This window comes from Gossypium hirsutum, chromosome A01 (genome assembly GCF_007990345.1).
Source record: "Gossypium hirsutum isolate 1008001.06 chromosome A01, Gossypium_hirsutum_v2.1, whole genome shotgun sequence".
Classification (NCBI taxonomy): domain Eukaryota; kingdom Viridiplantae; phylum Streptophyta; class Magnoliopsida; order Malvales; family Malvaceae; genus Gossypium; species Gossypium hirsutum.
Window position 1 is genome coordinate 4,356,150 of NC_053424.1, and position 105,681 is coordinate 4,461,830.

At 30.8% G+C, this 105,681-nt stretch overlaps 8 protein-coding genes across 30 annotated transcripts in view; all 8 read left to right on the forward strand.

Moving 5' to 3' along the window:
- Nucleotides 1–5,808, forward strand: part of LOC107933933 (disease resistance protein RPS5) — a 6,903-nt gene extending 1,095 nt beyond the window's left edge. For 2 of the 12 annotated variants that reach the window (XM_041074378.1, XM_041074383.1), the window contains exon 2: nt 1–5,373. This exon is cut by the window's left edge. In XM_041074378.1, the coding sequence (XP_040930312.1) occupies nt 3,555–5,282 (1,728 nt within the window). In that variant the 5' untranslated portion in view covers nt 1–3,554 and the 3' untranslated portion in view covers nt 5,283–5,373. The other 10 variants (XM_016866254.2, XM_016866255.2, XM_041074391.1 and 7 more) reach the window with 9 other exon arrangements.
- Nucleotides 5,809–11,320: 5,512 nt separating this feature from the next.
- On the forward strand, nt 11,321–12,876 carry LOC107933893 (uncharacterized). The gene is made up of 3 exons (XM_041116535.1): nt 11,321–11,756; nt 11,843–12,594; nt 12,649–12,876. The coding sequence occupies exons 1-3, from the start codon at nt 11,321–11,323 to the stop codon at nt 12,874–12,876; spliced, it is 1,416 nt and encodes a 471-aa protein (XP_040972469.1).
- A 5,360-nt stretch (nt 12,877–18,236) lies between these two features.
- On the forward strand, nt 18,237–65,533 carry LOC107933905 (uncharacterized). 3 transcript variants are annotated; one of them, XR_005899472.1, is made up of 3 exons: nt 18,340–19,095; nt 65,031–65,152; nt 65,376–65,533. XR_005899472.1 is itself a non-coding variant. In XM_041074445.1 (2 exons), exons 1-2 carry the CDS (start codon nt 18,361–18,363, stop codon nt 65,070–65,072), a joined length of 777 nt encoding a protein of 258 aa, XP_040930379.1. In that variant the 5' UTR covers nt 18,340–18,360; the 3' UTR covers nt 65,073–65,367. The 3 variants fall into 3 exon arrangements, 1 of the variants encoding a protein (XP_040930379.1); XR_005899467.1 differs by lacking the exons at nt 65,031–65,152; nt 65,376–65,533 and adding an exon at nt 19,831–20,094 and having other exon boundaries at nt 18,237–19,362; XM_041074445.1 differs by lacking the exon at nt 65,376–65,533 and having other exon boundaries at nt 65,031–65,367.
- Nucleotides 28,080–97,503, forward strand: LOC107933914 (E3 ubiquitin-protein ligase RZF1). Of its 8 annotated transcripts, none has more exons than XM_016866215.2 (7): nt 28,088–28,103; nt 55,513–55,574; nt 88,059–88,120; nt 88,209–88,275; nt 91,799–94,003; nt 94,732–97,188; nt 97,401–97,503. In XM_016866215.2, the coding sequence occupies exons 6-7, from the start codon at nt 96,099–96,101 to the stop codon at nt 97,436–97,438; spliced, it is 1,128 nt and encodes a 375-aa protein (XP_016721704.2). In that variant the 5' UTR covers nt 28,088–28,103; nt 55,513–55,574; nt 88,059–88,120; nt 88,209–88,275; nt 91,799–94,003; nt 94,732–96,098; the 3' UTR covers nt 97,439–97,503. The 8 variants fall into 8 exon arrangements, 7 of the variants coding, with proteins under 7 accessions (XP_016721704.2, XP_040930355.1, XP_040930367.1 ...); XM_041074421.1 differs by lacking the exon at nt 28,088–28,103 and adding an exon at nt 55,663–55,729 and having other exon boundaries at nt 55,366–55,574; XM_041074433.1 differs by lacking the exon at nt 28,088–28,103 and adding an exon at nt 55,663–55,729 and having other exon boundaries at nt 55,366–55,574; nt 97,404–97,503.
- LOC107933912 (putative disease resistance protein At4g10780) lies at nt 71,684–78,476 on the forward strand. 3 transcript variants are annotated; one of them, XR_001693740.2, is made up of 4 exons: nt 71,685–71,911; nt 71,995–72,074; nt 74,274–76,471; nt 77,186–78,476. XR_001693740.2 is itself a non-coding variant. In XM_016866212.2 (3 exons), the coding sequence occupies exon 3, from the start codon at nt 74,289–74,291 to the stop codon at nt 76,038–76,040; it is 1,752 nt and encodes a 583-aa protein (XP_016721701.1). In that variant the 5' UTR covers nt 71,685–71,911; nt 71,992–72,074; nt 74,274–74,288; the 3' UTR covers nt 76,041–78,476. The 3 variants fall into 3 exon arrangements, 2 of the variants coding, with proteins under 2 accessions (XP_016721702.1, XP_016721701.1); XM_016866212.2 differs by having other exon boundaries at nt 71,992–72,074; nt 74,274–78,476; XM_016866213.2 differs by lacking the exon at nt 71,995–72,074 and having other exon boundaries at nt 71,684–71,911; nt 74,274–78,476.
- On the forward strand, nt 83,149–85,927 carry LOC107933895 (disease resistance protein At4g27190). The gene is made up of 4 exons (XM_016866200.1): nt 83,149–83,205; nt 83,320–84,771; nt 84,858–84,956; nt 85,769–85,927. Exons 1-4 carry the CDS (start codon nt 83,149–83,151, stop codon nt 85,925–85,927), a joined length of 1,767 nt encoding a protein of 588 aa, XP_016721689.1.
- On the forward strand, nt 93,303–95,474 carry LOC107933896 (probable disease resistance protein At4g27220). The gene is made up of 2 exons (XM_016866201.2): nt 93,303–94,003; nt 94,988–95,474. Exons 1-2 carry the CDS (start codon nt 93,303–93,305, stop codon nt 95,472–95,474), a joined length of 1,188 nt encoding a protein of 395 aa, XP_016721690.2.
- Nucleotides 97,504–99,178: 1,675 nt separating the features above from the next.
- LOC107933906 (dirigent protein 4) lies at nt 99,179–99,848 on the forward strand. The gene has a single exon (XM_016866209.2). The coding sequence runs from the start codon at nt 99,261–99,263 to the stop codon at nt 99,807–99,809; it is 549 nt and encodes a 182-aa protein (XP_016721698.1). The 5' UTR covers nt 99,179–99,260; the 3' UTR covers nt 99,810–99,848.
- The last annotated feature ends 5,833 nt before the right edge of the window (nt 99,849–105,681 follow it).

Sequence of the window (105,681 nt, forward strand, 5' to 3'; positions counted from 1 at the left end):
GACATAATATTGGAGTGCCATGTTATCACATAAATCAAAGTTGAAAAAATTGTCAAGTTTCAAGACTAACGTGAAGAAAAGTATAAAGACTAAATTAAGAATTAACAAATTCATAGATTAAATGTTGCTTTATCCTATATAAAAAGAATCTCAATTCAAGGCTACAATCATTTATAACTCTTTTTTTTTAAAATTATTTGATATAACTCAATTTAGGGTGTGTTTGATAATAGAGGTGATCATGAGTCGTGACCATGTAAAAATTTAGGTCTATTTGCTAGGTCCAGGCTCGACCTTAAAATATGGGCTTAAAAATTTGTCCAAGCTCAACTGAGATAAAATTGCTAAAACTCGGGCCCGACTCTGCCCGCCCATATTAAATTTTTTATTTATATTATTTTTACATAATTTTTAAATATATATAATACATCAAAAATACTAAAAACATTAAAATAAATATTTCGAAACAAATTAAAAATAATTTTTAAAAAATATGTATACTTAAATAATACTAAAATAGATGCAACTTAACAAGAAAATGTCTCTAAAATAATAACAAAATTAACAATAAAACAAGTGTTATACAATATCCAAACAATAACAATAAAATAATAACAATATAATAGTGAAATGATAGCAAAATAGGGATAAAACAACAAGAAAATATCATTAAAATAAAAAAAATAGCAATTTTTTTTGGCATTTAGTGAATTCAAACTAGGCCGGCTGGGCTCGGGCAAAAAATGTCTTACCCAAGGCCCGACCCATTTTTAAAACGGACTTTTTTTTGCCTAAGTCCTCCCACTTTTCGAGTGGGCCTTTAGGGCGAGTCGGGTGGCCTAGCCCATAAGCAGGTCTATTTGATAAACCATTAAGTTTTTATTTCATTAAAAATGAATATTCTCAACATTAAGTTCTATTTGGACAACATAAAGTAATTGGATGAAAATGTAATTACACTCTCTTATAATTATAAAGAATTGTAATTCTCTAGACATGTTTGACTAATAGAGCACAATTACATCACAATTTATAAGTCATGTTTCATGATACAAGTTGTAATTAAAAAATATTAATTGCTATAAAAAATTGTCAGCACTATAAAAGAAATTTTAAATGAGTAAGAGAAATTGAAATCAATCATCATATGTAATATGTTAATCTAATAAAGTATTCGATAATACAACTACTAATAAAAATAACAAGAAAATAAACATCATATGCATTTTTATCTAGTTATCTAATTGTCCTAGCATTCCATATTTTACATAATTTTACCTAAATACTAATATAAATTAAAGTTATTTTTTATACAATCTCTTTTGATTTAGTCTCATTTTTCTTTTGCTCCATTGTTGCTCCTAAATACCTAATTAAAACCTAAAAAAAAAACCCTTAAAATTAACAAATTTATAAATCTGGAAAAATTATTGGGTTGATGACATCAACTCCAATGATCTTACTCTTTGCAATAGTGATAATACCAATTTCAAGCTCTAGTGTTCTTGTGCCTTAATTTGTATGGAGCAATAGTTAAAGTTCTTATTAGACACCTATTTTGGCATGGGTTCAAACTATGTTACCCCATCCTATACCTCTAATATTATATAAAAAATCATTTTTGGTGCAAAAATCTAGAGTATTTTTATAATTACTTTTTTAAAATTTTTATTTTTTATAACTTATATTTACTTTTTTTTTTAGAATTTTTATAGTTAGGATTAAGTGACAATTGTTGTAAACATATGGCTGTTGAAAATTTTAAATTTAGGATCAAATTGATAAAATATGTAAGTATTGGATGGCTAAATTTATTATTAGATTAATAAAACAAAGCCACATTAGACATATGTAACTAACAGAAGAGTAGCAAAAATATTTAATTTCGAAAAGTTGCATGGTTAAAATGAAAAAATTAATAGTTGAGTGACCAAAATATAATACACTAAATAATTATGTGAATATTCTTAAAATGTTTATTAATTTAGGTTTAATATATTTTTGATAACCAAATTGTAAAAATATTCAGTAATTATTGGTCTAACCTAGAGGTGTGCATGGGCCGGGCGGCCCGGCCGAAGGCCCGCCCGAAAAATGGGAGGGTCTGGGTAAAAATATAGGCTCAAAAAATGGGCTTGGACAAAAAACGAGGCCCGTTTAGAAAACGGGCTGGGCCTCGAGTAAGATTTTTTGGGCCCGGCCCGGCCCGATTTTAATATTAAATTATTTTTAAAATTTTTTTATTTTTAATTTTAAGTAACTTTAGTACTTTTACTTTACTTTTTTTGTTGTTTTTAATATTATTTTGATATTGTAAAACTTTTGTTATTAATATAATTTAGTTCTAATTTGTTTCAATTTTTCAATTTTAATATAATTACTTTTTATTATATTTTTAATTTATGTATTATTTTAAGAGTTATTTTAGTCCCATTTTTTATTTGTTTTTTGTTTTAATATTTGTTTTTATGTTTTAAATGTATTTGATTTGTTATATTTTAAAGTTTTTTATCTAATAAAAAAACAATTTTTTTAATATGGCCGGGCCGGGCCGGGCTCGGGCCTACTATTTTTTCCTCGGGCCGGGCTTGGACAAATTTCTAAGCCCATATTTCAGGCCAGGCCAGGACCAGGCCTTAAAAATGGGCCAAAAATTTTTTATGGGCCCGGCCCATGCACACCTCTAGTCTAACCAAAATAATTTAAGTGTTTCACAAAAAGGTATATTTTAATTTAAAATTTTAATAAGAAAAAAGCTAGTTGATAATGAAAAAGGAAAGGACAAAAACGTTAAGTTATAATAATAAGAAAATCATTTTTTAATAATAAAACACCAAAAAAATTCACAAAAGATAATAAAAAAGGGAAAAACTATAGTTAAATATTTTTTAATATTATTTTAAAACAATTTATAAAAATAATTAAACATTTTAGAAAGTTAAAATGTTTTTAGTTCAATCATAGTACTTTGCACGTTGTATCGAAACTATGTTATTAAAATTTTATAAGAAGAACATTTTTTAAATAAATAAAAAGAACAAAAGAAAAAATTAAATATAATTAGAAAAATATTTTTCTAGTAAAAAAGGAAAAAAATAAATAGAATTCATAAAAATGATACGAAAAGGGATAATCAATTAAACACTTTATAATATTAATTTAAAAGAACTCATAAAAATAATTAAATATTTTAAAAGAGTTCCTACCAAAAAAAATATATTTTAGAGGGGTAAAAACATTTTATTTAAATATTTTATATGGGTATTTTAGAAGATTTTATATATTGATATGAATATTAAATATTTTAGAAGAATCTTTTTTATTTTGATATGAATATTAAATATTTTAGAAGAATCTTTTTTATTTTTTAATATTTTTTGGAGTTGACAATTTATATATTGATAGATATATAATCATACACTAAAAATCTATCCTTGATAAAGAAATAAGTGACTAATGGACGTAGTTATTATTACTACATTGGAAAGTATTTGGTGAATTATGGAACTTGTAAGACCAATTTGTGATGTGCTAAAGTGCTTAGGAGATCCAACATGTACATACATACAGCATCACAAAAAATTGAAGAAAGGAAGAATGAGCTTCTTGCAAAACAACGCGAACTAAATGCTATCAAGAGAGATGTGGAGCTGGGGATAAAAGTAAAGCTTCGATGGGGAAAACGTGTAAGGCAAGAAGTAGAGAACTGGCTTCCAGATGTGCAAGCCATCAATGACAAAATACAGAACATTGATGAAAGAATGCAAAATGTATCTTGTTTTTCTCGTGGACGCCTTGGGAAACAAGTTTCGCAAACAATTGAAGAAGTGAAGGAAATTATTGGACGAGGCAGATTCGGTGAAGCTCTAGTAATTGATGATCCATCTACTGCTGAAGTGCCTTTGCAATTGGAACATTTGGAAGGTCAAACCCTGGTGAAAGCAGACATTTGGAAGCATTTGATGAGTAATGAAATTGGAATGATTGGAGTATGTGGGAGGGGCGGGATCGGGAAAACCACAATCATGAAGCACATCCACACTCAACTATTGGAGGAGATTAAATCTGAACCCTTGTTTGAGAAAATCATTTGGGTCACTGTTTCGAAGGATTTTAGCATCACCAAAATACAGCAACAAATTGCAGATCGTATGTATATATCTCTTCCAGATCCTGAAGTAGAGCGTGCAACTGTTTTAGCGAATGAATTGGGACGAAACAGGCATGTGTTGATCTTAGATGATGTTTGGGAAGGGTTCGCTCTCAAGAAGGTAGGGATCCCTAAACCAACATCCAGCAATGGGAGTAAGTTGGTATTAACTAGTAGATCGAAAGTGGTTTGTAGATCTATAGGCTGTGAGATAGTCGAAGTGCCTCTTCTTCCCTACAAGGAGTCCATGAATTTATTCTTGGCGCTTACCGAACGTAGGATTCTAAAGGTTCCATCTTTGGAAGAAATTTTGGGCAATATTGTTGAAGAGTGCGATGGGTTACCCCTTGCCATACAAGTAATAGCAGGGAGCATGAAGGGAATATCTGATATTGTTGAATGGAGGAACGCATTAAGAGAGTTACGTGAACATGTAATAAGTGTGAAGGGTACAGATGTTGAAATATATGAGCTATTAAAGTTTAGTTTCGATCGTTTGGTAGACTTGAAAATCCAAAATTGTTTCCTTTATTGCTCACTATATCCAGAAGACTATATAATTCCAAAGAAGGAATTAATAGAATACTGGATAGATGAAGAATTTCTTGGAACTGGGAGTCGACAAGAGTTATATTATAGGGGTCATACTATATTAAATAGGCTGGAAAATAAATGTTTGTTGGAAAAGCATGATAGAGATACTGTGAAGATGCATGATGTAATGAGAGATACAGCATTATATATCAAAAGTTCTGGCCCCCGTTTTATGGTAAAATCTGGCATCGGACTAAAAGAACTACCAAGCAAGCAAGAATGGGAAGAAGATCTTGAAAAAGTTTCCTTCATGATGAATAACGTATCTGAGATTCCTCTGCACTTATCACCCAATTGTGAGGTTCTTTCTACCTTATTATTGCAAAAGAATGAATACTTAGAAAGAATTTCAGAATCATCCTTTCAGCATATGCATAGACTCAGCATGCTTGATCTTTCTTATACCAATGTTGAGCAACTACCAAATTCTGTGTCAAACTTGGAAAAGCTCAAAGCATTGGTGCTTCGTGGATGCTACAACTTGAGATATGTGCCTTCACTAGAAAAGCTTGAGGCTCTAAGAAAGTTGGACCTTTGATAATACTCTAAAATGACGTGTTTTTATATATTAATCATGTGTTTATTTTGAGCTTGAGCCTACTAATTTGAGCTATTTATGTCTTTTTATCTTTTAGGGACTAAATTGGAGGCGAAAAGTAAATTCAAGGGAAAAAGCGTCAATTTGGAGATTAAATGGGCCAATATGCAACGTGGGACAAATATGGTGCCAAAAGTGCGAACATGGAAGGCACAAGGACTTAAAAGCAAATAGAAGAGATTTTATTTTGGAAGACTCTATTTTATTTTATTCTATTAGGATAATTAATATTAAGATAATTATTAGGATTATTCAAATTTAGGATTTTATTTTAATTATCTTTGTTTATCTTTAATTAAATGTATTTATCTTTTTAGAATTTAAGTTCAATTAGACTATCTCCCTAGCACTATAAATAGGGGGTGAAGTGACTTTATTTAGGAGCATCTTTTCTGTAAACACTCTTCCCCTAAAAGTCTTTTGTTCTTTCCATATTTTTTTCTTTTAATAAAATTTCTTTTTCCATAATTTTATTTTCTTTTCCACCATTATCATGAGCCACTAAAACCCTTCTAGCCAAAAGTTGTCAATATTTCCCCAAAAAGGGTTCTTGGGGCCTAGAATCCGTACTTAGCCTTCTCGCCAAGTATTCATTGTTTCTCCGCACTACGGGCTGACGCTTTCGTCCATGGCCCTTAAGAAGTAAGCTTTTTAGCATATGCAAAGGCGGCTGCTTTGTATGTTTTGGAAGGATTGCATAGTCGGTTCGTTAACTTACTGCGTCAAAGGTTGGCGAGCCTGTAATACCCTGAAAATTTTTACAGTAAGATATTATCCTTAATATAGTAAAATAAGAAAATAAAGTGACAAAAAGGGAAATTTTCAGTTATGTCAATATTGAGAAGTATATTATGATATATTAATTCAAGAAAGGACTAAATTGTAAAAGTGAGAAAAGTTTTGTTGCACAAGAGTAAATATTCATAATTTGAGGGGTTAAAGTGTAAATATGAAAAAGTTGAAGGACCAATAGTGTAAATAATTTAAGAGTGGAATGATATAGAAACTAAGGAAAATGGATGAATTAGGACCAAATTGAATAGATGAAGAACTATGAGGGACTAAATTACAATTTTACCAAATTAAATGATGACTCAAGGATGGAATTTTAAAAGATAATGAAGGGCAAAATGGTCAATTGGAAGAGAGAGAAATCTAGAAAGTAATAATGATGCTAGAGATGTTTTGATATTTTATAATTATTTAATTAGATAAATATTATTTTGTTAATACTTTAATAAGATATTTTATTATTATTTTATTAGTATATAAAGAAAGAAAGATGAGAAATTCTCATCCATATTTTCCCATGCACTAACGTGAGAGAAAGAGAGGAAGAAAGAAAGTTTTGCTTTCTTTATAATTTGGTCCTTTTACAAAAAATTCACCATTTTCACCCAAAAATCAAATGAATTTCCATAGCTACCAAGAGACAAAAATGTTAAGAAGAGCATGGAAAGTTAGAATATCAAGTTGGATTCAAGAAATAGAAGCTGGAGGAGAGAGAAAATCAAGTTAAAGATTAGTATCAATAGAACAAGGTAAGTATATCAAGATTTCAATATGTTTTTAAGTTTGTTATTATTGACAAAGCATGGAAATAATGTTATAGTAGAGTTTTCTTACATAAGGTCCTATGTTTTTGATATGTTAGTGAAGAGAAAATAAGAGAAAGTGATGAGAAATGGTGTAGAAAAAGAAAATAAGGGTGTTATAACATGGTAATTAATAGCTTGCACAAAAACAGTTTGGACAGCAGCAGTAGACTAACTTTGAAAAATCACCATAAATTGTAGAAATCGAATTAGAAGATGAAAAAAATATATAATTAAATATTATTGAGTATAGTTTCTCATAGAATAAATAGTGTAAGCAATGGATTTGTAAATTTTGAGATATAATGAATTTTGTGAGACAAGGTCAGAATGAATTCGGGTTCCCCTGTTCTAACTTTGAAAAATCATAAAAAATTGAATAAAAATAATTATGGGCTTAAATTAATATTTATAAAATCCTGAATGAGTCTATTTTTAATAGAAACAAACAAGAACATCATTTGAATCCTGTATGAGGAGATAATTAATTTTTGGTGAAGAGGGGTCAGAACAATTAGACAGCAGAACAGGGGTAACTTTAAAGAATAAACTGTACTTATTGGCTAAACCAAAAATTCTGAAATTTTTATGGTAATAATATATATGAGTCTAGATTCAGGGAAAATTATTAGATATTAATTTTTAATTCTATAGATCTAGATATAAATAATTTAGTGACTATGATGCAGATAGATAGCTTGAATATTCATAAAAGTAAATAATAAAAATTATGGATAATGTTACTTACAAGTGTGTTATCTACATTAAGGATGTGGAATGGAGAGGAGGAGGAGGAAAAATATGTATGAATATTCATCTAGCATGAAAAATTTGCATATTTTAGGCTCAGGGACTAAATTGAATAAAAGTAAAACTTTATGGGCAATTTTGTAAACATGTCAGAAATGACCAAATTGCATGAAATGGATTATTTTATTATTTAAATTACAAAATTGAATGAAATTATTAATTTAGTTCAAGATCGGGGGAAAACATGTTTTAGGGATTAAATTGAAAAGTGTTGAAATTATGAAAAATTCTGATATTTTATAGAATTCATGGATTGTTATCAATATATATGAGAATAATAGCTGGAAATAAGGATTAAATTGCAAGAATTTTATTTTCCTGACCCTAAGGATGAAATCGTCATTAATTAAAAGTTTTGGGGCAAAATGGTAATTTTGTCTAGAGCATTAATTAAATGCATTAGAATATGAAATGAATGAAAATGATGATCAAAATTATTTATAAAGATCTGGACGACTTAAATATGAGACTTGATCGTGGAAAAGAAAAGATATCAGATTAATGAAATTATAAACACAAACAAGCAATGAGGTAAGTTCGTGTAACTTGAATTATATTCTTAAATGCTTGAGATTGTATGTTATTTATGTGAATATGATTTGAATGTTCATTGTATGAAAATTTATGAAACATTGATAAATTTGATAAAAGGAGAAGAAATCCCGGTTGAATGAAAAGAAAATTCGATGGATCTCTGAAAAGGAATTGACGGTAAAAAGGATCTAGCCCGGACGGGTGATCCTATCCTGATATAGCCCTCCCGAAGAATATGTGTAAAATGGATTTAGCCCAGACGGGTAATCCAAATTAGGGTCTAAATTTAGCCTGGACTGGTAATTCAGATCCAAGCTCATTAGAGTAATTGTCGTTGCAGGGGATTTAGCCTGGACTGGTAATCCCGACAATACTCTATGAGTTTATATTACAGGGGATTTAGCCTGGACTGGTAATCCCACTGTAAGGATGAGGTTCGCGGGAGTGTGCTCTCTGATATGAAATGTGTAAGACCATGGTTGAAAGATACTATGGCAACCTGATATGAAATGTGTAAGACCATGGTTGAAAGATACCATGGCAACCTGATATGAAATGTGTAAGACCATGGTTGAAAGATACCATGGCAACGTGACATGAAAAGAATAAGACCATGGTTGAAAGATACCATGGCAACATGACAGAAAATGAGTAAGACCATAGTTGAAAGACACTATGGCATCACGTCAAAGATAAATAAGACCGTGGATGGGAGACGCTATAACATCTGTTGAACAATTGATATTCAGGTAAAATGTATCAGATGACGAATGGTTATATGAAATGGTTGTGTGAAATGTTTACAAGAACTGGTCATATGGAAATATATGTACAAAAGCGTTGTATGAAATAATTATGAAAATGGATAAACGAAATAAGTATAAGTACATGGAATATAATTTATGTTAAATTTGATATAAGCTATTACCAGAATAAATATACATAAAATATATGGAAATGATGAAGCATAAAATATTGATATAATGAAATGAATGATATATGCTTGTGAAGAAACGGTAAGAGCATGATATGTTTCATGACATGTACATATATGGTTATCTTTGATTTGTTGATACAAGGAAATTATGTAATTGAGACTATTATTAAACTCAAGTGCGACATGTCGAGAAAATAGATATATCAATGTTGAATTTATATGAGATATGTGCAAGTATACTAACAATGTTGTTGTTTGATGCTTATACAAGTGCCAAACTGTTGATTGAATGGTAATATATTTATTTTATATGATGCATTGAATCGGTAAGTATTTTAATTTTTTTAAGTGATCTGCAAATGGTAGTAATGCTCTAAAACCCTGTTCTGGCAGCGGATACGGGTTAGGGGTGTTACAGAGCCAAAGAGACAAAATGGCGTGGGATTCACCATTGAAAAACGTTGATTTAGCATAGATTACTGGCTAGAGTCAGGTTCCCTAAAAATCGTAAGTCTAATCTTTGGAGCTGGTGGTCGTAGGTGTCCTCTTCCACTATAACTATCTTACTTGAGTCGAGAAGGATCATCCAAAAGCCAAGGATTGAGCCCAAGGCGGAATGAGACAACCGGAGGCTGGAACTTTCCCATAAGAATTTCTTTTCACTTAAAACTCTCTTTATTATTTTTATTATTTTCGTAATCGTAATTTCAGTAAACTTTAAATTCTGTTTTTATTTTATTTCCGCTTCCAAAATCAATTCTTAAATTCTGTTTTTTTATTTTTTCCAGGAACGCAGGTTTTTTTGGGCACGATTCTGCCGAGGATTTCGAGAAACAAGTATTCGTATAATTCGGTCCCTGAGGATTCGACCCTACTTTCCCTTTACTGTTCTTTTTCTATTATTTTTATTATTTTACAGGGAATAGGTTATTTTTGGTGCTCTCAACGACTGCATCAAATTTTGGCGCCGTTGCCGAGGATCGGCAACATACTAATCTTGTTTTTCTTTATTTTTTATGACCAGATCTGCTCCAGGTACTCTTGCGTTCGACTCAGAAATTGAAAAAACTGCGAAAGCTAATCGAAAAGAAACAAAACTAAAGAAAAAGTAGTCAGCAGTGGTTGGAACTCAAAGCAATCCACTGCCAGAAATTAGAATCGACAACGAAGTAGAGTCTAGGGTTAACGAAAACCCTACTCGAACGTTAGAAAGTAAAGAAGAAGAAGTCGATTCACCTGAAGAGGTCCTTGACGCTAGGGTAGACGAAAACCCTAATTTAGCACCTCAACCTATGGCTCAGACAATTCGGCAACTGGCCGAAGCGCCGATAGAACAATCGCCACTATGCATCGCGTATCCTACTATGGATACTGATTTTGAATTAAAGTTAGGCTTGATTTAGCTACTGCCAACTTTCCGTGGGTTACAAAATGAAAACCCCCACAAGCATTTAAAAGAATTCCATATGGTTTGTTTGAGTATGAAACCTCAGGGGGTAACTGAGGATCAAATTAAATTACGCGCTTTCCCTTTTTCCCTAGCAGATTCAGCTAGGGAATGGTTATTTTATTTACCTCCTGGATCCATTACAACTTGGGCTGATCTATCTCGTTTATTTCTTAACAGGTTTTTCCCTGCATCATGAGCGGCTGAGTTAAGAAGAGAAATCGTGGGCATAAGGCAAAAAGACGCAGAGACTCTATACGACTATTGGGAGCGATTTAAGAAGTTGTGTGCAAGTTGCCCACAACATGGTATAACAGAACAGTCTTTGCTCTAGTACTTTTATGAAGGCTTGAAACCCATGGAGATGAATATGGTAGATGCCGCAAGTGGAGGAGCGTTAGTCAACATGACTCCACAACAAGCAAAAGACTTAATCTCCACAATGGCTGCGAATTCCCAGCAATTTCGAGCCAATCCTGAACCCCTTAGAAGGGTTCACCAGCTAAGTAATTCTACCATTGAAGATAGACTTGATAGACTTACTAATATTGTGAATTCCCTTGTTACAGAAAAATAGAAACCACCCCGAGTATATGGAATATGTGCTACACCTGAACATACGACTAATGCGTGCCCTAGTCTGTGTGACGATTCTATGGCCCATTTAGATGCTGTGGGAAATTTTCCTGGGCCACCACAAAGACGATACGACCCTTACGCCAATACCTACAACCTAGGATGGAGGGACCACCCTAATTTTACTTATGGGGCTAATCCACGATATAACCAGCCATACCAAAATTGGGCCCCACAACAGTCGCAAGATTCAGGTAATTCTCTAGAAACTTTGGTCAATAAATTAACAACTAATCTCCTTGATTTTCAACAGCAAACTCTCAATTTCCGAATAGAAATGAAAGGTTTTCAGCAGAAAATCGAAGCATCCATAAGGGAGTTGACCACATCAATTGAGAAATTAAACTCTCAAGGGAAACTCCCATCACAAACAGAACCAAACCCGAGGCAGAATGCGAATGCAGTAACGTTACGAAGCGGAAAGATCCTGGAACCAGTTCCTGGCAAGAATCTTGGTCAAGAAATCGCCCAGGAAATCTAAAAAATGACGAACAGATCCAAGCGAAATCCCCACTGCCGAAAATCCAACCTCCATTCCCAGGACGATTAAATCAGTGTCGAAAAAGTAATGAAGATAAGGAGATCCTCGAAACATTCAGGAATGTTGAGATCAACTTACCATTGTTAGATGCCATTAGACAGATTCCGCGGTATGCCAAGTTCCTCAAAGAACTTTGCACCAACAAACAAAAATTAACAGGTAATGAAAAGGTAAGTGTTAGTGAGAATGTTTCCGCAGTTCTACAGCGAAAAATGCCGGTTAAATGCAAAGATAGGGGTTTGTTCGCTATTCCATGCAAAATTGGCCATTTGGGAATTAAGAAGGCTATGTGTGATCTGGGGACGTCCATAAATGTAATGCCTTATTCTATTTATGAATCACTTAACGCGGGTTTTTTGACAAAGACAGGTGTTACCATTCAGTTGGCAGACAGGTCCATTGTGCATCCCGAAGGGGTCCTCGAGGACGTATTAGTCAAAGTCAATGGGCTTATCTTCCCTGCAGATTTTTATGTGATACAAATGGAGGAGGATAACACTCTTGGGTCTTCAGACATCTTTTTGGGGCGACCTTTCCTTAGTACTACGAATACTAAGATTGATGTACGAAGCGGAACCCTCATGATGGAGTTTGACGGGAAGATCGTGAATTTTAACGTTTATGGCACTATTAGTCATCCAGGCGAAATCTTGAGCGTAAACCGCATCGACCTGATTGACTCATTAGTGGACGAGACTTTTGAGTCAACTTATGAAGACGAATCTGAATATAGATATGATGATTTTGAATCTGTTAATAAATTATTGGCTCCTATGGATACTAAACTTCTACCTTCTGTTGTGCAGGCACCAGATCCGAAATTAAAACCACTTCTCGAGCGTTTCAAATTCACATTTTTGGAGAATGATGAGACCATTGCTTACTTAAAAGGGATCAACCCCTTAGAGGAAAGTATGAAACTAAGGAAAGAGGCGCAAGAACGATTAAACCCAAATGTGGTGGATGTGATAAAAACGGAGAATTTCCAAACCCATAAAAATGAAAGAATTTATTTGGAACAATTCCAATTCTAGTTGAAGCGTCAAGCTAGCGACGTTAAACAAGCGCTTGTTAGGAGGCAACCCAATCTTTCTTTTTATTTTTATTTATTATTTTCCTTTCTTTTCTTTTATTATTTATTATTTTATTTTATTTTAGTTAAATATTAATAAATTTCTCTTCTTCCATCTAGGTGAAATGGAGTGAAAATACGAAGAAAAAAAAAAGACAGAAAGTGTGCACCAAAACAGCCCTATCCATGGTACCAAACAGTTCTATTCCAGCCCAAAATGCCTATCCCTGCTGCCAAACAGTTCTATTCCAGCCCAGAATGCCATATCTCTGCAGCCAAACAGTCTATTCCAGCCCTAGAATCCCCAAAACCTGCAGCCAAACACCCCTTTTCAGCAAATAAAACCCCCAAACCTTTCATTTTTTCCCCCCAAATTTCTCCATAACCGCCGACTCCTCTCTCCTCCACCACCCACCGCTGATTTCTCAGCCACCATGGTGAGAACCCGAAGCTGAACCGCCGTTGTACACGTCACCCACCCCGTCTCCACCTCTTGCCGCTTCGCCATCTTCTTCTCCACCGTGTGCGCCAACCGACGGTAACTACATGGGGAGTTTTTCTAAACTTTTTTTTTCTCCACCTATTTGTTTTCCTTTTACTTTCACATCGAGGACTATGTGTTTTAAGTGGGGGGGGAAGCATTCTTCGTTGTTATTATCTGCTATTTTTGCTGTCATATTTTTGTTGCTGCTGTTTTGTGCTCGTTTCTGCCCATTTATTTTAAGAATATCCTGCCGCTTTTCATGCTCAAGATTTTACCAGGAATTGCCTACTGTTTGACCTACAAGCATGATTCTTACCTTCTAAGGAAGTTATGATTTTTCCCATAATTGATGCCATCTCCACTGTTTTATTTTTATTAGGCTAAAAATAATTGTGATTAATAAGGTTAATTCTATCTTGCTTTTCGTAAAATTGATCAAGTTTAATATAAAGTGAACACTTAAAATGATTGCATGCTTAATTAATGTTCATGGCTATTAGGTGATTATTGAAACTTATTTTTGACACTTAAATTTTTTCTTTCCTGAGTTCTCAAGAATTTTAAATATCATTTAATTTTTAATAAATGTTTTCCATGGTTATGAGTACAGCTTAGATCGTGACTGACTGAGTAACCGGGGTAGGGTGCTTGGGTTGTCATTCTACTTCGCGTCAAAAGGTTGTGTGACGTGACAAGTAAAACTCTGCTAGCCGAGGTTATGAGTATGGCTCAAATCGTGACTGACTGAGTAACCGGGGTAGGGTGCTTGGGTTGTCATTCTACTTCGCGTCAAAAGGTTGTGTGACGTGTTGGGTAATACTCCGCTAACCGGAAATAAATAATTTTAGGAGTATATTGGGCTGAGTAACCGGGGTGGGGTGCTTGGGTTGTCATCTCTCTTCGCGTCAAAAGGTTTAATATATTCCTAAGTAAATAAATAATAATAAAATTTTAAAAAAAAAGAAAAGAAAAAGAAAAGAAAAAGAAAAAGAAAAAAAAGTACTAATAAAGTTGGACTTCAGGGACTAAAGGAGGAAATAATTAAGGTGTCTTAGTAGGTTTGGTAATTTACCTAAATAGCATAACTCAAGTCGATCTTAATTTTTGTGTGAATTAATTGGAATACTTTTTCTGTTTTACTTAAAGCAAGCTTAGAGGTCTCTTTATTTTTCATATGCATTTTTAACTAATTTTTATGAAACTTTAGAGTGGTATTTCTTTTATGGCAGAATCTAGCTTTCACAGTTGATAGGAACCATACTTGAGGGCAAGCATGGACTAAGTAGGGGGAATTTGATAATACTCTAAAATGACGTGTTTTTATATATTAATCATGTGTTTATTTTGAGCTTGAGCCTACTAATTTGAGCTATTTATGTCTTTTTATCTTTTAGGGACTAAATTGGAGGCGAAAAGTAAATTCAAGGGAAAAAGCGTCAATTTGGAGATTAAATGGGCCAATATGCAAGTGGGACAAATATGGTGCCAAAAGTGCGAACATGGAAGGCACAAGGACTTAAAAGCAAATAGAAGAGATTTTATTTTGGAAGACTCTATTTTATTTTATTCTATTAGAATAATTAATATTAAGATAATTATTAGGATTATTCAAATTTAGGATTTTATTTTAATTATCTTTGTTTATCTTTAATTAAATGTATTTATTTTTTTAGAATTTAAGTTCAATTAGACTATCTCCCTAGCACCATAAATAGGGGGTGAAGTGACTTTATTTGGAAGCATCTTTTCTGTAAACACTCTCCCCCTAAAAGTCTTTTGTTCTTTCCATATTTTTTTCTTTTAATAAAATTTCTTTTTCCATAATTTTATTTTCTTTTCCACCATTATCATGAACCACTAAAACCCTTCTAGCCAAAAGTGGACAATATTTCTCCAAAAAGGGTTCTTGAGGCGCCTAGAATCCGTACTTAGCCTTCTCACTGAGTATTCATCGTTTCTCCGCATTACGGGCTGACGCTTCTGTCCATGGCCCTTAAGAAGTAAGCTTTTCAGCATATGCAAAGGCGGCCCCGCTTTGTATGTTTTGGAAGGATTGCATAGTCGGTTCGTTAACTTACTGCGTCAGAGGTTGGCGAGCCAAAGAGACAAAATGGCGTGGGATTCGCCATTGAGAAGCGTTGATCTAGCATAGATTACTGGCTAGAGTCAGGTTCCCTAAAAATCGTAAGTCTAATCTTTGGAGCTGGTCGTCGTAGGCGTCCTCTTCCACTATAACTAGCTTACTTAAGTCGAGAAGGATCATCCAAAGCCAAGGATTGAGCCCAAGGCGGAATGAGACAATCGGAGGCTGGAACTTTCCCATAAGAATTTCTTTTCACTTAAAACTCTCTTTATTATTTTTATTATTTTCGTAATCATAATTTCAGTAAACTTTAAATTCTGTTTTTATTTTATTTTCGCTTCCAAAATCAATTCTTAAATTCTGTTTTTTTTATTTTTTCCAGGAACGCAGGTTTTCTTGGACACGATTCTGCCCAGGATTTCGAGAAACAAGCATTCGTATAATCTGGTCCCTGAGGATTCGACCCTACTTCCCCTTTACTGTTCTTTTTCTATTATTTTTATTATTTTACAGGGAATAGGTTATTTTTGGTGCTCTCAACGACCGCATCAACCTTGGTCGTACAGCTATTGAAAAGGTACCTAAAGGTTTGGAAATGTTATCAAATCTGACATATCTTAATTTATGTACTCAAAGCTTAAAGGAGCTGCCAGTTGCAATTCTACCTAGGCTTTCTTGTTTGCAATGTTTGGTATTATACATTGAATCAAGTAGTGTAGAAATGAATGGATTCGATGCTGCCAGATTAACGAAGCTGGAGATATTTGAAGGGAGATTTACTGAGTTGATACCCAGTCTATACAAGGTCAAAAGCTCACTTCTTACTTGCTTGTCATGGCACCACTTGAAGCCAAGTTTAACCTCAAACCACTTGTAAAAGGCATAGAATATGTTTACCGTTTCAAGTTCAACTTTCATGGGGACCGCATAAGCAGCACGTCGGAGGCTTTTGAGCTCATGGCAATGATCAAAGGTACGGACCCAATCAAATCCATAAAAATTCAGTAGAGTAGGGACCATTTAGAAGGCCGATTAAGGTTAGTGCGGGTAAGTTGGTAATCCGAATTGTGTTGAATGTCATCGTGTGGCGCTGTGGAGACTGTATCTCCACCCTGCTACATACCCATATTTTCTGACTGGACCCTTAAAGGTCCAGTGCCACTCACCGCACTCCCCTTCCCATTATATCTCCTAATGCTTTATTATTATTGGACAAGCCTTTATTTCTCCCCCTTTCATTTTGTTGTTTGTTGGGTTTTTTTTTTCCCAATTTTTCTATTCAAGGCTTTTAGTTATTTAAAATAATATATGAATTTATAAACTTAACAAACTAAAGGTTTTGAGTAAATACTTCACACATAAAATTAATTACATATAATAACTTTTTATGTAATTAATTACAAATAAGAGTAAAGAGCCAGAACATTACAAATTCATAAATATAAGCATAAGAATAAAATACATAATTATATAAATAAATCAAGAAATAATCGAATAAATTGCCATTAATATATGATCATTTTTTAATCTAAAATAATGTGTCAATATAATGAAATTTTTAAGATTTTAAATGTCAAACAATGTTATTTGGCGAAAAGAAAGTTAAATAATATTAAAATACATATAAAAACACACAAAAAATTATTTTTTTAAGTTTAATTTATGTGAATATGTTATTATCAATTCTTTTTTTAATTAATTACCCATTGCTTATAATAAAACTACTATTTGGCATTAAAATATTTTAATAAAATTTAATTACTTATGACATAAGTGTCATATTATTTAAAAATTAGATTACACTCAAACTTTAGTTTGGCATTTGTAATTGTTTTAATATAATTTACTCACTACCACTTTTTTTCATTATCTAATTACTTATCCCATTATTGATTTTGGTTTTACTGTGTAGTTACCTTTATGTAGAGTAATTAAACTCTCTTTTACAAACCTTTTTAATATCACTTAAACTAATTATTTAAATCCTAAAAAATTCATATAAGAATCCACAAAGAAACGATATGCACAATAAAATCGAATCCATACGATTTTGTTTATATATATTATAGAGTTATATTAAAAAATTTGTATTACTTAAATATTAATTTTTTTCTAAAATTACATCTAAAAGTATATTATAAAAATAATTTAATTGTTATAAAAATATTATAAAAAAATCTTAACAGTATTCTATTTAAAAAAATCTTGACAAAAAAATAAACATAACTTTGTATATTTATCTATACTATATGTTATAAAAAATATACTTATTTTTAAAAAAAATATTATAATTTTTGTCATATTGTGAGAAAAAATTACATTATTAACGAGAGAGATTTTAAAAGTTTTTAGTCACTTTATAAAACTTTTTTTTATAAAGATTATATCTTATAAAATATATATTATTTTTTATCTAATTTACTTATTATACAAATTATTATAGCATAACTCTTTATGCAAATTAAATTTATTTAAATATTTATAATATGTAGAAATTATAATAATAATGATTTACTTATTTATTTCAACATTATATATTTATTTAATTTTAGATTATATCAACCAAACACTTAAATTTAGATTTCAGTCAAACAAAATAAACTGTTCATAATCTTACATTCCTATAAATCTATTATTAAAGGTAATATAATATTCGACCAACTAAACACATATTTAAAGTTTTTTATAATTATTTATGTTTTTGTGCTTTAATACGTGGCTTTACATAGGAAAGCGGTATGGTGGCAGCTGTAGTACGCAAAAAAAAGAATGGTACAATTGGCAATAGTAACACTAATTATTAATTATATCAGAAATTGAGTTTGATAAGTAATCACTGTTGATAGATGGAGCTGTGCGTCAGGCGGCCTTCATTGGGGATGACGATTATGGAAGTGACTGGTGTGTTAGAAATGGGACCCGATGACGTTCTGAAGGTGTTTAAGAACCAGGGTTTTGAAGTGCAGCTCGTGGATGAGATGCGGGAGCCTCCACTTCTACCTCTGAAAGATGTGATATTAAGCGGGTGTCCAATAGGAAGAGAAGATCCAGCAGAGCTCCCAAGTGATGTTTTGAGTCTCAGAATTTTTGAGTGCCACAATATCAGAAGCTTAAGTGATATGCCCTTCTTCCAACAAACCAATGAGTTGAGGTTCTGTTCGATTAACGATTGCAGAGGGATAGAATCTGTGCTTGATCTGTCGTCACAATCCCAATCATGCACCCCATTTGTGAACCTTGAGCTCTTGAGGCTTGAAAATTTGGATAAGCTTCATGTGCTTGTTAAAGTAGCAGAAGCATCTATTGTTTCTACATTGAGTTCACAGTCTATTCCAGCCATTTTTTCCAATCTTAAATCATTTCATATTGAAGGATGCTCAAACATGAAGCAACTCTTTCCCTTTCACTTAGTACATGACCTCCAAAACCTGGAGGACCTCATAATTCGTGGTTGTGGACAAATAGAGGAAATAATAGGATCAGAAGAAGAGGAAGAGAATCACAAGGGAAATGGAACGCAAGCTCCAACAAGTTTCAGCCTTCCCAAATTAAAGGAGTTAGAATTGTGGTACTTACCAGAGCTCAAGCGCATATGCAGTTCAAATAGGGAAATGGTATGCAACTCTCTTAGGGAAATCACAGTAGTGGAATGTACCAATCTAAAAAGGATGCCTATGTATCTTCCTCTTTTTCAAGATACACACCAATCAGCTCCTTCTGCTCATCCTTTCGAAAAAATCCGCATATATCCAAAGGAGTGGTGGGAATCAGTAAAGTGGGACTATCCGAATGCTAAGGAGGTTCTGCGACCTTGGTTGAAGTGGTTTTAGAGCTGCTGGAAGCCTTTGCTATTCAAATCAAATTCCGGATCAAGCTAGACAGTGAGTCTTCATTTGTTGCTTTTATTTGTAGAAAAAAATTGAAGATTTTTTATTCTACCAAAAATAAAGGGGGAAAACCTGCAAGAAGAGGATTATGATTGGCAAAATAGAAATCAAAGAGAACAAAATATTACTAATGTTTAAAACAAATTTAGATCAATTAGCATCATGCTTTGTTACCAGCTGTAGGCTAATTTGGTCGAAAATGGTTTCAGTCAAGCACGGTCTCATTTGCTTCTATGTTTAACCCCAATGATTAGACTTGCTCTAGAACCCTTGAGATTCTCATTATGACATCAATGATTTGACTGAATGAGCAGCCCTTTTTTCTTCTTTATTTTGTAAATATGTTTTCCAATGTGGTATTCTTGTTTGCTGACATCAATGTCAAAAAGCTTGCCTCTAATGCTTCCTTTTCTTCCCTACTCTTTTTTTTTTTAATTCTTTGTGGGGTCTTATTATATACAGGTTGTTTATGCCATTCTAAAGCTAGCGAAGCAGTTGGCTTGACAATCAAATCTTGGAGAAACAAATCAACCCAACTCATCACTGTACCTTCATTCTTCTGTGGTGGTTCTTTCTTTGATGTGGTACTATTTCGGATGCATCCTTCTCTTGTGGTTTTATCTGTAATAAATGAACTTCAATTTGGTTTCAATGTGATTGGATTGTTGATGTTGTAATTCAACTTTGTACTTGATAATCCTGCTTCTAGTTTGCATCAATTTTTACTATGTTGTTGTGTTTCTTGTGGCTTAATTGTCTCATTTGATCTTGAACTTGCACATTTATATATATATTGAACCATCCCACAGGTATATACCACTTCTTGAAATGGTGTTTTATTTAAGCAGGATCTGCTACCTTACTTGGTAATGCTATAGCGCGACTGGAAGCCTTTGTACTTTGATCATATTGATTTTAATTAATTTGCATCATTTCATTATTTGATTGTAAGTGTATTTTTCTCATCTTGCCAATTGGAGTTAATAATGTAAGTTGTTTGCTTATCTCTTCTTTTATGATTTTGCCCATTTTGTGAGTCTCATATCAATTATATTTTTTACAAAACAAGTCCCTGAAAGGTTGAAAATAGGGTAAAAGGATTGCTGGGGTTTCTACTTTGTGTGTCAGAAACTTTTTTTTTTTTTGAGATTGACTTTATTTTGAAAACGAAAATAGGAGTCGCTACCAATTCTTTTTATGATGTGTGATCGGATCACCTCATAATTTGATTGTTTTAATAAAATACTTGATTTATCAAACAACGATTTTTAGCCTACGAAATTCAAAAAATGGGTTCGAGAGTCGGTTACGCACGAAAAAGATTAGCACCCTCGTAACGTTCAAAATTAGTACCTAGTTAATTAATTAATGTCTTAGTGTCGTAAGTTAAAAAACTCGAAAAGAATTTAAAATACGAACTCTATTTATATTATGGCATTAATTTTCGTGAAAAGGGTTTACTTCAAGTCAATCGAGAAGGAAGGATCATATCCCGTAAGTTAGGACACAATGCCTTAAATCCTCGAAATCAAGAATAAACGCCATTTGATCGTTATTTGAATCTTGTTTTTTCTTATATTTTTGAAATAGATATTCGATTATTTTGGTTTTAAAAAGAAGCCATATCCCGTAATTTAGGGACATTCTCTCTTAATTCCAAAAATAATGAACATTGCCTCGGTTTTAAAAAATTTCCTTTTATGCATTGTGCGAAAAAACGAATGCAATATTTAAAGTAATGTGTATTTAACTTACTCGGGCATAATATACAGATGGATAAATGTTTAAAGAATAATGAAACCATTTAAAATGGATATGTGGGTAAAACAATAAATAACAAGTAAATAAGGAATACTATAATAATAATAATATGATTATAATTAATATTAATAATCGCATCATATTGTACCAGCCCACTTTTGCCCGGCCCACCGAATTAAAATACCCAAACCCCAACTAAAATTACATAAGCCCAAATTTAAACCTAAAATAAAAAAAACCCCAAAACCCAAATTCTATGGCCCACTACCTAAACAGATTTTGGCAGAGATCAGAAACCCTATGCCCCTAGCCGCCGCTTCTGTCCCATCGCCCATGCCAGTCGGCCACCTGCTCCACCGCCTTGTGTCCCACTTGCACTTGCATCATCAAATGGAGAAGAGACATAAAGTGGTAAAAAATGCATGTAAAATGGCTATAAAAGCCGAACCAAAAATCCATTGTAAACGTCGGATTTTTTGAAATACAAAAAAAATTTACAGGGAATATTAAACACAAAAAATCAGGCATCCTAATACAAAAACAAAATCCCAAAAACAGATCCAGAGAAATAGCAAGGTATACAAGGGCAAGGGTTACTTCATCTTTTGTTTTCTTTTTTCGAATCTATTTATAGGCATATATCAATATTTTCCCCATCTTTTTTTATCAAAAATATCAAAGAAAATAAAAAAAAAAGAAAAAAAAAGCACCTTTTTCGAAATTCCGCAGTGGCCGGCGACGACAGCCCTCCTGGCCGGAGCTGGACCTGGTCCAGAGAGAAACTCTCTCTCCCTCTCTCTTTTTTTTCCTTCTCCTATTGCAAAGTGATTTTTTTTTGAAAAAATTAGGCCTTTTATAGCCTCCCAAAATGACATCGTTTTGGGGGCTGCCTTTTAACCCCAAAACGACGTCGTTTTGAGGGGACCCGACCCGATCAGACCCGCTCCACTCAGGATCCGCATGTTTTCGTTTGAAAGGGCTAATTGCGCTTTTAGCCCTTCCACTTTTTTTATTACCTTGCAATCAAGTATTTTTCCTTTTCAATTTTGCCCCGAACTTGTGCTTGGACTTCAATTAAGTCCTACCCGATGCTGTGCGTTTTAGAGGGAGGGTTTATTTCCGGGTTTGGTCCCTCTTTATTGTTCGCGTGTTCGATTTGGCCTTTTCCTTCTTCATTAATTTTCGAATTCGCCCTGAACTTCTATTTGAAGTTCAATTTAGTCAATTTTTTTTGTTATTTTCACTATTCTATATTAAATTAACTAACTTAATATAATTATTACTACTATTATTTTACTATTATTATCTAATATATTTTTATTATCACGATTTTTATTATTTCACTATTATAACTTAACGTGTCATTATTACTATTATTTTTATTTTTATTACCATTATTATTATTATACTTGTATTTATATTTATTTTATTTTAATACCATTATTATTACTACTTCCATTATTTTTTATTTCTAACTATTATTATTTTTATGTATATATTATTATTTATATTATTGTTATTATTACTATTATTAAATATTCTTATTATTACTATTATTTTTATTCCTTTTATTATTGTTTATTATCATTATATTATTATTACTTCTATTATTATTATTATTATTACTTTTTTTGTACTACCATTATTGTTCACACATATTCGTTATTGTTTATATTATTATTATTATTATTACTATATTTTTGTATTCTTTCTATTACGTATCACCCATATATTATTACTATTATTGTCATTATTTTACTATTGTATTTTAAGGTATTATTAATATTACTCTTATTTTCATTATTATTTTTATTACTATGATTCTTTATTGTTATGGTTAATATTTTTATTTTTTATAGCTATTATTTTTTATTACTAATATCACTATTGTTATATCTAGTATTATTTTTACTTTCATTATAACTACTACTATTATTATTATGATTTCTCTTTTATACATTTACGTTTTTTTATATAATACATTGATTTTGTTATTTATTCATTTATACTTTTATGTAATTTCAAACTTTGAATTTTTTTTATTTTGTATCATTATTTTGTTTCATATAATACTTATTTATATTTATACCATTATTATTATTTTATCATTTTTTTATTATAAGTTTGTTTACTTACTCATATGTTTATTTGCTTATCCCCGATTTAAAATCAAATTTACACTACAATTTGCTTTGTTATTTCATTTATCATCATATTTATTTCATTTTGTTCTCATTATCATTATTTCATTATGTTTATTCGTTTATTCATGTATGTCTCAATATATCTGCAAATTTATATTATTCGTCATTATTATTGTTGTTTATATCATCACCTTTGTTATTATTATCTATTATGCATGTTAATGCTGCGATTTGTTTCTCATTTCACCATGCGATTATGATTACGTTGGTTTTTTACTCGACGCATATAATTGTGTTTTCTAAAATAAAACAAGCTTCGTATTTAGACAATTCGAGAAAATTGTGCCCTAACTTACTGGGTTTCAATTTTTCTCGTTTAATCTAAATAGCGACATAATGCTCTTAAATCGCAATACGAGTTTTAAAAAATGCTTGTTCTCGGAAGTACGAGGTGTTGTGCCCTAACTTACCGGGTATGACATTTTGTCACCTCGAAATAAGAATTTTTTTTAAAAGGCAATATTCGGTGTTTGAGAATTTGAGAAAACGTGCCCTAACTTACTGGGTTTCGATTTCTCTCGTTTACTCTAAATGATCGAATACCCTTTTAATAAGTTAAAATACACAAATTTTATATAAAAGGCAAGCTCGCTCTCGAAAATTCAAGATGTCATCTCCTAACTTACTGGATGTGACATTTTATATTTTGAGACGAGAAGATCTTTAACATTTGAGCGTTTTTTACAAAAGAGGGATCGTATTCCAAAGTCTTTCGAGTTTTCAATTCTCGACACTAAGACGCTAATTAATCAACTAGGTACCAATTTTAGTCGTTACGAGGGTGCTAATCCTTCCTCGTGCGTAACCGACTCTCGAACCCGTTTTTCTGAATTTCGTGGACCAAAATCGTTGTTTAAATAAATCAAACAATTTATTAAAGACAACCACTTTTACGAGGTGATCCGGTCACACCTTAACAAAAAAGGATTAGTGGCGACTCCCATTTTTTCGTTTTCGTTTCCAAAATCCAAGTCGATTCCCGTTTTTCAAAAAATGGTTACCACAATAATAATAAAATAAATGAGGTAATGTAAAATAAACTAAAATTGAAGGATGCTTAATAACGAGAATAAATAAAAGTAATATGTAAAAAATATAAATAAATAATGAGTAAAAAATGTACAAATAATGGGTGAAAATGTATAAATATGAATAACATAAATACAAGGTAAAGAAATAAATAAATAATAAATAAATAAATAATAGTAAAATAAAAATGCATGAAAGGTGGAAGTTGCAATAATAAATAAATAAATAAGTAAATAATAATAATAAAATTTCATGAGAGGCTAAGGTTAAATACATAAGGGATTGAATTGAAATTTAAATAAAATTGCAAGGGTAAATCAAAATAAAATAAATAAATTAAATAATGAAATAAAATAAAGGACCAAAATGAGATGCGCGGAAAGATAGAAGGACTAACCGGGAAAATATCCCAAACCTAGCTAAACGCACTGTTCCTTATGGCCAATCGAGGGACTAAATTAAAAATAAAGTAAAATTAAATGGTACAATCTAAAAAGACAGAAAATAAAAGAATTAGGACCAAATTGAAAAAGATTCCAAAAGCAGAGGGACCTGGATCGTAAATAACTCATTTTACAAAAACAAGATCCCAGGGGTCCGGGTCGGGCAATCGGGTTGATTCTCAAAATGATGTTGTTTTAATGTGTTTTGAAGCTGAACGAAATAGCATCGTTTCCTGGTTACTATATAAGTCAAAATATTAACAAAAAAATCATTTTAAGCCACATTTAAAAAATATATATTTTCTTCGGTTTTTTCTCTCTAGCCATGGCCCAAAATCCAGCCAAGGGGTCGCCGTCGGCCACCGTGGCGATCGCAGGTCACCGGTGACGGCATTGCCGTCCACTGTGGCCGGAAAAGTAAAAAGGCCCTTTTTTTTTGCTTTTCGAGTCTTTGAACACATGAGACGTCGTTTTTCATCGGAAACGAGGAACCTCTGCCACCTACGACGGCGAAACGCGAAAAGTCAGGTTATTCCGACTCCCTTTTTGCTTTTTTGTTTTATTTACAAATAAAAAAACTAAAATACATTAAAAAAATCACCTTTCAATTGAATTTTTTTTTGATTGATATTCTCCGTAAAAAATTACATTTGGTGTTTGTGGTGGCTTTATAGCCGAACAATACAATATTTTTGAATTCTTTTGCTCCTGTTCATTGCTGTTATCTGCGTCTCTGTCCTGTTCCTTTTCTTGCTTTGTTTGCAGGTCTAAAGAGTCAACGAGGTAGGGGGCTTAGCTATTTTGGTGCAAAGAAGGCCACCTCGGGTGGTGGGCGTGCTGTGACAGCACATGGGGGGTTGCGGCGCGATGGGAAACTCTAGGGTTTTGTTTTACTAAAAACGTTTAATCACTTTGGGCCATTGAGCTTGTATTTGGGTTAGGGTTTTTGTAAATGGACTGTTTAATTATTATTATTATTATTATTTATCTTGGTTTTTATATATTTGGGCCTCGGGCCCGGGCAAATTTGACCATTTACAATGTTTTAATAATTTAAGTTAAAATTGGTGAATGTTTTAATAATTTCATAAATAAATTGATACCTAACTGAATCGATGTCTAAATGACGAATCAATGTCTAAATGACTTGTGATATCAATTCAATAAAGTAGATAATAACTATAAAATAATTTAGGCATTAATTTTAGAGTGTTGTTATATCCAATACCCAGCACCTAGAGGCTTTCAAGCTATAGAGAGGGTCCAAAACTCTCATCTATTCCTTCCATATGATGGTGGGTTCATGTTTAGACGTAATCTTTATATAATCTTTGCAAAACTTAAATGGTTAAATTAGAGTGCACCTTTAGAAAATATTTCTTACACATTATAATTAAGGTATAGTGTTTTTTATTTTTTATTTTTTCGATATAATTAGGTAATGTTTTAGTGTTGAATTTAACGAGTTGCTAATAACTTGTGAAGCATAAGTAGGTTTTGCAAAAAAGAATTTTAAAGAGTTACTATTACAAAATCATATACATTAGAAGAAGATTTTAAAAAACGTTTCTAGTCATTAATTGTCAAAAACAAGATATAAAAAAATTTGATGTAAGTCAAATTTTCTATAGACATTTAATTTTATAGAATTGAATTACTCAAATAATTTAAATTGTTTTAAAATTTTTAATCAATTTTTTAATAAATCAAATTTTACCGTCCCTATTCTTTTATATATAAAGAAAGACTCTAAACAGATTTTTTTTTTATATATATATATTTTCAACCAACTTGAAGTTAAACAAACATAATCTTATATATAAAGAAAGACTTTAAACAGATTTTCTTTTATATATATATATATATATATTCAACCAAGTTGAAGCTAAACAAAATAATCTCTTCAATCATGGTTTAGTCAAATTTATCATTTTTAAATTTGAGAGGTAGTCTTTTGAACTCCAATTTTACATAATTTATTCATTACTTTGACAATATCATTTGTTAGTTTAAACAATTAACATTGATTAATTATTTCAATTAAAATATTAATATGGTTTTTTTTAAAAAACATTATCTCACACATAATGTGTTAGAAGTGTATTTTAAGAAAAAAATTTACGTTAAATTTAGTCTTCAACACTTATATATTATATTAATTTTGTCATATTTTTAAAAGATTAATGCTCTAAATTTACAAATAATCTTAATAAGATGCTAAAAATTTACCTTCTGCTCCCACTTCCCCATGGTTGCCTCCACCCTTTTCCAAAAATATATTCAAAATTTACAGCTGCATTTAAAAGCACCGTTAAATTTAGTCTTCAACACTTACATATTATATCTTCATTGCTTTTGAAAAGTGCTGTGGAAAAATGCTTTTGAGAAGTGCTTTGGAAAAATTTAAGGGTTTGATATTGCTGTCAAAAAGTGCTTTTGAGAAGTAAAATATCCATTTTAGACATGATATTATAAAGTAACAAATATGTATTTAAATAATTTTCAAATTAGTTAATATTATGATATTTTAGTAAAAATATAAAAAAATAATTTATTATAACTTATTGTTAATATTTTAATATATAATATTAATTTTAAATATTTCTAAGTAATTAATATTAATTATTTATTAAATTTAATTAGAATATATAAACTATATTTAAATATTTAAATATAATAATTAAATATTTATAATTAGATATTGACACAATTGTATTATTTTAAAAAATATTTTTTATTTTTAATTAATGCTTTTAACACATTTATAAAACTCATATTAAATAACCAAAAAAGAGAACACAAAATAATAGCATCAAACACATTTTAAGTAAAAAAGTAAGGTTAAAAAAGTCAAATAACAGCCAAAAGTGCTTTTTGGCTGAAAAAGCTAAAATTTACTGCTTTTTCATACATAAAAAAACTCATCTCAAAAGTTAAAAAGTTGCCCCAATGATATGTGTTTTTCATTGCTTTTAAGAAAAAAATATTTTTTTTTAGAAAAAGTTTATCCCAAAAGCAATGGAGAACACACCCAAACTCAAATGTTTAATTTGGTGAAGTTGGTTTGATCCGGCAGTTTACAAAGCTCTTCTAGCCAGTAATAAGCCAAATGTGGGGGAATTTAAAATTCCGAGACTCCCCTGCAATCATGTAAACAAGTCAACTCAAGTTAAGCTCGTCTCCTTTTATTCTTCAACATTGGCTGCTCAAATACCATTATTTTTCACAACATTTAGGCAAACAATTCCAGAGTTCATATAAAAGAAAAAACCAGCAGACACGGTGAAGCAACGCCAAGGTACATACATTCTCCACAGTACCTAAGTATATTTGTTAACTCTGAATCAGTATCTGATTTGAATCGCTTTTCTGTTTAGTAGGTTTTAAATATTACTCTCAACAACTTCCTATTATCACACGCTTTCCTCCTTTGCCTCATCTGTGTATAATATTTCAGGTAAGCTTTTTCTTTTATATTCAAACTTTAAAGATGAAAGACTATGGGTGTGGATTTGAGAAAAATCTGATTTCTTCTTTGTTTAAGCTATGGTTTTGGAGGAATTTCAAATCTGACTTCCAGATTTGAGTTTTGCAGCAATCTCTTGTTTTTTCTTTTAAATAGAATTGATGAAATTAATTATTCCGTAACAAAAGACTAACAACGCATTTCTACCTTAATCACACTAAAGCTAGGGGTTGTTGCTACTTTGGTTTACCCAAATATATATATTTAAAAGTGGATAACATTTGAACTTATATTTTTGTTCACGTTAGTTTTGTAATTTGATAACTTTTCTCAATTTTGATCATTGCAATAATATTAAACTATGGTATTCTACCACGTTATCACCTAAATTCTTTTATAAAAATTATAATTTTTAGATGAATGTGACATAATTTTGGAGTGCCATGTTATCACATAAATCAAAATTGAGAAATTTGTTAAGTTCCGAGACTATTGTAGAAAAAAAAGTATAGAGACTAAGTTAGAAAGTTGTCAAATTCAAAGATTACATGTTGCTTAATCCTATTTAAAAAGAAACTACAATTATTTATAACTTTTTTTTTAAAGTTACTTAATATAACTCAATTTAAAGTGTGTTTGATAAACCATTGAAATTAAAAAAATTTAATTTTCAAGGTCTATTTAGACAGCACATAATATTTAGATGGAAATGTAATTACATTAGACATCCGCAATTAACAAAAAAATACTAAAATATTTAATTTTAAATTTAGAAAATATTTAATTTTAGAAAATTAGGTGGCTAAAACAAAAGAATTAATAGCTGATTGACCAAGATATAATAAATTAAATAGTTGAATGAATATTCATAAAATATTTATTAATTTAAGTTAATTATATTTCCGATAACCAAATTGCAAAAATATACAGTATTTATTGGTCTAAGCAAAATAATTTACGTGTTTCACAGAAAAGTATATTTTAATTTAAAATTTAATGAGAAAAAAAATTTAACAATGAAAAAGGAAATGACAAAAAAAATTTAAGCTATAATAATAAGAAAATCATATTTTAATAATAAAAGGGAAAAACTACTTAGACATTTTAGAAAGTTAAAATGTTTTAGTTCAATCAAAGTACTTTGCACGTTGTATCGAAAATATATTATTTAAATTTTATAAGAACAATATTTTTTAAATAAATAAAAAGAACAAAAGAAAAAATAAATATAATAAGAAAAAATATTTTTCTGGTAAAAAAGAGAAAAAGTAAAAGTAATTCATAAAAATGATACCAAAAGGGAAAATCAATTAAATACTTTGTAATATTATTTTAAAAGAACTCATAAAAAATTTAAATATTTTAAAAGGGTAAAATGTTTTATTTAAATATTTTATATGCGTATTTTAGAAGATTTTATATATTTTGAAAGAATATTTTATTTTTTTAATACTTTTTGGAGCTGACACTTAATTTATATATTGATAGATATATAATCGTACAGTGCACTAAAAATCTATCCTTCATAAAGGAATAAGTGTGACTAATGGACGTAGTTATTACTACTACATTGCAGAGTATTTGGTGAATTATGGAACTTGTAAGACCAATTTGTGATGTGCTAAAGTGCTTAGGAGATCCAACATGTACATACATAGAGCATCATAAAAAACTTAAAGACAGGATGAATGATCTTCAAGCGAGACTAGACCGACTAAATGATATCAAGAGAGATGTGGAGCTGAGAATAAAGGCAGAGCTTCGATGGGGAAGACTTTTAAGGGAAGAAGTAGAGAAGTGGCTTCTAGATGTGCAAACCGTCAATGATACAATGTGGGACATTGATGAAAGAATGCAAAATGTGTCTTGTTTTTCACGTGCACGCCTTGGAAAACGTGTTGCTCAAACAGTTTAACAAGTGGAGGGAATTATTGAATGAGGCGGGTTCCCTGAAGCTCTAGTAATTGATAATCCATCTACTGCTGAACTGCCTTTTCAATCGGAACATTTAGAAGGTGAAACCATGGTGATAGAAGCCATTTGGAACTATTTAATGAGTGATGAAATTGGAATGATTGGAGTATGTGGGATGGGTGGGATCGGGAAAACCACCATCGCGAAGCACATATACTATCTACTATTGAAGGAGACTAAACCTTTGATAAAATCATTTGGGTCACTGTTTCAAAGGAGCCCAACATTCCCAAATTACAGCAAAACCTTGCAAATGCTATGAATATTGTAGGTCTTCTAGAATCTGAACCAGAGCGTGTAGCAGTATTAATGGATAAATTGGGACAAAGAAGATATGTATTGATCTTAGATGATGTTTGGAAAAAGTTCTCTCTGGCAGAGGTAGGGATTCCTAAACCAACCTCCAGCAATGGGAGTAAGTTGGTATTAACTAGTAGATCGATTGACGTTTGTAGATCTATGGACTGTAAGGTAGTCAAAGTGCCCCCACTGTTCCATGAGGAGTCCATGAATTTGTTCTTGGAGCATGCTGGACATGGGGTTCTAAAGGTTCCATCTTTGAAAGAAATTTTGGACAACATTGTTAGGGAGTGTGGTGGGTTACCCCTTGCCATAGCTGTAATAGCTGGGAGCATGAAGGGAATAAATGATGTAGCGGAATGGAGGAACTCATTAAGAGAGTTACGTGAACATGTAAGAAGTGTGAAGGATACAGATGTTGAAATATATGAGCGATAAAAATTTAGTTTCGTTCGTTTGGGAGATTTGAAAACCCAAAGTTGTTTCCTTTATTGCTCACTATATCCAGAAGACTATATAATTCTAAGGGAGGAATTAATAGAATATTGGATATGTCGAAACCATTTTTTGAAAAAAGGGGAATCGACTTGGATTTTGAAAACGAAAACAAATAGAGGAGTCGCCACTAATCCTTTTTGATGAGGTGTGATCGGGTCACCTTAAATTAATTATTTAAATAAAAGTTAAGATTTACTAAAACGATGATTTTTGGTTTACGAAAATCAAAAAATGAGTTCGGGAGTCGGTTACGCACGAGGAAGGATTAGCACCCTCGATACGCCCAAAATTGGTACCTAGTTGATTAATTAGTGTCTTAGTGTCGAAGATTGAAAACTTGAAAGACTTTGAAATACGATCCCTCTTTGTAAAAAATGCTCAAATGTTAAAGACCTTCTCGTCTCAAAATATAAAATGTCACATCCAGTAAGTTAGGACACGACATCTTGAATTTTCGAGAGCGAGCTTGCCTTTTATATAAAATTTGCGTATTTTAGCTTATTAAAAAGGTATTCAATTATTTTGAGTAAACGAGAGAAATCGAAACCCAGTAAGTTAGGACACGTTTTCTCGAATTCTCAAACACCGAATATTGCCTTTATTTTTAAAAAAATTCTTATTTTGAGGTGACAAAATGTCATACCCGGTAAGTTAAGGCACAATACCTCGTACTTCCGAGAATAAGCATTTTTTTAACTCGTATTGAGATTTAAGAGGATTATGTCGTTATTTAGATTAAACGAGAAATACCGAAACCCAGTAAGTTAGGGCACAATTTTCTCGAATTGTCTAAATATGAAATTTATTTTATTTTAGAAAACCCAATTATATGTGTCGAGTAAAAGACCAATGTAATCATAACCGCATGGTGAAATGAGAAACAAATCGCAGCATTAACATGCATAATAATAACAAAGGTGATGATATAAACAACAATAATAATGACTAATAATATAAATTTGCAGATATATTGAGCATATATGAATAAACGAATAAACATAATGATATAATGATATGAGAACAAAACGAAATAAAAATGAAATAAATACGACGATAAAGGAAATAACAAAGCAAATTATAGTGTAAATTTAATTTTAAATCGGGGGTAAGCAAATAAATATATGAATAAGTAAACAAACTTATAATAAAAAAATGATAAAATAATAATAATGGTATAAATATAAATAAGTATTATATGAAACAAAATAATGATACAAAATAAAAATATAAAAATTCGAAGTTTGAAATTACATAAAAGTATAAACGAATAAATAATAAAATCAATGTATTATATAAAAAACGTAAATGTATAAAAGAGAAACCGTAATAATAATAGTAGTAGTTATAATGAAAGTAAAAATAATACTAAATATAACAATAATGATATTAGTAATAAAAATAATAGCTATAAAAAAATAAAAATATTAATCATGACAATAAAGAGTAATAATAATAATAAGAATAATGAAAATAAGAGTAATATTAATAATACATTAAAATACAATAGTAAAATAATGACAATAGTAGTAATAATATATTAGTAATACATAATAGGGGAATAAAAAAATAGTAGTAATAATAGTAATAATATAAACAATAGTGTATATACGTATGAAAAATAATGGTAGTAAAATATAATAATAATAACAATAGAAGTGGTAATAGTAATGATATAAAATAAATATAAATATAAGTATAATAATAGTAATAATATTTATAGTATATGTATATAAAAAAAGGGTAGTAAAAGGATGTGTATATAATAATAATAATAATGGAAATAGTAATGAAATGGCATTAGAATAAAATAAATATAAGTATAAATATAATGATGATAATAATAATAATAATAATAATAATAATAATAATAATAAAATAGAGCGACAAATAACAATAATAACACATTAAAAAAATAACAAGAACATGTTAATAATAACAAATTAACGAATTAATAATAAAATGAATAAATAAGTACACAAAAATAAAATATAATCATAATAGTAATATTAGCAAAATAATCATAGTAATAATAATAAGTTAAAGTAATAATAAAATATTAAATATGTTAATTTAATGTATAATATGGAAAAAATAAAAAAAGGACCAAATTGAACTCAAAACAGGGGTTTAGGGCGAATTCGAAATAAAGGGGAAAGGGGGAGACCACTTTGAAAGGCGCGAATAATATGGAGGGGTCAGAAGGGGAAATATTCCCTCCCTTCAAAACGGCGCCGTTTGCATAGGTATTAAAATGAAATGAAAATAAAATTCTGGGGGAGAAATTAAAGTAAGAAAAAAATGGATTGAAACACAATAAAAATGCGGAAAGACCGCGCACGCAATTATCCCATTTGTAGCGAAAACACGCGGATCCTCAGACGCCAGGTCGGGTCTCGCGCAGGTCAAGTGAGACGACGCCGTTTTGGCGCTCATATCCTAGGCACAAAACGGTGCCGTTTTACCCTTCTATAAAAGCTGAGTTTTTTTTTAAACTTTCATTTTTCCTCTGCCCTAAAAAAAAACTCCTATTCTCTCCTCCTCTCTACAGATGGCCATTATGCCGGCGAGGGCTCTGGCCAGAGGTCCAATCATCGCCCGCCGTAGGTTCCGCCGTGTCGGCCACCGTACACAGTGGCCGAAAATCGTCCAGAGGTAAAAATTTATTATTTTATTATTATTATTTTTTAGATCTAATATATATATGTATTGTTTATAATGGAATAGAGATTATATATTCACACAGATTCGAAGAAAAAAAAGAAAGGAAAAGTAAGTAGACCTTTGACTCGGTTTTTTGATATATATCTTGCTGCAATTTTTTAGTATTTGAATCTGTTTTCTATTGATAAAGACTGCTGAATACTTTGTATTTTCAAAGAAGAGAAGACTGCCCAAGAAAAAGAAGAAGAAATTGATTTAGGCTTTTGCTTTTTAAAGCCAAATTACATGCTTTATTTTATATTATATGTCTTTTCTTCATCTGTTCTGTAGGTGCAAGTGGCGGTGGCAGGTGGCTGACAAGCGGTTGAGCAGGTGGCTGACAAGGCTAAGGCGGCGGCTAGGGTTTTTCAAATTTTTTTTTTGTGTTTGGGTTGGGCCAGGATTGAAATTAATTTTGGGTTTGTTTTGGGTTTTGGCTATTGGGCTGTAAACTGGGTTTGGGTTAATGGGTTTTGGTTTTGGATAGGTAGTTGGGTTTATTTCGGGCCAAAATTGGGCCTCAACAGCTACCCCTCTTTGCTTGTTGTCGTGTAACGAGAACAAAGCAAAGATTTTAAAAAAAGACCAATTTTTCCCGATCGTGTCGAGTCCTGACTTCTTTGGTGCTTCTATTCTTCAGGTAGCTTCATTCTAGTCCACCGCATGTTGATGCTTGATCCACTCCACTACACCTTTAGAGAGATGAGACTTGTAACTTCAACCCGCTCCACTATAACTTCAGGGAGATAAAGTTTATTTTGATCTGCTCTACTGCAACTTCAGAGAGATAAGATCTGTTTATTCATAGCTTCAATCTGTTCCACTGCAGCTTCAGGGAAATAAGATTCGCTATTCTCAGTCTACTCCGCTGCAACTTCAGGGAGATAAGACTTGTGACTTCAATCTTCTCCGCTAAAACTTCAAGGAGATTTGTTGTGGCTTCGAGCCGCTCCAATGCCATTTCTGTAACACCCCTAACCCCAAACCGTTACCGGAACGAGGTTATGAGGCATTACCGGACATATCAGACAACTTACGAATAATTTACAATTAATATAACTTTCATAGTATAATATAATAATTAAGTCCCTATCTTGTACTCTCGAAGTTCAAACACGTATTAAAAGTAGAACGGGACTTGTTCGAGTATTCCAATTTTTTTTTTGATTAAAAACTTCATTCATTTAACAACTTAATGTTCTTGTATCGAAATATCATGTACTTTCCTTACCATTTCATTTAACCATCTAAATTTTATAATTCATCCTTCACTACCCAAAGTAATATACATATTCCAGTGATTAAATAACACCTATGTACATGCCACATTTACCCAAAAGAAAAATATACATCACCAAGTTTGTGTTGGAGTCGGGATTGTTCTGGATGCTGAGCCGGGACACTTGACTTCTACTAATCTGCGCACGGAAACAACCGTACGCTGAGTATGGATATACTCAGTGGTATTACTATAAATCAAGACTATTTAACATTAATAAATTACAAACATCAACCATAAATTTTATAATTATTTAAACTACTTTTATATAAAATTATTTTACTTCATAAAACTTAAATTCATAATTTATTTTTCTCATACTAACTCAATTCATAATTTAGTTCATGCATTCTTTCTCATACTTTTCAATAGTACTAAAACAAATAATCTCATTTTCAAAATTTCATTTCAATTATTTACCCTATTAACAAAGCTCAGACTATGACAGATACGCGGATTTCCACCCAAACACACCAGAATATCCAACCCAAACACACCCGGAATATTGTAAATCCTCTATAACACACCGGTATAATATATCCTCCCAAACACACCAATAAGGCATTAAATGCCTATTCGGATAAACCGAAGTATATAATAACAGAAACATCTTCTCGGCCGAACTACAATCTCTTCATCACATCACAAATCCAATGGCATGCCATTTCTATCGAATCTAGTCCGACAAGTTAATAGGGTATTATTTTACTTTTTCTAATTTCAATTTAATTTACACAAAAATTTTCAATACTCATTCAATTCAAATATCTATTATCTTAATTCATATACAAATTAATTTTCACACAAGTGTATACCATCAACACCATACAATTGTCACCATGTATTTATTTTTCAATCAATACACTTTTCAAATAATCACATACTTACCTCAAGTCTTACTTACCATACATAACAATTAAAATTTCAGCAATCATTAATAATTAAAATTTGAATTATAGTAATACACACCGTAATTCTCCCATTTTAGTCCTCGATGACTTTCTCCTTTCCTTTCGATGCTGATGCTTCAGGTTCTTTGTTGGCTACGAAAATAATAGTAATTTACATTATTATTTACAGCACTAATTATAATAAATAATTAAATTTCTAAACAACTCCTACCTTATTCCCAATTTAATCCTAACTAAACTTAATTATTTTCTTAATCCAATTCACTCTCTTTTTCTATTCAAATTTTGTCTAAACTTATATTTAACTATAAAATTTCCAGCATATTTCCCTAATTTGGAAATTTCTTCAATTTAGTCCCTACAACATAAAACTTATATCCTAGTTTACAATTTAATCCCTTAACCAATTCTAACTTAGAATTCATTCAATTAAATCCCTAGTTCCATAATTTTTCCAACATGAACCCTACTTGGAAACATATGAACTCTTGAACTATAAACTTAATTTCATCAAGATCTTGTTTCAAAGCTCCTAAAACATCAAAATTAAGAGAAAAGGACTTAATTGACTTACCTTTTAAAGCTTCAAACCTTAAAACCCTAGTTTTTCCTTTCCCTTTTCTTTCTTTCTTTTTCTTTCCCTGTTTCGAAATGCTTCTCTTCTATTTCTTCTTTGTTTCCTTTGTCTTTCTTTTATTCTTTTATTATTTCATTTATTTTACTTATTTATTTTATCATTTAACTAATATATATTATTATTAATTTAATAACAATATAATTAACACATTTGTATACATGTATCTTTGTACATTTGTACACTATTATTACCATCCATTTGTCTTTCTTTTATTTATTTAACAAATAAAAATCTTATAATATTAATATTTAATTAATAAATATCTTTAACTTAAAATTTAAGTAAATACATAATTATAATACAAATGTATATATTCATATCATTACAAATGTCATTATTTAATTTGTTTTTCATACCAAAAATCTTATAATTTAATTATTTAATTAACAAATATCTTTATACTTAAATTATAAGTAATTAAATATTTAAATTACAAATGTACCCATACAATTCTTACACATGTATATTTTATTACCATACAATTATCTTCTATTTAATTTATTTATAATATATTATCAATTAAATAATCATAACAATTTAATATAAAACCATAATAATAATCATTATAATATATAAAACCTAAAAAAAATCTTTGATTTTATTTCACCAATATGCCACCTCATTTGTAGTCAATGGCTTAATTGCCATTTTAATCCTTTTTATTTTCTATTGCTTTATAATTAAACTTTTACCCTTTATTCAATTTAATCCTTTTTATTACTTACTCTAAATTAAGCTAAATTCACTTAATTAGATCCTAATTAGACACACTACTAGGCTCATAAATATTTTTAATAATTATTTTCGAACTTATTTCACTAAGACGGAAGCCCTATAACTCACTTTTCCGGTGCCCGTGAATTTCAGGTCATTACATTTCTTCCCCCTTAATAAATTTCGTCCTCGAAATTTACCTGAAAAGAGATGAGGATATTGTACTCTCATAGTTTCCTCTGGTTCCCAAGTCGCTTCTTCAACATTATGATTTCTCCATAGGACTTTCACTAAAGGAACCTTTTTATTTCTTAATTCTTTCACTTCCCGTGCTAAAATTTGAACCGGCTCTTCTTCATATGATAGATCAGGTCGAACTTCAATATCTTCTGTAGAAATTATATGAGAAGGATCTGATCTATATTTCCGTAGCATCGAAACATGAAAAACATCATGAATCCTTTGTAATTCAGAAGGTAAAGCCAATCGATATGCAACTGGTCCAATTCTTTCCACTATTTCATATGGTCCAATAAAACGTGGGGTCAATTTAACTTTCCGACCAAAATCTCAAAACTTTTTTCCAAGGAGAAACCTTTAGAAATACTTTGTCTCCAACTGAATATTCAATGTCCCGACGTTTCAGATCAGCATAAGATTTTTGTCTGTCAAAAGCTGCTTTTAATCTCTGTTGAATCTTCTTGACTGTTTCTTCTGTTTCACGAATCAATTCCGGCCCAATTACTTTTCTTTCATTCAACTCCGTCCAACATACTGGTGATATACATTTTCGACCATATAACGCTTCATACGGAGCCATCTGAATACTAGATTGGAAACTATTATTATAGACAAACTCAGCTAGTGGAAAATATCGCTCCTAACCTGCTTCAAACTCAATAATACAAGCTCGAAGCATATCTTCTAGTACCTGAATTACCCGTTCGGACTGTCCGTCAATTTGGGATGAAAAGTTGTACTGAAACTAAGTCTAGTACCCAACGACTCATGTAACTGTCTCCAAAATCTTGATGTGAACCGAGGATCTCGATCTGAAATTATTGATATCGGAATGCCATGTAGTCTAACAATTTCTCGAATATACACGCCTGCAAGCTTCTGCAACGACCAATCAGTCCTGACTGCTATAAAATGTGCTGGCTTGGTAAGTCTATCAACTATCACCCAAATAGCATTCTTTTTGCTTGCTGACAACGGTAATCCCGTAATAAAATCCATCGTGATGCGATTCCATTTCCATTCAGGAATATTAATAGGCTGAAGCAATCCAGTAGGAACCTGATGTTCTGCCTTTACCCGTTGGCAAGTTAGACATTTACTTACAAATTCTACTATGTCTCTTTTCATCCCTGGCCACTAGTATAATTCTCTTAAATCTCGATACATTTTCGTGCCTCCGGGGTGCATGGCAAACGAACTATCATGAGCTTCACGTAGAATTAACTCTTTGAGCTCAGAAGTATTTGGAATACAAATCTGATTTCGAAACCTCAAGCATCCACAATCATCAATACTAAAATTTTCTGCTGTGCCATTCTGTACCATCTCTCTTTTCTTCAATAATTTGTCATCTTCCAACTGAGCTGATCTAATCTGATCAAACATTACCGGTTTTACTCTTAATTCGGCCAAAAGACTCCCATCATCAATGACACTAAGCCGTGCAAACATTGCTCTTAATTCAATTACAGCTTTTCTGCTTAATGCATCAGCTACAACATTAGCTCTTCCCGGATGATAGTCTATAACACAATCATAATCTTTCAGAAGCTCGATCCAACGCCTTTGTCTCAAATTCAATTCCTTCTGAGAAAGAAGATACTTCAAACTCTTATGATCAGTATAGATGTAGCATTTTTCACCATAAAGATAATGTCTCCAAATCTTCAATGCAAAAATCACAGCTGCTAACTCAAGATCATGAGTGGGATAATTCCTTTCATGTGATTTCAATTGACGAGATGCATAGGCTATTACCTTCCCATCCTGCATCAATACACAACCCAAACCACTCAAAGAAGCATCACTATACACTACAAATTCTTTACCCGATTCTGACAATGTCAAAACTGGTGCTTCGGTTAACATTCGCTTCAATGTTTCAAAACTTTTCTGACATTGATCATCCCAAATAAAAGGAACATTCTTCTGCAGTAGTTTAGTCATTGGTAGTGCTATCTTCGAGAATCCATTTACAAACCTCCTGTAATACCCAGCTAAACCGAGAAAATTGCGTACCTCCGATACATTATTTGGCGCCTTCCACTGAACAATTGCTTCGATCTTTTTTGGATCAACTCGAATTCCATCTGCAGATATTACATGTCCCAGAAATACCACTTCTAATAACCAGAACTCGCATTTACTAAGCTTTCCATATAACTGTTTCTCTCGTAAAATTTGTAGAACTATTCGAAGATGCTGATCATGTTCTGCCTCTGTCTTCGAATATACCAATATATCATCAATGAAAACCACCACAAACTGATCTAAATACGGCTGAAAGATACGATTCATGAGATCCATAAAAGCAGCTGGGGCATTTGTTAACCCAAATGGCATTACCAAGAACTCATAATGGCCATACCTCGTACGAAAAGCTGTTTTCGGTACATCACTTTCTTTTACATTCAACTGATAGTAACCCGACCTTAAGTCAATCTTCGAAAACACAGAAGCTCCTCTCAACTGATCAAATAAATCATCAATGCGAGGCAACGGGTACTTATTTTTAATTGTTACCTTGTTCAACTGTCGGTAATCAATACAAAGTCGCATAGAGCCATCTTTCTTTTTAACAAACAATACTGGAGCTCCCAGGGTGAAATGCTTGGTCTAATAAATCCACAATCTAGTAAATCTTGTAACTGCACCTTCAACTCTTTCAACTCAGTGGGCGACATTCGATACGGAGGTATAGAAATTGGTGTTGTACCTGGATACACCTCAATAGCAAATTCAACCTCTCTGTCAGGTGGTAAGCCTGGTAATTCTTCTGGGAATACATTTGGAAACTCACGTACAGTCCTAATCTGACTGCACTGACTCCCAACTGAATCAGAATTAATAACATATGCCAAGTATGCTGGACAACCCTGCTGCAGTAATTTATTAGCCTTCATCGCTGAAATAATGCGTGTCGAACCACTGGTACGGATGCCATTCACTTCAATTCTATTCCCATTTTCTGTCTGAATACTAAACCTCTTTTTATAGCAATCCAAAACTACCCCATGTTCATATAGCCAGTCCATACCCAAAATGATATCAAAATCATCAAAAGGCATGATCAACAAGTCCACAAGAAACATTTTATCATGTATTATTAACGGGCACCTCCGACATACTCTATCTACTAACACCGTTTGTCCCAAAGGGCTAGACACTTCTATAGAAACTTTAGACATTTCAGATTCTAATTTCCCCGATTCGACTAGTTTTGAATTTATATATAAGTGTGACGAACCCGGATCAATTAAAGGATAAATAGGCTCAGAATACAATAGAAATATACCTGTAACAACATCATGTGCATCGCCCTCCTCACGGGTCCGGACTACGTACGCTCTGGCCGGCACTCTGGCCTCTGACTGTTGTGTAACTATATCGCTGTTTCTTCTAACACCTCCACCTCTAGACACAGAACCCGAACCACCCCTACTAGATCCTCTGCCACGAACAGTAGGTACTGATCTTTAAGATGTTGCAGGTGTGGCACTTTCACCTTTCGGACAATCTCGAATGAAATGATCTGTGGCCCCACATCGAAAACATCGTCGAGTTATCCTCCAACATTCACCTAAATGTTTCTTTCCGCAATGCTCACAGTCTGGAATTTCTATACTTCAATATGGACCTCTCACACTACTAGTAGATATTGTCATCTGTTTACCTCTACTTCTACCACCTCTATCTGAACTAAAACTGGATCTCCAGTCACTTCTTGATTCTCTGAATCTCTTCAGTAATAGATTAGAACTAGTAGTTCCCATACATTTCCCAGCTGATTTACCAATTTCTAATTTTTTATCCAGACCAGTACTTGTTCTATCATTTTTGCTCGCTCAACCAGATCAACAAGTTCAGTAATTCTGAGACTTACCAATTGAATCTTGATTTCATCTCGCAGTCCCCGTAGAAATCGTTTACAACTATCAACCTCGGTTGGACCATATTCTAAAGCATACCTGCTCAATCTAGAGAACTCTCGCTCATAATCCAGTACTGACATATTCCCCTGTTTCAACACTAAAAACTCTTGCTTTTTCTCTTCGATGTACAATTCCCCAATATACTTCTTCTGAAATTCTTTTTGAAACAAGTCCCAAGTTACCTGATCATCCGGCAAATGTCTAACCACAGATTCCCACCAGAGATACGCTTCTCCTTGTAACAGTGATATAGCACATATCAGACTCTCTCGGGGGGTGCAGTCTAATTGTTGCAACTCTTTTTGTTGTTTCTATCCAATTTTCAGCAACGGATGGATCAGCTCCTTTTAATCCTTGAAATTCTGTGGCACCGTATTTTCATAGCTCTTTAATTGGGGCCTGTCTGACAGTAGGTACAAATGTAGTAGCAGGTATAACTCTCACTATATGCTGTAATGCATCAGCTATATCTCTTAACACTTGTGAGGTATTTCTTTCTCTCCCTACGTTAGGAGATTGATTATTTAACGGATTCACACCAGGTGTAACAGATTCAGTTTCTTCTAATTCTCGACTTCCAGTATACATTTCCTGTTCAACATTATCCATTCTTTCATCTGACATTTTATCTATAAAACAAAATCAAATAAATACATTAGCATCCAAAAATCTCGACTCAATTTTGACTCGACAGTGGCATGTACTTCTAAACTCACTTCCGAGCCCAATTTAGCCCGAGAATCGGCTAAACCTGATAGCTCTGATACCAACAATTGTAACACCCCCTAACCCCAAACTGTTACCGGAACGAGGTTATGAGGCATTACCGGACCTATTACACAACTTACGAATAATTTACAATTAATATAACTTTCATAGTATAATATAATAATTAAGTCCCTATCTTGAACTCTCGAAGTTAAAACACGTATTAAAAGTAGAACGGGACTTGTTTGAGTATTCCAATTTTTTTTTATAAAAATTTCGGCAACATTTCTGCTTATTTTTACCTAAACCTCCTGTAAATTCAAACCAAAACAACCAACACCAATATTTCACATTCATATACTAATATTTATATTATTAATTTAATAACAATATAATTAACACATTTGTATACATGTATCTTTGTACATTTGTACACTATTATTACCATCCATTTGTCTTTCTTTTATTTATTTAACAAATAAAAATCTTATAATATTAATATTTAATTAATAAATATCTTTAACTTAAAATTTAAGTAAATACATAATTATAATACAAATGTATATATTCATATCATTACAAATGTCATTATTTAATTTGTTTTTCATACCAAAAATCTTATAATTTAATTATTTAATTAACAAATATCTTTATACTTAAATTATAAGTAATTAAATATTTAAATTACAAATGTACCCATACAATTCTTACACATGTATATTTTATTACCATACAATTATCTTCTATTTAATTTATTTATAATATATTATCAATTAAATAATCATAACAATTTAATATAAAACCATAATAATAATCATTATAATATATAAAACCTAAAAAAAATCTTTGATTTTATTTCACCAATATGCCACCTCATTTGTAGTCAATGGCTTAATTGTCATTTTAATCCTTTTTATTTTCTATTGCTTTATAATTAAACTTTTACCCTTTATTCAATTTAATCCTTTTTATTACTTACTCTAAATTAAGCTAAATTCACTTAATTAGATCCTAATTAGACACACTACTAGGCTCATAAATATTTTTAATAATTATTTTCGAACTTATTTCACTAAGACGGAAGCCCTATAACTCACTTTTCCGGTGCCCGTGAATTTCAGGTCATTACAATTTCAGAGAGAAAAGATTTGTAATTTCTAGCTTGTTACCCTACTGCATAGGGGTTTAAGGCCCATCGCCTTCGATCTGTTTCCCTACTGCTTAGGGGGTTAAGATTTGTAAATTCAGCCTGTTACCCTACTGCTTAGGGGTTTAAGGCTCATCGCCTTCGATCTGTTTCCCTACTGCTTAGGGGGTTAAGGCCCTTCGTCTTTGATTTGCTCCACTACTGCTTAGGGAGACAAGATCTGTAAATTCAGCCTGTTACCCTACTGTTTAAGGGGTTAAGGCCCTTCGTCTTCGATTTGCTCCACTACTACTTAGGGAGACAAGATCTGTAAATTCAGCCTGTTACCCTACTGCTTAGGGGGTTAAGGTCTGTGAATTCACCGATCTAGGGACATGATCCTTAGAATCAGTTCCATGTATTTATGCTTATGCCAAAGAATTAGGATGCTATGATCGAAATGAATCAAATGTTCCTAACTAGATGTGCTATGAATGATCTATTAAATGCATGAGTGCAGCATGTTGTGAGAATGGATCCCTTTTTAATGTTTGGGTTGTTTTTGCTCTTTGTTCATCAAGGTTCTTTCACTGAAACGGTACCCTGTTTTTTTGTTCAGCTTAGATCTTAGAACAGAAAACCTGAAGAGGTAGTCCCAATTTAAACTCTTTCTTCTCAAATGTTTTCAATCTTTAAGTTTGGGTTAGTTCTAAATAATAGCCCTGTTTCAGTTCCGTACTATTTAGAAACTTTCAGAGTAATATGCAGAACTTCTTTTGTGAAAGTGTCATTAGCCCATTCATCATCATTTCGATGCAAAAATGCTTGAAAAAAATCATAACAATGACAGAACTGAAATTTGTCAGAAACAAAATTTGAAGGGAATAGATTAATCACGGACAACAGACATTGCTGGAATACAAAATGAATAAAAAGAAAATAGGTGCCCCCAGATATCACGGCGTGAGCTTCTCTGTACGAACTTCTTGAAGACTCCCTTTTTGTCCAATATGTGTTTAGGGGATCTAGAGTACCCTTATAGATGCCCCAAGATGTAACATCTCTCCTCCTTGTTGATTTAGGTATCGTAAGACTACCGCATGCCCCACCTTTGATCAAAATTTGAATCGCCCTTTACGGGTTTTCAATTCAAAATCCTTTTGGTCTCAAGGTGCCCTTTGCGAGTTTTCACCTTGGCCTCTCCTCTTTTTTTTTTAAGAAGAAGTATTTCTTAACTGAATCTGAATTCACATGATTGGGTAAAGTCTTGCCATCCATTTTGGCCAATATCAATGCTCCTCCAGAAAAGGCCTTCTTTACCACATAAGGTCCTTCCCAATTCAACATCCATTTTTCTCTGAAATCCTTTTGTATGGGCAAGATCTTTTTCAGTACTAGGTCTCCCTCGTGGAATTATCTAGGACGAACCTTTTTGTCGTAAGCTCGCATCATTCGCTTTTGGTACACCTAACCATGACGAATAGCCCTTAGCCTCTTTTCTTCAATCAAATTCAACTGATCGTATCGGGACTGGATCCATTCTGCTTCATCCAGCTTTACTTCTGACAAAACTCTGAGGGAAGGAATCTCAATCTCGATAGGTAAAATTTCCTTCATTCCATAGACCAACGAGAAAGGCGTCGCCCTGGTGGAAGTCCTGACAGCATAGAGGGCGAATGGTAACTTCTCATGCCAGTCTTTATAAATCTCAGTCATTTTCCCCACAATCTTCTTAATGTTTTTATTAGCCGCCTCAACTGCACCGTTCATTTTTGGGCGATACGGTGACGAGTTGTGGTGCCTGATCTTGAACTGACTGCAGACATCCACTATCGTGCTGTTGTTTAAATTCAATACGTTGTCAGATATGATCTTTTCTGGCATTCTATATCGACAGATAATTTTCTTTTTCAGGAACTTGCTGACTGCCGATTTTGTAGCATTGGCATATGAAGCGGCCTCCACCCACTTGGTGAAATAATCGATGACCACAAAGATGAAACAATGCCCATTTGAAGCTTTTGGTGAAATTGGCACAATCACATCTATGCCCCACATCGAGAAAGGCCATGGAGAAGTCATAATATGCAGAGGTGAAGGAAGCACATTAATCTTGTCTCCATAGATTTGGCACTTATGACATCTTTTGGCGTAGCTAATACAGTCTCCTTCCATGGTGGACCAATAATAACCAAACTTCATAATTTGCCTGGCTATTGTAAAGCCATTAGCGTGTGTCCCACAGATGCCCTCATGGACTTCTTTCAAGATTTTCTTAGCCTCAATAGCATCTACACATCTTAACAGTACCTAATCCTTCCTTCTTTTGTATAGGATCTCCACATCTAAGATATAGTCACTGGTCAGTCTTCTCAACGTTCTTTTGTCGTTTTCAGTAGCTTGGTCGGGGTACTCACGATTCTTCACATATCGCAGGATATCGTGGTACTAAGGGTGATCATCATTTTCTGCTTCTTCTTCGAGGTTGTAACAATGAGCTGGAGCCTCATAAATACTCATTTGGATTGGTTTCACATCTTGTTTGTTCACCTTGATCATAGAAGCTAAAGTCGTTAGGGCATCGGCCATTTGATTTTCTTCTCGCGGGAGGTAGCAGAAGACAATATCATCAAACTCTTTAATTAATTCAAGGATCAATCTTGGATAATTGATCAATTTGGGGTCTCTCGTCTTCCATTCACCTTTGAGTTGATAAATCATTAGGGCAGAATCTCCATATACCTCTAAAACCTTGATTTTACGCTCTATGGCTGCGTAAATTCCCATTATGCATGCTTCGTATTCTGCCATATTGTTCGTGCAGTCAAAATCCAATTTACTAGTGAAGGGATAATGATCTCCGTTTCGGGATACCAGGACTGCCCTGATTCCGTTGCCCACAGCATTTGATGCTCCGTCAAAGTTTAGCTTTTAAGGATGACCTTCTTGAGGGTCTTCTTCAGTGGTTGCTACGTACATTAGATCTTTATTTGGGAAGTTAAAGTTCAGGGGTTCGTAGTCCTCTAGGGCTCTACTGGCTAGAAAATCTGCTATTGCACTCCCTTTTACAGCCTTCTGGTTCACATAGACTATATCAAATTCAGATAGTAGAATTTGCCATCGGGCCATTCTCCCGTTCAAAGCAGTCGACTCCATCAAGTACTTTAGAGGGTCCATTTTGGAGATTAGCCAAGTTGTGTGATACAACATGTATTGTCTCAGTCTTCGGGTTGTCCAGATTAGGGCACAACACAACTTTTCAATTGACGAGTATCTTGTTTCACACTCAGTGAACTTCTTACTGAGGTAATATATCGCTCTTTCCTTCTTTCCTGACTCATCGTGCTAGCCAAGCACACATCCCATAGAATTTTCAAATACTGCTAAATACAATATCAGTGGCTTATCTGGACTAGGTGGTGTCAACACTAGGGCATTTGACAAATATTGCTTAATCTTGTCAAAAGTCTTCTGGCACTCCTCGTCCCAAACACCAGGGTTGTGTTTCTTAAGGAAACGGAATATGGGGTCACATTTTTCGGTTAGTTGTGAAATAAAACGATCGATGTAATTTAGTCTACCTAAGAATCCCCGAACTTCCTTTTGAGTACGCGGTGGAGGTAACTCTTGTATGGCTTTGACTTTATCTGGGTCAATCTCAATCCCTTTTTCACTGACCACGAATCCTAGCAGTTGCAATAAAGTGGTTTTTGCCTAGGATCTCGATTTTGGGCCTAGTCAGAACAGTGGTTTCGGGGCCACAAATCTGATGAAGAAAATTTTATTTTATTATATTGTTATGGTCTACAATTTTACGGAATAATTTTGCTAAAACCTCGTTCAAAAATTTTGACGTTCGAGCACTCAATTTAGTCAAAAGGACTAAATTGTAAAAGTTACAAAATGTGTATTCTAGTTTACAAAGGTACTAAGTACTTGTGAGTAATGGGTTTTTAAATTGGGGGTCCTTAAATGGTAAATATCCCATTTTGTATTTAGTGGACAAAGATGGACATGGCATGGTATGTTTTTATTTTTTTCATTAAGGGTATTTTAGTAAATTGGTAAATAAAGCTAAAATAATTAAGAAAAAGATGTCATCTTCTTCATTTTTCTCATGCCATAACCGTATTTGGAGATGGAAGACATGGCTAGGGTTTTTAAAACTTCTTCCCCGTTTTTAAAGTTCTTTACATTTTTGAAATCCCGGTAACTTGTTATACTTATTTCTACTATTAATTTGAGTTAAGGTTCATGTCTAAAAATTTACCCATGAATAATATGCATGTATTTTGATGTCTAATGATAGAAAATGAAGGTTGGGTGTTAGATAAACGACTTTTGTTAAGCGATTTTACGTGAAAACGAGTATAATGATATAATCGGTAAAAATACCTAATGTTCATAAGTACATGTTAGAGTGAGAATTGGATGTTGCTATAGAAGGGAAAAATGATCAGCATGTCATAAAACATAAGAAAATAGGATGAAATTTAATTTATGAGATTTGGGGCAAAAGTGTAAATATGTGAAAGTTTAGGGGCAAAATTTTAATTTTTCAAAAATATGATTTTGGGTTGATTTGAATAATATGAGTCCTAATTAGGCTATATTTGAAATGATAGAGTAAGGAAAATCGAAATTCGGGCTAAAATCGGCAAAATACCAAGTTGTGGACAAAATGGTAAAAATGATCATTTTTGCATACGAGGTAAGTTCATATGATTTTAATAATGCAATGTGTATTTTAATGTTAATGTTACGATATTATATGAATTGTAAGTATACATATATGTGAATAATTTGATATTATGTAAATGATGTAACACTACTATATGTTATTGATGTCTTTATAATGGTATGATGATTATTGTTTACGAATTGTTGCATTCTATGATTATTGTTGAATTATTATACAAATTATGTGGAATACTTGAAAAATATGAGTTGCCCCCAGAGTATCGATATTGACATCACGAGAAAGAATGCAAAGGAGTATAATCGAGGAAAATCTCATTTGAACATTAGGAATAGATTAGGATACAAGTGACATGTCACTAGGAAATTGAGATCCGAACTCGTTGAGCTGCGTTCCGAGTTCACCTATGGATGCAAGCATTCGAACTCGTTGAGTTGTGTTCCGAGTTCATTATGGATGCGAACACCTGAGCTCGTTGAGTTGCATTCCGAGTTCATTATGGGTGAGATTATGTAGCTTTGCTACATAAACCGCAGGCTATTGAGTTTGTCTAGCTGCGGGCTTCCGTGTATCCAATTATATTCCGAGTGTTCAACGGGTAATTTGACGGAGTATTCTATAATTGTCCCAATGAGACAAGCCATTGGCGAGTATGTTCTTAAGTTAGATTTGTACAGGTATGTACACTAAACTTATGTGTGATGCCTTGATATATGATGTATATTATTGGTGAATACTATGAAAATGACATGACGAGGAATAAGTCTTGATACTTGATGACATTGAGATTATGGATCTATGCCCATGAAGCATAATTATGTGTTCTTTCCATGATGAATGAAATGATATTGTATGGATTTAGTGAATAATAGTTGTGATTGAGTAAATTTAGCCTTGGCAGTTTTGGGTTACTGCAGTGATGCAATTTTAGAAATTCACCATAAATTTTGGAAATTGAGTTAGGAGCTAAATAAAATATGAGATTAAATCTCAATGAGTCTACTTTCACATAGAGGAAACGATACATGCAATTGAATTTTATGTAATGGGATATTTAAATTGTTATAAGACAGAGTCTGAATGACTTTGAGATCCCTTGTTCCTATTTGATAAATTCACTAAAAATTGTACAAAAATAATTAGGAGTTATAATTTACATGTATAGATTCTTTATTGAGTCTATTTTTAATAGAAATAAACGACATAGCCCTTTGAATTCTGTACAGAGAGAAAATTGATTCATAGTGAATAGAGGTCAAAGTAGCCAAACACTAAAATAGGGGAAACTTTAATGAATAAACTGTACTAATTGGCTAAGTAAAAAATTCTGAAAATTTTATGGGAGAAAGGTACATGAGTCTAGTTTCAAAGAAAATTAACAGAACTTAATTTGGAGTTTCATAGATCCAGATATAAATGATTTAGTAACTGTAACTCGATAAAATAGCTTAACCTAAACATGTGTAATTGTACAATTATAGTGTTTTATCTTGAAAAGCATGTTAGTAATTGCTTATTAATTTCATATGGACTTACTAAGCGTAAAGCTTACCCCTCCTCTCCATTTCTTTAGTAATGGCAGGTCGGCTCGGGGTTGGAAATCGTCAGAGGCAGAATCACACTATCAAGCTATCACTTTTGGGAGAATTAATTCAAATATTAGAAATATCAAGTGAGTGGCATGTATAGGAAGCTAGTTTTATAACATGTATTATTATTATGATTTGGCCTAACCTATTGATCTACGTTGAGTTATCGTATATGGCCATGGGATGTGGCCCATATTCACTTTGGTTTGTAAGCTTAATTAATCATGTCATGTTCTATGTGTAGAGCCCAATTTTGGCCCGGGCCCAAATCAACAAAAACTAAAAGCACAAAAGAAATAAAATGTCCAAATTTCAGTCCATATTACAATCCAAATCAAAGCCCAAACCCTCAACAGGCCCAAAACTAAAAACCCTAGCCCAAAAACTTAAAAAAAATTTCAGAAACCTAACCCTAACAACCCTTATGCGCCGCTCTTCCTTCGGTTACCCTGCTAGTGCCTCGTCCCGAGGCCTAGCATTCTAGACTGCCACCACATGTTCCCTTTTCGTTGACCTTGCCTAGCTTGCAACAGTGACGAGAGAAAGAGACAGAAACAGTGATAGAAAGAAAGCAAATAGAAGCAAAAGAAACTAATATTTTGTAATATTCAATGGCTATAAGAGCCATTCCAACACCAATGTAAAAGGGGGGGGATTTTGAATACAAAAAAAACATTGTATTTCCACACGCACATCAGAAATCAAAAGCAAAAAAAGGTTGATTTTAATTTCTTGTGTTACCTTTGTTCATTTTTCATTTTTGTTTTTTTTTAATTTTATTTTTTATTTTTTATTTTTTTTATAAATCTATTTCAAACAAACGGGGAGAAGAAGAACTTACCCGGAACCTCGTGGCCGTGTCGTCGGGGGTTTCCTCCGTCATTGGATCTGGACTCGAAATGGGGTTGAGGCCCTTTGCTTTCTTGCTTTCTAGTTTGATAGAACTCTCCCTCTTATTTTCTAAAGCAAAATGGAATTTCAAGTTGTTTTCATCTAGTTCTTTTTTCTTTTTATTGGTGTATGAAAATAAAGAAAGAAAGAAAGGGAGCTCACTTACTAGGCCTTCATAGTAATGATCTCAGGCCATTTTTTTTCCCCACACCGTCAGCTACCAGATATGGTGGTGGTCCGGCGTCATATTTGGGTGAAAAGCTAACAGAGAGGAGCTTTGGGGTTTTGTTTAGAAAAGGGATTTGTAAGCTTAAAAAAATATAAAGGTTTCAATCAAAATTTAAAAGGCACCATTAGGGGGGGAGGAATATGCGAGTGGCCTGATCACAGGCTAAATCCACGCATTTTCACTTTAAGTGGGTAATTTGAGTGGCTAGTCTCTTCCATTTATGTTGTCTTTTAATTAAACCCTATTCTGTTTCTTTCATTTTTACCCTGAAATTTGTGCATCATCTCAATTCGGTCCGCGCTAGAGTACTGCGTTTTGGTATTTGGGATAATTTCGTTTTTAATCCCCATTGGTTGGCGCGCATCGTATTTTGGTCCTCAGTATTATTTTAATCATTTTATTTGTTTGTAAATCGTTCCTGCGATTTTATTTTTATTTCAATGGAGTTTTTTTTTCCTTTCTCTTGTAATTCTTTTATTTTCTTTAAAAATTTATTTATTATTCATCTTTATCTTGAGATTATTTTACTGATTTTGCATTGTTCTATTTTGTCATTTTATACTTTTGTTTATATATATATATATATTATTTTTTAAAAAAAAAAAGAGATTGTTTTATTTTATAATTTGTCCATTTTAGAATTCTATTCTATATGATTCTATGTTTTAAAGATTAATATGATATTTATTTTCATACATTGATATTTATATATATACATAATTTAATTGAATTACTTATTTAAATTCCCTTGCAAACATGTTTATATTTTTTCCTTTAAATCTATTTATGTATACCATTTGTTTCCCAATTTTATATTATACTTTGTTTATTTCAAACACTTGCCTATATTATTATTATTTTTTATACAATGCTTATATTAAGTTTTATGCTTTATATATCTTATTAATTGTTGGTAAATAAATCTTGTTTCAAATTATTTTTTATAATCATTGATTTTATATTATATAGTATGTCATTCGTATATTCTTTTGTATATTCTTATATGGTTGCATTTATATAATTCATTTATGTTACAACTTGCTAATATGTGTATTATTCGTTTTAAAATTTTATATAGGTACACATTATTATTTTTATGTACATAATTTATATTATATATATTATTTAAATCTTGGTTTTAAATTATTTTGCATAGCACTAACTTTAAATTTCCTCTTATAATACTTATTTTGAAGTTCATTTATATGTTAAACTTTATATTTTATGTATTATTTATTATTTATTTTACGATCTATTGTAAATTTTTGCATGTATTATCTGTTTATATACATATATAATTTAATTACTTTTAAATTGTTCGTTTTACATTGTAGATTTCAAGTTTATTTATTTTAACATTGCTTATTACCTTTTAAAAGTGTTTCCTAAAATGGATTTTTATTTAATCATTATTTAGAAAAGTTAAATAGTGTATGTGGTAAGATTATTATCATTGGGCGTGTTTTGATTTTCATGTTTGTATTTCTCAATAATTTGTATAATATATTATTCATGTATGTTTTCCATATTTGTTACTTTGTTTTGCATCTCCATGTATTGTATTATGATTGAGATTGCCAACCTATTTGCCTAAAATTATTCATTTCATTTTCTTTGCTTCAAACGAATCGAATAAATACATTTCAAGTTTGTTTTCATAATCGCTCCTTTTTTAAAAAAATCGCAAAGCGAGGTAATATTTCGTGTTTGGTAATTCGAGAAATCGTGCCCTAACATGTTGAGTTTCGATTTTCTGTTTGACCAAATAACTAAATATTCTCTCGATATTTCGTCCATGTATTCTTAAATTAAAAATAAGGCAATATTTCAAATTTAGGAAATTCAAGAAAATCGTACCCTAACTTATTGGGTTTCGATTTTTCTTGTTTAACCTAAATAACCAAATATCCTTTTAAAATTTAAATGCATGAGTTTTGAAAACCAAAAGCCAATCTTATTCTCGGGGTTTTAAAATGTTGTGTCCTAACGTATTGGATGTGGCATTTTATTACTTTGGGACAAGAAGGTCTTTAACATCCGTTTCGATCTATGCAAACAAATTCTTCGTAAAAATCAAAAAGAGAGGATCGTATTTTTAATTCTTTTCGAGTTTTTAAAATTTCAAAATTAAGACATTAATTAATCAATTAGGTACCAATTTTGGGCATTACGAGGGTGCTAATCCTTCCTCATACATAACCGACTCCCGAACCCGCTTTCTCAAATTTCGTACACCAAAATTGTTGTTTTAGTAAATCGAAATATTTTAGTAAAATAACCAAAAAGATTGGAGGCGACTCCTAATTTTCGTTTATTATTTTCAAAACCAAAGTCGATCCTCGTTTTTTCAAAAAATGGTTTCGACACTATGTTTCTGGTGTGATGAGATAGTTAGCTTTGTTTGTTGTGCATGATTGGTGATACATTAGGTAAGTAAAATGTATACTTTTGGATCATGAATTAAATGGAAATAAGTAATAATGCCTTGAACATGAATGTTTAATGGACAAATTGATGTGCTAATATCTTGTGTTGAGGTTGATAGTCATGGATGTTGGTTAAAGTGAAATATGTTTAAAATGAAAGAATTGTTGTTGCGTGAAATTTTCTAGGTTTTCGTAAGTTCTCGGTTTAGTCCCGAAACAGTCTCAAAATATGTTTTGGGCTTTGTAGACCCAAATAAGGGACGTTATGCATGTGTCTGAACAGTTTTGAATTAAATGAAATTTTATGGCCGGTTTTCGTCTGTGTGCATGTTTAAGTCCGGTAAGGCCTCGTATCCAGCCCCAGCGTCAGACACGGGTAAGGGATGTAACAAAATATTTATTAATTTAAGTTTAATATATTTCTGATAACCAAATTGTAAATATATTCACAATTGGTCTAACCAAAATAACTTACGTGTTTCACAGAAAAGTATATTTTAATTTAAAATTTAATAAGAAAAAAATTAATAATGAAAAAGGAAATGACAAAAAAAAATTAAGCTATAATAATAAGAAAATAATAATTTAATAATAAAACACTAAAAAAGTTCACAAAAAATAATAATAAAAGGTAAGATTGTGATTGTGAATGAGGTTGAGATTGTAGAAGCTTTGGCGGTCACTAAAGGAGTCGAACTTCCTGTGAACAATAGGTGGGAGAAAGTAATTTTGGAAATTGATTCTCTGATTGTCTTCTCGAAAACTAAGAAAAAGGATTTTGAGAGGCGGTGGAGGCTGAAACCAATTCTGAAGAGATTTGATATTTTAAAAGATCAATTGCATAATTTTTTAATCCAAAGGATAAGAAGGGATGCTAACAAAGCTACAAATTGGGTGGCTAGGCATGCTAAAGTGGAGATGTGCTTGGAGGGTTGGATAAATCATCCACCATCTTCATTGTTGTTTATTTTGAATAAGAATGGTTTGCCAACTCCGCCTGTTGCTTAGTTTTGGGTTTTGCGTCACTTTGATAGAGTTGATTTTATGTCTGCTCATTTATCATTGTTAGGCTTTTCTTTTTCTGTTGTCTTTGTGATGTTCTTCTCTGCTAATACGATGATGTTTTGTGTTTTTCCAATGATTTTATAAATATGTTTTACTGGCAAAAAAAAAAAACTTGATCAAAATTGTTTACAAGAACTAAAATTAAATTATTCAAATAATTTAAGTTGTTTTTCAAATTTTAACTCAACTATTTAACTCAAATTATTATTCAAGTTGCTTTGAAAAATTAATTAACTTAAACAATATCATTTGAGAAATTTTTCTTTTTCTAATCCATTCAAAATTTACCCATCCTTAATTATTTTTTATATAAAAATTTTAATTTATAATTTCAACTAAATTGAACCCAAACAAGCATAATCTCTTGAATCATGATTTAGTCAAATTTATTATCTTTAAATTTGAGATCTCGTCTTTTGAATTTTAATTTGACATAATTTATCCTCTATTTTTATAATATCATTTGTTAGTCTAAATAATTAATATCAATTAATTATTTCAATTAAAATGCTAATTTGATTGTTTCTTAAAAACATTGTATCACACATGATGAGTTGGAAGTGTGTTTTAAGAAAAATCTACTTCAATTAATTAGCTATTTGAATTAGCCTATGATATTATAAAAATAGATGACCAAATTATGTTACATTAAGAAGTAGATGGATTAATTTTTGAATTTGAGCATAATAGAGGAACCAAAATTAACTTTGATTTATCTATTAATATAATAGGGTAAACTACACCACAGGTCACCCAATTATTGCTCTATTTCTTTTTTAGTCACTCAACTATTATTTTTTTAATTTGATCATCTAACTATTGTACTTTTTCTTTTTTGGTCACTCAACTTTTTTTTTAATTTGATCATACAACTAATTGAAATTTTTTTTTTCATTTCCATTAAATATTATTAAATATTTGACGAGAAAATAACGTGATAGTTAAAAAATTAATATAATAATAAATTTAGCTCCTAATTTTTATATATTATATTGATGTATTATTATATCAATTTTTTATTTGTCAGGCGACGTTCTCATCAGAAATTTCATGGCACTTGACAAAAATATACCAACAAAAATATACCAAAAAAGAAAATCTAATTTAATTAAATAAAAAAAGGACGAAGCAATAATGTAGTTTACATATTTAATTTATAAGATGTGGGCCGAACCTAACGGCCTATAATGTTTTATCACGAGGGAATGTAAAATTCCGAGACTGCCCTGCAATCATTTAAGCAAGTCAACTGAAGTCAAGCTGATATCCTTTTTATGTTCAACAATGGGTGACTGTAATACCAGTATTTTTCTCATGATTTAGGCAAACAATTCCAGAGTTGATATTAAAGAAAAAAACAGCAGACACGGTGAAGCAACGCCAAGGTAACATACATTTTCCCCAGTAGCTAAACATATTTATTTGTTAACTCTGAATCAATATCTGATTTGAATCGCTTTTCTGTATGGTAAGTTACTCGCAACAAATTCGTATAATCAGATGCTTTTCTCGTTTGCTTGATCTGAGTGTAATATTTCAGGTAAACTTTTCTTTCATTTTAAAAGAAGGAAGACGATGGGTGTGGGTTTGAGAATAATCTGATTTCCTCTTTGTTTAAGCTATGGGTTTTGGAGGAATTTAAAAAATCTGACTTCCCAGTTTTGCAACAATCTCACCTTTTGTAGTTTTCTTTTTTAAATCGTAAAAGTCATTGAACAATACAATATAATATAAAATAATAATTACAGTAGATTATATAGATCTATAATAATTAGACCTCCTCTGCTTTCTCCGGTCTGTGTTTTCCGGCCCCTTAGACTTTTGTCTAGAGGTGTTCATGGGCCGGGCCGAGCTGGGTTCAACTAAAAAATCATGCTTATTTATTAGGCTCAGGTCAGGTAAGGTCAGGTCGGGCCCAAAAAATAGGCATAAAATTTTACCTAAACCCGACCCGAATAAAAATACTAAAATTCGAGTCCGGCCCGACCTGTCCGTATTAATTTTTTATATTATTTTATTATTTTTTAAATATATATAATACATCAAAAATACTAAAAATATCAAAATAAATATTTCCCAACAAATTGAAAATAAATTTTGAAAAATATGTAGACTTAAATAACACTAAAATAAATGCAACTTAACAAGCAATTGCTTCTAAAATAATAAAAAAATTAACAAATGCCTTTAAAATAATAAGAAAATTAACAATAAAATAAATTTTATACAATATCCAAACAATAACCAACAAAATAATAGCAACATAATAGTAAAATGGTAGCAAAATATGGAGAAAACAACAAGAAAATAACATTCAAAAATAAAAAAATATGCAGATTTTTTTTGTCCTTTAGTGAATTCGGGCCGGGTCGGGTCGGACTCGGGCTAAAAATATCTTACTCGAGGCCCGGCTCATTTTTTAAACGGGCCTTATTTTTTTGTCCAAGCCCATTTTTCGGACCTATATTTTTGCCCAAACCCTCCCACATTTAGGGCGGGCCTTCGGGCCAGGCCGGGTAGCCCAGTCCATGCACACCTCTACTTTTGTCTAGCATTTTCTTTTTTGTAGAATTTAATTTTCAAATGAATATTCTCAACATTAAGGTCTATTTAGACAACATAAAGTAATTGGATGAAAATAAAATTACACTCTCTTATAATTATAAAGAATTATAATTTTCCAGACATATTTGACTAATAGAGCACAATTTACATTATAATTGATAAGTCATATTTCGTGATACAAGTTGTAATTAAAAAATTATTAATTTCTATAAAAAATGTCAGCGCTATAAAATAAATTTTAAACGAGTTAGAGAAACTGAAATCAATCATCATATGTAATATGTTAATCTAAGAAAGTAATTGATAATATAATTACTAATAAAAATAATAAGAAAATAAACATCATATGCATTTTTATCTAATTACCTAATTGTCCTAGCATTCCATATTTTACGTAATTTTACCTAAATACTAATATAAATTAAAGTTATTTTTTATACAATCTCTTTTGATTTAGTCTCATTTTTCTTTTGCTCCATTGTTGGGTCCTAAATACCTAATTAAAACCTATAAAAAAAAGAGCTTAAAATTAACAAATTTATAAATCTGGAAAAATTGTTGGGTTGATGACATCAACTCCTATGATCTTACTCTTTGCAATAATGATAATACCAATTTCAAGCTCTAGCGATATTGTGCCTTGACTTATATGGAGCTATAGTTAAAGTTCTTATTAGACACCTATTTTGGCATGGGTTCAAACTATGTTACCCCTATCCCGTACCTCTAATATTGTATAAAAAATCATTTTTGGTGCAAAAATCTAAAGGAGTATTTTTATAATTACTTTTTTAAAATTTGTATTTTTTATAACTTATATTTACTTTTTTTTTATTTTTTAGAATTTTTGTAGTTAGGATTAAATGACAATTGTTGTAAACATACGGCTAATTTTGTTGAAATTTTTAGATTTAGGATCAAATTAATAAAATGTGTAAATATTGAAAGACTAAATTTATTATTAGATTAATAAAACAAAGTCACATTAGACATCCACAACTAACAAAAGAGTATAAAATAAATTTACCAAATAAATTTTAATATAAATTTAATACTTATAAAATTTAATAGTAAAAATTCAATGCTTAAATATTCAAACACACGCTTAAAATTTTAATTTATCAAACACGCGCTTAAAATTTTAATTTATCAAACACGCGTTTAACTAGATAACGTAATCAACAACAATAGTATATAAATAATGAAAGTCAATTACGTTCATTGCCTTCCATTAAAGAAAAGTTATACTCACCGTCTTTCAATGATATCCAGATTTATTTTTTAATTAGTTTTTTAATAATATAAATTTTTTTATCGTAATCAAGATATCTGCTGTTGATAGCAGTTATTAACCTCGTTGTTACAGGTAAATAATATATTTTTAATTACAAGAATTAGTATAAGTAATATTTGTTATTTAAATTATTAAACATAATTATATTATCTTATCTTATTTAAAAATTCAAATTTATAATAATAAAATAATTAAAATTATAATTAAAAATTTTAATATATTTAATTAGAATATAATTTTACTTCATTTAATTTATACAAAACAACATTACTAAAAATAATAATATAATTAACATATATAAATTATTTTATCATTCAAATGTAGTGCTTCTTAATAATTATCAAAGCATTTGTAAAAATTATAAAAAAAATAATATATGATAGGGATCACATACAAAATCATTTAATAAAAAATTTTAATCTTGTACTCAAAAATTCCAATTTATCGCAAGTAAAGCCATAATAATAAATTTCTTGATATTAATCAATAAGGTTTAAAAATAAAAAAAGTACATATAATCAAATTAGGGAGGTTTACTTGAAAATTTAATATTTATCTTATAAAAGTTCTAGAGAAAAAAAAAGAGAATAAGAAAAATATTGGAGAAAGTGATAAATGTTAAAAAAAAAGAAAAAAAAAAAGGGAGTTATGAGATTTTGAGTTGGTGGAGCGATATATTAAATTAAAGGTAAACTATACTTATGGTCACTTTTGTTTAATTTAATAATGTCTTTATCATTTTTACGGAGATAATACCAACTCTAACACACATACTTTTTGCTACAAAGATAATATCAATTTCAAGCTCTAGTGGTCTCGTGTCTTATCATTTTTTAGCACAAGCATTGAAGAGAGATTGGAGGTAGCATATGGCATTTGATATTTCCAATCTTGTCAATTGAATAAAAAACAAAATAAAAGGTATTTTTGAAAGTAATTTTTTATATAAAATCTTTTAAATATTTTTTTACATTTAAAATTTTTAATTTTTTATAATTTATATTTACTTTTTAAAATTTTAAATATTTTTTCAATTTTTAAAATTTAAACTAAAATGACAAATCTTGTAAATATTGAGGACTAACTTTGTTAAATTTTTAAAATTTAGGATCAAATTAGTAGAATGTGTAAATATTAAAGGGTTAAATTATTTATTAGGCCAATAAAATAAAATCACGTTAGACTAACTCACAGAAGAATGACTAAAATATTTAATTTCAAAAAGTTAAATAATTAAAACAAAAAATTTAAAAGTTGAGTGATTGAAATAGAATAATATGAATAGTTAGATGACTATTTCTTGTACTTTACAACTAAAATATTAATTTAATTTAGGTTTAACATATTTCTGTTAATCAAATTCTAAAAATATTCAGTAATTGTTGGTCTAACCAAAACAATTTAATAGTTTCACAAAAAAAATATTTTAATTCAAAATTTATTAAGAAAAAATATTTAATAATAAAAAAGAAAAGACATTTTTTAAATTTTTTTGTAATAATAAGAAAATTATTTTTTTATAAAAATAAGAAAAAAATTTAATAATAAAACACAAAAAGAATTCACAAAAATACTGTAATACAAAAAGGGAAAATTGTAATTAAATATTTTTTAATATTATTTTAAAACAATTTATAAAAATAATTAAACATTTTAAAAAGTCAAGACGTTTTTAATTCAATCAAAGTACTTTGCACATTGTATCAAAAGTATATTATTTAAATTTTATAAGAAAAATATTTTTTAAATAAATAAAAAAGCACAAAAGAAAATAATTTAAATATAATAAGTATTTTTCTGGTAAAAAGAGGGAAAAAAATAAAAGAATTCATAAAAATGATATGAAAAGGAAAAGTTAATTAAATGCTTTATAATATAATTTTAAAAAAGAGCTCATAAAAATAATTAAATATTTTAGAAGAATGTTTTAGTTTTTCTTAATACCTTTTGGAGTTGACACATAATTTATATATAGATTGATATATAATCATACCCTAAAAATCTATCCTTTATAAAGAACTAAATGTAGTTGTTATTATTACCTCGCAGAGTATTTGGTGAATTATGGAATTTGTAGGACCAATTTGTGAAGCGCTAAAATGCTTAGGACATCCAGCATGTACATACATAGAGCATCACACAAAACTTGAAGACAGGATGAATGATCTTCTTGCAAAACAACGCCAACTAAATGCTATGAAGAGTGATGTGGAGCTGAGAAAAAAGGCAGAGCTTCGATGGGGAAGACTTTTAAAGGAAGAAGTAAAGAAGTGGCTTCTAGATGTGCAAACCGTCAATGGCAAAATACAGAACATTGATGAAAGAATGCAAAATGTGTCTTGTTGTTCACGTGGGCGCCTTGGGAAACAAGTTTCACAAACAGTTGAAGAAGTGAAGGAAATTATTGAACAAGGTAGGTTCACTGGAGCTCTAGTAATTGATGACCCATCTATTGTTGGAGTGCCTTGTCAGTTGGAACATTTGGAAGGTGAAACCGCGGTGATTGCAGACATTTGGAAGCATTTGATGAGTGATGGAATTGGAATGGTTGGTGTATGGGGAATGGGCGGGATCGGGAAAACCACTATAATGAAGCACATACACAATAAACTATTGGAGATCACTAAATCTGAACCCTTGTTTGAGAAAATCATTTGGGTAACTGTTTCACAGGACTTCAACATCTCCAGGTTACAACAAGACATTGCTGATGCTATGAATATTGAAGATCTTCCGAAATCTGAACAAAAGCGTACAGCTGTGTTAAGGAACAAATTGCGATAAATAAGACATGTATTGATCTTAGATGATGTTTGGGAAGGTTTCGTTCTCGAAAAGGTAGGGATCCCTGAACCAATATCCAGCAATCGGAGCAAGTTGGTATTAACTAGTAGATTGAAAGAGTTTTGTAAATCTATAGGCTGTCATGAGATAGTCGAAGTGCCTCTACTTTCCGATGAGGAGTCCATGAATTTATTCTTGGTTCATACCGGACGTGGGGTTCTAGATGTTCCACCTTTGAAAGAAATTTTGGGCGATATTGTTAGAGAGTGCGATAGGTTACCCCTTGCCATAAAAGTAATAGCTAGTAGCATGAAGGGAATAAATGATGTTGTCGAATGGAGGAATGCATTAAGAGAGTTACGTAGCCATATAACAAGTGTGAAGGGCACAGATAAAGAAATATACGGGCGATTAAAGTTCAGTTTTGACCGTTTGAAAGATTCGAATATCCAAAATTGTTTCCTTTATTGCTCACTATACCCAGAAGACTAGAATTCCAAGGGTGGAATTAATAGAATACTGGATAGACGAGGGATTTCTTGAAATGGGGAGTCGACAACAATTGCATGATAGGGGTCACACTATATTAAATAGGCTGATAAACAACTGTTTGTTGGAAAAGGCTGGAGATGATGTTAAGATGCATGATGTGATGAGAGATATGGCCTTATATATCAAACAACCTCATTTTATTGTAAAAGCTGGCACCGGATTGGAAGAATTACCAAGCAAGCCAGAATGGAAAAAAGATGTTGAAAGGGCTTCATTCATGATGAATAAGGTATCAGAAATCCCTCTAAGCTTGTCACCCAATTGTGGAAACCTTTCGACCTTATTACTAAAAAAGAATAGGTCCTTGAAAAGGATTTCCGAATCATTCTTTCAGCACATGTATAGTCTCAACATTCTTGACCTTTCTTATACCGGTATCAAGCAATTGCCCAATTCCGTATCAAACTTGGAAACACTCAATGCATTGGTGCTCCGTGGATGCTGCAACTTGAGATATATGCCTTCACTAGAAAAGCTTAAGGCTCTACGAAAACTGGACCTCCGGGGTACAGGTATTGAAAAGGTGCCTAAAGGTTTGGAAATGTTAACAAATCTAACATATCTCAATTTATGTACTGAAAGGAGCTGCCAATTACAATTCTACATAGGCTTTCTTGTCTGCAATGTTTGGTATTATATGTTAAATCAGCTTGTGTAAAAATGAATAGATCGGAACTTGCCAGATTAAGGAAGCTAGAGGTATTTGAAGGGAGATTTAATGAGTTGATAGACTTTAATACCTACACCAAGTCTATACAAGGTCAACAGCTCACTTCTTACTTGCTTGTCATGGCACCACTTGGAGAAGGCATAGATTATGTTTTTCGTTTCGAGGTCAACTTTCGTTGTAACTGCGATGGCTGCATGTTGAAGCTTAAGTGCCCAGGTACGGATGCAATCAAATCCATAAATTTTCAGTAGAGTAGGGACCATAAATTTTTAGTGTCAGCTTTTATTTCTTTTCCCCCTTCATTTTGCTGGTTTCTTTTTGTTTTTCTATGCAAGGTTTTTAGTTAATTATTCAGTTAATTAAAATAATAAATGAATTTATAAAATTACATATATTTAGTTTTCAGTAAGTAGTTTGCACATATAATTAGTTATATAAAATAATTTTATATGTAATTAATTATAAGTAAATAAGTTGATTGGTATGAACATTATTATTAATGTAGGAGGATGTGAATTTAAGTGCACTGAAATATATTATATTCTTATCTTTATTTCTTTACCGAACAAACGCGCTACTATATCTATCAATCTTAATAGATCATCAAGTCTAGTTAATTTTTAAATTTCAAACGTTTAAAAAATTATGTTAGTCATAATTTATAACAAACTAGCTTTTTAAGGAAAAATTTATAAAACATAAAATTTTATTTATAAATTTGATTAATGAGTACCATGCTTATAAATACTTGTTAAAATTAGTTAAATGAAAAATTATTAAATTTTCATTAAGATTTTGTTTTGGCATTTTCATGTTCGTTTTATGGTCAGGGCATGTGATTGTTCCTTCTAATAATACGAACAAAGATCCACCAAAAAAAATGTAATGTGCTTTGTTATTATACACAATCACTTGTTGATTCTATTAAGATTTTTTTTAAAAAAATTATCTTTTAACAAATTAATTAAAATTTTTTTTAAAGATTACCTTATCAAATGTTTTAAGCAATCTTTAAATTGTTCTTTAATTATTTAGACTTAGTGATAAATTTAGCCACTAACATTTGTATGTTTGTCAAAATACCTCTAATTGTATTTTTTAAACATTTTTGGCTATCAATATTCTTTTTTTCAATCTGTTTTTTCTAACAGATTTAAGTAATAAATTACATCATTATCCCACATATAAAATTTCACATATAAAATATAATTAGAGTCATTTTAACAAATATACGATCGTAAGTGGCCAAATTTATCATTAAACTAATTATTTATACTTATGATGTTTGTGCTTTTAACATGTGGCTTTATATAGCAAATTGGTAGGGTGGCAGTTGCAGCAAAAATAAAAATGATAATTAATTATATCTTTACTGTGCAAAGTAATAATTATTATATCAGAAATTGAGTTTGATAAGGAATTTCATTACTGATTGGTGAAGGTGTGAAAACTGTGCCCTTAATTGGGGCAAAGAAGACGATTGTGGAAGCGACTCCGGAAGTGTCTGGTAAGTTAGAAATGGGACCCACTAATATTGCGGCGAGTTTGGCAAAACGGGGTTTAGAAGTGCAGCTCATGGATGAGTGGTGGGAGCCTCCACTTCTACCTATGAAAAATGTGATATTAAGCGGGTGTCCAATAGGAAGAGAAGATCCACAGAGCTCCCAAGTGATGTTAGGAGCCTGAGAATTTTTAGGTGCCACAATATCAGAAGCTTGAGTGATTTGCCCTTCTTTCAACAAACCAATGAGTTGGGGTTCTGTTCGATTCACGATTGCAGAGGGATAGAATCTGTGCTTGATCTGTCGTCACAATCCCAATCATGCACCCCATTTGAGAACCTTGAGCTCTTGAGGCTTGAAAATTTGGATAAGCTTCATGTGCTTGTTAAAGTAGCAGAAGCATCTATTGTTTCTACATTGAGTTCACAGTCTATTCCAGCCATTTTTTCCAATCTTAAATCATTTCATATTGAAGGATGCTCAAACATGAAGCAACTCTTTCCCTTTCACTTAGTACATGAACTCCAAAACGTGGAGGACCTCATAGTTCGTGGTTGTGGACAAATAGAGGAAATAATAGGATCAGAAGAAGAGGAAGAGAATCACAAGGGAAATGGAACGCAAGCTCCAACAAAGTTCAGCCTTCCCAAATTAAAGTAGTTAGAATTGACGCGCTTACCAGAGCTGAAGAGCATATGCAGTTCAAATAGGGAAATGGTATGCAACTCTCTTAGGAAAATCGAAGTATCGGGATGTACCAATCTAAAAAGGATGCCTCTGTATCTTCCTCTTTTTCAAGATACACACCAATCAGCTCCTTCTGCTCATCCTTTCAAAGAAATCCGCATATATCCAAGGGAGTGGTGGGAATCAGTAGAGTGGGACTATCCGAATGCTAAGGAGGTTCTGCGACCTTGTTTGGTCTTTTATCAGCGCTGCTGAAAGCCTTTGCTGTTCAAATCAAATTCCTGATCAAGCTAGACAGCGAGTCTTCATTTGTTGCTTTCATTTCTAGAAAATAATTTGAAGATTTTTTATTCTACCAAAAAGAAAACGGGAAAACCTACAAGAAGAGGATTATGATTAGCAAAATAGAAACCAAAGAGAACAAAAATGTTACTAATGTTTAAAACAAATTTAGATTAATTAGCATCATGCTTTGTTACCAGCTGTAGGCTTAATTTGGTTGAAAATGGTTTCAATAAAGCAGAGTCTCATTTGCTTCTTTGTTTAACCCCGATGACTAGGCTTGCTCTAGAACCCTTGAGATTCTCATTATGACATTAATGATTTGAATGAATGAACAGCCCCTTTTTCTTCTTTATTTTGTAACTGCAAGCTTTAAGTTAATATAATTTTTTTTTCCAATGTAGTATTCTTGTTTGCTTAGATCAATGTCAAAAACCTTGCCTCTAATGCTTCCCTTTCTTCTCCACTCTTTTTTTTAATTCTTTGTGGGTCTTATTAAATGCAGGTTGCTTATGCCATTCTAAAGCTAGCAAAGCAGTTGGCTTGACAATCAAATCTTGGAGAAACAAATCAACCCAACTTATCACTGTACCTTCATTCTTCTGTGGTGGTTCTATCTTTGATGTGGTACTTCGTCGGATGCATCATTCTCTTGTGGTTTTATCTGTAATAAATGAGCTTCAATTTGGTTTCAATGTGATTGGATTGTTGATGTAATTCAACTTTGTACTTGATAATCCTGCTTCTAGTTTGCATCATTTTTACTATGTGGTTGTGTTTCCTGTGGCTTAATTGTCTCATTTGATCTTGAACTTGCACATTTATATATATATTTTGAACCATCCCACAGGTATATACCACTTCTTGAAATGGTGTTTTATTTAGGTGGCCATTTTGCTAATGTGAACCATCCCAATGCTAAGCAGGATCTGCTACCTTACTTTAGCGCGACTGGAAGCCTTTGTACTTTGATCATCTTGATTTTAATTAATTTGCATCATTTCATTATTTGATTGTAAGTGTATTTTCTCACCTTGCGAATTGGAGTTAATAATCCAAGTTGTTTGCTTTTCTCTTCTTTTATGATTTTGCCCATTTTGTGAGACTCATATCAATTATATTTTTTACAAAACAAGTCCCTGAAAAGGTTGAAAATAGGGTAAAAGGATTGCTGGGGTCTGTGTATGGATCATATTATTCAATTTCTTAGGATTAGAGAGCTCATTTATTTATTAATACTAGATTTATGGTACCTCTAATTATGCACATTTTGGTTACAATGATAAAATTAATTCACATCATGCATGAAGTTTTAAATCCAATACCAGCTCAATAAAAACACTTAAAATAAGTATATAAATAGATATAGATAGTAGAGGTGTGCATGGCCGGGCGGCCCGGCCTGGCCCGAAGGCCCGCCCGAAAAATGGGAGAGTTAGGGTAAAAATATAGGCTCGAAAAACGGGTTTGGACAAAAAACGAGACCCGTTTAGAAAACGGGCCGGGCCTCGGGTAAGATTTTTTTGGCCCGGCCCTCCCCCAATTTTAATATTAAATTATTTTTATTTTTAATTTTAAATAACTTTAGTACTTTTACTTTACTTTTTTTGTTGTTTTGATGTTATTTTGATTTTGTAAACTTTTGTTATTAATATAATTTAATTCTTAATTTAGTTTTAATTTGTTTCAATTTTTCAATTTTAATATAATTACTTTTTATTATATTTTTAATTTATGTATTATTTTAATAATTATTTTAGTTCCATTATTTATTTATTTTTTGTTTTAATATTTGCTTTTATGTTTTAAATGTATTTGATTTATTATATTTTAAAGTTTTTTATTTAATAAAAAAAGCAAAAAAAAATTAATATGACCCGGCCGGGCCGGGCCGGGCTCGAGCCTACCATTTTTTTCTCGGGCCGGGCTTGGACAAATTTTCAGGTCCATATTTTTACGGACTGAATTTTTTTATGGGCCTGGCCCGGGCCGGCCCATGCACACCTTAATTTAGGCATTAATTTCAAGGTGCTGTGATATCCAATACCTTTCACCAAGAGGCTTTCAAGCTATACAGAGAGGGTCCAAAACTCTTATCTATTTCTTGCATCTGATGGTGGGTTTATGTTTAAACTGCTTGCTTTATATAATCTTTGCAAAACTTAAATAGTTAAATTAGAGTGCACCTTCTGAAAATATTTCTTTAGGTAGTTTTTTTTTTTTTTTACATAATTAAGTAGTGTTTTACTGATGATCAGTTTAACGGGTTACTAATAATTCGTGAAGATAAATCTTGTGAAGCATATTAAGGTTTTGAAAAAAAAAACTTTTAAAGAGTTACGATTACAAAATTATATATCATAAGAATATTTTAAAAAAATAATTCAGGTCCACTAATCATTGTGAAAAGAAAATAAACTTAATCCGATTGTAGTTGATAATTAATTAATTAATTAAAATCGCGTACAAAAATTAAAATTATTCAAATTCGAACTAAACTATTTAATTCAAATTATTATTCAAACTGTTTCCAAAAATTAATTAACTTCAACAATTTCATTTAAAATTTAAAATTTTAAATAATTTAATTTTTTAATCGAGTAAAATTTTACCATTCCCTAATCTTTTATATATGAAGAAAGACTCTAAAAAGTTTTTATTTACATTTTCAACTCTCTTGAATCATGGTTTAGTCAAATTTATTCTCTTTTAAATTTGAGATTTAGTTTTTTTCAACTTTAATTTAAAATAATTTATCTTTTATTTTTATAATATTATTTGTTAGTCCAAACATTTAACACCAATTAATTATTTCAATCAAAATATTAATGTGATTTTTTTCTTTAAAAAACCGTATCACACATGATGAGTTTAAAAGTGTGTATTTTTATTTTAAATTAGGTCACCTAACTAACCGAGTTTTTTTTTTGTCTATCTTCATTAAGTGTCATTAAATCTCTGACAAGAAAATAACGTGGCAATAAAAAAATTATTATAATAATAAATTTAAATTTTAACTTTTATATATTATATCGATTTAATCATAATTTTAAAAAATTAATATTCAAATTTTATAAATAGTTACTTTCTCTTTCGCTTTCCCGTCACCACTACCCTGCCATCGTTGCCTCCACCTTTCTCTAAAAAATATTCAATGTCGAAACCATTTTTTTTGAAAAACGGGGATCGACTTTGGTTTTGAAAATGAAAACGAATATGAGAGTCGCCACCAATCTTTTTTTATTTAGGTGTGATCGGATCACCTCATAATTTGATTGTTTTAAAATATTTTGCTTTACTAAAACAACGATTTTGGTCTACGAAAATCGAGAAGATGGATTCGGGAGTCAATTACTTACGAGGAAGGATGAGCACCCTTGTAACGCCCAAAAATATTGGTACCAAATTGATTAATTAATGTCTTAATGTTAAAAATTGAAATTTTGAAAAGATTTTAAAATATGATCCCTTGTTATGAATATTTGGATAACTCGAAGTGGATATTAAGATTCTCTTGTTCCAAATAAATAAAATATCACATCCAGCACGTAGGACACGACATTTCAAGCCTTCGATACCAAAATCATCTCATGATTTCCAAAACTCATGCATTGAAATTTTAAAAGGATATTCGATTGTTCAGTCAAACGATAAATTGAAACCCAGCACGTAGGGCACGATCTCTCGAGTTTCCAAACACGGAATATTGCCTTTAACTTTGAAAATTTAAAAGGTTATTCGGTTATTTGGATCAAACGAAAAATTGAAACCCAGCACGTTAGGGCACGATCTGTTGAATTTCCAAACACGGAATATTGCCTTATTTTGAAAATTTTATTTTTGCGTATTTGGGTAAGAATTGATGTAATCTCTAAAATGGTATACGAATAAAATGTTATGCTAATAAGTGGCAATAATGTAAGTATACTAATAAGCAATCCATGATACATATCACTTTAATTCCAATATTAACAGTCAAAGGAAAATAGAATAATTTATAAAATAAATAATAACAATGATAACAACAATAACACTAATGATAAAACATGCACATAAAATGACAATACCGATTTTGAAATATAATAAAGATAAAGAAATAACTAAAATAAGGATAAAAATAAATGTAAGGAAAATAGTTTATAAAAATATTGAAAGTAAAGAATCAAATCAAAAGATAAATGAAATTAAAGACAATTTGTAATAAAACATATGTAAATAAACAATAATAGATAATAATAATAATAATAATAACAATAACAATAGAAAATAATAATAGTAAATAATAATAATAATAATAAATAATTAGCAAATGATAATAATAATAATAAAATGAAGGATACATTAATAATAATAAAATCAGGAATAATAACAACAACAACAACAACAACAACAATAATAATAATAATAATAATAATAATAATAATAATAATAATAGTACATTAATAATAATATATGTTAATAACAATAATAATATAAAAAAAGAAATAATAATATATTAATAAGAATAATAATAGGTTAATAATAATAGTAAATAATAATAATAATATATTAATAAGGAGGATAATAATAATAATAATAATAATAATAATAATAATAGTAGTAGTATACTAATAAATATAATAGTAATAATAATAAGCAGGAGAATAATAATAATATATAAAATAATAATAATAAAATAACGATATTAATACATAAATGTAAATAGAAATGTAACACTTAGAAATATAATAATACTGAAAATGTAAATAGATAGATAAAATTATATAAATAACAATAGTATTTGAATAAGAAAATATTTGGAAATATAATCATAATGGTAATAATATATTATATTTGTTAATTTAATAATAAAATAGCGAAAATAATAAAAAAAGACTAAATTTAAACTAGAAATAAAATTTTGGGGCAATATCGGAAATAGATAAAAGAAAATAGACCAATTTGAACTCGTGAATAACAAGGAGGGACCGAAAGAGAAATAATCCCTACCCTCTAAAACTACGTCGCTCAAATAAGGATCAAACTGCAGTCAAAACAAATTATAGGGCCAAAATTAAAAATAGTAAAACCTTAATTGTAAAATAATAAAAAACCGAAAGGGCTAAAAACGAAATTATCCCTTCCTATTAAAACACACGGATCCTAGGGCAAATGGGTAAGGTCACTGGTCAGAAGACAAAACGACGTCGTTTTTTGCCTCTGAACTCAACTTTCAAAACGACGTCGTTTTATGGTTGCTATATAAGAAAATTTCAAAAAAAAAAATTCACTTTTAACACTCTCCTCACAAAAAAATTGAAGAATCCTCTCAACCCCTTTTCCCTTTCCAAAATCCGGCACCCAAACCGGTCGTCGACTGCCGCAAGTTCTGCCACCGTCGACCACTGTGCGCGGCGGTCGAAACTCCGAAAGTCGCCAATTTTTCGACGATTAACCAGGGTAAGTCTCTTCTCCTTCTCTCCTCCTCTTTATATTTTTTATTTAAAATAAATTTGAAACAGCAAATAAAAAGGGAAATCGAAATGAAAAAAAGAAAAGGAAATCCAAGATTAAAACCTTTTGCTTCTGTTTTTTTTTTTTTGCCTTTGATTGCTCAAGATTCGTGTAATACAATGTTTTTTTTTTGTATTAAAAAAAAACCCTTTTACACTGATAAACAATGACCTTTATAGCCGATTTTGTTACACTGTTTGGTACTATTCATACACTGTCCATTTCCTATTTTTGTGCTGCTGTTGTGTGTTCTTTTTGTTTTACAGGTGGTGGTTGAGCAGAGAAAGAGGTGTGCTGGTCAAAAGGGTACGACGCACATGGAGGAGCGATGCATAGGGACCTAGGTTTTCTGATTTACTGAAAACCTAGTTTAGGTTTTGGGCCAACGGGTCTATTTTGCATTTGGGTTAGGGTTTGCTGATAAATTTGGTAATTTGGGTTTTGTAATTTTACTCTTGAGTTTTGTTTATTATTTTGGTGTTTCTGTTTGGGTTGAATGGGCCATGGCAAATTTGGCCCGTTACATTCAATATTTACAACTGCATTTAAAAGTACCGTCGAATGGTTGATTTCGTGAAGTTGGTTTGATCCAGCAGTTGTGTAGAATTTGTGATCAAACATTATTTTGGTTTAACACCCATGTAGGATTCTATATGAAAGGTATTTAATAAAAGAAGATATTGATATGTTTTTAAAGCACCTTGAAAGCCAACAAGAAGACGAGTTAGCAACGTTGCAGGCCTCTATAATGATGAACTAATAATGGAACAAAATCAGGGATGAGAGGACAGGTTAGATAACACCGCCTTGGGGTATTTTGTTCAATCCCTAATACTTCCTTGGTTGTAAAAGAAATTTGTTTTTGGTATTAATATCTAACCTATTTAAAACTCCCCTAGTATTAATTAATATTGGTTAATAAGCTGGTGGCAGACAAAGGTCGGTGGAGTTCAGCTGGTACGTACTTTTCCACCAAAGTTGTCGACAGCTATGCGCAAATAAAGGTCGAGGGAGAAAGAAGGAGAAGCGAGAGGATGGAAAATTTGAAGTATTAAATTCAGATTATTAGTAGATTTTGAGGTTTAATTTTTAAAAATTATAAGGGTAAATTTTTAAAATAGTCACATTTATTTTTTTCAAATTATATTTTAGTTATTTATATTTAAAATAAATAAAAAGTTAAGGATCAATTGTATAGTTTAATTTAAAATTTAACGTGTCATGTCAGCTTATCATTATATTATTAATGGTAATTATTGTCCAGTGAATAAAATGTTACAACATGATAACGTAAATAATTAAAACGTAACATTTCAAACATAAGCGACTAAAATATAATATAAGAAATAAAAATAATTATTTTGATAGTTTATCTAAATTATAATTAAATTGATAGAATATATAAAAATTTAAAACCAATTTATTATTATACTCATTTTTAATTATCATGTCACCTTCTTGTCAAAAATTTAATAGCACTTAATAAAGATATATAAAAAATAATTTCATCTAGTTGGATGAAAAAAATAAGAGACAATAATTTTCTTTTAACATTAACCTCATTAAAAATTCTTATAATATCTATTTTTATATAATATTTAAAACTTTCTGTAATGCGTCCGCAAAACATTTCAACATATTCAAACAAACGAATAATTAGAAGATGTGAGCCCAACCTAATGGCCTAAAATATTTTATCATGGGGGAATTTAAAATTCCGAGATTGCCCTGCAATCATCTAAACAAATCAAACTCAAGTCAAGCTGATGTCCCTTTTCTTGTTCAACATTGGCTGCTGAAATACCAGTATATTTCTCATCATTTAGGCAAACAGTTCCAGAGTTTATATTAAAGGAAAAAAAAAAACAGCAGACGCGGTGAAGCAACGCCAAGGTAACATACATTTTCCTCAGTAGCTAAGTATATTTGTTAACTCTGAATTAATATCTGATTTGAATCGCTTTTCTGTGTAGTAGGTTTTGAATATTACTCCCAACAACAAATTCGTATAATCAAACGCTTTTCTTGTTTGCCTGATCTAAGTGTAATATTTCAGGTAAACTTTGTTTTATTTTAAAAGATGAAAGACTATGGGTGTAGATTTGAGAATAATCTGATTTCTTCTTTGTTTGAGTTTAGGGTTTTGGAAGGATTTCAATTCTGACATACATGATTTGAGTTCCCAACAATCTCTATATTTAATAATTTTTAAAATAATATGTGCCATGTTATCATATAAATCAAAATTGAGAAAATTATAAATTTCGAAAATAACAAGAACAAAAATATAAAGATTAAGTTAAGAAAATTATCAAATTATTAAATGCTACTTTTTTTCTATATAAAGAATCTCAATTTAGGGCTGCAATCATTTATAATATATTTATTTTAAACTACTTGATATAACTTGATTTAGGGTGTCTCTAGTAAATTATTAAATTTTTATTTTATTCAAAATGAAAATTCTCAATATTAGGGTCTATTTGGACATCATAAAGTAATTTGATGAAAATATAATTATTAAGTAGTAATTACACTCTCGTGTAATTATAAAGAATTGTAATTTTCTAAACGTGTTTGACTAATAGAGCATAATTACATCATGCACTATAAAAGAAATTTTAAACGAATAAGAGAAACTAAAATCAATCATCATATGTAATATGTTAATCTAAGAAAGTAGTCGATAATACAATTACTAATAAAAATAGTAAGAAAATAAATATCATATACATTTTTATCTAATTACTCTAGTATTTCATATTTTACATAATTTTACCTAACTACTAATAATAATTAAAGTTATTTTTTTATACAACCTCTTTTGATTTAGTCCCCTTTTTTCTTTGCTATACTATTAGTCCTAAATACCTAATTAAAACCTAAAAAGAAGCTTAAAATTAATAAATTTATAAATCCAGAAAAATGGTTAGGTTGACAACATCAATTCCAATGACCTTACTCTTTGCAATAAAGATAATACCAATTTCAAACTTTAGTGTTCTTGTGCCTTGACTCGTATAGAGAGGTGGTTAAAATTTTTGTTAATAAACACCCATTTGGCATGGGTTCAAACCATGTTATCCTCATCATGTACCCCTAATATTTTATTTAAAAAAAAAGAAAATAAGCCATTGTGAGTGCAAAAATCTAAAAAAATTTATAACTACTTTTTAAAATTTTTAATTTTTAATAATTTATATTTACCTTTTTAGTTTAAAAACTTTTTAAAATATTTTTAAAATTTTTATAATTAGGATTAATTGAAAAATGTTATAAACATATGGCTAAATTTATTGATTTGTTTAGATTTAAGATCAAATTGATAAAATGTGTAAACATTGTACGCTAAATTTATTATTAAATTAATAAAACAAAGTCACCTTAGACATCCGCAACTGCTGAAGAATGATAAAAATATTTAATTTTAAAAAGTTGAATAGCTAAAATGAAAAAATTAATAATTGGGTGAATATTCTTAAAATATTTATTAATTTAGGTTTAATATATTTATGTTAACCAAATTGTAAAAAGTATTCAGTAATTATTGGTCTAACCAAAATAATTTACGTGTTTCGCAAAAAAGTATATTTTAATTTAAAATTTACTAAGAAAAGAGTTTGTTAATAATTAAAAAGGAAAAGACAAAAAAGTTTAAGTTATAATAATAAGAAAATCATTTTTTAATAATAAAACACTAAAAAGTTCACAAAAATAATAATAAAAGGGAAAACTGTAATTAAATATTTTTAATACTATTTTAAAACAATTTATAAAAATAATTAAACATTTTAGAAAGTTAAAATGTTTTTAGTTCAATCAAAATACTTTGCACGTTGTATCGAAAGTCTATTATTTAAATTTTGGAAGAAAAATATTTTTAAAATAAATAAAATTAAATATAATAAGAAAAAATATTTTCATAGTAAAAAAAGAAAAAATAATAATAAGATTTCATAGAAATTATACCAAAAGGGATAGTCAATTAAATACTTTATAATATTATTTTAAAAGAACTCATAAAAACAATTAAACATTTTTAAAGGGTAAAAATATTTTATATGGGCATTTTAGAATATTTTATATATAGATATAAATAATTAATTAAATATTTTAGAAGAATATTTTTTTAATACTTTTTGGAGTTGGCACTTAATTTATATATTGATAGATATATAATCAAAACACTAAAAATCTATCCTTGATAAAGAAAAAAGTGTGACTAATGCACGTAGTTATTATTACTACATTGCAGAGTATTTGGTGAATTATGGAACTTGTAGGACCAATTTGTGAAGTGCTAAAGTGCTTAGGAGATCCTACATGTACATACATAGAGCATCACAGAAAACTTGAAGAAAGGAAGAATGATCTTCTTGCAAAACAACGCCAACTACATGCTATGAAGAGTGATGTGGAGCTGCGAATAAAAGCAGAGTTTCGATGGGGAAGACGTGTAAGGCAAGAAGTAGAGAACTGGCTTCTAGATGTGCAAGCCATCAATGACAAAATACAGAACATTGAAGAAAGAATGCAAAATGTGTCTTGTTTTTCACGTGCACGCCTTGGAAAACGTATTGCCCAAACAGTTGAACAAGTGGAGGGAATTATTGAACGAGGTAGTTTCACTGAAGCTCTAGTAATTGATACTCCATCTACTGCTGGAGTGCCTTTTCAATTGGAACATTTAGAAGGAGAAACCATGGTGAAAGAAGATATTTGGAACTATTTGATGAGTGATGAAATTGGAATGATTGGAGTTAGTGGTATGGGCGGGATCGGGAAAACCACTATCATGAAGCACATACACAATCAACTATTGGAGGAGACTAAAGCTTTGTTTGATAAAATAATTTGGGTCACTGTTTCAAAGGAACTCAACATTCCCAAATTACAGGAAAAACTTGCAAATGCGCTGAATATTGTTGATCTTCCAAAATCTGAACCAGAGCGTGTAGCAGAACTAATGGAGAAATTGGGACAAAGAAGATATGTATTGGTCTTAGATGATGTTGGGGAAAAGTTCTCTCTAGCAGAGGTAGGGATCCCTAAACCAACATCCAGCAATGGGAGTAAGTTGGTATTAACTAGTAGATCGATTGAGGTTTGTAGATCTATGGACTGTAAGGTAGTCAAAGTGCCTCCACTGTCCCATGAAGAGTCCATGAATTTATTCTTGGAGCATGCTGGACATGGGGTTCTAAAGGTTCCATCTTTGAAAGAAATTTTGGGCAACATTGTTAGGGAGTGTGGTGGGTTACCCCTTGCCATAGCTGTAATAGCTGAGAGCATGAAGGGAATATATGATGTTGCGGAATGGAGGAACGCATTAAGAGAGTTACGAGACCATGTAAGAAGCGTGAAGGGCACAGATGTTGAAATATATGAGCGATTAAAATTCAGTTTCGATCGTTTGGGAGATTTGAAAATCCAAAGTTGTTTCCTTTTATGCTCACTATATCCAGAAGACCATAAAATTCCAAGAGAGGAATTAATAGAATACTGGATAGATGAGGAATTTCTTGGAACTGGGAGTCGACAAGAGTTGAGTGATAGGGGCCATACCATATTAAATAGGCTGGAAAATAATTGTTTGTTGGAAAAGGATGGTAGAAATACTGTGAAGATGCATGATGTAATGAGAGACACAGCATTGTATATCAAAAGTTCTGGCCCCCATTTTATGGTAAAATCTGGCATCGGACTAAAAGAACTACCAAGCAAGCAAGAATGGGGAGAACATCTTGAAAAAGTTTCCTTCATGGAGAATAATGTATTAGAGATTCCTCGGCATTTGTCACCCAATTGTGAAATTCTTTCGACCTTATTCCTACAATACAATATGTCCTTGAAAAGGATTTCAGAATCATTCTTTCAGCACATGCATAGTCTCAGCATTCTTAGCCTTTCTTATACCGGAATCGAGCAATTGCCCAATTCCGTATTAAATTTGGAAACGCTCAATGCATTGGTGCTGCGTGGATGCTACAACTTGAAATATGTCTTCACTAGAAAAGCTTAAGGCTCTACGAAAGCTAGACCTCAGTGATACAGCTATTGAAGAGGTGCCTAAAGGTTTGGAAATGTTAGTAAATCTGACATATCTTGATTTATCTACTGTAAGCTTAAAGGAGTTTCCCATGGCAATTCTCCCTCGGCTTTCCTGTCTGCAATATTTGATATTTTACAGTAAATCATGTACTGTAAAGCTGGATGGATCGGAAGCTGCTAGATTAAGGAAGCTAGAGAAATTTGAAGGGAGATTTAATGAGTTGACAGACTTTAATGACTACACCGACTCTATACGCGGTCAAAGTCGTACTTCTTACTTGCTTGTCATGGCACCACCTGAGGCCAAGTTTAAAGTGAATGAGAAAACATTAAAGCTTAAGTGTGACGGTGTAAGAGACAGCAGAGTCTCGAAACTGGCGAAAATCATAGTAGCAAATGAAGGTACGATGGAATCAAATCCATATTATGTTAATCTACTTTTACGATATTAATTTGGTTAGTGTTAATATCCATATTCCTCTTTGCTATGGAATTTTCTATTCAGTATATAACGAGTTAATTATAAATACAATATTCAAATTAGAGGCAAAATTAAAAAAAATTTGAGAATCATAATTAAATTATATATTTATATGATAGTAAAAATATAATTTCGTATTTTAATAGTTTATATCTTTATAAATTTTGAAAGATCAAATCAAAATTTTATTATTTTTGAAGGGTTAAAATATAATTTTATTATTATTAATTTTAAAATAAAAAAAATCCACTTTAAGTATGGCTGGCCCGCCTGCGAACCCCCGAGTTAGCCACTGATTCAAATTATTTGGTACCAAAATAAAAAATAAAAAATGCATTTATCCACTTAACCTTTCAAAGTTTTTATTAATCTGGTCCAAATATTAATCAAACCTGCTTATGTCTCATCAAAATCAGTTTTCAACATTTCATAATCATATTTTGAGGAAATTGAAACATGAAAAATGCTTTATAAATATATAATTTATTAAATCCAATATTCAAGTATAATTTATAATTACTTTTTTATTCTGATAAATATCGAATATGTGTGGAATCTGTGTCCTTTGTATATTTGCATTTTATTTATTTTGAGCATAACTTTTATTTTTTTTCGCATATTTTTAACGGCTGAAGGTGTGCAGTCTGTATCCTTTAATCGGGAAAAAGGACAAGTGAAAGTGGTTGGTCAGGTGGATCCTGTTGGAATCGTACATAAGGTGCGAAAATATTTCTATGTTGAGATCTTGTCTGTGGGTCCAAACCGGAGGTTTCCGTCCCTTTTACCCAAGAAGGAAGTAATTTTAAGTGGATGCCAGATCGGAAGAGATCCAGTGGTTCTTCCAACAGATCTTATGTTTCTGAGAATTTTTGAATCCCACAATGTGAGAAGCTTAAGCGATATCCTCATATTTTTCCAACAAGCAAACCAGTTAAGGGTCTGTTCAGTTGAAGATTGTAAAGGGATAGAATCCATGCTCGACTCGTCATTGTCGAGCTCGCTGTGCAGTCCACTTGAGAACCTTGAGTACTTGTGGCTTGAAAGGTTGGATAATTTGCATGTGCTTATTAAATTAGAAGCACCTCTTTCTATTTCTAGCTCATTGCCTCTAGGCATCTTTTCTCATCTTAAATCATTTGTGATTAAAGAATGCCTAAACATGAAGCAGCTCTTCCCATTTAAGCTAGCACATGACCTTCAAAACCTGGAGAAGCTGGTGGTTTGTGATTGCGTACAAATGGAGGAAATAATATCATCAGAGGAAGAGAATCAAGAAATAAACACTCCCATGGAATTCAGTCTTCCCAAATTAAGGAAGTTGGAATTGAAGAACTTACCAGAGCTAAAGAGCATATGCAGTTCTAATAAGACAATTGTATGCAACTCTCTTCGGAAAATTGAAGTATCAAAATGTACGAATCTGAAAAGGATGCCTCTATATATTCCACTTTTCCAAGACACAGACCAATCAGTTCCTTCTGCTCATCCTTTTAAGGTAATCTGCAGACATCCAAAAAAGTGGTGGGAATCAGTAGAGTGGGAATATCCAAATGCTAAGGAGGTTCTGCTACCTTGGCTGGTATTGATATAGCACTGCTGGAAGCCTTGGCCGTTCAAATCAATTTCCTGATCAACCTAAACAGTGAGTCTTCATTGTTTTCTTTATATCTAATGGTAAGCCCCCTTTTTCTTCTTTATTTCTAACGGAAAACTTTAAGTTGATGTACATATGTTTCACCAATGAAGTATGCTTGTTGGCTTAGATCAATGTTGATAACCCTGCCTCTAATGCTCCAGCTTCCTTCCCCAGTTTTTTTAACTTGTGAATTAATCTGTTATAGAACTTCAATTTTGCTCTAATATGGTTTGAATGTTAATGTTGTAATTCAACTTTGTACATTATAATCTTGATTTTAGTTTGCATCATTTTTGGCTATGTGGTTACATTTCCTAATCTTATAAATTGAAGTTAACATAAGTTGCTTGCTGCTGGGTTTTATCCTTCTTCTGTTCTTTTAAGATTGGCCATCAGTGAGACTGAAGTCAATTATATTTTTTAGAAAAGAAGTTAATATAAGTTGTTTGCTGATGGGTTTTAAATTCCCTGGAAATTCAAAAATATTATTTCATGGTACAAAGGCCTGAAAACCTTCTAATGACAAAATTCAAAAAAGTATATTTTAATTTAAATTTTACTAAGAAAAGAGTTTGTTAATAATGAAAAAGGAAAAGACAAAAAAGTTTAAGTTATAGTAATAAGAAAATCATTTTTTTAATAATAAAACACTAAAAAGTTCACAAAAAATAATAATAAAAGGGAAAAACTGTAATTAAATATTTTTAATATTATTTTAAAACAATATATAAAAATAATTAAACATTTTACAAAGTTGAAATATTTTTAGTTCAATCAAAATACTTTGCACGTTGTATCGAAAGTATATTATTTAAATTTTGTAAGAAATTATTTTTAAAATAAATAATAAGAAATAAAATTAAATATAATAAGAAAAAATAATTTTTCTGGTAAAAAAAGAAAAAATAATAAAAAGATTTTATAGAAATGATACAAAAAGGGAAAGTCGATTAAATACTTTATAATATTATTTTAAAAGAACTCATAAAAACAAGTAAATATTTTTAAAGGGTAAAAATATTTTATATGGGCATTTTAGAATATTTTATATATAGATGTAAATAATTAATTAAATATTTTAGAAGAATATTTTTTAATACTTTTTGGAGTTGGCACTTAATTCACATATTGATAGGTATATAATCATACACTAAAAATCTATCCTTGGTAAAGAAATAAGTGTAACTAATGCACGTAGTTTTTATTACTACATTGCAGAGTATTTGGTGAATTATGGAACTTGTAGGACCAATTTGTGAAGTGCTAAAGGGGAAAAGATTGTATGAAACAGTGACGCCACGTCATCTGTATCCCTTTCCAATAATTTTATGCCACATCAGTATTCTTATCCTGAACTTTTGAATTTTATTTTGAATTTCAGTATTTTAATTTAGATTTGATTTTTTTCAGGATAAAATCTTGAAATTCAGGATAAGAGTATTGATGTGGTATAAAACTATTAGAAAGGGATACAGATGACGTGGCGTCACTGTTTCATACAATCCTTTCCCGTGTTAAAGTGCTTGGGAGATCCTACATGTACATACATAGAGCATCACAAAAAACTTGAAGAAAGGAAGAATGATCTTCTTGCAAAACAACGCCAACTAAACGCTATGAAGAGTGATGTGGGGCTGAGAATAAAAGCAGAGTTTCGATGGGGAAGACGTGTAAGGCAAGAAGTAGAGAACTGGTGTAACGCCCCAATTTTCGAGAATTCTGTGAATGTTGGCATAGGTTTAATTATGTTAGTGGGCCTATAGAAGGCCCAAGCCTAAGATAGAACCCGGTATTTTTAGTTAATTTTTGTTCCATAAGAAAAAGGGAGTGAAATTATGAAATAGGACCTATGTGAAAATGTTTGAAAATGCTATATGCTAAATGGAAGTGGCCAAATAAATAAGAGTGCAAAATAGGAGGATTTGCATGACAAACCTCCCATTTTACATGAAGTGGCCAGCCATCATGTTGTTGTAGACAATATGAGTACTTGATATCCTTAATTCATGGTATAAATTGATAATGGGTTAGGTAAATGTTCCATGATAATGGATTAGGTAAATATTCCATGATAATGGGTTAGGTAAATGTTCTATGATAATGGTTTAGGTAAATGTTCCATGATGGGCATTTCATGTCTTTTGTATTAAAGAATTAAATGGATGAAATATGAAATTTTATTAAAAGAAAAAGGGGTGAAAAGAAAAAAGTTTTGTCCATCTTTATTCATCATAGCCGAAAGTTAGAGAAGAGAAAGGAGAGGAGAAAGCTCTTGAATGTTCAGTCACTTGGGGTAGAAAATTGAAGGTAAGTTCATGGTAGTTTGCTTCTATCTTGATGTTCATGAGTTCTTCTTGATTCTACCTTAACTCTTGAAGCATATTTTGGTTTTTGGTTATGTTGTGAGCATTTGGTCATGAATTAAAATGAAGGAAATGGTTGTTGTTTCATGTTCTTTTGATGAAAAATGGAAGATATGTGAAGTTGAGCCAAACAAATGAGCATGCATGTGCTTAGATGCTAAGGGGAAAAATCGGCTAATATGTTGTGCTTTAAAATGATGAAATAGAGATTATACTTAAGTAAAATCATAGATATGTGATGATTGATTGGTGATATACATGTTTAAAAAAAACATGCATGCAAGTTATGTGTAAAAGAGTGATTTGGTAATAAATCTGCTTGGGACAGCAGCAGTAACGTGAATTTGGAAAATCACCATAAATTGTGAGAGATGAGTTAGAAGCTGAATAAATTATGTAATTAAAGCTTAATGAGTCTATTTTCAAATGAAATAAACGAGAACATATTTTGAATTCTGTACAATGAGAAATTTGATTCGTAATGAAGAGTGGTCAGATTAGTCAAATAGTGAAACATGTGAAACTTTAAGAAAAATTTGGTATTGATTGGCTAAACCAAAAATTCTGAAAATTTTATGGATAGAAGATATATGAGTCTATTTTCAGGTAAAATTAACAGAAGTTGATTTGGAGTTTCGTAGCTCCAGTTATAAATGATTTAGTGACTGTTGTTCAGAAGACAGCTTACAATGAGATTATGATTATGTGGTAAACATTGACAAAAATTTGTTAATGAGTTGCTTATTGATTTCTTATAAGCTTACTATGATCTGTAGGTGTGGTTGGCTGAATATTGTAAGGGGTTAATACGTAGTTCGTATTTGAATAGTTAGATTAATGTGTTAGTAATCCAATTGTAGGCAGTTCGTGTGTGGATCTCGTCAGCATATTGTCGCAAACAGGTGTGTAACTAACACCCTCTTTCTTAGTTTGGATCGGCAAAAGTCGAAATGCCGAAACGCCGAAAACCGGTATTTTGTAGATTTGTGAGTGTGCGAATGCTCGTGAGGTAAATCGATTAATGTTTTTGGTAAGCTGCAATGTTTGGACTGCAAAGTGCATGATTTCTGTGCCCTCGATATTTTTGGGCTTAATGGGCCAAAATTGGAATGATGGGCCAACGGACCCAATTCGGTAAGAACCCTCGGTAGTGATTCTGTTAGTACGTGAAAAGTAGGAATATGCATAAAAAACCCTAAAATAGATAAATTACTGAAATACCTTTAAAAGTGGAAAATTTACAGTTTTACCCCTAGTAGATAAATTATAGAAATACCCCTAAGGTTAAATTGACCTAAATGCATGTTTGATTGTTGTTATTTACTGCATGCCATGTTGTTATTATCTGATGCATGGGATTGGGATATTGACGGAGGAAGTACTGAAAGTGGCTTGTCCACGTACTGGAGGCTTTGCCTCAATTTACTGTTAACTGAGCAGCAAGGCTACAACTGTGGAATGTTGGGCTGGGTGGGTTGAGCTATTCCCCACATGGAGTGTAGGGCTGGTACGGGTGGAGTGTAGTGGTTGATGGGTTGAGTAGTCTCCCCAAATGGGCTTACATATGTTATTGATGTTGCATGTATTTTGAAATGGGCCTATGGGCCATACTGTTATCTAAATAAGGGGCTAAGGCCCAGTTTATTGTAATCTGAAAAGGACTCTGGTCCAGTACCACTGTTACCTGAATGGGCTTAGGCCCAATAGGCTTGAGCTTACTTGGGCTTTGAATGAGTTTTCCTTACACACTGAGTTTCCCCAAACTCACCCCTTTTATTTTCATCGACGCAGGAAATCCCCAACCATAGTTGGCTTGGAGCTGTGAGGGAATTCGGAGTGGCCACCCGTTCTGAAAGTTTGGTTTTCTTCTGGTGAACTGGACATCTTATTATTTACGTTGAGGTTTGGGTTTTTAAATGTAATAAGGCCGCTTAATTATTTTTTATGGTTTTAATATGTATTACTAAGATAGGTATTACTTATTTTAACTGTTGAAATTGGATAGCTTTAGGGCGCGTTTTCAAAAAAAACAACAATTGATTTCAAAATAACACGACAATAAGCAAAACTTTCGCAATGAAAGTATTTTCTAAAATTAATCATTTTTCCTAAAAATGACTTAATCAAATCGGTTTCCTAGAAATATACATGACGTTAAGGTGTGGAAATGGCGGTGTGTATGTCTAGGATTAGATCTAAAGGGAGCTTGGTACTTAAGTAGTCCGATAGACTCACCTCCTCTTTTCCGGTTTCCTACCTGGTGCACAGCTTCCATTCACTTTAACCTATAATGAAATTATCTTTTAAAACACTAAGTCGATGTGGCATGTCGGATCCGGCCATAACGTCTGGGCCGGGTTTGGGGTGTTACAACTGGCTTCTAGATGTGCAAGCCATCAATGACAAAATACTGAACATTGATGAAAGAATGCAAAATGTGTCTTGTTTTTCACGTGCACGCCTTGGAAAATGTATTCCCCAAACAGTTGAACAAGTTGAGGAAATTATTGAATGAGGTAGTTTCACTGAAGCCCTAGTAATTGATAATCCATCTACTGCTGGAGTGCCTTTTCAATTGGAAAATTTAGAAGGTGAAACCATGGCGAAAGAAGACATTTGGAACTATTTGATGAGTGATGAAATTGGAATGATTGGAGTTTGTGGTATGGGCGGGATCGGGAAAACCATTATCATGAAGCACATACACAATTAACTATTGGAGGAGACTAAAGCTTTGTTTGATAAAATAATTTGGGTTACTGTTTCAAAGGAATTCAACATTCCCGATTTACAGGAAAAACTTGCAGATGCTTTGAATATTGTTGATCGTCCAGAATCTGAACCAGAGCGTGTAGCAGAACTAATGGAGAAATTGGGACAAAGAAGATATGTATTGATCTTAGATGATGTTTGGAAAAAGTTCTCTCTGGCAGAGGTAGGGATCCCTAAACCAACATCCAGTAATGTGAGTAAGTTGGTATTAACGGTCTGTAGATCTATAGATTGTAAGGTAGTCAAAGTGCTTCCACTGTCCCATGAGGAGTCCATGAATTTGTTCTTGGAGCATGCTGGACATGGGGTTCTAAAGGTTCCATCTTTGAAAGAAATTTTGGGCAACATTGCTAGGGAGTGTGGTGGGTTACCCCTTTCCATAGCTGTAATAGCTGGGAGCATGAAGGGAATATATGATATTGCAGAATGGAGGAACGCATTAAGAGAGTTACGAGACTATGTAAGAAGTGTGAAGGGCACAGATATTGAAATATATGAGCGATTAAAATTTAGTTTCGATTGTTTGGGAGAATTGAAAATCCAAAGTTGTTTCCTTTATTGTTCACTATATCCAGAAGACTATAAAATTCCAAAGGAGGAATTAGTAAAATACTGGATAGATGAGGAATTTCTTGGAACTGGTAGTCGAGAAGAGTTGTATGATAGGGGTCATACTATATTAAATAAATTGATAGACAATAGTATGTTGGAGAAGGCTAGAGATGATGTTAAGATGCATGATGTAATGAGAGATACAGCATTGTATATCAAAAGTTCTGGCCCCCGTTTTATGGTAAAATCTGGCATCGGACTAAAAGAATTACCAACCAAGCAAGAATGGGGAGAAGATCTTGAAAAAATTTCCATCATGATGAATAACGTATCAGAAATTCCTCCGTACTTGTCACCCAATTGTAAGGTTCTCTCTACCTTATTATTGCAAAAGAACGAGTCCTTACAAAGTATTCCAGAATCGTTCTTTCAGCATATGCATAGACTCAGCATTCTAGATCTTTCTTATACCAATATTGAGCAATTGCCCAATTCTGTGTTAAACTTGGAAAAGCTCAAAGCATTGGTGCTTCGTGGATGCTACAACTTGAGATATGTGCCTTCACTAGAAAAGCTTGAGGCTCTAAGAAAGTTAGACCTCCGTCGTACAGCTGTTGAAAAGGTCCCTGAAGGTTTGGAAATGTTATCAAATCTAACTTATCTTAATTTATGTACTCAAAGCTTAAAGAAGCTGCCAGTTGCAATTATACCTAGGCTTTCTTGTCTGCAATGTTTGGTATTATATGTTGAATCAAGTCGTGTAAAAATGAATGGATTCGATGCTACTAGATTAACGAAGCTAGAGATATTTGAAGGGAGGTTTACTGAGTTGATAGACTTTAATGCCTACACCAAGTCTATACAAGGTCTACAGCTCACTTCTTACTTGCTTGTCATGGTACTACTTGAAGCAAAGTTTAACGTCAAACCACTTGTAAAAAACACAGTACATTATTACTGTTTCAAGTTGTTGAATGTGGACAGCCAGATCGGGAGAAAGAAGGTGATGAAGTGCTTGAGCCGGCTCTATGGTACGTATGCAATCAAATCCATAAAAATAAAGACCAATTAAGGTCAGTGCGGGTAAGTTGGTAGTCCTAACTATGTTGAATGTCATCGTGTGGCGCTGTGGGGACTGTATCTCCACCCTACTGCATACCCATATTTTTTGACTGGACCCTTAAAGGTCCAGTGCCACTCACCGCACTACCCTTCCCATTATATCTCCTAATGCTTTATTATTATTTTATTTTTATTATTGGACAAGCCTTTATTTCTTCCCCTCCCCCCTTCATTTTGTTGTTGTATGTTGGTTTTTTTTTCCTTTTTTTCTATTCAAGGCATTTAGTTAATTTTTAGTTATTTAAAATAATAAATTAATTTATAAAATTAACATACTAAAGGTTTTGTGTAAATACTTCACACACATAATTAATTACATAAAATAAATTTATATGTAATTAATAACAAATAAGAGTAAAGAGCCAGAACATTATAAAATCATAAATATAAGCATGAGAATAAAATATATAATTATATAAATAAATCAAGAAATAATCGAATAAATTGCCATTAATATATGATCATTTTTAATCTAAAATAATGTGTCAATATATTGAACGATTAAAATTTTTAAGATTTTAAATGTTAAATAATGTTATTTGGCCAAAAAAAAGTTAAATAATATAAAAAAAAACACAAATTATTTTTTTAAAGTAGTAATTAATGTATGTTGAGTCATCTTGTGTTATTGATGGGAGTATTCAGGCATTTATACATGTTGTTACAGATGGTATTACAACTTATGATGGGACCCTACTGTTTTGTCTTGACTCCACTGCCTCTAGTATTGACATTTCGTGTCCTTAGTATTGATATTCTCTGCGGGCTTCAAGTCTGTTGGACACGTGTCTACGGAGCACATGGCCCTTTCTGTTCTTGGGATTGACATTACGAGCGAGCTTCGTACTTGCTGGACAAGTGTCCAAGTGGCCAGTGGAGCATGCGATCTTTTCTGTGAGCTCCTTAGATGTACGCAAATTGAGACTGTGTGATAAAGGGTGAGAAGGATGAACGCAAAAGCGGATCATAAAGTTTGTCAAAGTCTATTTGGACAGCACAAAATATTTAGATGGAAATGTAAGTACATTAGACTAGGCAATTAACAAAAGAATGACTAAAATATTTAATTTTAAAAAATTAGGTGACTAAAACAAAAGAATTAATAGTTGATTGACCAAGATATAATAAACTAAATTAAATGAATATTCATAAAATATTTATTAATTTAAGTTTAATATATTTCTGATAACCAAATTGTAAAAATATTCACAATTGGTCTAACCAAAATAATTTACGTGTTTCATAGAAAAGTATATTTTAATTTAAAATTTAATAAGAAAAAAATTAATAATGAAAAAAGAAATGACAAAAAAAACTATAATAATAAGAAAATCATATTTTAATAATAAAACACTAAAAAAATTCACAAAAAATAATAATAAAAGGTAAGATTGTGATTGTGAATGAGGTTGAGATTGTGGAAGCTTTGACGGTCATTAAAAGTGTCGAAGTTCCTGTGAACAATTGGTGGGAGAAAGTAATTTTAAAAATTGATTCTTTGATTGTCTTCTCGGAAACTAAGAAAAAGGATTTTGAGAGGCGATGGAGCTTAAAACCAATTCTGAAGAGATTTGATATTCTAAAAGATCAGTTGCATAATTTTTTAATCCAAAGGATCAGAAGGGATGCTAACAAAGCTACAAATTGGGTGGCTAAAATGGAGATGTGCTTGGAGGGTTGGATAAATCATCCGCCATCTTCATTGTTGTTTATTTTCAATAAGGATTGTTTGTTAACTCCGCTTGTTGCTTAGTTTTGGGTTTGGCCTCATTTTGGTAGAGTTGATTTTATGTCTGCTCATTTATCATTGTTAGGCTTTTCTTTCTCTGTTGTCTCTGTGATGTTCTTCTCTACTGATACGGTAATGTTTTGTGCTTTTCCAATGATTTTATAAATATATTTTACTGGTAAAAAGAAAAAAAAACTTGATCAAAATTATTTACAAGAACTAAAATTAAATTATTCAAATAATTTAAGTTGTTTTTCAAATTTTAACTCAACTATTTAACTCAAATTATTATTTAAGTTGCTTTTAAAAATTAATTAACTTCAACAATATCATTTGAGAAAATTTTCTTTTTCTAATCCATTCAAATTTTACCCATCCTTAAATTTTTTATATATAAAAGTTTTAATTTATAATTTCAACTAAATTGAACCCAAACAAGCATAATCTCTTGAATCATGATTTAGTCAAATTTATTATCTTTAAATTTGAGATCTAGTCTTTTGAATTTTAATTTGACATAATTTATCCTCTGCTTTTATAATATCATTTGTTAGTCTAAATAATTAATATCAATTAATTATTTCAACTAAAATGCTAATTTGATTGTTTCTTAAAAATATTATATCACACATGATGAGTTGGAAGCGTGTTTTAAGAAAAATCTACTTCAATTAGCCTATGATATTATAAAAATAGAGGACAAATTATGTTACATTAAAAAGTAGATGGATTAATTTTTGAATTCGAGCATAATAGAGGAACCAAAATTAACTTTGACCTGTATATTAATATAATAGGGTAAACTACACCAGAGATCAACTAAAATTAACTTTGACTTGTCTACTAATATAATAGGGTAAACTACACCACAGATCACCCAATCATTGTTCTATTTCTTTTTTAGTCACTCAACTATTATTTTTTAAAAATTTGATCATCTAACTATTACACTTTTTTCTTTTTTGTCGCTCAACTTTTTTTTTAATTTGATCATACAACTAATTAAAATTATTATTTTTATTTCCATTAAGTGTTGCTAAATATTTAATGAAAAACAACGTAACAATTAAAAAATTAATATAACAATAAATTTAACCCAACTTTTATATATTATATTGATTTATTATTCCATCATTTTTTTATTTGTCAGCCGACGTTCTCATCAGAAATTTCATGGCACTTGACAAAAATATACCAAAAAAGAAAATCTAATTTAATTAAATGAAAAGAAGAAGAAGCAATAATGTTTTATCACGGGGGAATGTAAAATTCCGAGACTGCCCTGCAATCATTTAATGGGTGGCTGTAATACCAGTATTTTTCTCATGATTTAGGCAAACAATTCCAGAGTTGATATTAAAGAAAAAAACAGCAGACACGGTGAAGCAACGCCAAGGTAACATACATTTTCCCCAGTAGCTAAGTATATTTATTTGTTAACTCTGAATCAATATCTGATTTGAATCGCTTTTCTGTATGGTAAGTTACTCGCAACAAATTCGTATAATCAGACGCTTTTCTCGTTGGCTTGATCTGAGTGTAATATTTCAGGTAAACTTTTCTTTCATTTTAAAAGAAGGAAGACGATGGGTGTGGGTTTGAGAATAATCTGATTTCCTCTTTGTTTAAGCTATGGGTTTTGGAGGAATTTAAAAAATCTGACTTCCCAATTTCGCAACAATCTCACCTTTTGTAGTTTTCTTTTTTAAATCTTAAAAGTCATTCAACAATACAATATAATATAAAATAATAATTACAGTAGATTATATAGATCTATAATAATTAGACCTCCTCTGCTTTCTCCGGTCTGTGTTTTCCGGCCCCTTAGACTTTTGTCTAGCATTTTCTTTTTTGTACAACTTTTGCGAACTGTCCTCCACTGTTTGTAACTTTTTCATAATGAAAGTTTCATAATTAGAAAAACGTATTATTTGATTGGGTGAGAGAAAAAGACTATATAGGCAAGGTACTCATATTTTTATTTTAAATCATTTAAAAAAATTGTTAATTTAGTTATTTTAAGATAAAAATTAATTAAATTGATCATTTTACAGATAAATGGTAATAAAAGATTTACAGTATATTTCCACATTAATCATTCTAAAATTAAGAAAAATTACTTTTAAGTTACTCTATATAAAAATTATTGCTACATTGGTTTACCCAATATATATTTGACCTTGGATTTTCGTTCATGTTAGTTTGATAATTTGACAAATTTTCTCAATTTTGGTCCTTACAATGAAATTAAACTATAATATTGTATCATGTTATCACCTAAATTCTTTTATAAAAATTACAAAACTTTAGGTGATGTCGTCACATAATATTAGAATGTCATGTTATCACATAAATCAAAGTTGAGAAAATTGTCAAGTTTCGAGACTAATGTGAAAAAAAAATATAAAGACTAAATTAGGAATTAACAAATTCAAAGATTAAATGTTGATTTATCCTATATAAAAAGAATCTCAATTCAAGGCCGCAGTCATTTATAATTCATTTTTTTAAATTATTTTTGATAATAGAGATGATCATGAGTCGGCCCAAGTAAAATTTTAAGTCTATTTGCTAGGTCCAGGCCCAACTTAAAAAATAGGTTTAAAAATTTGTCCAAGCCCGATTTAAATAAAAATGCTAAAATTTGGACTTGACTCGACTCGCCCATATTAATTTTTTTATATTATATTATTTTTACATAATTTTTAAATATATATAATACATCAAAAATACTAAAAACATTAAAATAAATATTTCCGAGCAAATTGAAAATAATTTTTAAAAAATATGTATACTAAAATAATACTAAAATAGATGCAACTTAACAATAAAATATCTCTAAAATAATAACAATATTAACAATAAAATAAGTGTTATACAACAATCAAACAATAACAATAAAATAATAATAATATAATAGTGAAATGATAGCAAAGTAGGGAGAAAGCAATAAGAAAAAAATAGTAAATTTTTTTGGCATTTAGTGAATTCAGACTAGGCCGGGCCGAGCTCGTGAAAAAAATGTCATACCCTAGGCCCGACCCATTTTTAAAACAAACTTTATTTTTTTACCCAAGCCCTCCCACTTTCGAGTGGGCCTTTAGGATGAGCCGGGTGGCCCAGCCTATGAGCAAATCTATTTGATAAACCATTAAGTTTTTATTTCATTAAAAATTAACATTCTCAACATTAAGGTCTATTTGGACAACATAAAGTAATTGGATGAAAATGTAATTATACTCTCTTATAAATTTTAAAGAATTGTAATTCTCTAGACATGTTTGACTAATAGAGCACAATTACATCATAATTTATAAGTCATGTTTTGTGATACAAGTTGTAATTAAAAAATATTAATTGCTATAAAAAAATTGTCAGCACTATAAAAGAAATTTTAAACGAGTAAGAGAAACTGAAATCAATCATCATATGTAATATGTTAATCTAAGAAAGTAATTAATAATATAACTACTAATAAAAATAACAAGAAAATAAACATCATATGCCTTTTTATTAATTACCTAATTGTCCTAACATTCCATAATTTACATAATTTTACCTAAATACTAATATAAATTAAAGTTATTTTTTATACAATCTCTTTTGATTTAGTCTCATTTTTCTTTTGCTCCATTGTTGGTCCTAAATACCTAATTAAAATCTAAAAAAAAAGAAGCTTAAAATTAACAAATTTATAACTACGAAAAAATTGTTGGGTTGATGACATCAACTCTAATGATCTTACTCTTTGCAATACAATAGTGATAATACCAATTTCAAGCTCTAGCGTTCTTGTGCCTTGATTTGTATGAAGTGATAGTTAAAGTTCTATTAGATACCTATTTTGGCACGGGTTCAAACTATGTTACCCCATCCGTACCTCTAATATTGTATAAAAAAATAATTTTTGGTGAAAAAAGTCTAAAAGAGTATTTTTATAATTACTTTTTTAAAATTTGTATTTTTTATGACCTATATTTACTTTTTTTTTATTTTTTAGAATTTTTATAGTTAGGATTAAATGACAATTTTTGTAAACATATGGCTAATTTTGTTGAAATTTTTAGATTTAGGATCAAATTGATAAAAATGTGTAAATATTGGAGGGCTAAATTTATTATTAGATTAATAAAACAAAGCCACATTAGACATCCGCAACTAACAGAAGAGTGACAAAAATATTTAATTTCGAAAAGTTGCATGGCTAAAACAAAAAATTTAATAGTTGAGTGACCAAAATATAATACACTAAATAATTAGGTGAATATTCTAAAATATTTATTAATTTGGGTTTAATATATTTCTGATAACCAAATTGTAAAAATATTCAGTAACTATTGGTCTAACCAAAATAATTTACGTGTTTCACAAAAAGGTATATTTTAATTTAAATTTTTAATAAGAAAAAAGCTAGTTGATAATGAAAAAGGAAAGGACAAAAACGTTTAAGTTATAATAATAAGAAAATCATTTTTTATAATAAAACACCAAAAAAATTCACAAAAGATAATAAAAAAGGGAAAAACTGTAATTAAATATTTTTTAATATTATTTTAAAACAATTTATAAAAATAATTAAACATTTTAGAAAGTAAAAATGTTTTTAGTTCAATCAAAGTACTTTGCATATAAGAAGAATATTTTTTTAAATAAATAAAAAGAACAAAAGAAAAAATTAAATATAATTAGAAAAATATTTTTCTAGTAAAAAAAGGAAAAAAATAAAAAGAATTCATAAAAATGATACAAAAAGGGATAATCAATTAAAAAATTTATAATATTAATTTAAAAGAACTCATAAAAATAATTAAATATTTTAAAAGGGTTCCTACCAAAAAAATATATGTTTTAAAAGGGTAAAAACATTTTATTTAAATATTTTATATGGGTATTTTAGAAGATTTTATATACTGATATAAATAATTAAATATTTTAGAAGAATGTTTTATTTTTTTAATATTTTTTGGAGTTGACAATTTATATATTGATAGATATATAATCATACACTAAAAATCTATCCTTGATAAAGAAAAAAGTGTGACTAATGCACGTAGTTATTATTACTACATTGCAGAGTATTTGGTGAATTATGGAACTTGTAGGACCAATTTGTGAAGTGCTAAAGTGCTTGGGAGATCCTACGTGTACGTACATAGAGCATCACAAAAAACTTGAAGAAAGAAAGAATGATCTTCTTGCAAAACAACGCCAACTAAATGCTATGAAGAGTGATGTGGAGCTGAGAATAAAGGCAGAGTTTCGATGGGGAAGACGTGTAAGGCAAGAAGTAGAGAACTGGCTTCTAGATGTGCAAGCCATCAATGACAAAATACAGAATATTGATGAAAGAATGCGAAATGTGTCTTGTTTTTTACGTGCACGCCTTGGAAAACGTATTGCCCAAACAGTTGAACAAGTGGAGGGAATTATTGAACGAGGTAATTTCACTGAAGCTCTAGTAATTGATAATCCATCTACTGCTGGAGTGCCTTTTCAATTGGAACATTTAGAAGGAGAAACCATGGTGAAAGAAGACATTTGGAACTATTTGATGAGTGATGAAATTCGAATGATTGGAGTTTGTGGTATGGGCGTGATCGGGAAAACCACTATCATGAAGCACATACACAATCAACTATTGGAGGAGACTAAAGCTTTGTTTGATAAAATAATTTGGGTCACTGTTTCAAAGGAACTCAACATTCCCGATTTACAGGAAAAACTTGCAGATGCTCTGAATATTGCTGATCTTCCAGAATCTGAACCAGAGCGTGTAGCAGAACTAATGGAGAAATTGAGACAAAGAAGATATGTATTGATCTTAGATGATGTTTGGGAAAGGTTCTCTCTGGCAGAGGTAGGGATCCCTAAACCAACATCCAGCAATGGCAGTAAGTTGGTATTAACTAGTAGATCGATTGAGGTTTGTAGATCTATGGACTGTAAGGTAGTCAAAGTGCCTCCACTGTCCCATGAGGAGTCCATGAATTTGTTCTTGGAGCATGCTGGACATGGGGTTCTAAAGGTTCCATCTTTGAAAAAAATTTTGGGCAACATTGTTAGGGAGTGTGGTGGGTTCCCCTTGCCATAGTTGTAATAGCTGGGAGCATGAAGGGAATATATGATGTTGCGGAATGGAGGAACGCATTAAGAGAGTTACGAGACCATGTAAGAAGCGTGAAGGGCACAGATGTTGAAATATATAAGCGATTAAAATTCAGTTTCGATCGTTTGGGAGATTTGAAAATTCAAAGTTGTTTCCTTTATTGCTCACTATATCCAGAAAACTATATAATTTCAAGGGAGGAATTAGTAGAATACTGGATAGATGAAGAATTTCTTGGAACTGGTAGTCGACAAGAGTTGTATGATAGGGGTCATACTATATTAAATAGGTTGGAAAATAATTCTTTGTTGGAAAAGGTTGATAGGGATAATGTGAAGATGCATGATGTAATGAGAGACACAGCATTGTATATCAAAAGTTCTGGCCCCCGTTTTATGGTAAAATCTGGCATCGGACTAAAAGAATTACCAAGCAAGCAAGAAGGGGAGAAGATCTTGAAAAAGTTTCCATCATGATGAATAATGTATTAGAAATTCCTCCGAACTTGTCACCCAAGTGTGAGGTTCTTTCTACCTTATTATTGCAAAACAACAAGTCCTTACAAAGTATTTCAGAATCGTTCTTTCAGCATATGCATAGTCTCAGTATTCTTGATATTTCTTATACCAATATTGAGCAATTGCCCAATTCTGTGTCAAAATTGGAAAAGCTCAAAGCATTGGTGCTTCATGGATGCTACAACTTGAGATATGTGCCTTCACTAGAAAAGCTTGAGGCTCTAAGAAAGTTGGACCTCTATCATACAACTATTGAAAAGGAGCCTGAAGGTCTGGAAATGTTATCAAATCTAACATATCTTAATTTATGTATTCAAAGCTTAAAGAAGCTGCCAGTTGCAATTCTACCTAGGCTTTCTTGTCTGCAATGTTTGGTATTATACGTTAAATCAAGTAGTGTAGAAATGAATGGATTCGATCCTGCCAGATTAACGAAGCTAGAGATATTTCAAGGGAGATTTACTGAGTTGATAGACTTTAATGCGTACACCAAATCTATACAAGGTCAAGAGCTCACTTCTTACTTGCTTGTCATGGCACAACTTAAAGCCAAGTTTAAAGTCAATGAGGTAACCACAAAATTTAAGCTTAAGTGTGACGGTGTAAGAGACAGCATAGTCTCTGGAACTGGCAAAAATCATAGTAGCAGACAAAGGTACGATCGAATAAAATCCATATTATGTTAATATACTTTTATGATATTAATTTAGTCAGTCTTGGTATTCATATTCTTTTTTGTTATGGAATTTTCTATTCAGCAATATAACGAGTTAACTATAAATACACTATTCAAATTAAGGGTCAGAGTTAAAATTAAATTATATATTTTAACGTTAGTAAAAATATAATTTTATCATTTTAATAATCTATATTTTTATAATTTTAAAAAAATTAAATTAATATATTTATCATTTTTGAGATATTAAAGTGTAATTTTATTCTTATTTATTTAAATTTTATAAATTATAAAAAGATAAATAAAAAAAATTTAGGGGATGGGGCCTCGCCAACACCGCTGGCTTCGCCACTTATTGAAACTATACTAATATGTGATTTGGTACCATAATAAAAAATAAAAATTGCATTTAGCCACTTGAGCTTTCAAAGTTTTTATTAATCTGGTCCAAACATTAATCAAACCTGCTTATGTCGCATCAAAATCAGTTTTCTACATTTCATAATCATATTTTGAGGAAACTGAAACATGAGAAATGCTTTATAAATATATAATTGATTAAAGCCAATATTCAAGAATAATTTATAAATACTTTTATCTGCAGCTAAATATTGAATATCTGTGGAATCTGTGTCCTTTGTATATTTGCATTTTTTTTATTTTGAGCATATCTTTTATTTCTTTTCGCATATTTTTAACGGTTGAAGGTGTGGAATCTGTGTTCTTTAATCGGGAAAATGGACTACTGGAAGTGGTTGGTAACGTGGATATTGTTCGATTCGTAAATAAGCTGAGAAAATATATCTATGTTGAGATCCTCTCTATAGTTCCAAACCGATGGGTTCCGTCTCTTTTACCCAAGAAGGAAGTAATTTTGAGTGGATGCTAGATCGGAAGAGATCCAGTAGTTCTTCCAACTGATCTTATGTGTCTGAGAATTTTTGAATTCCACAATGTGAGAAGCTTAAGCGATATCTCCATATTTTTCCAACAAGCAAACCAGTTAAGGGTCTGTTCAGTTGAAGATTGTAAAGGGATAGAATCCATTCTCGACTCGTCATTGTCGAACTCGCTGTGCAGTCCACTTGAGAACCTTGAGTACTTGTGGCTTGAAAGGTTGGATAATTTGCATGTGCTTATTAAATTAGAAGCACCTCTTTCTATTTCTAGCTCACTGCCTCTACTAGGCATCTTTTCTCATCTTAAATCATTTGTGATTAAAGAATGCCTAAACATGAAGCAGCTCTTCCCATTTAAGCTAGCACATGACCTTCAAAACCTGGAGAAGCTGGTGGTTTGTGATTGCGTACAAATGGAGGATATAATATCATCAGAGGAAGAGATTCACAAGGGAAAAAGGAATAAACACTCCCATGGAATTCAATCTTCCCAAATTAAGGGAGTTGGAATTGAAGAACTTACCAAAGCTAAAGAGCATATGCGGTTCTAATACGACAATGGTATGCTTGTTGGCTTAGATCAATGTCGATAACCTTGCCTCTAATGCTTCAGCTTCCTTCCTCTCTTTTTTTTACTTGTGGTTTAATCTGTTATAGAACTTCAATTTTGCTCTAATATGGTTTGAATGTTAATGTTGTAATTCAACTTTGTACATTATAATCTTGACTTTAGTTTGCATCATTTCTGGCTATGTGGTTGCATTTCCTAATCTTATAAATTGAAGTTAATATAAGCTGCTTGCTGCTGGGTTTTATCCTTCTTCTGTCCTTTTAAGATTGGCCATAGTGAGACTGAAGTCAATTATATTTTTTATAAAAGAAGTTAATATAAGTTGTTTGCTGATGGGTTTTAAATTCCCTGGAAATTCAAAAATATTATTTCATGGTGCAAAGGCCTGAAAACCTTCTAATGACAAAATTCCTTAGCCAAAAACCTTTCTCATTCTTTCCTTTGCATGTAAGATAACAGTGTAAACTAAGACCCTAGAAGGCGGGCCAATAAACATTAATGAATACATACATCAATAAAAGAAAAAGAGAGAAAAACCCAGAAAGAGAGAATTGCTTTATGCAACCCTAGAAATTAAGCCATACTTTTCTGCACATCTTGGTTCATGTATGATAATATATGTTGTTTCCAATGTGATGATTTCGTAAACCTCAACCAAATCAATCAAAACAGGAGAAAAGCATCTGAAAACCAGAAGAACATGTCTCTAAGCCCACCTAGAGCAAGGGTCAATGGTGCGCCCCCTGGGAGGAACTACCGGCTTTACTGGTGCTACCACTGCCATCAATCTGTCAGGATTGCTTCTACAAATCCGCCGGAGATTGTCTGCCCTCGATGTTTTGGGCAGTTTGTTTGCGAGATGGAAATCAACAGGCCTAGGATGGTTGTTGATTTCACTGCTTTTGATCCATCCCCTGAAGCTCGTCTGTTGGAAGCACTCTCTCTTATTATGGATCCTCCTATCAGGCTATTCAGTCTTGGTAATTCTGATAACCAAGAACCTCGGGGCAGGCCTTGGTTGAGACGTCGGAACAACTTACTAGAATCCGGAGGTGAAAATCGGCCTCTGGAGCGTCTTCGTAGGCACAGGAGCCGGAGTTTAGATGGAACTGATGATAGAGAACAAGAACCTGAATCTCTAGGTCATCCTAGGACTTGGATTATTGTTCCACCGCCGGGCCCTTTTGGCCTAGGCCAAGCTGGACCAACTTTTCCACATGAAACCCATGGACGCCCTGCTCTGGATCCAAGGAACTTCTTTTCCGGACCAGGACTAAATGAGTTGATAGACCAGCTAACACAAAATGACAGGCCAGGAGTACCCCCAGCTCCGGAGTCAACAATCGACGCAATTCCAACTGTAAAGATCACGGAATCGCATCTACGCAATGATTCGCAATGTCCAGTCTGTAAGGAAGAATTCAAGGTTGGTGAAGAGGCAAGAGAGTTGCCTTGTAACCATATATACCACAGCGATTGTATTGTGCCTTGGTTACGGCTTCACAATACTTGCCCCGTTTGCCGCCATGAGTTGCCTGGTAGCAGTACCGATGAACAATCCAGCACTGACTGTTTCTCCGAACCCGAGGTTTCTTCCAGCAGAAGAGGTTGGAGGCTTAGGCAACTCGCTAGTAATTTGTGGCCTTTCCATCGGAGGCATCAGAGAATTAACCCAGAGACCTATGGAACTCCTGGTAATTAAAATTTATTCTAATTGATTTCACTTTATACATGCAATATATATTGTATCTAAAGAAGAAGCTTGAATTTGATTTAATTTTGTGCAAACATTCACTTTTGGAAAGATGATCATGAAAATCTTGAAACTGAACATATTCCAGCCATTAATTAGCTTATAGTATTGCTATTAATAGACACTGAAATCCTGTTTGAATATGTTTTCCAGCAGTTGAATCAAGGTCGCATGGATGCTGTATTCTTTAGGATTTTATATGCAGCTGTTCACTTCAAAATTTGAGTATTTTATTCAATTTCATAATTGTTTGATATCAACTTTTAACTTTACAAAAAAGTCATTTTAACATTTCATTCAATTTTTAATCTTTAAATTTGTATTTTTTTTATCAAATTACCCTAAAAAATGTAAGTTTAAGAGATGAAAAATTAAATAAAAAGTTAGAATATATTTTTTTAAAGATTAGTGGCCAAAAAATCATTTAACCTAATGAATATTACATGACACTTCTCTCATTGAGGCCAATAGCAGCTACCATGGCCTTTTACTATAATCATATTCCTTTGTTAATTAAAAAATCGTCTGTCATTATACAACAGGTTTCAATATTTATTACTTATATAACATTTAAATATTGTTTTAATTTTTTAGTTGATTTAAATTGGAGGGGCTATTCTTAACCATTGCTGCTATAATATCCTCCGTTTATTTTGAGCAGCAAAGTCCGAAAATGTTTGAGAGATTAGAAGTAAATTAAACATATTTGAAGGGTTAAAAGCCAATTTCGGTGCTTTAAAATAATTGTACCATTTTTGAGTTAAGGCTATTGCCGGCTCCGTTCGCCACTATTTACTATTGTAAGTCGGCCTGTATCGGTACAAGTGCACGAGCAAACTAAATGAGTACGAGCATCTAGTTTATCTTTTCCATGAACTTCAACCAGGCATGAATTCCATGAAAATTCATTATATATCAGGAGTAAATAAAACTTGATTTAATTTAAAAAAATAAAAAAATATAAATGTTAAGTTAATTGAATTAAGTTATTCAATTTTTTTTAATTAACTCGAATAAATAATTTGAGTTTCAAATTCGAGTTAAATTAAATCTTAAAAATAAACAAATTGATCTCTTTCAACAAAAAGAAACATTCTAAATTTTATATTTTTAAAAAATTTTAAAATTTCAAAATATTCTAAAAAATATAAAAATTAATTTTTTTCAAAATTTAAATAATAATTTTTAAAATCTAAATAAATAAATTATTCACTCGATCCAACGCAGCAAAATAAATGAAGACTGCAATGAAAGTGAGAGAGGAAAACTTTTCTTAATAGGGAAAATGGAAACATTTGAATCATATACATTTTGTAGCTCCACCCCTAGTCTAATCGACAGTTTTTTTTTTTGGATTGTTAGGGGGAAAATTGCTATATAAACAACAAAAGTTAATTATGTTCTTAATGTGTATAATATTTATAATTATAGTTGATATATCGTTTAGAAAAAATTACATATACTTGTAATATTTTTAGAATATAATTGAATTCATTAAACAACCACTTTGTTTATTCAATCATTTTAATTAAAAAATTTTAAAAAATTTTAAAAAATATTTTTAAAACATCCAATTCAATTAATTTGTACTAATTTTTAGTGCAATTGATTCAATACTATTCTCTAGATTAGTCGGATACAATCCAAATGGTTAATTTTAGAATTCTTTAAAATTAAATGCAAACAATTAATTGGAGTTTAGGATATGAGCTCTGTTCTGTATGGTAATGATGTGGTTTTGGATTGTAAATCTCCCTTGTCTTGATCTGCTGAACTTTAGTTGCTTCTTTCTTCTTCTTGTTTCTAACAAACGCTGTTAATTTATTAAAAAGAAAAAGACACTTTTGTTTGCAGAAGATAAAATAATTCGTAAAGCCAACACATGAATTAGGTGTAATATATCAAATAAATTTTAGTCAACGGACTTAATCGACTTATTACAAGAAATTGGTGTTGCAAACAGTATAAATGAAGTAACCATTCTAGTAGCTTAATTTCATCAACATTTCGACAATGAAAGGAACATTTGTGTTGACTTGGATTCTAATCATCTACCTCTCCCAAATAGCAGTGCAGAGCCAATACTACTCGGAGATCCTACCCTATGATCCCGAGCCGGTCAGGGTCACCAATCTTCACTTCTATTTGCACGAAACTCTGAACGGTCAAAACCCAACAGCAGTGAACATAGCCCAAGCTAACATCACCAATAATTCATCAGTGCCATTTGCCATCCTAGCTGTTGTTGATGATATTCTCAAGATAGGTCCTGAGGATAACTCTGAGGTGATCGGAAATGCTCAGGGACTTGGACTCTTGCTTGCTGGAAATACAACAACCGGTGTGATGTACTCGGATTTCGGATTTACTGCGGGTAAGTTCAACGGCAGCTCTATAAGCATATTTTCAAGGAATACGATAATAGAGCCAGGACGTGAGGTTGCGGTGGTCGGAGGAAGAGGAAAATTCAGGATGGCAAAAGGGTTTGCACTGCTTACGACTTACTTTCTAAATGCCACCGCTGTCATTATTGAATTTAATGTCACTGTAATCCATTACTAAATGTTATTTATAGATTTAATTCTTTTATATTGTGCAAAAGTCATATGATTCTACTTCATTTTATTAGAATAAATGTATGGAATATATATATATATATATTCCATACATATATATATTGATGTGATTAAAAATTGAAAGAAACTAAGTGGACATTGGTGTGTTTGATTCCTTGGCACTTGACATGTTTACTTTGCTCAATATATCATGGAGTGACTTCAGTTCCCCAGAAAATTATTCAGATCATCCATAGAGAAATCTTTCCACAAAAGTTTCAACAAAATAAAAAAGAATATATAGAGAAATCTAATAAAATCGAAAGTAAAAATAAAATTGTATAAAATCGCTTTTCTCCAAATTTCATGTTATTACGACCACAATTTGAACCTGTAAAATATTAAAGGACAGGGAGAGTAGAATTACTAAGTAACCAATATTCCCTTCGGTTGGATTAAACAAGCACAAAAGCATTTAGGCCAAAATATTTGATTGCAGAACATATATAACAAAATTTTGGGTAATCTCATCGTACTGCAAAATAAAATTTTCATATCATAAATAAATAATATATAATGTAGTTTCTAAGTGTTTATAAATATAAATATAAGTAATTCATATCTTTTTGCAAGCTATAGCCACCTTTACCACGATAATGAAAGTTGAAAACTACACTTACTCCAACCACATGAACCGGAACAAAAATCACTATTTTAAACTGGTGTCACGGTTGAAATTGGTTTTTAATAAAAAAAAACACATTGACATGACCAATATTTAACCCTCATTGGTAAGATTAAAACATACCATATCAAGAGCAATTTAAAAAAAAAAAAAAAGAGATTCCTCATAATGTGTCTTAAATATATACAAAAAATTATTCAATATATTAAAACATAATTCTATAGCATTTTTCTTAAAATATATTCTGTATACCAAAACTTAATTCAATACCACATATACGAAAAACACAATTCAATAATGTACTAAAAATTTAATCATAAATAAATAAGTATGAAAATATAAACATAATTGTCGCAATTCAAGAATTTTACTAGATTTTCATTGAACAAAATTCATATATCTCTGAGGTTGATTTAACCTGATTAACTAAATGAAAATTTAATAGACAATTAAGCAAACCTCGTAATATCCAAAAATTTAATAACTTCTTTCCTAAATCAAACTTTAACTAAGAATTTATAAACTAAAAAGAAATGAACTTCTCTTACTCATCTTAAGACATTTTCATCATGTGGCAATCACCATAATTATTTAATAACATATATTTAAAAAGATAAAATTTCAATAAAACTTAAATTAATTTGATTTTGAACTTATATAAGTTGGCAAGAAATTACACCAAACAATTGAAATCGGAAGTTTTTGCATTTGAAATTTCCTAAACATTCATGATTGTTTAGTTCACTTCAAGCCATTAAACGTCGTAATTCATTTGGTATATTAATAGTGTGAAAACATGGGTTTATAGATTAAATGTAATACTAAACCATAAAAACTTATTTTTTCAAAATTTGTTACCAAAAGTCTCGGTTTCTAAAGCCAAAAATGAAAAATTATCGCAATGTCTAAATTTTTTAAATTAACAATTTCGACTAACCTACTTCGGGATCTAATATCTCTTAGTACAAGACTCATATGACTAAGATAATTATAGCAAATAAAATTTAACACTTTTTATTATAGAAAACAGTTAAATTTCAAAACAATTCAATACTTATATGAATTTTTAGCGTGTCAAAATCTATCACTAAAAACTGTTAAAACTTATACATCAAAAACTTCAAAATTTATTCCATTAAATTACTAACCAAAATGGATATCGCTACCAATAGAAAGATTTTAAGGGAAACATTAATTTGGTACCGGCTTTAAAGTCAGCTCCTCTTGGCGCTGACTTTATCATCCACACTATTTAATTTCATCTATTTTGTTAAATAATTCTTCAGTTGGCAATTTTTTTTTTTAGTATTTGAAATTGTGGGATTTTATTTTGATGATTAAAATTTTAAAATCAAAAGTTCAGTTCTCTAAAAACTGTATTTTGCTTTGGTTCAGTCAAAATGAATGAAGAGAAATTGTCTTCAAAATTCCCCCTCCCTCCCCCGAAAAAGGTGTTTGGAAGAGAATTTTATAACCAATAAATTAACCGTAATTACTTGGTATGTATGTGGTTAAAATTTTTAATTCCACTAATGAGATTGTAATTTTGTTTTTTTAATAATTTTTTAAATACAATTTAAAGAAACATAATAAAATTTTAATTCCAGTTGTAAAATTGAAAATTTTCACTATTACAATATCACATAAAATTTAAATGTAAAATCAATCATTGGTACCAAATTAATTGAAAATAAATAAAATATTGAAATTACTTGTTAAAATTATTGTAAATTTAAGACATATCATACATACATATATCAGAAAAAATTTAAGATACCATAAATTTTAAATCTTTAATTTTATCCTTTCAAGTAAAAGTTTGTTTTTATATAAAATTTTAATAAATATATATATACATAAATTTCTCTTTATTAACATTATAAGTGTGCTATAACCTATGTTGTTCTTCAAAAGGTTCTTACAATTATAGAGGTTATCATAGTTTAATGCCGATAACTGAAACAGTCTTATCTATAGCCATACAATCGTTGGCTTTTCTTCATAACGATGTTTCCTACAGCACAGAAGTTAGAGCAGACATTGTTGTCTGGTTTAGTTAATTTCAATTGGTGGGTTTATTTGGTAGGGTCAATCAAGGCATACATTGGCATCCTTTGGATTCTTCAATAATTCCCAAAGAATGTACACCTTATTTTGTCCTTGCCAATTGCATTCACATTGTTCATATCCCCTTCGATTTCAAATACTACATTTTAATGCAATCGCTTCCTTCATATATAATAATCTAGAATTAACCCTCGCTAGGGACCTAAAATTTTTTGTAATAAACCTTTTATTAGTACGATAGTATAGTCAAGGCGTTTACTATTTCAAATGTGGTTTAGGTTTAAGTCACATTAGTTGTGTTGTTGTTAGATTTTATCTTCCTATAATTCACAAAAAAAAAATTAATTACTTATAATGAAGTTTAATTTTAAAATAAATATTGTTGAATACTATTTTATTTAAAAATAAATTATATAAATCTAATTTTCCCTATTGGCATTAGGTTAGCTATAATAAATACTAAATTAATCAGTTAACAAATAGTAACAGGAAATATCAAAAGTTTTGTTAACAGAAATATCAAGGGTAATTAAAATGAAAACAAATAGTAACATGAGTGCTTTAAATGATAAGAAAACATTTTGAATGCCTAAAATAAAAATTTATGAAAGTTGAATGATTATTTGTATAATCTACCTAATTGAATATTATTTTTGGCTTCATAATGACTTGGGTATAACTTTTATATATTGCTACAGAGAGAATGAATTGTCATTCTCCTATTGAGAAAGAATAGGGATAATGTGGGATAATCATTTCTCTTATTATAGATGTGTTGATAACATATGTAATCCAATTAAATAAAAATTAAAGGTTAAAATATTTTGTTAGTCTTGATAAAATTTAAAATATATAACATTATATATTTAAATTTGTAATATTTATATTTAAATATTTAAAATATAATTTATATATTCAAATTAAATTTGAAAAATAATTAAAAATAATTACTTAAATAATATTCAAAACTTATATTTCTTATATAAAAAATATTAATAATGAGTTACAATAAATTATTTTTTATATTCTTATTGAAATATCATAAAACTAACGAATTCGAACATTATTCAAATATATAGATTTTTCTTTTACAATATCATTTATAAAATGAACATTTTATTTCTCAAAAATACTTTGATAGCGATACTAAATATTTAAACATTAAACCAAACTTTTCAAAAGATTAAAAAATCTCATTTTTTTATAAATTAATGAATATTAATAAAAGAGTGCTGTTGTTTATTTTATATATATATATATTTATAAGTAATGGAATTTGATTCATGCCTTTATATATATTTTATAAATATCTATTTTTACATAAAAAAGATCACCTTTAATCTAATAACATTTGTGTTTCTTCTTTTATCATAAACTTTCCACCAATAAGTAAAGTTGGTGAAAATGGAGGAGTGATTGGTGAGATTGAGCAACAAGTTGTATGGCTGTGATTGTGAACTTTGTTGAAAGAAGAAAAAATGGAATTGAATGAGGAGATACCAAATTGATAACCCTCTTGATGAGGGCAAAAATGATTGGCTATTTTAAGAGGCTAGAGATTGAAAGGGAGTTTCTACTTTGTTCAACCCATACCAAAAGATTTCATTTGTCTTTAAAATTGTTGAATACTTTGAAGGACCAACATGAACATGAAAATCTTGGGTCATGCTATGTTACTTTTTAATATATTTATCATTTTCATTTCTTTTCAGCTAATACACTAAAATAGTCTTTAAACTATTATTAGATTACGACACATCCACAAAATAAGAATACATTTATAAAAAATTTATATAAAAGTAAACAATATTTTAGTTAAAATAATAAACTTAAAATATTACAATATTTTAGATTCAAATCCCTATTTTACATTTATTTTATTAAACAAATAAGTTTTTGATAATTTCTCAATTGGGACCTAATATTTTTTTCTATTTATGAAAACTTTTGATTTTAATTAATAAAATATAGTAATTTAAATGGTTCAATTTTCATTTTTGTTTTTTAAAAACAATAAAAAATTGATTGCCTATTGACAAAAAGTAAATTAAAAAAATTCATTTTAAGTTCAGAGTTTGTGATTGCCTCTCTTAATAATGTCACCTATTCAAACTTAAGTCCTTTCATTGGGAATACAATATGTCTTACCATTATTCTCAACCACTTATCAGTAAAATAAATATATTTTAATTGGATATAATATATCAAAAATTTCATCCATATACAATTTATGATTAAGTAAAAAGAAAAGTAAATTAATGTTTCTTTAGGTAAACTTTTACCTATTATCCTATGAATTTTAATATACAAAATAAACATTTTATTCAATCATTTAACACAAATGAAAAAAGAAAAAGGGTCTACCTCACTTTTATCATCCATGCTATTTTTTTTTCACTAATTACAAGATAAAAAAGAATATGCTTTGAAGCAAAAAGGCATCCAAAGGAGAGAGTGTATTAAATATTTGGAAAGTGAAGAATAAAAATATCAAGCTAAAGTAGTTAAGTTTAGAAGCTTTAAGATGCCCTTCCTATCAACAAAATTTCCAAAGTGGTCCATTACATAAATAAATAATTTTCCACTACCAATAATAATATGCATGTTGATTGTACCTCACAAATGGGACACCCCATTGGAAAGTCACATCAAAGCAACTATATGTACAGTATAGATCAATATATATCCGTTAATTTTGATTCGAATCTGTAAAATTTATTCCAATAATGCATATTCATATTTTTTTATTTGAAATATAATAAAAAAATTATATTAATATATTTAGTTTAATATTTATATTTTATGTCAATTTAGTCTGTTTTCTTCTTTTAAGTTAAAAGAAGTTAAATTGATGTCTTTTTAATGAAAATACTGATTAAAATGTTAAATTTTTAAAAATGACAATTTGTATTGCAATTCATATATACTTCATGCTCGATTGGTATGTACATTGTTATCAATGTATGAGGACATGAGTTCGAATATATTGAAGCGTATTATACTCTTATTTACGAGTTGAGAAGAAATTATATACAATTTTATAAAAATTATACATGCACAATATATATATATGTGTGCAAATTTTCAAAATCCATCTACACTATCTTTTTCCTCCCTTTTGCATGAT

What these genes read in the sequence shown, in the direction of transcription:
- LOC107933893 (XM_041116535.1), top strand. Translation starts at nt 11,321, where the DNA reads ATGGCCCATTTAGATGCTGTGGGAAATTTTCCTGGGCCACCACAAAGA. An exon ending in AGTTCCTGGCAAGAATCTTG is followed by an intron (nt 11,757 to 11,842) that starts GTCAAGAAATCG and finishes CTCCATTCCCAG; the next exon opens with GACGATTAAATCAGTGTCGA. An exon ending in GATATGATGATTTTGAATCT is followed by an intron (nt 12,595 to 12,648) that starts GTTAATAAATTA and finishes TCTGTTGTGCAG; the next exon opens with GCACCAGATCCGAAATTAAA.
- LOC107933905 (XM_041074445.1), top strand. Translation starts at nt 18,361, where the DNA reads ATGACGATTATGGAAGTGACTGGTGTGTTAGAAATGGGACCCGATGAC. An exon ending in GCAGTTCAAATAGGGAAATG is followed by an intron (nt 19,096 to 65,030) that starts GTATGCAACTCT and finishes TATTAAATGCAG; the next exon opens with GTTGCTTATGCCATTCTAAA.
- LOC107933912 (XM_016866213.2), top strand. Translation starts at nt 74,289, where the DNA reads ATGGAACTTGTAGGACCAATTTGTGAAGTGCTAAAGTGCTTAGGAGAT.
- LOC107933895 (XM_016866200.1), top strand. Translation starts at nt 83,149, where the DNA reads ATGGCGAAAGAAGACATTTGGAACTATTTGATGAGTGATGAAATTGGA. An exon ending in CTTCTTACTTGCTTGTCATG is followed by an intron (nt 84,772 to 84,857) that starts GTACTACTTGAA and finishes GAATGTGGACAG; the next exon opens with CCAGATCGGGAGAAAGAAGG. An exon ending in ACCAATTAAGGTCAGTGCGG is followed by an intron (nt 84,957 to 85,768) that starts GTAAGTTGGTAG and finishes GCGGGCTTCAAG; the next exon opens with TCTGTTGGACACGTGTCTAC.
- LOC107933896 (XM_016866201.2), top strand. Translation starts at nt 93,303, where the DNA reads ATGATGAATAATGTATTAGAAATTCCTCCGAACTTGTCACCCAAGTGT. An exon ending in AATCATAGTAGCAGACAAAG is followed by an intron (nt 94,004 to 94,987) that starts GTACGATCGAAT and finishes CAATGTGAGAAG; the next exon opens with CTTAAGCGATATCTCCATAT.
- LOC107933914 (XM_016866215.2), top strand. Translation starts at nt 96,099, where the DNA reads ATGTATGATAATATATGTTGTTTCCAATGTGATGATTTCGTAAACCTC. An exon ending in AGAGACCTATGGAACTCCTG is followed by an intron (nt 97,189 to 97,400) that starts GTAATTAAAATT and finishes TATGTTTTCCAG; the next exon opens with CAGTTGAATCAAGGTCGCAT.
- LOC107933906 (XM_016866209.2), top strand. Translation starts at nt 99,261, where the DNA reads ATGAAAGGAACATTTGTGTTGACTTGGATTCTAATCATCTACCTCTCC.